Raw genomic sequence first — 144,179 nt, 5'->3', positions numbered from 1 at the left:
TTTAATTTTTATATAAATTATATCTGTTTTAGTTTTTTATATTCCGTAATTTTATCTAAAAAAAAAAGAACAAAAAATATACATAGAACTCTTCTTATTAATATTATTTATAATTAGTTTTAATAAAGAAATATACATAATACGTTGTAACAAGTTTACAAGGCAATACCCATCAGTATTGCCTTGTAAATTTGCCGTCCAACAAACAAACTTATATATTCTACAAATCCACAAGATTTTTTTGAAATTTATATTATAAATACAATAATATAAAATAAAAGAATCGAGTGAAAATATTAATTAAAAAAAGGAAATTTTTAAGAGACTTAGGAAATAACTGTAAAAGAAGTAAAAATATCTTAAAATTAATTTCTTATGAAGAAATTTACCAGTAATTTAAAAACAACAAAAAAACGGGAAAAAAGGAGTTTAAGCTTTTCTGGTCGCATAAAAGAATGGAGAATAACAGATTAGCAAAAATAATCTTTAATTATTGTAAAATTTTAATAACTAAAAATAATTGATTTTAAGAAATCGAAAATAACTAAAGGAATAAATACTAAAACAGAAGAAATTTTGGATCGAAATAATTTCAGAAATAAAATTAAAAATTTTAATTTAAAAAAAAAACAATGAGGAAAAAAGAAAAGACAAAGTTAGTCAAAGAATGAAAGAATAGTTAGTAAAAAAAAAAAACAAAATTCAAAGTAAAATTAGTTGATGCGATCCATAAATGGTCCAAACGGAAAAAAGTATATGTATAAACAATGTTGTATGAAGAATTGCATAAGATTATGCAAAAAAAAATGTTTTATTAACATTTAAATACAAATACTTACTATATAAATATTTATTAATTTATAATTATCCGCTTCCAAGCCCGAAAATCTGTCCATCAGAATTACTATTTTCTTTTCTCTTGTACTAAAAAAAAGAAACTATTTATTTTCACTTGCAACAAATCTACTGACATAATTTGGTAACGGTAGACTGTATTGAACCTTTTTTTAGAAAGAGGAACAGTATTCCACAATCGTCTAGTAGATTAACTCCATTAAAGAACTTTTCTTTCATTTGTGCATTGTAATGACCTATAAATATCACCACACTGAACTCTCATTTATCGATGTCCTTAAACTTCAGTAATCAAAATAGAAAACTGAATAAAAGGATGCTGTTTCTCTTTACGTTGCAAGTCTAGCCGCCATTTTATATTACTGCTATGCTGCCTGTTGCATCTTGGTACCTTGCCATTCATTTAACCAAGAACATCACTGTTGCCAACTTACAAAGCAGTGGCAGCGTGTTTCGAATTTTTAGTACTTTTTATGGTTTTCATTTAATTCTTCCGCTTACTATTGAAAAATAAAGTGATTGTAATTTTGACTGTGAACCTGTAATCATTTAAAGAAGAAATAAATTAAATATACTCCCGGAAGTAAATACACAAACTAATATTAAAATTTAAATCGTTCAACAGTTTATTGTGCACGTTCTCCTTTTAAATTAAAGTTTTAGAATATTAAGCGATAAATTAAATATCCTTCACTGTTATTTAATAAATTATAATAAAGATTAATATTTATTTATTTATTGGTATTGGCAAAACAGCCTGATGTTCAGATAGTCACCGTATTACTTATTTTGAAGTTTTTATTATATGAACAATACCAAATTCGGGGATTACTGACTAAAAATTCTAATCATCTTCTTTATATTAGATTTTACATTAACAAAAATAAATTTAAAATGTCACTGAAAATGATTATAAACGTATGTGAAAACTTAATTAGCTTTGTTGGTTTTTAAGAATACTTACAATTCAATACACAACACTAAGGAAGTTTACCGAATGTCCCATTTTTGTTCCTCTGCGCAGATAAGCCACATCCAGCTCATAAATAGATTAATTTTGTTGTGCCCATTAGCACCATGTTAAATTTTATTCAAAAGAAGCACTTCAGCTAGTGTCAACCAAATTTATCCTGTAATCCACTTTCTTTTACAGTGTTACTGATTTATTTATTTGATACTGTTTTGTAAAGTCTTATCCTGCTACACCTACTAGAAAACAGAGCTAATCTTTTAGAGTGGTTTAAGGTACAAAATTTTACTAGTGTATTAAAAGATAATGTCAGCTTGGTTTTCTATATGAAATAATTTTCATTGTACTGGAACCATATTTTTTAAGGTCAATGTTCTCATTGATTATTTAGTACGAGTTCCTCCTACAAATGGAAACAAGTATTTATTTTATTCTGTTCAATTTCCACAACAAATTACTACATTTTAGCAAGCATCATAAACTCACCATTTCATTCTTACATCATTAAAGTTTATCTTCTAGAGATTGAATTAAATTTAGCATTATTCCTATATACTTTTTACAGAAAAGAAAATATAAAGTAGGTTGTATAATTAATATAAAATATGGACTTTTTTATAAACTTTAAGTATCGGAATATAACGTTTTGCTTTCAGAATAAAACTGCAAAACTCATCTAACTTATAAGTATGGAAAATATTCAACAATATTAAAATCAGCTGTTCAGTGAACAGCAGGACTCTAGTTTCTTTTGGAGGTATGTATTCAGTTCTAATTGGATTTGATTGTATGTCAGTATGTAATTAAGTTATTCAAGTTTGTGTTATAGCCTTGGTATGAGATGAACAAGGTGAACTAATCGAGTGGCACTTTCTTGATTCCAAGACTCATCCATAGGTCTATCCCTTGTTTATGTAATAACTGTATCTGTAGCTTAATCCACAGATTACCAGGCAGGATATATTAATCAAAGTCCAATAGTATAATGATAAATGAGGCCATTATATTAATGTATGCACAATATATTACACATCAGGTTCATCAATCATCCAGTCATTAACAATCAAATTTTTATTATTTAATTATTAATAAATATTTTAAGCATTAATTAATTAATCCTGAAATACCTCAGATTTAAACATTTCTCATACTTAAGACATTAAATCTCATGAGGAATTAACGGTTAACATTTACCTCTCCCATTAGGTGAAGTTTTGATACAATACTTACAGGAAGTTGAATATCACTGCCAGACAGGCTCCCAGCAAGCCTCCATTCAACACAAGCTTTGATTACGCTGATAAACATAATTTTTGTTTTCTAACATGCAATACATGATTTTAACCTGTTTTTAGATGCTAAAAACGCATATGAATTCAGAATCATTCTATCACCCACACCAGTTTTGAAACATTTTTTAATTTTAGTTAAATAATTATTTCCATTAGTCAACATATAGTAAATATTTTAAGTTCCTATATTGTACTTAGTTAGCTCATTTTTTATTGTTTAACTTTATTAAGACTCCCCGAAGGGAGTCTTATTCTTTAAGACTTTGGGGGTTGGTGTCCCCACGGGCCTAGCCTCTGCAGCTTTTCTTCCCACTACACACTTAGCTGCAGAATACTTTTCACTATACACGTATGCTACACCAGGTACACTACATGAATTACAACATATACATTTACTCGACTACACAACAACATCCAACACAGTTTTCTCTTTCACTTACACTTGATGGTGTTGCGACATCGTACGAAATGTAACCGTAACCCAAGGTGGGAACTATCGGGCCGATGGGTGAATGGCTCTACGTAGTGAGTCTCGAACGATGTCCTCTGGGCACCAGAGCAAACCCAGTTGTATTTAGCTCTAGCTCCAGTACGCGTGTGCTCTGCTGGAGTGGTCTATTGTATCAGCGGTTCTTTTCAGATTTCCGGATTTTTCAGATGGTTGGTGGTCCATCTGAAAAAACCACCACTTTAAGTCTGGTGAAAACGCCTCGGTCAGCTTCGTCTGACGAGGATGATTTTGCTACAGCCAATGAAGATGGTGTTCGGTGCAAGAATGTCCGTTTTGTTGTTGTTAAGAATAATCAGGAGGGGGGCTCCCTTCAAAAGGTCTCACCTTTCTTGATTAGTAAATGCATCACAGGATGTATTGGTTCTCCAAAGAACATTAAAAAATTACGTGATGGAACAATTCTGGTGGAGACAATATGCGTCTGACCAATATGGGCGGCATAATCGTAAGTACAGCATGCCACAGGACCCTAAATACCAGCCGAGGAGTGATTTTTTGTCGTGACCTTCTAGAAATGAATTTGAGGAAAATTGCTGATGAACTTAGTACTCAGGGTGTTGTAGAGGTGAAACGTATGATGAGACGGCAGAACGGAGCAGAAGAACCGACACCGTCCCTTATACTGACGTTCGGTCTTCCTGTTCCTCCAGAGAGGATTAGAGTGGGTTACCTCTCCGTTCGGGTACGCCAGTTCATTCCCAACCCACGGCGGTGTTTCAGGTGCCAAAGGTACGGTCACACTACAACATCTTGCTCGAGGTCGGAGATCTGTGCTCGATGTGCTACCGAAGGCCACAGTGACGCTAACTGCGAGGAAAGAGAAAGATGTGCGAACTGCAATGGTTCGCATACGGCTCGCTCCCGGGATTGCCCAACCTTTCAGGAAGAGAAGGCGATTCTCAAGATCTGTACTGAGCAGAAACTATATTTCCCGGCTGCACGCAGGAAGTATAGGAAGATAGTTAACTCACGTAATCTCGTTCAACCCGATGTGTCCTTCACCACTACTGCCTCAAACCAGACTGCTACACCTGTTCATGCTCCACAGTGCGGATCCTGCTCGGAATTTAAGAAGCTCGTTCAGATGCTTTCCGATCAGGTTACTTCGCTTACGGCCACTATTTCCGGGCTGACGAGACGAGGATGAGTGATAAGTCCTGCGTCTCAATAACGGAATCCAGCAGTGTGGTCCGTACAAACGTTCCTACTCCCAAAGTGCTGCCGACAGCCACTATTTCCGGGCTGACAAGGGTGAGTGAAAAGTCCTGTGTCGCAGTAACTGAATCCAACAGTGTGGTTCATAAAAAAGTTCCTGCTCCTAACGTGCTGCCGGTACGGGCAGAGGCTACCACAGACGGCGGTAAGCCGACTAACAAGGTCCCCACGAAAGTGATCCGCATGGCCACCCCCTCTGGGATGTCACTAGCGACATCCCGTTCTCATAAATCTCCTCCGCCTTCACCCCATGTACTGGAGGATATGGTTGAGGAACCTCCCGACCCAAAGGCGTCGGAGTTATCTAAGGTGAAGAACACAAAAAAGGAAAATAGAATCACTTACAACTGAATTCTATATGGTTTCCTGAATATATTTATTATTTATTATATTTATTATTATTAAATTTATATTTTTTACTTTATTTTAATTTTATGAACATTATTCAGTGGAATGTTCGGGGTGTACGGTCCCGCATTGCAGATATTGGAGTACTGGCACAGCTGCATGATCCGATTGTCATGTGTTTCCAGGAGTCTCATCTTCTGCGACATGACCCAATCGCACTCAGGGGATTCTTTTGTGAGAGATTCGACTGTGTAGTGGACGGTAGGGAGAGTAGTGGAGTGGCTATTTTCATGAGGGATGAGGTATCAGCTACAAGGATTCGACTGACCACTCTCGTTCCTGCTGTTGCAGTGAAGATCTCTGTCCCCTTCAAGTTGCATATCTGCAATCTATATCTCTCGCCGAACACTGGGTTCAGTGCTCTGGATATCTCAGACCTCCTCGCACAAATACCATCTCCATCATTAAGAGACTTCAATGCCCACCATGTTTCTTGGGGCTCGACTTTCTGCTCCACTCGGGAAAATATAGTACACGATGTGAGACAGGACTTGGACCTTTGTTTGCTGAATGATGGGTCTCATACATTCATGTCTTTATCATCTGGTACTTTGTCTAATATGGATCTCTCCATGTGCTCGCCGGCTTTACTCCCTCGTTTTGATTAGTCTGTTTGTGATGATTTTAATGGCAGCGACCATAAACCAATTGTTCTTCGTTTTGGTGTGGACCACGAGGTTCGGAGAAGGCCACGGAGGTGGATTGTCGAAAAGGCGAATTGGGATGGATATCGTATGACCTTCCAATCGCAGTGTGACGTCGGTGCGGACATCCTTGAGCAACTTTCCTCTTTTATGTCCAAAATACTTGAAACAGCCAGCAGATATGTCCCACAACATCGGGTAATCCTAAACGTCCTTCCGTTCCGTGGTGGAATGATGACTGCAAGTGTGCTATTCGGAATCGACGGCGAGCACTACGCAAATTCAATAATAGACCTACAACTGAACATCTAGATATGTACCGCAGGGCTAGGGCAGTGTGTCGTCGGGTCTTCTTGACCGCTAAGAGGAATTCATGGACGTAGTATGTGAACTCCATCTCACGTACTACTCCCACGTCTACTGTGTGGAGAAAAATCCATGCAATTTTCAGGTCGCCAGGGCAATCTATTCTCGGTCTCGTCGATGAGTTGGAACTCCTTACGTCATCTTCGGCTGTAGCAAATACTTTAGCGAAATCTTTCCGTTCGGTATCTCTCACCTCGTCATATAGTAACGATTTTCAGAGGTACAAAGCACGGATGGAAGTATTGGGATTGAATATTGGTGTTTCGGATGGTGAATTGAACACTCCATTCTTACTTAAAGAATTGTTGCACGAACTTAGGAACTCTCGTGACACTTCCCCTGGAAAACGTTCGCCTTTGTATGCTTTCGCACCTTCCTGACCCAGCACTACAACATCTTTTGAGTATTTACAATGGTTTATTCTCCGGACAAGTCTTTCCGCCCGACTGGTCGGAGGCATTTATTATACAAGTACTAAAGCCTGGCAAAGAGAAAACCGATCCCTTAAGCTACCGCCCTATTTCTTTAACAAGCGTGTTTTGTAAAGTAATGGAGAGTATGGTGAACCGCAGGCTTGCGTGGTACTTAGAGAAACATGGCTTTCTTTCTTCGAAACAGTGTGGTTTCCGACATGGGAGATCTTCCATTGACTATTTGGTGTCGATGGAGACAGCCATACAAAACGCCTTCCTGAACCGCCAACACCTCGTTGCTATCTTTTTCGATATAAAAAAGGTGTACGACACGGCCTGGCGACGTGGCATTCTTAACACCCTTAGGAGGTGGGGGATCACTGGCAACATGCTTGCTTTTATCCGGGGATTCTTGAATCACCGGACGTTTCGTGTTCGTGTAGACGATTCACTTTCAGACAGTGTCGTCTCAGAAAATGGGGTACCGCAAGGTAGTGTATTAAGTGCCACCTTGTTTTCTGTGGCCATAAACAGCATTGCCAATTGTTTACAGGAGCCTGTACACAATCTCTTGTTGTCTTTTCTTTGATGATTTTGTTATTTACGTTGCGAGCCGCTCTACACCCACTACGGAGCGACTGATGCAGAGCACTATATTTCGCCTTGAGGCTTGATCAGGGACTACTGGTTTCACATTTTCACCCGACAAGACGAAATGTGTAATCTTTTCTCGGCTACGGAACCCTTCTAATCAGCGGGTTTTTCTGAACAGGGAGCTTATTGCTGTCTCTACTTACGTCAGGTTTCTGGGTTTGCTTTTTGATAGCCGTCTTACTTGGGTCACACATATGAGGGATTTGAGGACAAAGTGTTCCAAACGTTTGGATATGATGCGGGTCCTAAGTAACACCAACTGGAGGGCCGATCGGTCGTGTATGTTACGTTTTTACTACTCCCTTGTTCGTTCCCGTTTGGATTATGATTGTGTCGCCTATCCCTCAGCTCGTCAAACCGTACTTAAGATGCTGGACGGTGTGCATCATTCTTTTCTTCGGCTTGCCACGGGTGCGTTTAGATCGAGCCCTATCGCAAGCTTACTTGTAGACAGTGGCGAGCCATCACTTTGGGATAGACTAGACAGCTTTTGTTATCTTATTTTGCCCGTCTCAGCGGACAGCCGAATCACCCAGCTTTTGACCCAGTTCTTAAGAATCCTAATTTGAGGAAGTATGAGGACCGTCCACGTTGTACTGCGTCTGTGGGTGTCCGTACACGTCTGCTGCAGCGTATGAATGTTCTCGTTCTTTCCATCGTGTCTGGAATTTTTTAAAAATCATACTGTAAACTAACCTTCATTGCAATCTGCAATCAGGCCTGTACCTCAAAGTGAAATTATTCCAGTTCCTGAGTCACCTGTGAATGTATGTTTAGCAATAAAGAATCAGGCAGTACTGAAGAAGACAATGATTTTGATTTTGAATTATCTTCCAATAAGCCACATCTTATATCACAAGGTGAATTAAATAACTTGGTTAGGGATTTAAATTTATCAAAAACTCAAGCTGAACTGTTAGGACCAAGACTTCAAGGTTGGATTTACTTTTAAAAAAATACAAAAATTTCAGGATTTCAAAGCCAACGAAAAGAACTTTCTCAGTACTTTATTGATGAAAATAATTTGGTTTATTGCATAAATGTTGATGCGCTTATGTTGCACTTAGGGCATGTTCATAAACCTGAGGACTGGCGCCCTATCATAGATTCGTCCAAGTACAGTTTAAAAGTGGTTCTACTACACAACGGTACAAATATCCTTCGATACCAATCGCTTATGGTATTAATTTGAAAGAGACATACAATGTGATGAAAGACATTCTTGGAAAAATAAATTATAAAAAACATAGCTGGAACATATGTGGTGGTTTGAAAGTTATATCAATTTTGTTAGGCTATATTAAGTACAAGTGTTTTCTTTGCGAATGAGACAGCTGAGCTAGCAATAAACATTATGTTACCAAAGAGTGGAAGAAACGAGACAACTTAACTCCAAATGGGAAAAATATTATTCAAGAGCCCTTAATTAAACCCAAAAAAATATTTTTACCCCTTCTCCATATCAAGCTAGGACTAATGCAAAAATTTTGTAAAAGCAATGAAGAAGAATAGTCCCAGATTTTTGTACATCAGGCAGAAATTTCTGAATGTAAGTGAAGGAAAAATTAAAGAAGGAATATTTGTTGGTCCTAAAATAAAAGAGTTGGTCAAAATGATGTATTTAACTCAATGTTAAATAATGAAGAAAGTGAAGCTTGGGCTTCATTTAAAGACATTTGCAAAACTTTTCTCATCAAATAAAAATCCGAAAATTACCTCTGTATTGTTAATCAACTTCTAACAGAGCGATGGGATGTAATATGTCTTTGAAAATACATTTCCTCACTCACACCTGGATTTTTTCCTGGATAACCTTGGAGACGTAAGTGACAAACACAGTGAACGTTTCCACCAAAACATTTCGGTGATGGAAAGCCGCTATAAAGGGAAATGGAATACTAACATGCTAGCAGATTACAGTTAGACATTAATTTGGGATGTGCCCAAGGCACATCCCAAATTTATAAAAGATTTATAAAAGAAAAGCATCAGCAAAATCATTCTAACATAAGTATGGCCATGCAAAATTATAAATTTTACAGATTTTATATATATTTTCTCTTAATTTTTTTTCAAGTGTAATTTATTTAAAACCAAGGGTAATAAAAAAATTGTATTTACAGATCTGTTATGTAAGCAAAAAAGAAATTCAAGAAATGGTATCACACTTGGAGAAACATCAAAAATTTTTTTTTTTGTTTATCAGGGTTATAACAACCACTTAGTTGTTTTAGATAACAGACCAGTCAAAACTTTGCACCAAAGTTTGACTAAAAATACTCACAATTACCTCAACTGACTGTATCTAATTTTACTCAGGTCACTTGCCACTTGGGTGATCAGAGTGGGTCACCAACTACAATGCTGAAAATGTAATAGGGTCACTGTCACAGTTTGTTCAGGTTTTACTGTCTTGTATCATTCTTTTCTTATCATAAAGGAGGGGAATTGGAGAAGAAAAAATAAGATACAACATTTTCAATCAAATGATGATATAAATTTTTGAAGTGTAAACTCCCTACCAGTTGGTTAGAATACTCAGTTTTTCATTTGATTGATCTGCTGACGGTCCTATTTTCCCTTTTTTTTTTGTAATCAAAGTCATTCGATATTAATTTGTTCTGTTAGTTCAGAACACATCAAATTAATTTTTCAATCAAGTAAAACACAAGCTTGATATTCAACATCTCTGCTTATTTCATCAACTTTTTGTCTACCTACTTTTTTTTTATACATCTGTAGTTACCCACTCCCCCTGTAGATGGATACACAAAAAGCATAAACTCAGCTCTAGGGTGCCTTCACTTCAAATTACCTCGGAAGGATGAAAGGCTCCACCCAGTCAGCCAGGACTCGGCCTTTTTGCGTGCCATGCCTCAAATGAGGAGTTCCTAAAAGGGAACTCCCCACCAGGACTCTCGTCTTCACGCCTCACCTATAGTGAGGACCCCAAAGGGATCCCCCACCGGGACTACGGTCTTACATTCCCCCCAATGGCATCTCAAAGGAGTCCACACCCGCTCATTAAAGGTGGAAGACCAAAGCCTACCATGCCTCCCGGGTGGAACTGTCCCTCAAAGACATCATGATGTTAATGCGAAGCAGATGGACCCAACATCTGATGAACATCAAATGAAGTCACCTAATGTGATACAAGCACATGAGGCAAATTTCTTTGAACACTTTGCTTAACAATAAATATGAATCTCATTTCTAGTTCTCTGTGAGTTTTTTCTAAAAATTTTATTAAACTTTGGCCAATATTTCTATCAGAATGTTCTTTTTTCCATTATTATTTTTTTGTAATTGTTTAAAGATTTAAATACAATTAATTCTAACTGAAAATTCAGCAAATAATTCTAGATTTATTCTTATTGAATACTAATTTCCACTAATTCTTTTAATTATATGTATAATTTGTAAATAATGACCGAAATCACATGAATTTTCAAGCATTTCCACCCAAAGATAAATAGTGCCAAGATCCAAAGTGGAAGTCAACAATAATTTAGATGTCTTTAATTTTTTTATTAAATATTAAATGGTACAGTAGCTGTGTTCATTAACAATTAAAAATTGCCAAATAGCATGTGGGAAGGGCCTAAGAGTTTTGACTTAAGCAGATTGATGACTCATACTGATACTTACTACCTATATCATATAAAACAAGAATTCACGTAGAATTTTCAATCCAGCCTCAAACTCCAATTTCAACACTTAACTTGCATCCCTGTGGAAGGTTGTTAACTAATTCCCACAGAATATTGGATCAGTGTACAGATTTGTGTTGGGGGACTGCAGATTGTATTCTTAATTTAGCACTAGGCTTGAATGGGTCAGAACATTGTTCTGTCTTGAGCAGTAGTAGTACAAACATCAAGCTTCTTCTGGAGTTCAGAGTGTATTGTAGGAGCTGCTCAGAAGCAACTCCTATACAAACCTTAATTCTAATAGATTACTGAACAAGCTAATTTGTCTGAGAGCAGATCAGGAAACTTAGCGTTAAAACAGACAGAAAATGGACTGTGATTTAGGAATTGGAACACAAGACCAAGACGAAGGGAATCACACGAGTTGGAGGATAATTGAAGTAAAGAAATGGAGGAGGGTTGCTGAGAGTTAAGATGGAATGTGAAAAACACCAGGGTCCTTCATGGATTGTATGTAGTGAAACTACATGCTTAATTTTCCATGTTGCTAATGTCAGTAATCTAATTTTCTTTGAACCAGTATATTAGATGGTTTTATCCAATGACGTTTTCAACATTATTTCACATCTGAAAGAACTGTTACTGCTGTGTTAAACTATCAGGTATGGAAAGCAGTTTACCACCTTACCCAGGATTCAAATTATATTTTATTTTTTACCTACTAAACAGTCTAAATTAAATAAAGAAATTTGTGATACAACTTTTTTAATATTGATGTAACAGTAAATAAAATTAGAGCAATAGCTCAGTTCGATTTATTTTAATAATAAAACAGAAAATTTCCTGATTGACATTTGAGGGCACTTAATTAACATCATAAGTTATTTGTTTTCTAAAAGCCAATTTGTTCCAGGCTTACCCAATCACAAATAATTTTTAACCTCCAGTATTTTCAAATTTTATGTTCAGCTATCATAAATGTTAAGTTGATAGTGGAAAATTAGTAAATCTTTACTAGGATCTTTATGAGGATATTACCCTCTGCTGAAAATTTGTTTTTCTGTAAAAGCTCCATGAAAGCGTGTTAATCAATTGTTTGATGTATGACATGCTGCTCTATTTTTTTAGAAGATCAATTCTTATTTCATTTTCGTAGAATTCTTAGAGTTGTACTGTGCACTTGTATATTGGCAGTTTCGTCAAAAAACAATAGCCCTTTTATTTGATTACCAGAATCAGCAACCATACACAAATTTTCTCATTGTGAAGTGAACACTCCAACATCTGGTAGTTATCCAATTCTTAGTGTTGTGCTAACATGTCCAGATAAATGAAGCCATGCCTTATCCAACATGAAATGTAGCATCAGTGTTTTGAGAAGCCAGTCACAATAATTAAAAAATCTCGGTTAGTTTATTTTCTTAAGTTGTTGCACAGTTGTAACACAACATGATGTCAAATTTAAATCTGTTGTGATAACTTACATGTAAATTTTTCAGCCTGGCAGAAATTCTTCTTTGAATACTGACTATGGCTTATGGACTGGCTTAACAAAAGACTCAATTTTGAGGTTAAAACCAATCTTGTTGTAGCCTATTTTTAACCAAATGATAAATGCTATTCTTTGCTGGGATAATGGCATTTGGAAATTTTTCTGCAAACATTTGACGCATTTCTTGAAAGGATCCAAAACTTTCATAAGCTTCCACTATAGTAACGCTTTCCTCAATGAAATATGGCATTTTAGAAAAACACTACTGTGAAGTATGATACCGTACTGCACTGAATCATTATTAGTTACAATTGATAATATGAGAGCAGTAACATACACAACCAATAGTGGCATAAGCAGTAGCAGTGATGGTTGCAGCATTAAAGATAATACTCAAATAACTGCAACTCAAGCCGACTTGGTTCAGTTTTAAGTTACTCATCTGGTAGTATATTATAAGAAGTAGAGGCATGTTAATTATAGTACAGCATATGGTTAAAGTAAAATTATATCAAATAAAGTTCATAAATAATTTTTAAATAAATAAATATATTACTTTTAGAATATTTTTTTATGTTAACAATTAAGAGATAAGCTACTATGTATGCAGTATTAAATGTTACTATTACTTCAGTAATACGACTGTTTGTATCAATGTAAAAAGAATGCTTCTGCATTCTGCTCCGAGGGCTTCTCATCTAAATAAACAATACAGTTAGTTGGGTTATAAATACATTATTAATTTGTGTTTTATTTATAAAATGAAAAAAAATTTTTTAAGGACATAATTTTGTACAACTGTATCAATTAATCTGTTTAATTTACAACTCAAAAATTAATGATTAAATTATAATACAATTTCCCCTACTGAGTAGATATAAAGTATAACATACATTTATAAATCATCCCACTTTTTGCATCCATAAACTTGGCATATGATGTTTGAACTGAATGGCTATGTCAATTATAAATCAACTAACTTACATCAGATATATAATTTGAATACAGCACCTAACATACTCATACATACAATGTATAATTAAGTAATTTTATTAATTGCACTTTTTCAAGTAATGTTGATACAAATCTTAAGAGAAAATCATTACAGTTTAATGACAATTTCATAAACATACAATAGCACATTTGCATTAAACAGAATGTTTGCTTATTTGTAGATCTTATTTAAAGTAGAATGCATATCATCAATATTGACTGTAAAATATTAGTCTTTTATCTCAAAATAGTGATTTTTTTTAAACTACGAACTAATTGTGTTTAGGGGAGAATATTATTTACATTCTGATTTTTGTTTAACTTTTTGAAGTTTGGAATAAAAAAATACTATTAAAAATTAGGTTCAGAAACTAAAATCTTCTAATTAAAACAAAACTTTCTTTAATGAATAATAGACCAATCTCCCAAACATCTTCAAATAAGTATAATATGACAATTACTAGAAAATAATATAAAAACCACTTCTTTTACTTAATATATATATTTATAAAACATTTAATAAAATGATACAAAAAAAATTTTCATGCAAAATATATGGCTGTTCTTTCTGTCTTTCTTTTACTAGTAATAATTTTAACTGAAATTAACAATTAAATATTTAATGTATTAAGTAAATCTATACATTAAACCCAGAAATAATAATAATAAACCATAAATTTTATATAAGAGGGTCATTCAAATAAAACCAAAATTTTGCTGTTAGAACTAAGGAAAGCAGTGAATGTAGTTGGGCACAGCAGGTAGTTGGATATGTGTGGAGGGGAGCAACCAGCCATTCATGTCCATAGGTTATGTTACCACATCAGTAGCAGAATTTTAATAAGCAAGTACAATCTTCCATAATGCAACGAATTATTATCTACTCTCTCGCCAACAAAGGTGTCAAATCTTTGAAATTTTGACTCGACTCCAGGCACGGTTTGGAAATGTTACCCTGTCAGAAACTTAAATGTTTGTGATTAGACAAAAACATTTTGAAGTGACTGAGATGCAGTGGGGAATAAGTCACGAACATTGTCTACAGACCAGCATTAATGATGACAACACTCAGGCCATTTGTGATCCTGTGGAAAGTGACCACCGCCATAATCAAAATTGAAACTGCATCAGAGGTGGGCATAAGTATTGGGAATGTACATACAATGTTGTCAGACACTATTGGATACAACAAAGTTTGACGTGGTTCCCTATCTTCTCAGTGAAATTAGAAAAATATCTCCAGACATCTCTCAGTGACTTCTGAATCAATTAGAGGAAAGAGGAGAAACATTTTTACACTGTGACTGCAAAATGTCGGTACACTACTACTACAACCCAAAAAGTAAGAGAACAAATATGACGTGGTGGAAAAGTGGGGAGGGGACACTGATCAAGGCCAAGAAATACTTGTCAGCTGGAAGAGTTCTAGCGTTTTGGGACTCAAAAGCTGATTGATTGAAGAACAGAAAATGTGGCATATTACTGCCAGTTATTGGATGACATCAGGGCTGCTTATCACAACAAACAATACCAGTAAATGGTTTGAAATGTTCTCATTCACAACAACTGATGTTCGCATGCAGCAGCTCAGATTTACGATAAACTTGCTAAAATTCATTGGATACCTCTTGGAACACCCACTGTTCAATCCATACTTAAAAGAAGTTTTAGAAGGTGAGATTCCTAGACGATAACACAGTCAAACATGTGCGCAATTGGTTATTGTGACAGCTATCTAGTTTTTTTGATGAGTGGATCAAGAAGCTACCTAGTCAGTGGAGAAAATGTACTCCTGTTGAAGGAAACTATGTAGAAAAATAAGGTAATTTATTTGTAATTTTATCTATCAATAAATAAATAAATTCCGGTTTATATTTGAATGACTCTCATAAAAAATTATAAAAAAATTGTAAACAAAACATTACTTAATTTCAATATCACCACAGGCATTTATATTATGAATATAAAAGTAAATAAATAAAAGTTCAAAAGAAGTTTATGCAAACTTTAATTAACTAAATATGAATCAATTTAAATTCAAGATAATCATCTGAAAATTTAAATGTTATTTTTATTATTTAATTAAATGCAGATATAACATTTACATCCCTATAATTTCTGTGGTAAAGTAATTTTAAACAAACACGAATTAAGAGAACATGTTCACTATTTAAAACATGAAAGAACATAATCAATTATTATTAAAAGATGGTAGAAGATAAAAAAGTCATATAGCAAGTTGCGTTCAGTTAAAAATAAACTAAATAAATAAATTGATCAAATGGACACGTTTTAATTCACATAAACACAGTTCATAATTTATTTATTTATATTTTTTCTAAATTGATATTTATAAATATCATCATATGTTTTATTATAAACAAATTTTTCTTTATCAGTTTATCTTTAATCTTCCAAAAAGAAGTATTGACCGGCTCGTTTTTGTTCTGTATCCTGTAAAAAAAAGGAAAAACAAAAACTATAAATTTATATATAATGTGCAAGATATAATACAAAACTATTATAGTAAACTGGAAAATAGAGAACAAAACACACAATTGAAAAACTACTTGAGATTTTGCACTGTGCTTTCAAACAGATGTATTTCAGAAAAACTATAAGGTGATACTTAGTAATCCCTCTGCTGTATGACACCTCTCCCCTGGCAATTTTCTGTTTTCTGCATGAATGAACTCTGTTAAACAGCAATTTCCTCACCCCAGTATATGATGTGCCCTGGGCAATGTAACCTCTTTTAAGTGTGACAAGAGTTAAAATATTTTAAGCCTATGAAATCTTAAGTAAACATCTCAAGATAACAGCTCATGTTAATAGTGTAATGTTTTACAAAAAGTATGCTACTTGTAGCTTAGATTAAATTATTAAGCCAACTTTAATATTGCTTCAAGTAAAGTAATTGAATCAATTTATTTTTATTTTTTTATAATTTATGAGGTAAATTATAGGATTACATATACACATTTTTATGGCATTGTAAAAGACAAGCAAAGGATGATATTAATGTTGGTCTTGTATTCACTTTAATTTTATTACTCATTCGGTTAAATACTTTGTAGATTTTTAAAATGAATACAAAGAAATATGGTTAATATATAAATTTTTATAAATGCTTAGAAACAAATAAAACAACCAGCATATAAAAAAACTGATGAGAAGTCTTTTGTTTTAAACTTATTGTATCCTTCAACAGGTTAAAGAAAGTTCAATAAATACCTAACATAAGTTTTTTTTATTTTATCAACATACCATATATATATATATATATATATATACTGAACTTCGGCAATGCCTGTTAGAAAATTTGAGTTTTGGTAAATTTTTATTTTAAATTTTCCATTTTGCATTTCCATTCAGCTCATTTTACTCACTCCAACTTTCACAATGTTCAACTGTAATTCATTTGAACACTGAACATATTGTATTTTTTATGAACTTCACCCACAATTTTTTATTATCATTTATTGCATTGTAAAATACAAACATTAATTTCAGTCACTATCCATTCTAATCATTTTGATTTATTCTCATTTTCATTCACAAGACCCAGTATATTTTACAATTCCAAGATTAACTTCCTGATGTTTTTCCCAAGTGTAAAGTTTTTTGGTTCAATCTCACATTGTGTCCCATTTTTTATTTCAAAGAACAGTTGGTAAATAGTGCTGGGCAAAAACTTTTCAGAATCAGTAATATCTTTATTACTACATTTACAAACACAAAAATTCTCACCTTTTAACAACTGAAAAAAATATTTAAATAAATTTTTAACAATAAGTTTTTTAATCTCATCAATATAAATAAAAATACAGTAAACAAAACACACCTTAACAGAATTTTCTTTATTTATACGAGGTCTATAGTTATTTGGATCACGTCTAAAAGTAATCCCAAGTAGTTCCAAAAATCTATTCATTCCAGCCAATAAAGATTGTGGTGAATGTGCTGTTGTATTAACAGATGCAACACCCTCGAACACAATAACCCGATCGGACAAATATGTCGCCATAATAAAATCGTGCTCTACTACAAAACCAGTTTTCTTGGCATGTAAAATGAACCTGAAAAACCAAAACACATTTTTAATATATATAAAACAAAAATATTTTTTAACATTAAAAAAAGTAATGTTAAAAACCAGATTCTTATTATTTTTACTATAGTTTAGTTTCCCTTTCTTGGTTTTTTGACCTTATCATACATTCACAGGATTCTTGTACAAACAGTAAAAATATCTTCTTTCTCTAAACACAAAAACTTATTTTTGTAAAACCTTGATAGATTTAGTATCCATAATTTATATTGAAAAAAAGTTATAAACAGGAACATTTTCTAACATGAAATGCAAAAAATCATGTTTCTAGACTATAACAAAAAAATCTCATCTACACCTATTTCGCACTGACCTTGACTTTAGAAGATAGAATATGAAAACAATATGATAAAAATTTAAAGAATGTAAAAGTTTAAAATAACCAGTGGAATGTACCCAAATCTATGACAGTAACTTTTTTAAAAGGCTAATAGTAATTTGACTTAAGTCACAGCCGCTAATTTTTTCACCATTATTTTAATCAATTATAGTTTTTTAGTTAATAAAAACAAACATTAATAAACCTCCTCATGTGCTTATGAAGTCCAAACATTCAGCTATTGTTCGCATTGTTTTTGTGGGGGTTTTAATGAGTACTTATTTAAATCCGGTAAACAAATATTTTAAATTGAATTAATGTGTGAAAAATAAGCATAATTTTCAAAGGCTTTATTAATTTGTTCTGTCAGGTGCTAAAAGGTTTTTTCAATAATTTTTATTTCGTTTTAGATAAATAACTGCTTATTTTGATATATTTGTTCTGCTTAATATAATTTTAAAAGTAACATAAAAAACGCAAACAGTTGCATAAAGTTTCAATGCAGGGAAAAATTTGATGTTCAATATAATTTTAGGTTGCATTAGTAATACAAGGATGTATTCATAAACTTTCAAAGAATAGTTTTTTTTTTTTTTAAATGCTTAATGTAATAAAAAATAAACCTTTTTTACGCCCAGAGAATGTAATTAGTAAAGAAGGATAGAGCTGAAAAATGAATGAGCAGTGGTGAAAGGGTTAGCGCAATGAGAAAAAATATTTTTACCTTTTTTTTTCATAACAGTAAGGAAAATAAAATACTTATTAGCTAGGAATAGTTGGTTTTAATAAAATAACCAGTTTACTATTCAATATAATGTCTCATTTCCTAATTAATAGTATCCGAGAAAATTGCTAGTCACATCCATATGTTAACAGCAAATGGGGTTCGAATGAAAATGATTCAATCTCAATTCGTCATTCCATATTCTTTTGTAGTTGTTTTGGAAATCTTCTAATTGCTTGTTCAACATCTTCTCTTTTAGCCGGCATATAAAAAACCTTCTTATTCCTAATTGTTGTTTATTTCTTTAAAACCTGGAGTATTGTTATTAGACTGGACTCTGAATTCATCCTAATTGTGATCATTTTCTCAGTGAAATATTTTTAATATTAATTTTTAAATTGCATACTCACAAGATCCTACCTTTTTATATATATTAATACTCCCACTTCTGCATATCTATTAATCCTTAACCAGTATACATGTAATACAATCTCCTAACCAAAACTTTTCAATGTACCACATTAATTCATGCTACATATGGCCTTGATCTAGCCATTCCTAACTTTTTCATCTTTAACCTATCAACTTATTTATTATGTTAATAAAATTTTCCTTAATTCTTTACACATCTTGTACAAAATATACTTTAACTATTCTATAGAAACCTTTTGACTTAAATTCTTATTCATAACCTCTATTTTTAATCCACAACAATAGACGTATCTAAAAACTTACAAGAAATATTCATTTAATTAATAATTTTATTTGTTTTATACAAATTTTTTAATAAAAAATGTTTAATATATCATGATCGATTAATATCACTGTTATCTCTAATAACAATAAATTAATGTTGCTTATATCAGATCTAAAAGAAAAAGATTGATATATTTAGTACAAATCAGTTTAAAATTATCCATTCAAACTACTGTATGACAAATCATAATACAGTATAAGAAATGATTAAACTCAAAGGGATTCCATACTCTGATATGAATAATTGTATGTTTTTTTGCTTTCTAATGATATACTGAGTTAAAATGTAACCCCAAGGAACTGGTTGCTTCTGTTTTATACCTGAAATACTTCACTGTAATCTTAAAAAAGAAATTAAAAATAAATTTCCTCACAAAATACTGGTGCATATTTCCATTGCTTTCAATTTCTAATAAACTAGCACTTTATTTCTAAAAAAAATTGAGATTAAATAAATATATACTACTTATAATCGATAGTTAATTTTGTGGTTTTAACAGTTAAAGTGAAGCCTATCAGTATATTTAGCAAGCACTATCCATTGAAACCCATAACCGTAGAAAAAACTTAAAAGACTTGACAAGTATTTCACATAAAAGCCTTCTGATTTCTAGAAAAAGAATTTACGTTTATAATTACTTTACAATTATTAATCTATAATGGATATTAATGGAATTTAATAGATATTAATTTACCATTAAAATCTATAAAAATAATAATAATAATGAGAATGAATATGCTAAAATGTTATGTTGACAAATAATAATAATAATGAGAATGAATATGCTAAAATGTTATGTTGACAAATAATAACACTAACTTACTACCTTTTAATAACCTTAGCAGCAACTAAACGCTGTTCGGAATCAAGGTAAGCCGATGGTTCATCTATTAGATACACATCAGCTGGTTTACCAAGACATAATGCCAAAGCAACACGTTGTAATTCACCCCCAGATAAGTTTTGTACTTCTTGGTCCATGACATCATCAATCTTCATAGGTTTCATTACATCTGTAACAAACTAAAGAAAAAAATTAAAAATGTTAAATAATATTGCAAATATATCTCCAAATAATGATAATTAGCATTATTTTTCATTTACTTTTAGTAGATGTAAATTTCCCTAATTCAGCAACCAATTCTTGTAATTAAAACCCCTTCAAATAATTTGTAGAAAAAGCAGGTCATCCAATAAATAAAAACATATTACTAATACATGTTTATATTTTCATTAAATGGAGTAAATATTTAACAAATACACTGTGTAAATATTTAACACATTTACCCCACAGTTTGTATGTGTTTCAAACTTTTGTCATAAGATACAGCTACGTAAGGTTTATATGGTAGTGACTACTGCAGCTGTTTTCAATTTTACACTATAATCCATGCTTTCATCTGATTTAATGTTCGAGAACAAACACTATCATACTAAAGTCACTCTACAACATCTTTTTTTTTTTTCAATTTTAATAGTATCTTTTCATTAGCTATCTTGATCTGATTGACATATTTAACTTATAAAAATTGCATATGACAACACTATAGATAAAAAATCAAATATCTCAAAACACAGAATTTTTCAAAATGCCAACCATTTCATTCATTGTACAGTACGTAAAACACACACACACACACACACACACACACACACACACACACACACACACACACACACACACACACACACACACACACACACACACACACACACACACACACACACACACACACACACACACACACACACACACACACACACACACACACACACACACACACACACACACACACACACACACACACACACACACACACACACACACACACACACACACACACACACACACACACACACACACACACACACACACAAGATCTGTTCAGAAAATAACTGAACATTTTTAATTACAAGCCAACAGATATTTAGTGATGTGCAGTTGGCAGCATTGTGTTCCACATAACCTCCTTTGCAACCACATGTTCTTGAATTGTTGATATCTCATTTAGTTTTCATGTTATTGTTATTTGAGTGCAATGTGTTAAGTGTTAGTAATGATTTTTGTAACGTGCAATTTTTGGAGGCAACAATGTAAAATTTTCTGAAACTGGGGAAAACTTTCACAGAAACGTTCCAACTTTTGAAACAAACTTACAGAGATGATGCTCTGAGTTGCACACAATGTTACGAATGGTTTTCACGATTTAAAAGTGGTCTTCAGTCAATTGAAGATGACCCTCGACCAAGGAAGGCCTTTGAAATAAACTAACACCCACGTTCAGAAAATCAACAATCTGGTGCATGAAAATTGCCAATTGACTGTCACAGAACGTAGAAGATGTTATCATCTCAGCTAGATTATGCCATGACATCTGAAAAATTGAACATGCATCGAGTTGCAGGAGAGTTTGTTCCTCATTTGATGACCAAACAGCAGAAAGAACATCAAGTGGATGTTTGTCTGCAACTTCTGGAACATCCAATGACGATGAAACATTCATGCAAAGGATCATAATGGGAAATGAAAGCTGGGTATATGGCTACAACACTGAGACAAAAGTTCAATCATCACAACAGATTGGTAAAGGATCTCCACACCCCCAAGAAACCACGTCAATCTTGATCCAATGTCAAAGTGATGCTCTCTGTTTTTTCAATTTTAATATAATTGTGCATTTTGAATTCTTGCCACGAGGTAGAAAGTGAACTGTGTGTACTACCAAGGGGTTTTATGATGGTTACATAAAAAAATCCACAAAAAGAGACCAGAGTTGTGGCAAGACAACTCATGTGGTTCCTTAACCACAAACATGCACCCGCACACACAGCTTTGTCAATTCTTCAGTTTTGTGCCAAAAATCAGATAACTGTCCTCCCTCAGCCTCCCTATTCACCAGACCTGGCTCCTTGCGATTTTTTCTTAATTCCGAAATTAAAATCTTTGATGAAAGGACACCGTTTTGAGACTATTGATGATATTAAAGCAAACTCATCACATACCTTAAAAGCCATTTCAAATGAAGCTATCCAGGACTGCTTTGCATAAGTGGAAACGCCACTGGGAAAAGTGTGTGAACAAGGGAGGGAACAAAGGCCCACTACCCTGAAGGGGACAAAGTCCAATTATCTGTAAAATTAATAATAAAGATTGCAAGTAAAGTTTGGTATTTTCTGAACAGACCTAGATTATATATATACATACATATATATATATATATATATATATATATATATATATATATATATATATATATAAAACACACTTCTATTAACTCTTCCTAATACTATAAACACTTTTTAAATAAACTGCAGGTAATACGCATCTGCATAGATATAACTGTTTGTATTCACTAATACTTGAGCTGATCTGAATGATACTTTCATTGTACTATTTTACCAAGATACATTCTTATGGATAAAATTTAAAAAATATATTTTATTTACAAAAATAAGATTCCCTAATCTCAATACATAAATAGTTCAAAGAAAATTTAATTTTACTACACCCAGCCGTGACTTAATTTTTTATACTGAACACTACTTACATATAATAATTACATTTGTCTTTAAATTACTAAGATGTGCTGTTACTTTCATATTAACTTTGTTTCATACAATATTAAAAAATCCCTTTCGGCACACCGGAAAGCGGAGGTAGATTTCACCAGTGCTAAGTAGAGGATAAAAAAAATTTCCAAAATTAAAGTTAAAGAAAAATTTCAAATTTACTCAATACAACAATGGTTGCATGTGAAAAAAGTATTACATGTTTAGCATACAACAAGCCCAATCTTCTTGTAATTCCATTAACATTTTGGTCATCCCTTGCCATAAGGGTTAATCATATCAAAAAAGTCTCAAACAAAGTTTTAGGTAATGTTTAGATGACTAACAACCACTTTAAACCGATTTGATACTGTCTATTAATAGATGATTTTTTTTTTTTTTAAAACCCCATTTTTCCACCAATGGGCCAATGGTTGGTGATATAAAATTTTAGTTAGATAAGTTTTAGGCCCTCATCAAAAAATAGTAGAAACTTTAAATGAATTCAATATTTTACTTAATAAGAAAGTTACAGCACTATTTTTTTTGGCCCCCTACCACCCCCATGGTCTGATTTTGTCAATTAACAAACTCAACTGAGATTTTAGGTCATTAGATTTTATGTATCAATTTGAGAGTGATTGGCACAATGGCACAAAATTACTGCAGTTATATCCACAAGAAAGTGAAATATATATAATGTATATATAAACTTTTGAACTGACGGTGGTTTTAGGGTCTGGGAGATATGAAACGCAAAGATATGTAGAAATTTTCCAGAAGTCTAATCATGGTACCTATTACAATAGGTAGCTTTCGTATGAAATCTACCGTAAAACAGAAATTCTCCACTAGTGGTTTTGTTTATTTTAATTTTCAACACTGAAATCAATGTCTGCTTTTTCTTAACTTGAAATACTTATCGGCAGGCCATCCACTCTTGTTAAAAAATATAATTTTTAATGATTTTTCAAATGATTTTTAATCATCAGATTTTTCGTAAATGCATTCTGAGATTTAAAATCAGGATGTTTAACCGATCAAGAACAGTAGAAAAAAATTATGCCTTCTTTGCCTTTGGTAATTTTTTTTTTATTTAACAAACTAAGCACACATTTTTAGCAAAATATTTTACTGGAGAAATTTAGAATGGGGAATGAAGACTTCACCTAAAAAAAAATGTTCTAAAGGTTATATGCTGAGATTGCATTTTAGCAAAAAAAATCCAAACAATCAAAATTGAAATAAATGAATTTGCAAATAGCATTCACAGAATTTTACTTGAAATTTCAATCATGGGTTCCTTACCACATCTTTCACCAAAAGTTTTTTTTTTTTTATAATCGAGTCACTGAGGATGAATTTTAATAAAAGATTTTTGGAAAAAAATAAAAATAAATAAGATTCAAATATAATTTATAAGAAACATGATTTGAAATTTTAACTGACAGTTCCCTTTCGTTTAATAAATACAATCCAGTGAATGAAAGAACACAAAGTATTTCAGAGTTTACATCATATTCTATTATATGAATTCCATTATAATTCTATTGCAATCATTTTATCTAATCCATCATCACTGAATAAACCATCTTCCACTAAGACAATAATTCTAAAAAAAATTTTCACTAGTTGATTGAGTTATAATTGACAAACATCATATTATACAATTATCTTTTTTTACTCCACCACGTTTCTTTCAAATCTTTCTATTAACACAGCAGCGAAAGCACATTCTGCATACATAATTAAAACGTTCAAATATGAAACTTTAAAGTAAAACTTTTTCCATTCATTCATCAGATAGAATTTTTTTTCTCGATAATGAAAAGAAATGACTTTTCTTTGGATGCTGTTTTCCCTCACATGAATACATAATTGTGAGGCAATCTTTTATTGTTGAGGCAATCTTTTATTACACTGCTTCAGTGTTTTAGAGATTATTATTGTTAAACTGAGTACTAGAATTCAATTAGTTGAAAATCGAAAACATAAAAAAATATAATTGCTTGTATTTTGCAGTTATCAATAATTTCAAGAAATTTGTTTTAATTTTACTATCAAAAATTAGACAGTTAACTGATTAATCCAACTAAAAATACAATTTCTTCAAGATAGCAAGATGACCCATTTATTTTAGAGTATCTTTATAATAATATAACACCGTAATAAGAACTGATATAGTAGAAATATAAAAAAGAAAACTATATAGTTTTATAATTAATAAATTACAGTATAACAACTATCTTACTATACTTACAGGTAAAGGTATAAAATCTTAATTCTACTCAAATACTATTGCAACATTCACTTTTTCAAATATCGTTTAAAAACTGAAATATTGTACAGCCTACTCTCTCCCAATAGGGACTAAATCAAATTAATTCACTAATTTCATTAAAAACAGATAAGCTGTTCAGAAATGATGCAAGCTGAATAAACACACTATTTTAAAAGAAAATAATTTATATGTTCAATTTATTTTACAAACTCTTCAATGCATCCTAGTTATATTATTATTATTAATAAATAATATGGATTTCGATTATAATTATAGAAAAAAATGAATAAATCGTACCTGTGGATGAACATAAGCATCTTTAATCTTGTCATGTAACAGCATGCGAACTTGACCTATATATTTAGGACTAATCTTCTGAGGTTTATAACTAATATTTAACATTGGAAGATCACCTACAAAATACACAACAGAGTAAATATGGTAAAACTACTTAAGTTTAAAAAAAGTATGAAATCTTATAAAGGATCTCTAACCTGTTATTAGATCCTTCATATTTGAAAGCAGCATCCTGAAAATAATTTGAAATAAAGGGAAGAAGCAAAATATAACAACACAGATAACCTTTTTTCAAACCAGAAAAATCAAGTAATACAATTGCTTTTCCAATTTGTCTATAACACTCTTTCCCATAAAAAAAAGGATTGTACATGGGTTTGTTTGTTTGATGTATATGCTCACATTTTCATTTTAGCTGCTACTGGCGCAGAGTAAACCATATGGTGTACCGGGCAGCTGTGCACAGTGCACGAACGATTCAGTCACTGGACAATTTATACTTCTCGAACAATTCATTTATTTGAATGATTTATACTTCTCTATACGAATGATTTAACTAAACTTATATTTGTGTTTTGGGAATAAACATCGAAAACATTGGGGTTAGAACTGTGTTAAAGTCAGAACTCAATAACAGCTAAAAACGTTCAGAATTTTGAAGCTTTTCATTGTAAAAGGTTTTTTGCCATTAGCACACTAAATTCATGAATGTCATTTAGTTACAGTTGGCAAAATCACGTGTAATGAAAGATAAACCGTGTAACATTTTCATGGTGGGCCTTTTTTCTAGTGGAAATTAACATGAATTTTAAAAAGGCCACAAACCTACTAATGAGGGTGTTTAATTTACATGCAATAATATAATTTCAATATTCATTGAGATTTAACTAAGATAAGAGTGCATTTACTATACCAGGTGTGTAAATATGAAAGTGGAATTTTTGTATAGAAAATGGACTTTTATTGTATAAAAATGATAAAAAATATTTTATTCAAAATATTGTCTATCGCTAGCTATACATTTTTTCCCATCTCTCTGACAATTTATGAATACTACGCCAAAAAAACTGTTGCTCTTTTGATAGAGCCATTTTCATAAGAAGTGAAGCACTGCTCAGAAAGTGCATGTCCCATCGATGCAAATAAATAATAGTCAGAAAGTCTGACTACTATTTATTTATATATTGAGCCAAATCTGGTGAGTAAGCCGCATGAGAAAGTCCCAACTGAATGCCTCAATTGTTTCCTTGATTGGTTTTGCTGTGTGCGATGGTGCATTATCTAAGTAAAATCATTTTGTGTTGCCTTTTTTTGCGTTTTTCACACAATGCTAGATTCAAATCAATCATTTGTTGAGGATAATGTTCAGTATTAACGATTTTTCCACGTTTTAGTAGCTCATAATAGATCACACCCACCCTTCTGATCTCACCAAACACAGAGCACTGTCTTCTTTCCATAGCAATTTGGCCTTGAAATCAATGTCAATGGTTCGCCTGGAGTTACCAATGTTATCTTTTACGCTTACAACTCAAAGTATATCCACTTTTCATCACCTGTTACAATTCGATGGAGAAATTACTTTCTTTTGTACCTGGCGAGTAGCATTTCGCAAGTGATTTTTCAGTTTTCTTGCTGTCTTTCATTCAGTTCATGTGGAACCCGTATTCCCATCTTCTGGGTATTTGTCATGGCTTTCAAATGTATAGAGATGGCTTCTCATGTTACATTTAATTGATTTGCAAGTTGTTGTTGCGTTTGAATGACATCCTCATCCAACAATGCTTCCAATTCGCTGTCTTCAAACTTTTTCAATGATCTTCCATGTTCTTCGTTTCTCACGTCAAAATCGCTACTTTTGAATTTTTAAACCACTCAAAGCACTGTGATTTAACAAGAGCATGCTTACTGTACGTTTTGACAAGCATTTGTTGTGATTCTGCAGCAGTTTTCTTTAAATTGTAACAAAAATCAATGCTGTCCGCAAATTGTAGTTTGTAGGTACAAAACTCAACATGTTCAACGCTAATTAAAACTATGCTGTTGTATGAAACTTGTATTGTTGTGAGTTGAAAATCTTTGTCAGCTTGTCAAAGAAAGAAAATGGCACCAATGATGTGGTTTGACGGTAACTACATTGACAGCTAGGGCCATCTAGGGTAAATTCAGGTTTCATATTTACACACCTGGTAGAAGCTTACTTCTAAATTTAAAAAAAAAAAAAAGAGAAAGAACTAACTCAGGCTAACCGTCATTGTTAACCACAAAAGTTAATTGAGGATGTGACAGAGCATTTTAATTAAATTTCTCACTCAAAAACTCTCTAGGAAAGTCATCCTCATAGTTACTAAAAAGAGCTACTGCCTTCAGGCCAACAAAAATAAGTGAATTTGCTTGCTTACTACGTTGGTGCTATCAATTAAAAAAAAACCATTTACATTATTATTGTTTATCTTCTTTGATAAAGAATGGGAAGGAAATGCTCTTTAATGTTATATAGTGACAAGGCTTGATCGTAGATTTTAAAAACCTGTCATTTATTGTAGATGCTTTTTATCTTATTTTGTAAAATATTACATTAATGTAAAATATTACATTATGCCATTTATGTTTTAGTATATAGGAAGACTTTTAACTTTTATGTAGATGGTTTAGTGCACATTTTGAGTCTGTTTACTGAAAACTCCCCATATTATAAATGAATCATCTTTAAATAAATATTTCCATATTACTTTTACTTAATTAAAAAAAATATATCTAGTACAAACCTGAGCCATCATCAGCTTTTAATTGACCAGCTAATAATTTGATAAAAGTAGTTTTACCCGTGCCATTTTCACCAAGCAAGACAAGAATTTCACTGTCTGTAAATTGGCCTTGTTTAACATGTAATTTAAAGTCACCCATTGTTTTTGACATTTCTGGATATTCATAATGATTCATTCGTTTTACTTCTTCTTCTGTAGCACTTTCAGCCACTTTAAATACCAAAGATTCATCACGGAATCTTAAATTTTCAGTTGGCACAAAACCATCAAGGAATATATTGATACCTATGAAAATACATAGTTAAGTATACATACATTTAAACTTGAATAATATCTATAAAATTAATTTAATAAATAAATACAAACAAAAAATTATATACATAAAATTCTTATGAAAATTCAAATAAATCATAAATATATTGGCCAGTGCTCAATATTAACTGAAACTTAACCACCAAATCACAGTAAACAGATAAGTAACCTTTCCAACTTAACACCAATAATTGATTTCTGCCAGAACCCGCATAATCATCTTCGATAACAAACATTTACGGTTATGAGAACGGTGTTGTTTAGACAATTTTGAATTTTTTAAAAACAATTATTTTGATTAAATGTAGAATTGAATATCAGCTGATGATGAGGAATCTCACATAAATTGATTATTGGTGTTCAATTTGGTAAGGTTACTTATCTGTTAAGTGCGTTTTGGTGGTTAAGTTACTTTCAGGTTTTATATATATATATATAGCATCCCCATTGAGGCTTTGCCCATGCTATGGTTGTGTTTCCCATAGCAGCCAAGGGATATTTAGCCAGTCATAGCTCACTTTGCTCACCATTCTGTCTAGCCAGAGGGTTCTGTCCCTTGGACACCACTGTGTTCATTAAACTCATGCTTATGAGAATAATAATGATAAATAAAAATTACACCCTATTCAAAAATATCAGTGTACTATGATTTTTTCAGAGCAACAGTTTCGTCAGTACAGGACTCAAAACTTTGAGTGATCTAAAAATGTGGGTTCTGAAACACTCAGCCTCCATGTTAAAAATCTTACTGATAACTGGTTACTTGTATGAGGTATGGGTTAAAAATGTATTTTGCCCGGTCCTTAGCATTACACAAAAACACCATTAGGAGGTGACCATACTTTGTTTCTCTTCTTTTTTTTATTTACTTTTATTTTATGTTTTTTAGTCAAATAACTGGAGGCAGTTGCAACGCACATGTAGTAACAGTGGCTGTGTTGTTGAACCACCATGCCTTCCACTGTTGCATCCCTTAAAAAAATGAAAATAAAAAACACAAAAATGGTTTTTAGATAGTTATCTGAAGAATATTTGCAAGCCACAATCTAGTAAATATCTCATTTAGTATAGTTGGAAATGAGGAAAATTTGCAATCATTCTTCAAGTTTTTTTTACCTTTCACCAACCCCTTTCATGGTTGAATTTTCAAAAATCTAGAAATTGGTTTTTAGATATTTACATGCAAATTAAACAAACCACAAATCAAGTTGATATTTTTCATTTGTACGACGAAGTTTAAAAAAAGTACCCAGGTTTCAAAAAACTCAAAATCCATGTTAGCCCTTTAAACTCAGAATTTTCAACAAAAAAATCCTTTCTTAGTGTACACTGTAAGAACATGTATACAAATTTTCATCAATTTAACTACAGTAGTTTTTGCTGAGCATTGATGAATCACTCAGTAAGTCAAGACAAGTTGTTTTATAGTTACAGATATATATATATATATATATATATAAGGAATGAATTAAAAAAGTTAAGATTGTATAAGTTTTCAAAGCCCACTAACAGAAGGGAAATTTAACTTGCAAAGGTTTAATTTGAATAAAGATGAGCATGGCATCAATTCACAACTAAATAATATTAACTATAAATCAACAGATTATTGTTTGCAAATCTTCAAAATTATAACATTTTTTTTTTAATTACAAGTAAATCATTGACAGGAAAAAAGAGAATAAATAATCTTTAATTGACAAAACAAAATAAAACAGACAATAAAAACAAAACAGAATAAACTGCAGGATAAGAGATATATTTAATTGCATAATTATTGCTAATAAATACAACTAATTTATATATATTCTGTTACACACATAATAGAGAATAAACAAATAAATCAGTAGAAGATAAACATTCAAACCAATTCTCTACATAATTTTTCTGATTAACTTATTCAAAAACTGTAAATGATTTTGTTTAATGCAAACTTCATTCTAGGAAGTATAGATAATAACTGCAATTCATCAAGTTATTTTAACAAATGTACAAGATTAGATAATACGGAACTTACTTCGACAAATATAATATACAGAGTGAGTCAGGGGAACCTGATGATTTTAAAGCATAATAAGTTAGCAACCCTGATGTAGACAGGGATTGAAATTGTAGTGACTTTACATCATTCCAATAATAATTGAGCATTGGACTGCAGTAGACCATGCATAAAAAGTGGAAACATATTTTTAAAATTGCTATGCAGTTATATATAATTACAGTGATTATTCATGCATTTCAATACTCCATGTCACTGTGCCATTTCTAGCCACAATAGGATAAGAGTTGTGGATAAAAAATTCCCAAATTATTGCTTTTGTAATGAAAAACAAGCCACCAAGTCTTGTGCACTCCATGAAATTTCTCATAACATTAACACGGTCAGATAGAGATGAAAAGCTACCGGTACTCAACTAGAAAGCATGCTACAGACATTCATTTGCCCCACAGCTGTCACAGGAATTCTACAAGTTTTTAAAATTCCAATCAAGTTACATTCTGTGTCGATTTTAATAACTTGTTTACAGATGAAATGGTCCTGCTAATAAGTTATAAAAAGCATTTTCATTTATTAGCCACAGTAAACAAACAAAATTTTCATTACTGGTCTGATATAAATTCTAACCAGCTTCATATGCATCCTCTTCATAGTCCATGTCTTGTCATGTATAGTCCATGTCTTGGTGTGTTCTGGCAATTTTTTGAATCATAGGTTGTTATTTCCTCCAAGAAGAAGGACACGTGGTGACAGTCAATTCTAAACAGTATATAACAATCTTACGTCAACTGTTTCATCAAGGGATCAAGTTGAAAGTGGTGTAGTCCAGCATTAGCAATTGACTCCATGTGCAATGACCATACTGCAAGAGCACTGATAGCGTTGGTTCACTAGCATTCATTTTTCACTGGAAAAATCAATATGATTTTGTAATAAAATTGAAACAACTGGATGCAAAGAAATTTATATTAAAGCAAAAATCCGCATTATTTGATCATTTTACGAAAAGAAATTGTACTTACATAAATGGTGAGCACACATTAGTTTGACGTCGGACACTCGATTGAGAAAAAACAAACACTATAAAAACTCTCACAAGACAATCTTAACATAACTAAAAAAGAACCAGCTACTGTAAAGCACATTTCACTATATGATAAAGGGTGGGGGTAATCATGTAAGGACCAGATGCACACTGTCATTTTGACGTCACCTCACCAGTTGAAGGTTAATAGACCTAACAATAGTAACATTAATGAATTCAAAACCTCCATACATAGGAAGAAATCAGAGTAATTCCAGACAATATGGTGCAATCTGCAGGACAGATCATATCAGTAAACAAAAACTGGTGGAGGACACTTTGATGTTATTTAAAATATGAAATTATGCCAATAAATGGCATATAATTTGTTGTAATTACATATTAAAACAAATTAACATACATTATATTTTATATTTCATTTCTAAAATCATCAGGTTACTGTGACTCAACCTGTATTAACAGTAATTACCAATGGATATCCTGCAATTAATAAAAAATAATTTCATATTTAAAACATACTTTCAAACATGAGAATATTATAATAAATAAAATAATAATAGCAAGAGAAAATGATTTTCTCCTGCTAAATAGGAAAAAATCTTATCAAAATAAAAAAATATTCAGTAGAGAATTACTCTAAAAAACTTTATATATTGAGGTCAATCTCATAAAATTAATTAATGTAACTGCAAAAATTCAGGACTGACAAAATTAGAGGAGGTTAACATTAAAATTGCTTTAAAGAAACTATAAAACTGCACAGAACAAATTAAACAAGCATTAGTAAATTCTGATAAAACATAAATTTTACATTGCATTTTAGTTTTTTTAGTTTTCTTTTTATTTAAATGACAAAAAAAATTTCTTATCCTAAATATAGTATTATAGATAGTGTTTTGTAATAAATTACAAAAAAAAAACCAACCTTCACGAACTGAGAAAGGCATAGTAACTACACCATAAGCACCAGGTACACCGTACAAACAACATATGAAATCTGATAAGTAATCCAACACTGATAAATCATGTTCTACCACAATAATAAATCTAAAAATAAAAAAATAAAAATCTCATAATGGACACAACTAATTATAAAACTTTCACTCACAAAAAGAGACATTAATTGTAACTGATTAAATTAACTCTCCCTAATGACTGAAGTAGAATTTGATAGTCAAATGTTACTTCTAAAAACAGTGATGTTCATTATACAGTCAATTCTTTTGATTGACATAATGAAGGCATCGCTTTGTAGAATTGTATACCATCAGCATTTTCACAGGCTTGGCATATTAACATGCAACAATATACTCGGCTTAAAGAACAGGAAATTACTCATAAATAAGCCCACTTTACAAAACATATGGTCCTTGTTATTCCTGAAAACAATTATGCTATTTTTTGAGGATAACTGGTACTTTAGTATCAGGTGTCCACTATCATCTGCTTATGTCATCTGAATACCTTTACACATGATAATTTAACAAACCTAATTTCACTATATTTCATTTTTATTATTTCAGTTGATCCTTATGTGGAATTTAATTCATATAACAGATAAAATATCTCTTAAGTCAAACTTAGAAATTTGGTTAAATGGTTACACAATTTTTATTAGAATAATAGTGCTACTCTGAAACAATAAAGATAACAAACATTTTTGTTCCATATATATACACATAATGTATGAGGTCTGTAAATAAAGTAATGAGACTAGTTTTTTGGCAGCCAAAGTGGCAACACTGTAAAATTGCTAGTAAACATATGGTTATATGAACAGCTGATTTATATTAGGTATTAATATTTTTAGTCTATTGTTGACATACGAGACGGAAAGAAAATTTTCATTAAACAAGTTTTTGTTGTGCATTATAAAAATGAGAGATACTATTATGAGCAATGTTGTACAATCAAGTTTTGTGTTAAACTCAGTGAGAATGCTACTGAAACTTTTTAAAAATTGAAAAAGGCATATGGAGATGATGCTCTATCATGAGCCCAAGTGTTTAGGTGGTTTAAAGCATTTTTATATGGGCGGGAATCAGTTCTGCCCATAATTCCGGTTTCTGAGTTCCAATACTGCTTTGAAGAGTGGGAAACCCATTCGAAGCATTGCATGGCTTTCCAAGAGAACTATTTTGAAGGTGACTGAGTTCACATATAATTGGATTGTAAATAAAAAGTTCTTCTGAACCAGTCTCATTACTTTATTTACAGACCTCATATGTCTACATGCCAATTTTGTAAAAATGTTTCATCACAAAATAGTTATTCTATTCATGTAGGTAAGCCCTTGCCACATTATAAACTGCCACTAGTTTATTTCTTACACTTTTCAAAAACACATATTTTTTATACAGTTCGAACTCAATCATTACTTAAATTTTAAAAGATAAAAACTGTACTGCTAACAAATGATTGTTTGGCACAACTAAAATCATTTACTCAAGAATTATTTTAAATATTTTTTACATAAAATCTTTACTTTTTTATAATTCTTATATATATTAAAAATATTTTTCTGAACTTTTTTTAATTGTTATTTAATTTTAAATTATTTGAGTTTTAAAATAATAAAATTTACATAATACTTTATACAAAGGAAACTTTATTAGAAAACATTACATAATAAGATTTTATCATACTATGATAAATGCAATTTAAAAAAAAATTAAGTTATTCATTTTAAAAAAAATTAAGTTGCTAATTTTTTTCATTATCAATGTAAAAATCTTCATGCAATTAAAATAAAAAAAGCATGCATTTATTTTTGTGAGTAAATTACTTGCTTAAATTTAATTTTGTTTTCAGATTTCTTGGGTTATACATAACATATGAATTCCACTGTAAATACAAATATGAGTTAAAAGTTATAATATTTTAACATACTATAAATAGCACTACAAAAATATTAGACTATTCACGAAATAAATTAATATTACATTTTCTCTGATTAGCAAAATTACTAATTTTTAGTTTCTTAAATACCAAGAACATTTAATAATCAATAGTTAAATGGTCTGGTAAAATTGAAGAATTAACCAAACCTAACATATATTAAATTCATCCATTTTAACTATCACTTGGCTATACAAGAGATATTTAACAAAAAAAAAGTTACGTGGTAATTTTAAACATACTTATCAGGCTGTATTAATGAACGAATTGTGACAGCAGCTCTAAGTCTCTGTTTTACATCAAGATAACTTGATGGTTCATCAAACATAAATATATCTCCATCTTGAATGCACACCATTGCACAAGCAAATCTTTGCAATTCTCCTCCAGATAAATCCTCTATTGAACGATTTAAAATTTTCTCTAAATCTAAAAAAACATCAATTTTTTTTAAACAACATATTTACCTAAAAATTATCTATAGTTTAGTTATATTTAACTGAAAACAACTAATAAGTCAAAAAATTCTAACTACAGAATGTACTGTACCTGTGATATCAATGAATCTCCTGTGTATTGTATTCATGTATTTTCACAATTATAAAACGGGGAGTGTTATTAAGAAATACAGTAAATTTCTCCTTCTTCAGAATCGCAAGAATTAAAAAAATCTTGAAAAAATGTTTTTTCAATAATAAAATCTTTAAAAATAATGTCTGTACGTATAGTACAGTATTTTCATTTTACTGTACTGTACTACAATGAACAAAATTCAGTGAAACAGAAACAATAAAACTTTATTTGAAATCTATGTATCTTTTCTAGAGATACTCATAATGGATATTGCTCCTAAACATCCAGAACAGATTTCATTTTTACATTCTAAGTAAAAGTCTTATTTCTGCTACCAAACACTACAGCTCTTTTACAGTCATTACACCAAGGGATCATCACCAATTTCAAAGCTTATCTGTGGCATACTTTCAGCATATCATTATAGGCAATGGAAGATGATACATCGTCGTCACTTATTTAATAATGTAAAAATTACATCGCAGAATGTAATGCCAACATAAAAGAATATGAAGATGAAATTAAAACACTGACGATTGATGCATGCTAGTGGAAATTATGACCATACTGTTTCACAAGATATTGTACTTGGGTCTGATGATATAGTGTTAAAAATTACATCATTATCACATGAAATTAAAGAAGGTTTCAAAAAAATTGTAACAATCATACAATCAAGGACTTCTACAGACTAAAAACTCACAGAAAAAGAACTAAAGAGCTGATAACAAAGTCATCAATTATAACGTGGAAGAGAATGATGACAACAAAGTTTCAATTTCACCTATTAACCTCAAATCGCTGAACAAAATTTTTAGCTTAGATAGATAGCTATCAGCTAAAGTTTCTGAAATTACTCCCTTTTCTAGAATGTTCCATGAATTTTAGATGTCAATTTGACATGGCATTGGCACTGTACCATGAGCAGTTTAAAGAACTTCAAAAAAAAAAAAACATACAAATAGCAAACTTTTTTAGCAAAAGATTGGTTTTTAATTATATTTTTTTGTATTTTAGAATAAAATCAGTGTTACTAGACACAATGTCAATGTTTGAAAAGAAAGCTGGATGCAAAAATACTCTTAAGTAAAATATTTATTTAATCTACCATGTATTTCTAGTAAGTATTTATTGCATATTACTTTTTTTTCTACACATAACAACACAGTTCTTTATGAATACACGTAACACTTACATTTTTTCATAAAGGTAAGGTTTCCACAATTACAATTTTGGCATTTGCAGAATACAATCTGTGCAAATAGCAAGGGATTACCATATATGAAATAAGATATCAAAATATTACTAAACCTAAAAAAATTTAGAAATGCAAAATTACTTTAATTTGACCAGCTCTATTGTAAATCACGTATTTTGAAACAGTTCTCTAGCAACTTGTATAACAATCCCTTTATTTCTAATAGTCCTCAAACACTTCCCAAAAGTCATTTTCTTGTAGCTTTTTCTTATCGTCTCCAAATTGACAATAATTTCTTAAAAACAGCACAATGTTATAACTTGGAGCTTCACTTCACTTTTACTTTTGAAAGAGGAAAAATCATGAAAATATACTATGCTGGAATATAATATAATATATATATGCTGGATGCACACAAGAATATGGAATAATTGGCAGCATATTTGCCAAAAACAGAAAAATTCATCACCTGAACAGAGCTGGAAATGTCATGATGCAATAACCAGCAGTTACACTTATGCGATATTTTGTTTCATTACATTCTATTGCAGATCACATTTATCATTCAATTAGGTGTTTAATTTCCTAATACATCAACTCATTACTGAAAAAATAATCAATGTACTTTTAATCACAGTCCTCGTTAGCCATGCCTTCCTCATTAATTTCTAATAGTAATCTGTCTTTGGATCAGCTAAATATCAACTGTAATGACCCAGGTAATGAAAACTGGATACCCATTTGCAGTTTTTCAAAATGATGGGAACCGTTTAACGTGCCCCGCTTCTGGCCCGTCATCAAACCATTCTTCACAGCAAGAAATCTCATGTTTCTAGTGTCCACAAGATCTTACAGGCAACACAGTTGATTCCAAACTTGTCACAATAAGTATGGCTTTTAAGATCCTCATGAACAATTAAGTTAAATTTTCTGATTTTCAAGAGTGATATTTTATATATAATGTTATCATTGTGAAAGACTTAATTAAACTTCATTCAAAGATAAACATAAATGAAAAACATTTACAGCTACTATAGGCTAAGCAACAACTCCAGCAACTACCACCATCAGCATGGGAATACTTCAGAAAATACTTGGTAGAACATTTTTAGTTAAGCTTATAACAAAAGAAAAGAAAATATATACCTAATAGATCACAGATGACTCGTTGGTTATCTCTTTCATTTTTTTTATCAATTAACTGTTGCACAGTTCCTCTGATTGCTTTTGGAATTTGATCAACATATTGCGGTTTGATCAATGCTTTTAAATCATCTTCAAGAATTTTAGTAAAATAGTTTTGTAATTCTGACCCACGAAAGTGATTTAAGATTTCTGTCCAATCTGGTGGACTCTGAAAAAAAATTGTCTCATTACAATACAAATTATAAAAGAAATTTAAAATTTTAACGAAATTACTGTTTCAGCCCATTGGCTGCTTACATATACACATACAAATCAACATCACTTAGACAAAAATAACATTACAAAGCTTATTTCAGTACTCTAAATTAGTAAATCTAAACATATAGATCAATATGGTCATCTGTATATTTGCATGTACTAAAAATAACCTAAAACTAAAGAATTTTTAGTCCAATCAGAATGATTCTTTAATCAGTATATTTAATAAACTATAAATTTGATCTACATAACCTTAATTTTTTGGATTTGTGACAAACTCAAAATAAGTAAGATGAACAGTTTTAATCTCACCATAACATATCCAGCTAAGATATAAATTGATGGAAAAAAACACAGCCAGACAAGAGGGTTATTATCTGTGTATATGTAATGAAACCATAAACTGTATCATTATGTTTACTAATGATTTCACTAGGCTAATCAATAATCAATGCTGTAATATTATAGGATAATCAATGCTACATATAGTACATACTTCCTTACCAGTACTTTTATAGTAATCAAAACAAGCATATAATATTAGTTTTTTAAAATAAATTATCATGGTCAAAATATAAATTATCTATATGTCAATACACCAATAGATATATGATTCTATATACTAATGTTTTAAATAAAAGAAACTGCCTAATGAAAATGGTTTGTCTGCAGTTAAAAATAAAAATAAAAAAATTATTTAAGTAGTTTTGAATTATCAATTTCAGAGAAATACCATTTTATATATATATACATACATACATATTATTTTTTTATATATATATATGGTTTATTAAACAGCAGTTATCAAAAGCATTTATTTTATTATTTATATAAAAGCACAATGATTAATGCTTATAAAAAAGATTATGTATAAATACAATAACAATGAATATATTACTACAGTTACATCTCATTACTTCTATTTAGACCATTCATTCGCATTTTGAAAAAAAAAAAATTATTTACATTTTATCATATCCTATAACTGCACACGGGTTATGCTACATAGTTATATGATAAATACAGGCTACATAGTCATATTTATCATATAACTATGTATTATTTTGTTCAGGATTAGAATTTAGAGCTTTATGAACCATGACTTATGATATGAAGCATTATTGAGAATTAAAGGAAGGTTGGGAATTAAATTTTCATTTGCCTATTTCATAAAAATGTTTATGAAATGAAACATTTTTTTTATATATATTATTTTTTGATGTACATGTATTAAACAAAAAAAATTCCTGATTTTTGATTTTAAAACAAGCAATAGTTTGGTACTGCCATATTTTTGAGATAATTTAAATCCATAGTTAAGAATAAAAAATCTTCACACTCGGACAAAACTGTCAATAGTGCTTATCATTGCATGAAGAAATTATAAAAAAAATTAACATTTGGAAAAACAAATAGGCATCAAAAAATGCAATGAAAGAACTGCTGTTAATTATGAATTAAGAGATAACAGGGTTCAAACTTTCAAAAAGATGTTGACTTTTTCAGTCAACATCACCACATGCTTGTTCCCATTAACAATGTACAAAAAATATTTAAAGCCTATCAGTGAAATGAAGACAGTTTTGATAAAGGCATTGTAAAAGTAACAGTTATCAGGTTATGCAAAGAAAAAATAATTTATCTACCTTAAAAAATCACATTAAGAACTTCAGACTGCTATTGATTTTAAAAGTAGTGATACTACTTTAGTAGTTATGAAAAAATTAAGTTTTAAGCAGTGTAAAACTGAAAATAACAGGAAACTTTTAAGTGATAAACTGAAATTCAATGAAAGATAATTGAATAGTTCAAGGAAATTATTAATTACAGAAAAGCTAATGCTTCAAATTCTTTATTTGAGCAAATTATATATTTTAACTTAAGATTCAACTACATAGTCATAATCTGATGATAGCAATGAAGAAGTTACAGTGCCAAATAACAAATATGACTATTTAATAATAATCCTTATTATTAGAGAAATATCCTAATCTACAAAAATGGGTTAATTTTGGACATGATGTTAATTCGGAAAGCCAGTTCAGTACAGTTTACTATCTTAACAACATGATCATAAACATTTTTATGAAATGGGCAAATGAAAATTTAATTCCCAACCTTCCTTTAATTCTCAATAATGCTTCATATCATAAGTCATGGTTCATAAAGCTCTAAATTCTAATCGTGAAAAAAGTAAGATGACTTGACTGGCTGAATAAACCATATTCTGTTTACTTTTACCAATGCTAAAACCAGTTATATGAATTAGATAATATATAACTAAAAGAATATGTATCAGTTTGATTAACTTTTAGAAAAACATAGACATCAGGTTCTTAGAATTCTACCTTACCATTTCTATTAAACAAATATTTAATAGAGGATATGACAGAAAAATTTATTATGTATACAGTCTGATAGTAACTGCTTAAGTGTTTTTTTTTTTTATTATTATTAAGAATTTTTAAAAAACCAGTAGATTACGTTTAATGGAAAAACTAGTATAATATAATGAAATTTTTTTTTTAATTTTTAGTTTTTAAATTTAATTTTCTGACAACTGAAATCAAGTTTTTTGAATTAATCAACATTTGATTATCTGCAATTGGTTTAACCACAATGCCTATCAGAAATTTTTAACTTTTAAAGTTAAAAATTTAGTTTTTTCATCATCCATGATAGATTTTACTCCAGCCATTGCTACTTGAATGTATACTTGTTTTGTATAAGATAATGCTATACTATAGCCCATTGTGGATATGGTAGGACAATAGTTCATTGTGTGATATTATTAAGCAAACTATGAAGTTCAATTAAGTGTTTTCAGTCACTAAAACAACAATCGCATCTTATTTTTTTTTTAAATCTGAAAGGATAAAATGTAAAATTTATTGATTTTTTTTATGTCTAAGTATTTTTTTTTCTGTCTACTGTAGTTTTATTGAGTGTTTGTTAATGCATTACGCAGTACACATACTACTGTATGTATAATATTAGTGATGCTGAAAATATGTTATATTTTAATATGTATTTTGAATAAACTTCTGAATATTACTTTTACCAGGTACGTAACAGTGCAGAGTAGTGTACTGTATTTTATTATTTGCTATCTACCTTAATATAACAACACATGTACTATAGTACATGCACTGTACAGTACTCCAGTACAGTATTAGGTCATTTTAACACATACTTTTAAATATTATTTTTAGATCAACCACAATTTTGCTACTATAATTTAGGATTACTGCAATCATCTTCTCGGTTATTATCTAAGATAACTGGGAATTGGCTGTATTAATATTTATTATGCTAGTGCTATTAATATATTACTAGGTAGGATTTACTTTTCCATTAAAGACACTGAGTTTTCAGACTGAGTAGTAAGGTGTTTTCAGCACATTTTATTACAAGCTTGTACATATCGGTTCAACGCATTGTAGGTTGTAGCTTAAGAATTAGCAACAACAATTCTGATGTGAACAAACATTTAAAGATCCACATTTTGTTCTTTTTAAAAGCAAACAATTTCTCCAATACCAATCAATTTTTTTTCAAACTTTCTGGAACTTCTAATATAATAATTAAACCTTTCTTTCAAAATCTGTTGTTCGTTATACATGCCACATAGCAGAGGTAAAACATATTGAGTGCTTTTCTTACTTTTAAATAACATCAAATAAAGATACATATTTTATTCAGATATTTATACCATGTGTCCCACAAAGAGATATACAGTACACTTTTGATTTAGTTTCACTCGCTCATTCCCCCACCGATTCTACTGAAACATTACTGACCTTTTAACAAAGATCTTAAAAATGTTCTGCAACAACTTCAACCTTCTAGTAGTATTTATAGAAACAAAATGGGAAAAAAAAAAACATCAACTTCAGATAAAACACATTTTTATTCATTATGAAATAGCTGGTAAAAATGATTAAAAAAATTATGTATTGAACTGCTGTTCAAACTGAATAAAAGAAAATAACAATTAGTCATCACTAATTATCTAATTGTTTTTAATTATTCTATTTCTAATTATCAATTGTTTTTAATCATTTTAACCAGCTATTTTGTAATGAATAAAAAATTTGGTTTATCTGAAATTGATGTTTTTAAATGATAGCCACCATCTTGCTTCTATAAATACTAGAAGGATAAAATTTTCACAAACACTTTTAAAACCTTCATTAAAAGTTTCAACAGTATTGGCCATGGAATGGGCGAATGATATTAAATCAAAGCATATACCTCTTCATGAGATACATGGTATATATATATATATATATAATTTACTACTCTACTGCTAATCATGAAAAATCAGGAAAACAGTAATTGATGCAAACCATCCTCACATTTTGACACTTTTTTATTAAATCAAAAAAGAAATTAATAAAAAATAAAGAAACTCAATGTAGAATTCAAAATTATGTGTTTAATCATTCAGTTAATATTGCTGTGATAAAAGATATCAGTGCGACAATCTCAGGCTTACAAATTATTGTTATAATTAACTAACCACTATACCTAACCAATTTCCAATCATTACCATTTATCTAACCATCAAAAAGATCTACCTTCTAATTTATTTTAAATTAAAATATTTTCTACCACAAAAATATATAATTTCTGAGCTGATTTTTAAAAAACAAATAATATTATTAAATAAATCTAAATTTAAAAATCTAAATAAATCATATAGGGGAACTAATATTTTTTGATCGGGCTGTTAATACAAAGGTATATCGTACAATTCTACACTTGGTTACAGGACAGAAAAAAGTACAGTTTCTTCCAACAAGATGGAGCAATGTGTGACACATGAAACAATTCATGAGCATGTGTTCATGTAGCTTTTAAAGAATAAATTGTCAATAGAGGACTGAAGCTTCTGCTTTCCTTAAATTTATCTATTTGCAATTTTTTCCTTCAAGTTATTTGAAGAATAGAATTTCTGAATCAAATCTGACCCTATCGATGAACTGAAGACGAACGTTCAACAAGAAATCAACAGTATTGTCAACAAAGTTTTGCGGCAGCTGATTTTGTCGCAAAACACTCTGAAGTGCATCGCTGTACAATACACTACTTTGAACATCTTTTGTAAAAATATATGATAAATATGTAAACTTTTGCCAAAGTAAATATAAAATTTTCATTTCGTTCATAAATTGCTGTATATCCCAAATGTGTTTAGTCTGTAGCAGTTTGGTTTAAAGTTACTCACCTTGTGTGAACAACTTGTGTTGTTTAAATACTACTATTGATAACCACTTCTTTTTATTATTTATTTTCTAATTTGTGACACTGCTTCGGTTTTTTTTCAGTTTTCTAATATCAGTTCCTCTTGACATCCATAAATTAGCACATTTGTTAACTTCATAATCAGAATTCATTCCTGACATCATCTACACCAGTAGTTTACAACCTTTTAAGCTTTGCTTGACCTTTAGAAAGGCACATGAAAATGGCATACCTTTGTGTATGCCAAACTACAATTGTAGGGAAAAAATGGAAAAGAAATAAAATAATGCAAGCATACAAATTAAGTTTTGTTTTTTAAATTACACATCAGAAAACAGAAAAAAATGACGTCAAGTATTTAATAAATTTGTAAAATTATAAAAATTTAATGAGTAACAAACTATTCTGGTAGATTCAGAAATAACATAAAGAAAAGTGAAAATTGGTAGATATGTATGAATGTGATGTGTCTAAATCTAATTTAATACAAATCTGATGTATTTCAGTATCAGCTGACTCCCAGATTAACGGCTCACAATGTACCCCAAAAATCTTTCTGTGTATCGCACATTGATCAACATATTACAAACCAGCCTGAATAAACACTTATTATTCATTTCTAATGCATCAATTTTTACAACGATAGCAAAGATACAATAAATAACCTACTGAATATTTTTAACAAAAAAGTGGACTATCAACAACAAACTTTAGCCAATTAACACATCACTTACTGTATAACGCCCCAGATTTGGCTTCTGTTTACCAGCAAGAATTTTCAAAGCAGTTGATTTACCAATTCCATTGGTTCCAACTAAACCAAGCACTTCACCAGGACGAGGTATAGGTAATCTATGCAATTTAAATGAGTTTTGAGAATAACGATGGGTAGTGTCTTTTTCTAGATTACTTGGCAAATTAATAATTGTGATAGCTTCAAATGGACATTTCTAGAAAAAAGAAATCAACAATAAAAATATTTTATTAAAATTAAATAGTAAAATTAATCACTAAAAAAAAAAAATAAAAAATAATTTAAAAATACACAAATATAATTAATTATCAAACTAGACTGTAGACAATATTACCTAAAAAACTTTTTTTCTCTGAGCGCCCAACAAAGTGTTGTAATCAGCACCACAAACATGATATTTATAAAGTAAATAAATTTAAAAAGTTAACTTACAATTTAAACAACAGTAACACAACATAGATGGAAAACACCCATGACATAGTATGCAAAAATTGAAATAAAACCACAAAGAAACATAAAATTAAAAATGTAACTTAAAAAAAGAAAATTATCATCTGGCATATGCCATGTAGCATAAATAGATGAAAAAAATTAATAAATGAAAAAAGATAAGAATAATTAAATTTTTAATAACATTGATACATTGTTAACAAAGATATTTCGGATGTTAGCCCCTAGTTTATTAAACTTCTGACACAATGTCATATAACAAACACACTCCACAAGGATGTGGTGTGCCATTAGTTGGCAGTTGCAGCAAGCACAGTTATGTACATCGGTCTGATTCATGAGGTGTCCACGAGCAAGTTTAGTGTGCCTATTCACAAACGGCAAATAATGGTTATTCCTGCATTAGGAACTCCACGGTGACACAGTGTTCTGACAAAGTTTACTGTCAATGGTATCATTCCTTTCACTTTGCCACATGTTACGAACCACCCCCTCTTTAGAAAATAGACAAAATAGAACGTGATTAGTGAAAGGAGGCTACAAACAAGCCTCTTTTGCCGAACAATCAGTGCACTCATTGCCTGAAATTCCAATATAACTAGGGATCCGGCAGAAGCTCACAGTTGTTATGGTGAGTCCATTCAATGTTAACAAAAATTTCAGAGATGAAAAAGTTATTTTTTACAGGTCATTCTATCTAATCATGCACTAGTACAAAATGTAATAATGACACCTTACTATAGTTGTTGGATAAAGTCCCTATGAACATTAAAACATATTTGCCTATTTTTCTTCTTGTAAAGACTCTCATAAATAATTCATGTGGAATGTACTTGGTGCAATCACACATAACAGTTTGAAGTTCCTGAAAGCTTTGGAAGTTTCCCCGATTAACATTACTTTTTGCATAACCTCAGAAATAAAAATCCAGCAAACTTAATTCCAGAAAACAAAGTAGCCACAAGTCCTTAGAAATAATTTGATTCCTGAAACCTCTTGCATTAACTTCTGGACTGTCTTGTATGCATTGTCACACAATCTTGTTAAATCCAAGCATTTATAAATCTTCATCCTTGATTGGCTCTCCTATGAAATCATTTACATAATTGAATGAATGCCACTTCATTTATTGAATTGAATGCCACTTTTCAGTCTGTGGCAATAACTTTTTTAAATTGCTTTAACTATATATATGAGATGAGATTAAGCTTCTTATGAACTGCCTTGCGTGCAGTAGCAACACCAATGTTTTTCTATGGGGCCATCTTTTGCATGGACTTGCTGGGCTACATTGCATAGCAGCTCATATGTCTTGCAATTCCTTTTCATAGAGTACTGATGGTCTACCACTTCACTCATAGTCCTTTACCAATCCCATCTCCCAACTAAATTTCTTGATTAGCACTTTTACATTATGTCAATTAGGAACCGGTGTATCTGGAAATCTAATGGAAAATGGCTTTCACTATCTGTATTTATTCACCATTCTCACAGAAGAAATATTCGCTGTTCTAAAGTTAACAACATTCTGAGCCCATATGGAAAGACACAATCTAAATCGTTCAAAAGTGACCACACAAAAAACCAAATCTCATCTTTAGGTCACCAGCCAGACTGGCTCATGGAAGCAAACTGCGTACAATGCAGGATTACCAACCTTTAGAGAAAACACTACTTACAGCATATAGAATATAATCCCTCTACATATAATCACATTTATATAGGTGTATAATTACTCTTCAAATGGACTATATAAAGCAAATCCTTGTGACTTCAAAGAAGAATTCAAGGAAAAAATCTTAAACCTAACATGTAGTACAAACCAAAATGTAACTTATATAATTAATTAGATTACCACTGCTAGTATTATTACCAGCACCACCACCAAAAAGAATAATAACTTAACACAAAATGTAATATTAGAGCTGAATTAGTTTTATTAAGGATATATAAATTCTTTATAATGTAAATATTACAAATATAACATTTTATATACATATATACAAACATGAATGGTCAGTAAACCTATTCCAACAAAAATTTTCCCAACATCACAATTTTTTAACAAATATATGGTATTTTTTTAACTAAAAAAAAAAATATGGCCACAAAGTTCCTCTCCATGATATAATAAACAGACTCCACAGTTAAGTCATTAGGTAATAGTAAAGGCTGTTGAAAGGAGCTGCTTTCGTTGATGTTATTTTCACAAGTTCAGAAAGAATTTTTTGTAGTGTTAAGTTAAATTGGCAGACACAAGCGAGAATTCAATAGAAGAAAGACTTGTAACTAATGTTTGGATACATGAGCATACAGACGTAAATGAAAAAACTATATATTAAAACATAAGAGACAGATTCATTCAGAGATTTGGTAAGAAATCTCTATCAGTAATCTGATAGAAGAAATAAAAAAGCTTTTTCTACTGGTCGGTCTTCAATTTGAAACAATCAGGATATCCTCCCAGTCAATTGAATAGCTCTGATATTGTTGAGGATTCTCTTTACAATCTCCCTTACGTACGTCAACCAGGAGTTTCAGAACTAAATACCTCATTCAACACTTCAAAAAAAATAATGAAAAAAGATCCTGGATTAAACATTTTAAGCCTGCTCATTCTAATGAGCTTTCTGATCAGGAATCACTTAAGGAAAAACTGTTATAAAGCTCTTCTAAGGGATTTTCCAACATTCAATCAAGGAAACCACTTTTCTTCTTTGATGAGTGTGTCATTTACCTAATTAATATACCTTGGAACACATATTTTTGTGTACAGAATATCCCCACTTTTATAAAGAAATCCACCTCATCAAATGTAGACAACAATATCTGAAATGCATCTGATAGGACAATACTATTTTTGAAAAATGTTAACAGAATTTCATACCTTAACATGTTTAAAAATTATTTTATTGCTCAGCTTTGATCAACTGGAGTAGAATCTAGCTTTGACATTGAAGCTTTAGCTCATTATACACAGTTGATAAGGAATTTTTTAAATAAACATTTTAGAGGTCAGTGATAAAACCCTTTGGGGCATTATCAAAGAAAAATACCTTATTTTGCAACTAAGTAATGTTGGTACGCTAAAAATTACTATCAGAGACTGTTTGTATATGTGATCCTTTAACATGGAAATGAATGACTAAATGCACTGGCCACTGATAAAACTGTGCCGCCAGGGGAGGAGCACATATAGATGAAATTTAATTCTTATGTAAAAAAAATAATTAAATCAACTAGAAACAAATAATTCATATCTATTTCTTTATGTGGAAAGAGACTTCGTGGCCATGACTTAACATGATGAGGCACTCTACAAAACTCATAGAACAACATTACAAAATAATTACATAGGTAGTGTAATAAAGCAACTTGTATGCATATGTGTGTGTTTGTGTTATTATTAAAAAAAAATAAAAATTAATATTTGTTCTCAAGAAAATGAAAAAGTATTACACTAACCAAATAGTTTGTGTAATACAAATGTATTTCAGAATGAAAACACATTCTGAACAAATAATTGTTCTTTTTTTAAGTTTTTTTATCAATAAACAATTTTTACAAGGAAAAAGCTAAAATTTTATGTGTAAATGTAAAAAAATAAGAATTAATAAATAAATTTTTAAAAAAACACCACTGAATATGGGCTTTGGCTCAAAAACATTTTGAACATGAAAACATAAAGGTAAGAGTGTTCTATAATTCTGTACTTTGCAGAAGCTGAAAAAATATTATATATAAAGGTTTAATGTATTTGGTAGTATTATGTGTATTATATTTATTTTTCAACATAATTCCCACAATACCCACACACTTGTACAAATGTCTAACCATCTTCACAACCTCCAGATTTGGTTGAAGCAAATGGAATTACAAACAAAATATAAAAAATGCTTGTCAAGTAGTACTTTTAAAATTGAATAACAAAAATCAATAAACATTTCAGTAACATTATTATAAGTTATTCTGCAAACCAAACTAATCAGGTCTTCAGTAGCATGGTTCATAATTATTGAAAATCAGGAATTAATTTGTCTTTTTTATAATCTCTGAAGTTGATAAGGCCCATTCTTGATAGAAAGTAATCTTGCTACTTCTATCCAAAGTTCAACACTTATTTACAAAATACTGTCATTATCACTAGCAACATATCTATCAACTAACTCACCATTTATTGAAATTTGATTTGGTCATATTACTTGCAAAAGTAACATGATTTTTTTTCTGTATTTTTTTTATATATTCAACATAATAAAACAGATTAAAGCAAATTGCAGTGAGAAAATATTTTCTCAGAGTACTAACACAATGTTAGTATTCCTCTGCAAATCTTAAAGAATACTTCAGTAGCTAATGCATACACATAACGTGAGTCTTACAAAGGTTAATACATTCTTATAATTTCAAGATTACGTCTAAGCTCTACAAACATGTTCTTTTGTAAATAAAACTCCAATACCAGTTAATTACATATGTAATACAACATAGATAAATAATCCATCTGATCTAATTTTATCATCTTTAATAAGTCACCCTGAATTGTTAGGAGATTAATTTTCCTATATTGTATGTGGTCATTTTCTATAAATCACTAGTACCAATGAAAATAATAAACACAAAACAATTTGAAATATCTGTAATATTTTTAGGTAGGTATGTAAAGGTGTAATTGGACTAAGTGATAGCCAACAAAAATCATGATAAAATAAGATTGGGGACAAAAAAAATCCTTTTCTATTAATACTATGACAAAACTTCTATAATGATATAAATGTCTAACATAACTAAGTTTTATATAGTTATGATGCTCCCAATTCTTATAAATACAGGCTACTAGTTTCCTATGGACGAATAACAATAAAATATAAGACATTCTTTGTATACAATACAAAACAATTAAACATTCAACTAAACAAATTATTATGGCAACAGATATAAAAGGTACTTTCTCACAATGGACAGGAATATTTGTAAAATTACTCACCTAAACTTAAAAAAAGGTGACTGAATAAAAATCAAGGTTTAACATAGTAAAATAAATGAGATTTAATTACACTTGTACAGCTCAAAGTAATTACAACAGTTTTGGTATGTACTTACTTTAACACAAATACCACAACCAATACAAAGTTCTTCAGATATAGATGCCAATTTATCATTTGATGTCACTTCTATACAAAGTTTTCCCATTCGAACAACAGGACATGATTTTTTGCATTCTTGCCGGCAACGTTTGGGTTTACATTTATCAGAATTAACAATAGCAATTCTAGTTAACTTGTCAGTTTCTTCTGTGGCTTTACTGCCTCGTGGCATCTCTCAGGCCTTATAATTATTACTGCAAAATAATCAATATATTAGGAACATAAATACAGGTAACAGTACTTGTTAATTTTAATAACACAAATTTAAAGTAAAAAGTTAATTTGTTGAATTCTCACTTGAAATAAAATGAATTTAGAATGTTAGGTATTATCAAATCCATTTAAAAATAAAAATTAAAGTCCTGATCAAGGTTAAAAAGGTATTCTCGTTAAGCTAAAAAAAAAAAATTAAATAAAATGACAGAATACATAAAAAGGAAGTATCTTACAACAAAACACATCAAACCTTTTTCTTTTGATAGCACAACAAAAATAATGACCAAATATAATCATGTCTAAATTCCAAAAATTGCAAATATTTATATTAATTATTTACACACCTAATCAAAAGCTTGGAAGTGGTGGAAAAAATTTATTAAAAAAAAAAACAACCTAAATTTTTAAAAATGTTCTAATCATAATCGGATAAAATAAGAAAAATCCTGCAAACAGTGCTAAAATGTAGAAGAAAATATCATTTGTACGATACGATTAAAAAAATAATAGAAAATGATTTACCGTTATGACAAGTTACAGTGAACATAACCTAAACAGATTACATACAGTACCATATTTCGGTTACACAATATAACACGTAAACTTTATTTTGAAGGCAACTAACTAATATGCGTTACTATATCCGTACTAAAACGATAAAAAATCAGTATTAATTCTCTAAACAAAATTACCTGAACCAACAAGAACACGAAATCATCAACATCCACGCGGAGCCAAAACGACGGCAAATTAAAGGATAGTAAAGAGATACGTTGTTCGAAGAGTCCCAAAAACCAAATTTATAAACAAAAATTTCTCTACGACATTTTGGGTTACTAGAATTTAAATCAATGCTAGCCTGAAATCTCATTACTACTATCAGTAAATACGAAAAAGATTTATGATGAGTGAAATATTCTTTAGAGGTAATACAAAATCATACAAATAAAACTAATTTGTACATTTATCATTTTATTCAAGATTAAACTAGACTAAGTCAGTAGATGATTTTTTTATGTATTAAAAAATTAAAATATTTTTACTTTCCCAAAAGTTTATTTAAATATAATGTGTATTACTGTACTTGTGGGAGTGTTGGCAAAACTTCCAATTTCCAAACACCGTATGCACAAGTTATAAAAATAGTATACAAATGCTATAAAATATAATAGCTATAAATTATAGAAAATTTATTCTATTAGCTGTAAATAAATGAAGTTCAGTCATAAACACAAACTCTGGCCAAAGTTTATTTGCGGAGTTTAGTAGTTATATTATATTTTCATAAAAATAATCCTTTAAATGTAGAAAAATACAATCTACTTATGCAATTTTTTTGATAACAAACCTGAAATCATAACTGATTTTTATTTTATTTAACACATTTTGATGTTCATTAAGTAACTGCTGTAAAGCTCTGCTGTTTTTGACATATATCCACCACACACTCACTCATGCAAACCTGCATGTACACATAGACAGACACACATATACATTCATTCTTGTGCATGCTTGCATGTAGACACAAACATACACACACTTTTATTGTAAGCACTTTTATTTTCTGTATGATTGTTAGTAAATTTTTAATTTTTTAATACTTTTTACTGCAAATTTTATGGCTTTTTTAGTTCACTTATGATTCTTTTAATCTGACTGAAATGATATAAAAAGTAGTAGTCTGTTTTTTAATTCAAAATTTATTTTGAATTGTTTTTGTTACCAACAAACAAGTAGCGGCAGTAGCACTAGGCTACTGCACTAACTACTGTAGCCTAGTGTAGCACTAGGCTACATTAACATAAGTATGGCTAATAAGCTATAGTATTACCAAAAACAAAGTTGTGCTATTTGCAGGTAGTCCCACTATAACTGAGGAGATTTTTTTGAATGAAAACTGGATGTAAATTACCTCAAGAGAAAGAGAGAGATTATTAACATAGTTAAAGCATTTAGCACAAATAAAGCTCATGAACTAAACAATATAATTCCTAAAGTGTATATAAAATTCACTCATCAGATGGCTTAACTTTTTTATTGCTTAATGTAACCTTAGTTCCCAGACAGTCTAAAGTCAAAAAATATTAAAATTTTTTCCTCAAGAAAAATGAACCAGTGATAAACTGCTATTACAGACCAGTCACAGTGTTGTCTTTGGCATTTATATCACTTTAAAAATTAGACAAAAATAGACTTTAAACCATTTTAATCAAACAATATAATCTACAACATTCATTAGTTTTTAGGCAGGGTTTTTAGTCAGTGATGAATTAACAGTGCTTAGTGATACTGTTTTGTCTCCTTTTATTGATCTGCAAGAAGCTTTTATCTGCATGGATTTCTTAATTTTATTGAGTAAAGTATGGTGTAAAAGTAATTTCTCAGAATTAGTTTATCATTTGAGTGGTTGCATGAGGTCATAAAAATGTCTTCTTTCTTTGTGGTAATTGCAGGCTACTGCCCAATAACAGTTACCCTACTCCTTTTTATAATAAAAAAAAAACTAAAAAAATGTTACATGGTTTATGTTTCATTACACATGATTTGTTAAATCTTTGTTGGATGTAGGTAGAATCAATGTTGGATGTAGAGGGTACACTGACATGGCAGTAAATAGGAAATCTTGGAGAGCTTCATCAAACCAGTCAAATGACTGAAGGGAAAAAAACTTTTATTCCATTCAGGTATCTTCTAAATTTTATATCATTAAAAAAATAAATAAATAAAAAAAATTAATTCATTAAATCTTTATATAAAATCATGCTATTCACAGTATAACATGAATTACATTGGTCAGATTTTAAAATATTTTATTAAACTGCTTGATTATAATTTATAATAATACTTAATAAAATAATTTACTAGTAATAATTACAAATATATTTTACCAATACAATTTATTTTTATCAAAATATTTAAGCACCCAATTTGCACCAATAAAATAACGAGTTGGTACTGGAAATATAAGTTTAAAAATTTATCAGGTTTATATAAATACTTTATGATTAACATGCTTGTAATTTATTTTATAAACTGATTTAACTGAAGATTTTTGTAACATAATTGATGCAACTTAGGAGGAAACTGGACATTCCTTGTTAAACTATACTATAAAGTCATTAATTTTACTACCTGTTTTGCACTCATATTTACCTTTTTTTTAATGAAATGTAAATTCTTTGTTTCACTAACTTCTAGCTCTTCTGAAATTATGTTGAGCATGGAAACTGTTGACAGTCTTTTAAATAAAAGTTGGCTCTTGAAACAGAATTTGGATAATATGGATATATGATTTTTGTAAAATTACAATTGTTTTTGAATAACTTAAATTTCTCCAAGACTTATATTAGTTTACTTAGCTTCAGCTTTTTCAGTTTACTTTGGAAGATAGACAGGAAGGCCAAATATTCATCCTCAACATCTGAATACTTAATTTGGGTGGGAGGAAATAACAATGACAGTAGCATCTGTATGATGCTTTTATGAAAGATTGTTGTCATCAGAGACCTGATATTTTTCATGTGGCATTGTATTCAATGAGCCTTTTAGTTTCACCAGAAGTTCATGTTTTCTTCATTTTTATATTTATTTAATTGCATTCCATTTTTACAAAGCCAGACCGCTAATTGTAAGTTGATACCATTTTTTGTTCTCTTCTTATCAAGTTTTTTCATGGTATATAAGTTAAGGTATCATGCAATATTACAAGATTCCTGTTTCTCTTCAGATACCTCCTGCTGGGCCATTGACATATACTTGTATTACGGAAACTGTTAGACTCAAGATGCTGTTAGAGAGCACTCCACACTTTTTCATCTTTTTTTTCCAATAACCTCCCATTGCAGAATACAATGTCTATTTATAAGAAATTCCTAGCATAGATCTTTATCTTACTCCCCACAAATTTACTTTTTCAAAAACAATTCTAATATCCACCAAATCAAATGCTTTTGAGATATCATAGATGATTAGAATATGATGCCCAGTCTTGACATCCTCTTAAAAATTCATTTACTAATTCATTAATGTCAATATTTCAATCTTCTTTTATCTAAATGTATTAAGTAAAATTGCAGAGTTTTTAATATATCAAAGAGTTTAGAAAAAACTTTGTGTTCAAATCACAGTTTCCATAAATTCAACTCAATGATTTCAAAAAAGCTGAAATTTCAAACATTTCTTCATATTATACAGTTTATCTTAAGCAATATTTTAAAATTTAAATTATTTTTTGTGTAAAGCATACAATTTCCATTTTTCTTATAATTCTTAACATAAGTCACAGAAAATTCTTCAACTTTGTAATTCATTACAATTATGACAACAGACAATCCAGTGTTCTTTTACCAACGTAATTTAATTTTTTTATGTTCAGTAACTATATTATTTAAATCAAGAATTTACCTTTAAAGATTTGGATATATTTATATGAAAATCTAATTTTACACTTTATTCATTAAGTTCATCTACTCTAAAAATATGTTGGTTGTTTGTTTGGACATTCTTCTCAGACACAAAAAAGATCTTACATTAATCATTTACAATCACTTTATCTTTATTTATAAAATTTATATCCTATATATACATTTATATATATTTAAATCCAGTTATGTAAGAAATATTTGTATATTATGTACTTTTTTAACTACTTTTTTGGATATTCTCATAGTTTTCCATTAAGAATATTGTCACTATTGGTTTCATCGTTTTAAACTCAATCTCTTTCTACAAATCTAAACTTTTATCCTCATCAGATCAACAATCTCCACTTTCAATCACTTTCAACATGTACATTTTTCAGTGATTCTATCTTAATTCTAGAAATAAATTTAAAAAATTAATTTTATTCAGTACAAAAAGTTAAAGGCAAAACCTAACTTGAGAACATACAAAACAGAATTGGTAAATATTAGCATAAATCCCTCAGTAAATTTTGCACACCATTAGTTAAAACTTGATATTTGTTTCTGAAATTCACTGCTAATTTTACAGTGTTTGTGCAAATTATGCAGGTTTGTTACAAAGGGCAAATGATTTGAAACTAATAAGGAAAAGTAATACTTTATGCTCTGAGAATCAAATCCAGACTCATTTATAATTGTAACCCAGAGCCTGGAGTAGACATGATGCTGACCTTAACATCCCAGTAAAATATTCATAAATTAAAAAATAAGAAGAAATAATCATATAAATTAACATAAAAATGAATAAAATTTAATTAATTTTTAGTATTTACTAATAACAAGTAAATAACATATGTACTCATAAACATATGAGTAACAGTGATTACAATATAACTTTAAAAACCAACAATTAATTATTACATTGAAAAATGTATAAAAATGTTTCTATTTTAAGCAATTTGAAAAACTTGTTCAAAATTAAAATATACCAGCAGTTACCTTTAAATCTTTACATTGGTAAACATTTGATTATTATTATTTATTTGAGTTCTGATTTTTCTTAATATTAATGTATTTTTAGTTTTTTATGTATATATTATTTCCGTAATAATATTTACTTTCATCAATCTATAAAATTTATTCTGTTTCAATATTTATTAAAAATGACAACACCAAAAAGCAAAGAAAATGTAGATTATGAAAACATAACTATCTGTGATGAGAACTGGGATTGTAATGTTGTAATGTTTATAGAAAAAGATATGCTTGGAAATAATTTCATGAATTTGTTTCACCAGATTCCATCGAAACAAATGCATGAAAGAATAGAGTGCATTACTAAAGAAGATTTATTAAAAGATCTTAAAAAAATATCTAGTAAAACAGGATCAGCAAAAAAAGCAAAAAGTATAAACAACCAAGCTGTTCAATTAACAGATGAACAACAAATTATGGAAGCAGTAAAAGAAGAAAAAGATTTACCATCAAAATCATTAGCAAGAATTATTAAAAAAAAAATAATCGATATAAAACTAAATGATATTAATGAAAGAGAAAAATTAATAAACAAATTAAAAAAACTGGAAAGTAAGGAAAGCGAAAAGAAAATACTTAGCAAAAATGATGAAGTGGAAAAAATTGTAATACATGAAGAAAAACCATCAGTATTTATTATAATATCTGGATTTTATGAACCCGATTTACCATTTGAACTTTTAAAAGAAAGCATACCATTAAGGGCCTTAGTAGAACTGCTAAAAAATCCTTTTACATCCAAAAATGAAAATAAAATTAGTGGTAGTGATAAATTTTTAATGAGCTGGTTAAAATTTTGGAATAAATTTGAAAAATTAATGAATTTACCTGAAAATATAGAATTAACTGCTGACTTACCAGTTATACAGCTGAACCCACCTATTGAAATTGAAAATCAAACTCTAAATATTAAAGATAAGAAAGATATAGTTAGTAGTAAAACATTAGAATATATGAAATATATTTTGTATCTTTTGGAACGTTACAGATTATTCAGTAAAAATATAAATGTGATTGATGTGTTAGAAGAATGTAATGATGTAATTGATAAAGCTGTTTTGTACCAAACATTAGTTCAAACTGTGCCATTAGAATCTACATCTATACCATTTATATTATTTTCAATAATAGAACAAGTATGCCACTGGAATAATGAATTTACCAATTCTGTAAATAATAATAATAATTATTATAATGACGAAATTCATAAGAAAATTATTAAACATAAGAATTTAAGGCCAAGAAAATTTGACTGTCATCCAACAATCATACGATACCATGATACGAATCTTTTAAAAACATTTCATTTAAATATACCAGAAATAAATTTTAAAAATGTGACTAACCAAATGTTATCAACACTGACATTTTTTAAACCATGGAAAACTGTGAAAATAGAACATAATCAAAGATATTTCTATGAATATCACTTGAAAAGATTATATAAATTCACCAAAGGAGGAAATATTGGTTTAAATTTATTTTATATTTTTTTACACTGGTTTATATTATGTAAAATAAAGGCATATTATTTACATGATATCATAAATAATTACAATAACACAACTAATAATTCTATGTCTTTAAATGAATTACTTGACCGTTGGGTAAATGAGTCATTTAAATCAATAAATATTACTGATGACAATAATTTACCACCATTAAGTATTAAACAGATTGTAACACAGGATGATAATGAAAGAAATGCTAATGATGAATTTAGCATAAATAAACATAAATTTACTGCTTTGCAGAAGCTTAAATCTTTAAATCTTGAGGATTTGAAATGTGAACATGATTATCAATCTGTTAAATCTATAAAACAAGCAAGAAAACATAATTTAATCAAGTTAAACAATTTTTTGTCTTGTGCTCAGATACACTGCTTAAATGAATATGAACAATCACCAAAAATAATGAATTTATTTAAAGATCATGAAGATTATGAATATATAGAAGAAATGTCACAAGGTTGTTTATTACAAACATTACAGGAATCACTTTTGAGAAACTATATATGTGTTAAACAGTTCTATTACCCTCCTACAAATAAAATTCTTTTATGGTTTTATAATGATAAAGATTATTACTTTAATGAATTTAAATCTGGAAAACTAGATACTACAGTTGGATTTAGAGACTTTTACACTGATGTCATTATTCCAGAAGAATTGGATGCAAAAATGAAAGAACAAAAAAGTGAAGAAGGAATAAATTATGAATTATTGAATGAAAGAGTAAAAGATAATCAAAATAAAAACTCTGATGAATTAAATCTTTATAATATTCTATCTACTGTCACCAACACCCCGATTTTTGGTACTACTACTACTACTACTACTACTACTACTACTACTACTACTATTACTTCTACTGCTACTACTACTACTACTACTACTACTACTACTACTACTAGTACTACAAATAGTGAATTAAATAATAGCTCATCTCATAATATATATAATCTTGGTAAAACAAAGATAGAATACAAAGAGCAAGTACAAAAATTTGTTTTTAAAGATGGAACATACATTACTGTTAAAATTGATGAATATTATAAAACAAACAAAAATTTAACAATAAGCATTACTAAATTTGATACAGAATTAATTATTCATAGAAGTGTTACTGATAAAGATGATTTCCTAAGTATAGAAAGAGATGAGATTTTATCACTATTGTTGAGATTACCAGAAGATATATTAATACATGTTGATGTTGAAGAACATTTAAAATTTTTAAATCAAAAATCAAAGGCTAAAGAATTAAAAATTAAAAATCTAGTAATTACTTTACCAAATGGACTAATTATTGAATTTATTAAAAATACATATAATAATGATGAAATTTATGTAAAACAAAGTTACATTAATAAAGGTCCTGAATGTAATAGTATATGGGATGATAAATATCGCTGCTTTTTAAAATCTGGTTATTTATTAATTTATAAAAATAATGGAACCATTGATATCCTACATAATAATTCAGTAGTGTGTAACATAGAAGAAATAACAGAAATATCTCAAGTAAACTTAGATGATGAAATTAATGTAGTAGAAAACTTAAAAAAAAAAGAAAGTAAAAAAGATAAAAAAAATAAAAAAGCAGAAATAAAAAGGGAAAAAGAAAAAGATGTTATTGTAGAAGAAATAGACGTTACTGAAGATATAAAATTACCATATAAAGTTTCTAAACACTGTTTAACGTCATGGTCTGGTATTAGTTACTATTATATAAAAAATAAATTTATGAAAACAGTTGATAAGAGAGTAAATCTTCGAACAATTTTTGAACCTTGTAGTAAATTATACATTGATAGAAATGATATTAAAACATTATATAATGATAAAGGATATTTATGTTCAATTTTTGAAGATGGTACAAAATTGTCAACTTACTGTTATGAAGAAAATATTGGAGTAGAAATTCCTGAAGTTGAAAAAACAAATTTTTTATTTTCTGGAGATGCACAAAGGTTTAGCAGTTCTAGTATTAATTCAGGTAGTAGAGTAATGTCAGATGTTTCTAGTACTTCACAGAAAGAGGAGTATGATTTTTCAGAAATTATTTATACAAACGATTATGTATCTTGTAAATTAGGATGCATAATGGAACATCCATGTTATGCTAAAGTAGAATTTGTACCAGTAGATGATTCAATTGTATTAACACTGCCAGGAGATATTATGATTAAAATAAAATTAATAGATAGTAAAGACTTGAAAGAAATTTTAATTGAAGTCAAAAAAAGAGCAGTTATAACATTTTCAAAAGATTCAGTAAATTTTATATCTAACATTTTGTCTGATACAAATATGAAAAACATAACTACAGTAACCCCATCTGAAGAAAGTGAAATGGATTCTTTAAAATCATACTTTTGTAAAACTGTAGACAGTTACGAAAATACAATTTTTATAAATGAATTTGGTGATGTTAAAAAATTTCAAATTGAAACCAAATCAAACTTTAAAAATCAGCTTTTAAGACTTTTAACAAAAATTCAAGAAAATATTACAAAATCATATTATGATCATCAAATTCCAGCAAAAACATTTGAACGTTTTTTTGTAGTTAATGATGATTATTCAGGTTATGAAATAATAAATAAAAATGATATCACTATTTCTGATGAAGAAGACAAAAATAAATATAATAATGTTCAAATAATTAACAATTATACAAATGGTAGGATAGAATCAAAAATGAGGCAGTATCATATATATGAAACTTATAGCAAATATTTTTCATTACCTTCCCTGTATTCATTTACTGACTTTCCACTGGAATTTCAGAGATTACAACTTAAACCAACATGGTCAGTTGAGCAGTCACCCTGGTTTTTTGTTGATTCTGATATGGTTTCAGCATCTTATTTCAAAAATATTTCATTTACTGATATTCCAAAACATAATGATAAGAGGATTAAAGCTGTACTTGTAAAAAGTATTCAAAAAATTATGAACAATGACAATTATAAGAGTATTCAGATTATTCTAAAATCCATACAACAGTATTCTAAGGAAAATGATGAATTACTTAAAAAATATGAAAAACAAGGATATATTGATTTTGATATAGATGATAGATTGAAGGAAACTCATAAATTAATCTATTCCATTAAAAATGAATATCCACATTGGAATATTATTAAAACAGATTGTAACATTTGTTATTTAAAATTTGGTAATCCACCCACTTTTCCAAAGTAAAATGTTACTGCTGCTGATCACTCTTATCCTCCTCAAAATAATTATAGAAGAAGAGGTAGTAGAAGTGATAAAAAGTCTAATGTAGAGAATTTTACTGAAATAACTTATTATGATAACTGAGCTACAGATTTTAACAAGGACAAATATAAAAAATATGTGGTCACTTTTACGAATAACATTTTTGTGTTTTTTTTTTTTACATCACTTTGACAGTATGTAGCTAACTACCACACAGTAAAATTAGCAATTTTTCCAAAGTATGCTTAAATAAAAGAATATTTAATTTTGAAGTAATAAAATTATTTACTATATTAACTGAGACGACTGATTCCTAGGTGAGAAGTGCTATTAACAATGTCAAGGAAAGATTGTATTAAAATTAATAAAAACAGTTTTTTTTGTTTTAATAATAGGTATTTTAATTAATTTATTTTTCTTCCAGCTGCTACTGCACATTTCAGAAAGAAGATATTGCTGTGATGTAAGCTACCCTGGGTTTACATATTTCTCAATGTTTGTCTTCAAGCAAAAATGTTAAAATCATAACTACAAATTTTTCTTTACGTTTATAGAGATGATTATAAATTTGTAATGTTGTAATGTATAATGCTTTACTTCTCAGTATTTTTGAACTTATTTGTTGCATATTTCCTTCACCAGTTAAATGAATGTAAGGATGTTTAATTCTACCCAAAGTAACTTTCTCTAAATTCACATTCTGTAACTTACTAATATTTTAGAAGAGAAGAATGAGCACTCTTATCTTCAGTGAAGGGATCAGCCATAATCACTAAATATCATATAAAAGTACAACTTTTGCATCCTTTAAAAAACTTTTGCCCAAACTATTTATTGTATCCAAATCCTATTTATTGTATTTATGTCCATAAATTTATTATTCTACAATGTATACCTTCATTTTTCATCACTTTCAGCTATTTCGCTAACTATACAAAAACAGATTGCACTTCATATTCTAACAGGAGTTTTGCAAACTTCTTTTCCATGAATTATGATTATGATAGTTAATTATGATTATGTGATAAGTTGATTATGATAGTGATAATTCCAAATTACACAATGTGTTATTGTTTACAGCGTGTGTTATTTTCAGTGATAGATTTAAGCTGGGTGATCAGTCATAGAGTTCCCTCTGTGACAGGGAATTAATTTTATATGTTTGTCTGCCAAACCAATATTTTTATGCTGAATTTTATCCTACCCTTAGGATCATTTATTATGTCACAGGTAAATTCCTCTTTATTCAGGAATTGCTGTCTCAGCCCTTCAGTCTACATCATCAGGAACTGCAATACATGTCAGGCTTAGCCAGGTTTTGATTCATGCATGAATTCCAAACAATGAAAGATGTATTAGTCACTAAGTAAGCTTGTATTTTCATGGAGCATATTTTGATAATCATTCTGATTATTCATATTTTGTGAAACATTGGTCATAAGCAGCTTATTAAAATGAAGAGATGTCAATTGTGGAGAACATCATATTGTGTAGAATAATCCTTTGCTGTTTATATTTATGGTAGCAGGCTAACGTAATGGATTCCTCACGTCATTTAGTGATGCTCCAACAAGGCCCTCTTGGATAATAACCATATCTTATCCAAATTACATAGTAATCTTATTGTTTGTTATGGATTACCAAAACAAATATTTGCTAATTTATAATTGCCAAATATAATATATGCTAATATATTATATTAGCAAATGAAAATTGAAGTATTTTAGGTTATAATATGGATGAAATTTACAAACTTCTTAATTTCTTGAAACCAGTTTGGCTTTTATCTGATTACTACTATCTGCAGTGTCTTTGTTTTCAGTGGAATTCTTTAATACAATTACCAAGTTTACTTGGTCATTGGGGAAACCCTAGGACTGTAAATCAATTATCCATTGTTGTTGGAAATAATAATTATTGATGTAATTTAGGATCAACACATACTGTAATCAACACAAGTTGATTCATGGAAAAGAAATTTCTATACAACTGTTAGAACATGAAGTGATTAACCATTTTCTTCTAGTTAGCTAACTAGCTCAAATAGTGGAAGTGCCCATGACAGGAAAATTTCTTGCTGGACATGAACCCAATAAATATTATGAGTAAATTATTATTTTCTTATTTGCTGAGTCGTGTGTGCGTGTGTGTGTGTGTGTGTGTGTGTGTGTGTGTTTTTTAATGATTTTTACATTCACTTTAACTTGATTCTATTTTCTGTTTGAGGGTCTCTTCAAACCCATTATTACTGATTGCATTGCTAATAAAATTTACTAACAAAAATTTATTTTGTGATTTTATATCTATTATTTGTTTAGCTTTTCTTCAAATCAGTAATTTTCCACTTTACCTGTACAAATACTTGCTTGTGATTCTGGGGAAAGAACAGTTTTTCATGTTATTTATTAGCCCATAAAACTAAAATATTTAAAGGAAAGAAGGAACTAAATTTGTTGCGAGAGCTTGGTTATTAGGAGATTGTGATAAAAATAATTTTTTTTATGTTTGGTTTGTTGGATGGGGAAATAAATTAGTTGGAAGTAGTTAGATGAAATGTTGCCATTTTTTTATAAATTAACTTATACCCATTTATTAGTTTATCAAACAGGAAATGATACCATTACTTTTTTATTGTTATCTGAAAAGATTTACAATGTTTATATTGTAAATCTTTTGATTTGTATAATGCATATACTTTTAATTTATTACCTCTTTGTATGAGTACAAGGAAGTATTGTATTCACGAAAAATTTCGGTTTTCAGATTTCAAAGGAAAAATATCCACTTTGACCATCCCTGAACCTATTTTGATTAGTTTCAGCGTGATGTCTCTGCGTACATACGTATGTATATATATATGTATCTCGCATAATTACAAAATTATTAGCCATAGAATGTTGAAATTTTGGACTTAGGACTGTTGCAACATCTAGTTGTGCACCTCTCTTTCTGATTTCAATTGACTGGACCAAAAGTGTCCAAAAAAAATCCAGAAACCAAAAAATTCGGATTTTTTATTTTTTCTTAACTGCAGTAATAAGCCCTCATTGAGAGCTTTTCAACGATATATCATAAGTGATACTTATTCACCTTGATTCCAGAGTTATAGCTCAATAAAAGTTTAATTAATGAAATATTTAGATATTATAAGGGAAAGGCACACATCGTCGAGAATCCGACTTAATTTCCTTATTTAGATATATTGATTTATTAATAATTATCATCCTGTGATTGTAAAAAAAGTTTACAATAAATAATAAATTCAATAATAAAAAAAAATTTAAATGTAACAAAAATATAAATATATGAAAAATGTATGTAATTTAATATGCGTACAGGGAAGTCATGTTATGTCCACATCAGATCTGTTTTCTTTTTATTTGTAATGCGTAACATCACTTACAGAAATGATAATATAGGAGAAATAGGAGTATCACCACTGACCTGAAGTTGGGGCCCCAGGAACAGCATAGCTGGGCCAGGACCCCTTCCACAGGTAAGTTGAGAGGGAGGAGATAGTAGTGGAAAAAATAAAAAAAGCCTGTGGCATGGGGAACTGGGAACAGCATAGCTGGATCCACCCTCCTCACTGCCAAGGGTTAGAGGATAACGACGCAAAAGATCTAGAACTGACGGGCTGACCTGCCATACTGGACTTACAGCTGGTAGGCAGGGAGGCTCATTAGAGTTGGAGAGACACTCCCTGGGGCCGAGTATTAGTTGCTTAATCCTCCCTAGGGGAGGGGGGAGTATTAAAAAAAACTTCATCTTATTTATAACTGATACTTTCTTAGGCATTGCCAATCTTGTTTTTATTTTTTCACTTTTGTATTCACTTTTACAAACTTAAAATAAAATAGTGCTTTAGTATATATAACATTAATTTTTGGGCTATATTCTGTATAATGTACACAGGGAAAGTTGTCCAGATAAACCCACCGGGTTGGTCTAGTGGTTAACGCGTCTTCCCAAATCAGCTGATTTGGAAGTCGAGAGTTACAGCGTTCAAGTCCTTGTAAAGACAGTTATTTTTACATGGATTTGAATACTAGATCGTGGATACCGGTGTTCTTTGGTGGTTGGGTTTCAATTAACCACACATCTCAGGAATGGTCGAACTGAGAATATACAAGACTACACTTCATCTACACTCATACATATCATCCTCATTCATTCTCTGAAGAATTATCTAAACGGTAGTTACCGGAGGCTAAACAGGAAAAAGAAAGAAAGGGTTGTCCAGATAAGACATGAAAGTTTTAATCTGCTAATAAAACAAATTGTTATTCAAAATAAATATTATATTGTATAAAATATACTTGCTCTAATATGACCGCGTAATTGAAGCAACAAGTCTTTGTATCTCTTTGTTTGTCTGACTTACACAAAGACAAAATGTGAATGAACCAATTTAATTGAAGTACATAGTATACTTAGTCCCTGAGTTTAGTTGGTAAAGGAATGAAAATCTTGGTGCATGCTATTGTAAGTCTCTACCCATTCAATTGGCTTTTTGCAGATGCCAGAATCTTCTTCACCAGGTCACTAATGGTCAAATTGTTGGAAAATCTGATGTTAATATATAATTTAACCATGATCTTTACTGTTCTGTTGATTTATCAGTATCCAAAATAAAAATCATCAGCCAAATTTCCATTTGACATCCCTAGCAGACTGTTCAAAACTAAAAAATCATTATCTCCTATCACAGACATGGATCATAAGCATAAAGATAAGCTTTCTTTTGTTAAGAAAATAAAAAAAGTAAGTTTTGGAATTTTTAAAAGTCTTTATTAAGAAACAACATTAAAAGGGAAAGGGGCAACCAACAGCATTTTAAATAAATGTATAAAATATACAAAATTATGATAATATATAAAAATAACACAAGTTAACATAATAATAATTATCATAATAACTGAAATATATATATATGTAATATTATAAAAATGATATAATTATTAATATTATTATAATATAATAATTATATAATATTAAAATATTATTAACAAAACTTATATAAATATTCAGATCATAACAACATAATACAACACATAATATTATTATGAAACTAAAATTATAGTAATAACAATGTTATAAACACATTAGGGTAATTTAATATTAATCGCAAACTTAATCATTCTTAAAATAACAAATATGGAGCATAAAACAAAGTCTTATAAAATAAATATTTAATTAATAATTAATGGATAACCTGGAATTGTTTAAAAATCAATGATAATTACTTATCATTATGATATTATAAATATAATTAATATTATGTAATATAACTAATTTTGGAACATGAAAATGCAGACCTCAACATCCATCTGATAATTATTCTCCTCATGACAGAGCAAACTATGTTGTCGCTTTTGGCCATACATCACTTAGTCTATTTCTCAATTACAAGATAATAAACATTCTGCAGGTATGCAGACACTTACATTGCACCTAGTGATCATGTTAAGGCTGATATTTTCATGTCTTTTTACTATTAATGAAAGAGAGAATACATTGTAAAATTATAATAACTAAAATACTTTTTTGTTTTAAAAGGAGTAATTGAATAATATACAATAAAGAAATATAACATAATAATATTTCAGATACAGAAATTGTTTAATATAATGTATCTTCATGATTTGTTATATTGTAGTAACATTTATAGATAATTTGTAAACAAGTATTATATTATGGTTATTACTAGCATTCTATAATTAACATATAATAGTAATTTTAATTACAGTAATATTTTATTAAGAATAATAAATACAATATTTAACATAAAAACACAAAAATTTAATTATTTTGTTAATTTTTTTTCCTATCTACTACATAATGTAATTTATTACGTTTATCTGATCATAGTAATAAATTGTCCATTTTACAACTCATTTGATGAGATTTGTGGCAATTCAAGTGCAATCTGTGCCATAAAAAAAAATTGTAATCTAGAAACAACAGAGATAATAAATTTTTTATCAATGAAAAAATACATTTTGTAAGATGGTTTTTTACCTTCATGTATTCTGCTGTAACAATTTCTCAAGAGAAAAGTTTTTTGTTTGTCCTCACAAATTGTATACATAATAGCAGCATGAAATTCTGGTGAATGTGTTAAATTGTCTGGAATAACCCAGGTAGAAGCTGAATTTGAAATAAAAAAAGTAAAAGTAAGAATAAACTTAAAAATGCTTCATGCTAACATTTAATAAACCAGTTTTCAAAGGAAAAAGTTAAATAATGCCAAGTGTGGATGACTATATATGTTTGCATACAAAGCTCATAAAAATGGAGAATATCTAAAAAAAAATCATTTTGGTCAAAGTTATAAGCAGCTTAATTGTAAAAGTTGTTTGTTACAATTGAGTAAAGTGCTGAATTAGTGCTGCACAATGAATAGTATATACTGAACTTACTAAAATATATCAAATTCTAAGCAACACTTTCTTAAAACAAAAGTTCCATATTGTTTATACATTTTTAAAACAATTATTATGTTTCACTTCTTTATGTTAGCAAAATACTACAATTATATATATAAAAAATGTGCAATTTTATTTCATATTAAAATATATTATTAAATTTATGTTCTATGACCTGTAAGATTTAAGAATTCAATTCTTTTGTTTTTTACACTTTATGGAATGAAAATATTATAAATGTAAAAATCTTGGTTCATAATACTAAATATTTAAATACAATAAAAATTACTAGTAATAATTTAGTGGAGCAAAGATTTATATAAAAAAAAATAATAATAATACAAAATATAACTAATTAGTACAATAAAATATGTAATCCTTGATCTAAAACAGAAAAAAATAAATGATACAGCTAAAAAGCATTCTTCTAAAAAGAAAAAAAAACACAATTTACTCATTAATCAATTAAATTATCTGTTTTTTACATGATAATAATAAACTTTAAACTTGAAGAATGAAACATCAGAAAGACTTTGGTTCTAGATTATAGTAAAAAGTTTTAGTTTAGAATAAATAAATTTATTAAAAGAATAGAAATGAATCTTCGAAAAGTATAATGAAGAAATATAAGTATAATAAAATTAATATTTATCACTATAATACAAAAAGAAGTTGTTTTCTAAAATAAACTCTCTGAGAATAAATTATGTTTTATATATAATTATTTTTTAATTTGATACATACATTTACCAAACTGCTATACAGTACTTAGGAGGTCGCATTTTTAAATTTGAAGAATGCTTCTATTCATATATATTGTAGACAAAAGTTTTTTTTAGATTGAATTTATATTCATATTAGGAATGGGTCTTTGAGCTAAAAAACAATCATAATACAAATTTATTAGTATACTGATCCATGTATGGAATAGAAAAAGAATAAATCTTAGTATTAATTATTGAAATATTAAATTTAATAACCAGCATGGTTCCAATCCAAATGATTCTAATTCAGCAAAATAAAATAATTTTTTATTAAATAAAATTTAATCTCTAATTTATGCATATTGAAAATAAGTAAAATTATTCAAAAAAGAAATCAAAATATAAAATTTCCAGAATGAACATTGAAATTACCAAACAAAAAGTATTAAATCCATTATCAATTAATGATTATTTCCTACAGAACAAATCTTAATTTGAATATATATTGTAAAAAGATTTTAAAAAGTTCTGAAAGAGAAAATATTTTTTCTTGATTACTTTCTTGAAAACTGAGTTTTAACTGCAGTAGATAAATAAAAATGTAATATTCCAACTACAGTAGAGAAAATTTAAAAACATTTAAACAGCTTGAGTTACTGCTGAAAGTGAAAAATAAAAAAAGGAAAATAATTATTACTAGTACTATAATTATTTGATTATCAGCTCCTGGTGAGCTCATTGAAAAGTTTTACATTAGGATGTCCCAAAGCTATTTTAAAAACTTAATGGACTATGAACTCAGCATTTCTAACTGATGTACAAGATCATAAATCTGTCTTATAATGATTAATTATTATCCAGAACAGAACAACATGACTTCCACCACATTGTACTGCATCCAATTGTAATATGGAACAATAATTTAATAACTGTGTGTAAAGCAAAAGAAAGATATATGGTAGTTATTAGAATACTACATAATAAAGAACTTTATGAAAATAATAAAAAAATACTACATTCCTGAAGTTTCTTTTGTGCAAGCAAAAATTGAAATCAAACATTTAAACAAATATTTTAAAGATTATTATCCACAATTTAATTTGTGATAAAAACTTATGTGCAGATTAAAACTTTGATCCAGACTTTCATAGCGTAATTAAGAACAAAACTATAAAAAATAACTAATAATTACAAGTACCTTTTAAAAGTAAAGAAAATAATAAACCACCTTACTAATGATTCAATTTTAATACAAGATGGATCATTTTATTAAGGTGGATCTTCAATTTATCGACATCACAGAGTACATCAAGTTCACAAGTCAGGGACCTTTAGTTCTATACCACTGATCTCTATTCAGACAACTTTACTTAATATTTATTATACTGTTAACAGTATTTATTATGTTTTAATGATGTAATAATCATTATAATAATAGAGTATATTTTTGAACACATATTTTTTTTTCACAAAATATTCATTTTAAACTATGACATATCAAAAATTAATTAATATAGTTTGTAATAATAAAATTACAATCACAAAATGGTGGTTATTTTCATAATGTATATTGTGTAATATAAAATACATACTAACTCTACCATTACAAATAAGACTAGTAGTATATAAACATTCATGTTTAGCTTTTTCATAATTTTACAATACAGATAATACAACTTTTGTAATACAATTATATTTCAGCTACTGTATTTAATTATATCACTATATATTAGTAACAACAATAATTAATGGTAATTTACAGAAGTAATATTCTTTAACAGTGAGTTACAACCATCATAAATATTTATCTTTCTTTAATGTGTACATATATATATGTACATTAGGTTTCTCTAAATATAATTATATTTGATATAGTAGGTAAATATCATGTGTTATATTAGGCAGCAAAATATCTTTATTGTCATTTTCACAGTTAAAGTTTTGGGTCCCAACATTATCAATTATAGGCCATTCATTTTATAATATTTTTTTATTAATTTACTTTCAATAAAAATTAAATTATATAATTTTATATTGTGCTCATATATTTTTGTTCTTAATTCTATAAATGTTATGCTATCTGTGTTAAAACTGTATTAAAATTGGTTGTAAAATATTCTAAAGTAGGTAATCTAAAATATGTTATTATTAGATATTTTTTATAAGATAATTAATTGCATAAAATTAAAAAAGTTATGTATTAGATTTAAGTAAATTGATTTTTTCATATCAGAAACTACAGACAGATGTTGAACTAGTCATCCTAATTTTTTATAATGAAAAATGTATTTGTAGTAAGTTAAAATCACCAAAACTAAATGAGATTTAAACTTAGAACCTTTCATTTGAAAAGTGGAGACATTGTCTCACATGAACACAAACATAATGATAGATGAGGGAAGGTATGTAAATAAAAACTCAATAAGGATTGTTTATACAGAGTGTGGAATAATGAACCTAAATGAGCAGTAACTGTGCTTAATTGTTGTAGTAAATCAAAATACAATAAGCTTTTGGCATTTAAGAAAGATTATAAGATGTGAAATTTCTTTTAAAGAAATATTTATAAGCTTTAAACTACAGAAAGTCTCTTTGATTTGCCTTGCATTACCTTTTTTAATTTAATGGAACTTTACTTTTTATTTTGAACTTTTAATCTCTCAATTGATTACTAGAGGAGTATGATATCTCTCAAACCACTGAAGTTTTTAGTGGAATATTATATATATATATATATATATCATTAAAAAAATGTCTAAGTAGTGTTAATTACCTGTTTTTAATCACATATCTATTCCAGAATGTCAAGTTAGATTTTTTACAAACAAAAAATTTTCTTTTTTTTATAAAATAATTTTCATACATGCATTATGATATTATATATATTACACATTAATGTCTCATTTTTGAGTGATAACTTGTGAATTATATTTTCTTCTTCTTCTTCTAGGTGATTTTTTACAGCTATAAAGGCCATCTCTCATATCCCAATTGCAAAACTCTTCTATACCTTCAATTTTCCTCAACGGTTGCCCCATTTCTTCTAATCTCTCATTTCTCATGAATCATTTTCTAGAAACTCCACAACTCCTACGCAGCACATCCATCTTCACAGCCAACAAACTTCCCTCATCTATTTTTCTAACTTCCCAAGCTTCTGACCCACACCATAAAATGCTCTCAATAACACTCTGGTATAACCTGTAATTAGTTGCTTTCCATATTCCTTCAGACCACCACAAAGAATTGCACTTCTGGATAGACATCTGCCCCAAAGCTATATGACTTATATCTTTTACACTATTTCCTTCCTATGATAATACAGAGTCAAGGTTAAAGTTGGTCTCGATGATATTCCCAACTATAGTCAAGTCATCTCCACTTTTATTTTATTTTTAAATTATAAAAACAGTTTTTATATTAAATGTTTTGAAAATTTCTAATTTATGAAAAAAATAAGTTTTTATTAGTATATAATCAGTATGAAAAAAATCAAAATTTTATTGTAATTGCATCATAGAAAAACAGGTAATTAAGTATAAATGTTATAACTTTGACTTGTTGCAAAGTACCACTGAAAATTGTTTCTGATTATATGTAGACAGAACTGAAGGCAATTTTCTGTGGCAAATAATTTTCGGAATAAATGCAAATTTTTTTGGGAGTAAAATATCTATTTAATATAGGAATAATACCCCTTTGTTGTTGATAATAACATTTATTATTACATCAAATATCTGCCACAAAGTAATGATTTTTTTTTTTTTTTAATTATAACTGTATTTGATTTTTATATTAAAAATTGTTACAATTATTTCTTTTCACAGCATAAGTATATATTATTAACTATTACTTTAATATAAATTTTCAGCTGTTATCATCCATTACCTCTTAGTGGTAACTATATTTTCTTAATTTTATTCTAGTATTGGACTATTCATACTATACAAAAAGCAATAACAGAAAAGATTAATTTCATATTATACTGCTGTGTTATTTTTTCAAACTAACAATTACGTGTAAATTGAGCTATCTAATATTTATCTTTAAAAATTGAATATTAATTTTATTTAATAAGATTCTTAAAACTTTTTAATATTATCAACCTAAATTATAAGCTCGATATTTTCAGTTTATTTTTTTAAATTCTATTTTAAAACTATGTTTATTTACCCAAACCTTCATTTATTCTACATATCATATTTTTTATGGTATATTTAAACAATATAAAAAAGGTAAAATATTTATTGATATGCTTTAATTAATCCAACTATTTTGAACTTTTTAGTGTTTGTAAACATATTATTGTGCATCTGACATATTAAAAAAAAATGCTACCTTATAAAAAAGTGATTATATAATTATTTTTATTATCAAAGTATTACTCATCAAAATTTAGAAGCACAGTAATAGCAGGGTGAGGTTGGGAATTGTTGAATAAGTGAGTGGTTTCTTGCTACCTGCAACATCCTTTTGTGGTATACAATTCCTTCAACTGTACTATAACCAGTGCAAAAAGGTACTTTGTATATCCTAGGTGTATATGCTTTCACTTTTTTGACAAGTAGTGAAGTTTTTTACTAAGTTTTATTTATTATTCTAAAGTGTGAATGAAAATTTTTGTACACTGTAATCTATTAAAAATAGTCCCTATGTACTACAATTTTTAAAAAAGTCTTTTAAGAATTGGTTATTATTTTATGAAACGTGTTTTTCTTCTATTTTTTGTGTATTTTGATGAGTTAAATATGATTAAAAAATAAATAAAATTAAGATGAGATATAATTAAATTGTTATTCATAAAATGTTTTAATATATCATCATAAGTAAAAACAATACATAAGTTTATTCATGGTAATAGAAGTTATAATCTAATTAAATTTTTTACTTTATTCATTAATCACAATTAATTGTTGGCAATAAGGTGTAGCCATGAGATACAAATCACTCAACTGAATACCCTTTTTAAAAAACAACCATTCATGATAAACATGAAAGAAGGGAAGCAGTTTTCTATCACCTTCACTTACACGATTTATTTACTTATTAATTTGAAATCAATAATATACATGAAAACATTTTTTATCTCTTTTTTTTTTATAGAAAAATTCTTAAATTTCCATAGAAATTCTTTGAGGATTTAATTTAACCTAATAAAGAAATCAAGATTATAAGTATTAAATTCCCTCAGGAATAAAACGCAAGATCTACTGAATTATACCCATTTTAACCATTATAAAAAATGAATCATGGATAATTTTAATTATTTTCCATACTGCTCTTTCAGTTCACACAACTGTGACAATTATTCAAACTTCAGTAAGAAGAGAAATTTATTCATAAAAGTTACTTCTCAATGAAGTTAACAAATACCACTCTCCCCTCTCCAAAGAAAATTACTCCAAATCTGCATCTAGAATGAATTATGGTCAGCAGTATAAAACTAGGAAATTAAATTTTTTTTACTTTTACAAATATTTCAAAATTTTTAATGTTTTAGTGTTTTCAAATAAATTTTGGTTAAACAGTATTACTTAGATTAAGCAACACATACTAACCACTAACTTCTTATATTCTCTTACAATGTGCATATTTTAATTATAATCATGTTTAAAAATTTGATAGCTCTTAAAAACTTATGGTTGACAACCATAACATCTGATTTTAAAAAAAAATTGTTTATTGCAGTCATCACAAATGTACAGTTTCGAACAAAATCAATTGTGTATTAATCAATAACCAACGTCAGCTGACAAGAACTTACTTTAGGTAAATTTATCAAAGTAGCGGTTACTGCAGATGTATAATAATTTTTATTTTCAGTTTTACAACTGCAGCAGTAGTTGAAGTAACTACACGTGTGTGCATGCACACACACACACACACACACACACACACACACACACACATACACACACAAACAAACACTATTAAGAATGACATAAAAGATAAGATGAAACTTTTAATAGCCCACTCAGATGTCAAGATTCAAGTTAAAAATGAGAAAATTTGCATAGCTACATACCAAATCATGGTAATTAAATTCTTATTTAAAGATTTTTTAAAATTTATTACACAAAATAAGCAAATACTCCTTATCATCTGTGACTTTTGTGAGATAATAAGATGAAATAAAAAATTTAGTTATAAGAGTTAAACACATGTCACAGTTTTAAAGTTTTAACTTAGGATAAGTTGAATAAAAAGTCAAAATGCTGACTACTGGACCAACTGGTCACCTAATCTTATTTATAATTTTTTTTTTTGTTTTTTTAAATTCCATTTTCACCATACAGATTATGAATACAGAATATATTTTTTTTAATGAAATAACAGTAAGGAATCACTTGTAAAGGTACAGAGTAAATTTCTTTCATTAATTTCAATTGTGATTTAGTTAGACAAAAAGTATTTTGCTAAGTTTAAAAATTCATTAACATTCATTGAAAAATAAAGATAATTCATTAAATTTTAATATTTTTTAACATCACGGAGATAAAGATTGTTAAAAAACAACTTGGCACATTATATCAAAATGACCAAGTGGTAACGGCATTTATTTATACTGACATAAACAAAATCCAATTCAACTCATTACATTTCTGTTTCCGATGTATTATTTGGGTTGGTATTTAAATTAGTATTTGGATTTTGTCTGGTAGTAAAATAATTTTCATCAAGAATAACTTCTTGTTTTGTTAATCTTCCACTCTCTGCAGAGTCTAATTTCCTTTCAGCATCAGCTTTATCCAATTCTTCTTTTGACATATGATAAACAATTGCTGCTCCATAACCATCTCCAAGTACATTTATAGAAGTTCTGATACGATCCCTTGAAAGAATGAACAAACAAAATTTTTATGTAGTTCAATTTTTACAAAATACTTATTTGTTTAATGTAGAGAATTACTTTGACTTAATTTTCTGTGATAAAACTAGTATTCTTAATGAGTGATGATGAGTAAGGAATGTAATTTGTTCTTTGTCTACCCATTTCAAACAACATTTTGAAAAAATCTTCAAAAAAAATTTACTTGTTCATTGGATAAAGCAAAGGAATTATTTAGAATTAAGAAAAATTTAACACTAAATGGTGAGAAGTAAAGAATTTTTGTTATATAAAGAAAAATAAAGTTTTAAGAGTAACTAGAAATGAATAAGATGTGTAGGTAAATTAAAATTAACTTATTATTCTAAATAAATATTTGGAAGTAACAATAAGTGAAGACTTAAGAAGTTGAAAAAAAAACTGATGTGGACATCACATGACTTCCTTGTACGCCTATTAAATTACATATACACATTTTTTTAAAATGAAAAGTGTATAAAATTTTATTTCATTGATAACTTCTGATTTTTTTTTTTGCTGTTATTGAATTATTATTTATTGTAAACTTTGTTTTACAATCAAAGGTTAATAATTATTAATAAATCAGTATATTTAAATTACAAAAAAAGTTAAAAAAAAAATATATGTATATAAAGTTGAATTCAAACCGATGTGCCTTCCTTTTGTAAGATTGAAAAACTGTATTTCATTAATTAAAACTTTATTTGGCTATAACTCTGGACCCAATGAAAATAAGTACCAATTGTGATATATTGTTGAAAAGCTCTCAATTAGGGTTTATTATGCCAGTTAAGAAATGTCCAAAATCTAAATTTTTTGGATTTTGGGCTTTTTTGGACACTTTTGGTCCACTCGTTGCAATCAAAAGGGGAGGTGCACAATTAGATGTTACAACAGTCCTAAATCCAAAATGTCTACTTTCTGCAACTAATCATTTTTGAGTTATGCAAGATATATACATATGTACAGATGTCACGCTGAAACTAGTTAAAATGGATTCAGGGATGGTCAAAATGGATATTTTTGTTGAAATCCGAAAACCTAAATTTTTCGCGATTACAATACTTCCTTTCTTCGTACAAGTAAGTAAAAATTAAAATTAGATTTTAAAATAGAGGAGTTAATTTATTTTTCATTGTTGCCAATCAGCTGTTGAGTAAATGACCTTTAGGAGCTAATAAACCACACTTTTTAGTGAAATTACAAGTGCATTGATGTTAACGGCACTGTCATCAACAAGAGTTGAAATTAGTTCTTTAATTTCAAAAGTGTTATACATAAAATATTTTTATGTAAATAAAAATGCCTGAAATTTAATCATGCATTCTTAGATAGTAAAAGCTTCAAAGGATGAAGAAGAGGGTTAGGTGAAGTGCAAATGTAAAGAGTACTTTTAGCAGAAACAATATAAAATTCATACTTCTGCACCCATTCCTTTGTTTTTTATTTTATTTTAAACAATTTAATCTTTCTACTTTTTTAAAAATACTTAGCTTATACAAAAGCAAACATCTTTCATAATTCTATTATTAAAAACCATCACGCTGTTCCTTTAGTGAATTATTCAGAATAAAAAAATTAAATTTATATATTTAAATAGTTTAATTATTGAGTTTATTTTGTCTGAAGAATCAGTAACATAACTATTATTTCTTGATATAATTTATAATATTTATTTTATTAACAATTTATTAAAACATTCACTTCTGAAAAAATTTTGACAGAACAAAAGGTTTTTCTTATCAGCCATGGTAATTTAATTTTATTAAATTACCATTAAAACAAATATACCAAATATAGACAAAATAACCATTAAAATCAATCATTTTCTCCCTCCCTCCTATATGAGATTAGTCAGTTTTTAGAATTCACTCATTTCAATCAATTTTACGTAATATTTAAATTAAGAATAACATTAGAAAGTGGAAGCAAAGAAATATTTTTTGTAAAAAGTGTTAAATATTTTACTGTTTCCTAGTTTATTGTTTACTAAAAAGTATTACATGTGCATACTTTCACTTATTAATTAGTGAAATCTATAAAATGTTTTACATGTTAATTTTTTCCATTATTTTTAAAAATAATAATAAGAATTTTTTTAGATTTTATTCTATTTTTGATAAAATAGGAAGTACTCAATCTCGGTGGTGGAGTGGTAGTGTCCAAGCCTTTCATTTGGAGGTCATGTGAACTTTTATAATAAAAGATGTAACAATAAAAAACAAAAATTAAAACTGAACTTCTAGACAAAAATTAAAAATACAAATGACAGTTATATGTTAATATAAATATAGAATAATGTTAATATTTTAATATTATACTTACAAAAGCCAGTCAACAGCAAAAAGTAATGAAACATCTGATGTTGGTAAACCGAGCGCGCTCAAAACTAAAAGCATAGTAATTAATGCGGCACTAGGTATAGATGCTGCACCAATACTGGCTAAAGTTGCTGTCAGACTGTAAAGTAATAATTACATATAAATTTTTAATTTCTAGTAAATCATTTAACTTGTTTTAACACATTGATTGCCATGAGACATTAAATGATGTCTCAATGTAATGTCACACTTACGATGCAATATTATTGTTTATTTTTAATTTTTTTGTATCATTTACAATTACAATTTTTTTGTACTAAATTATTACTTAAAAGATAAAATTATGTATATTATTGTGTTGTATATAGCACAGATATTTTTCTTTAAATTTGAAATTAAACAATGTTTTTTTTTAAATCTTCAAATAAACATAATTGAAAAGTGTTGTAATAAAATTTGAATTAATTTTAGTTGTTTACTCATAAAATTTATTTATATTTTAATACCACATACTCTTAAAAATAGTAAATTCAAAATTTCCTTTAAAAATCTCAATTCGAAGCAAATTTATCAGTAAGATGTGATTTTATTACAGAAGAGTAATTCCAAAACAGAATACTACTACAGAAGAGTAAAACGTTTAGTAATTTATGTTAAAAAAAAGTATAGCAATTAATAAAAATAGTATTCAAACAATTCTGGAGTAATAGAATTAAAAATAAATACCATCAGTTGTTAGTAAATAAAAGATATTATAATTCAATTAAAATATATTAAACATTCTGAGGTATCAGTTGGTGTCTCATTATCCATGGTTACTATGAGACATACATTGATGTATCACCTTTATTTTAGAATATTTCAAAAAGTAAAGTTACAAAGTGAAATTGGTATCAAAAATTATTAATAGGGTAACAACACCTTCATTGAAATTGAAAAAAGAAATGACAGCACTAATGGATATTTTTAGTAAAATAAGTATAGCAACCTTGAAAATGTTGCATTTATCAGTATGGCAGTCAACCTGTTAAAATATGGTAAAGAGGAGGTAACTTTTAAGTAACACACTAAATAATTTGATATTTGTATAAAAGAATAAATTACAAATCTATTCTGATATGTACTGGTCACTGTAATGATTTTTCCCAAATTTCTTGTTACTTAATAGATCAATAACAAATTATTTCCTTAAAAATTCTGTGATGTAAACTTAATTTTTTTTCTAACATGATCATATCTGTTATCTTTTTCTATATTAATTTATTTAAATCTGTTTAGTAATGCATATATAATTCTATTTTCATTGTCTGGTAAGTATACCTCTACATCACACTTAGTAAATTTTTTTTAAGAAGTAGAATATTTTCCTTTTATTGTTTCTGAATTTTACACTTTTCATTTCTCTAGAGTGCTTCTAAAAAAAAAAAAAATAACAAAATAAAAAATGGTATCTTTTCTTTAAATAGTAAAGAGAAATCAGTTCATTCAATTCCATAAGGGGAGATTTATAATGAATATATGTAAAAATAGCAAGATTTCTTATATAATTTTGATCACTGTCTATCCTTCTCAGCTGTAGCCCAAAATTGCTGACTGAATATTTGCTGGATTATAATAGTCCATTTAGACACTGAAAATGTGTCCAATTGTTCAGGGACTCAAGTTTACATAGCCATGAGTGTGTAAAGTGATTAAAATATATACTCATAATGTTTTATTTTCACACTTGTGTAAATATTCTTTTAATTTGCTATCAGTTAATCTTTATAATGTAGTAAGGATTTCATGCAACAAAGAAATTAGCAGAAAAGATTCGTAAACAAGTGTCTCAGTGTCTATTTAGTTCTCATTATATTAATCATCTTTTTCATCAAAAATGAACATTCATTTCATACATGAAAATGTAAGTATTAATTTATTTCAATAATATTATATATATATAAAAAACAAATTTAGAAAAAATAGTCACTATTGCAAGGTTGTATATCAATAGAAGCCAAATTTATCAAAAAATGTACCAAGTCTAAATGAGAATTTGTTTTCATTATCTTATAACAATTTATTTACAGCGATATTTTCATCTTTTTGAAGATTATTTTAACTTTTGTGAATAAAACTCACTGAAAAATTAAAGTTTTAGTAAAATCAATTCCACCACTTGAAAGTATGTTTCACCTCACTGATAACTGCTAAATCACTTTCAAATTTAAAAGATTACAATACATAGTGATTGGTTTTTTAATTAGAGAAGATATGAAAATGCATTTTTTGTATAAGAACAGCTGAAAATATATAAAAAAATAAATAAATAGCCTATAGTATAATATATTCATTATAGATTCCCTTATAAACAATATCCCTTGTAGAATTCGTAGATAATTTCCTTAAAAAGACATTACAATAGTTAAGTACATGACTTAAATCAACAAATTGGAAAATTTTACTCTTAAACAAGAAAACCAGGAGATCAAACATACAAAATACTTTCAAAATATGTTTAATTAATTGTATTGTTAGTAGTACATGCCATTTTGAATTTCTCAAATATCTTTAATGTATCAAAAGTTATGGGCATTGGTTTATGGCGCACGCGACTCGAAAGTATATACTGCTGCAGCAGTCGCGCCTCTACATAGTGAGCGACTTTTTGTTTATTAAATACTGCTAAATTTACTGATAGCAGAAAGAAGTGCTCACTAGCAAAGTTATGTAAAATTTTCTCAGCTTTCTGATGGTGCCAGCAGTGTTTATCTGTTTTAATAAATAATTGATATATTAAAGAAAAACCACAAGAAAAACTGAAAAAAAACAATTTTTTTACAATAATTTGTTAATCTAAAAATTAGCAACAAAATATTTTTATAAAAAATTCCATACGTTAATTTAAACACCTGTAGGACCCTTTCCTCTTGGTTTCATGTTTGGGAAAAGTTCTCCTATGTCCACCATCCTGATTTAATATGCCTTGTCTATTAGTTATTAATAGTTGAAACTTTATCTATAATAAGCATGATTATATTAAGTTATCTATTATTGTGTAATGATTATAATCAACTTATCTGAGTGGGCTAAAACTCCATCGATAAAAAAATAAAAACTCAGCTTTATATAACAGGGTCAGATGAAATAATGGAACAAGTTAATATATTGCTCTCTGGAGTTTAAAAAATGTATTATATATACTGTTTCCATTCATTAGCAGAAGTAAATATTTTTATAATTATTTTAAAATTGCCTGATCACTAAAATAAAGATCAGAAATAAATAATTAGTACGGAGTTGGTGGGAAGTTCCGTTTTACTGTAACAAATCCCAGCTTAATCAGGCTCTAATGCTGCCAGTTATCACCGCTGATATCGTTCACTGCTGCTGGAAAAGGTAGGGATGATAAGCTGTAGTGTGGATCGTTCGGTTGTTTATTCGTGATGCGCTGACCTTAGTTGTAGTTGAGTGTGGAACGATAGCGGATAGAGTGCATTCACTGTCAAAGAGCATTTGTAGTTTGTGCGTGGGACTACGAACGTCCATACACTGGTGAAATAATGTAGAGTATTATGAATGCTTTTCTTTAAGCGTTTTGGGAAATCGTCACCATCAAGGCAAATGCTACTGACATGGGAGAAAAAAGCTTTTGCAACGGGAACTGTTTTTGATGCGCTACGCAATGGGAGGCCGAACACTTGAGCTGAGACATGAGCTGCTGTGGAAGCATCGATTCAACGATAAAGAATGAAATCAACGCACAAACTTTCTGCAGAGTTAGGCATTCCAAGATCGATAATAAGAAACCATATGCGGAAGGACTTTAAAGTTAAATGTTTTCGTCCAGCCACAGTTAATGAATTGAGTGACAATGACCTTAATCTATGTGTTTATGCGTGTCAGTAATTGCTTGAATACTTTCCAAGAGGAAACGATAAAAAGAACAAGCTCTGAAGCTTTTCTGGGGAAAAGACACCATCTGCCTCATGTTATGATTTGGGCTGGGATGACAGCTGATCATCTCCTTGGTCCGTATGTTTTTGATGGCGCAGTTAATCAATGCAGTTGAGGATGATTGACGAGTAGTTGTTATAGAATTAATGGCAAAAGGGATCACTGACATTATTAGGTGTCAGCTAGACGGTGTTTCAGCACATTTTCCTTTGAATGTCTGCAGATGCTTCAATGAGATTTTTCCGAATCACTGGATCAGATGTCGGTCAGAAGAATTACTAGCTTCATTGCCTTGCATAGCAAAGTGCCCAGACCTGACAATGCTCTCTGGTGTTTTGTAAAAGAAGAGATCCAAAAATGCAGATACATCAATAACAAGCAGTTCCAAGATGCTGTCGGCAGCATTTGAAATGATCATCTCTGATATGCTGTTGCGGATGAAAAACTGGACATGGAGGCGCATACAGCTGTGCTTTGAACTTGGTGGAACCTACACAGGTGTTTTCAATCCATTGACAGTTAGCTGCACGTAATATTTTCATAACAAGTTTAAAGGGACTTACCAATGCACAACTCCATAAACTTACCAGTGTGAAGTCTAGTAATTTCCTATATCATCAGCTTTTATAGTTATATTATATATAATAAAATACAGTACAAATACTTGTTAGATTTAAAATATTGTACTACCATGATGCTCAGTAGAATGTTTATTTTATCTTCATTTATTAAATCTTTCTTTTATTTCAATATAAATGATAGTTGGAAATTTTAAATTTCTAAGGATATTTGATGTTCTGTAATTTTATGAAGTATAAATTAAATGTTTATTTTAATAAAGTGAGAAGGCTATGTACACATAGATAGTATGACAGCACATACACTTTAATGTAATCTTTTTAATAGTCTCTAAACAAGTTCACATACCTGAGCATTCAAATGTTTTATATTTAAGATATAATAATCAAGACCTCAACTCACTTTAATATAATTAAATTAATAAGTACATAAAATTTGAAAAAAAGAATATATTAAATAAAAAAATACAATGTAGTTCAAATGAATTGTAATTTTTTAACTTTTTTTAAGATAGGCACCATTATCAACATTGTTCAGATATATCTCTAAATAATGAGCTGATAATTAATGACAAAAGATTTCTGGAAGAACAAGTTTCCTAACTTGAAACATGTCATTTAATGTGTAATAATTTTAAAACATTTTATACTAATATCTAATGAACTTCAGTTCAATAACTGTGAAAAATTGAACTACTACTTGTAATAATACTAAAAATATAATATTACATTAGTTTTAATTATTTTTTTTATTTTTATTTTTTTTTGTAATTAAAATACCTGACAGTAATTACTTCACCCAGTCCAAGAGGTATTCCATTCATCTGAGCAATAAATATAGCTGCAACTGCTTCATATAATGCTGTACCATCCATATTTACTGTAGCACCAACAGATACAACAAAACGAGTAACTCTTGGATCAATTCCTATGTTTTCTTCCAAACAGTGAAAAGTCACTGGTAGAGTTGCTGCACTGAAAGTTGGTTAACCGAAATTAGTTATTGTATTATTTTACTGAAATTATGATGGATTAAACTTAGGAGACATTATTTTTTTATAGAGAATATAAAAAATACATTTCAACCTGAAATAAGGATAGAATGCCAATAGTTAAAGCCAACTTAATAAGCTAGTACCTATTGGTCACTGAAGTTATTAATGCTGGATTTAGTTTTTGTAGATCACATGTCTTAAAAGATCAATGTCTGGGCAGTCAATGTCTCTTAAAGGAACTTAATTTTCTTTATCAGTATGTAATAGTAAATTTTGTACTTACATTTTATTATCTGTTCTTAAAAAACAGCAGTCAAATTTCTTCTTTCTTCTTTTTTTAAGAAAATTATAAATAAATTTCATTATGTATGAAAATATGTCAAGCCTGACAAGGAATTTAACAGAACCTTTTAGGTAAAATGTGTATTGTTCATTCTTTTTATTAATTATTCTCTTTATTCACAAGAGAACATATATATGGTCTCTTCTGGTCTTATATTAAATGGACTTTTTGGGAACCCAAAATCTTCTCTTCTATGAGTGCTAAATACTTTATTTATTCTTCTTTTGCTTCAGATTAATATTATTTAATGTACAATAATTAATGTAAGTAAACCTTCTCCATCTTTCTTTTGTCCATCTACATGGTTTCTTTTACAAAGAGTTCTATTTCTTTTCAAGCTCAGATTATGATTTTCATGCCTATCCAATCCTATCAGTATAGTTAATATTCCTTATAATTACATGTGTTGTAGTGACTCTTATAATAGAGGATTGGTGCTTGCCTTCTTGTGTAGGAAATAAACAATTGGTGGTCTGACTGGAATGGGTAAATTTGAACACCTCAAACTATCTCCTGGCCATTATTCTCTTATTGGATTCTAATAAATAACACTTTGTAGCCTGGCAATACAGAGATTAACAAGGAACATTCATTTCTTGAAAAAGAGATGCTAAATTTAAATAATTGTACTAGATATCTGGAGATTTAACCCTTTGATTAGTATACACATCATATGATGTGCCTGAGAAACAGTGACACATTCAGTACACGCATCAATTGAGTATTTGTATTGGTGTAGTGTTCAGTGAAAACGTCATATGATATTTGGTAGTCTGGTTTGAGCTCCTATCTGTAGAAGTATTGTGGAATTTTTTCCTACCATTTTACTCAGCCATTAGAGCTTGTTTTCACGTCTTTGTTCATGCTCATCATATGATGTTTGTACTGTAGTAAGTAATAGTGAAGAATGCAATACTGCACTTTATGTTCACCCATGCTTCCAAGATTATCATACACAAAAGCTTTTTTGACCATGCAACTAATTTATGTTGTTTTTAAATTTGATATACCTCTATTGTTTTTGTATGTTACTAGTGTACATGGGCATATATTTTTTTGATATATTGACTGTTACATCTTCTGTTACTTCTTTCACATCATATGATGTGCATACTTTTGTGTTAAATTATGTAAAAAATTTGGTTAATTAAAGGAGTTATTTAAAAACCTGTTTCAAACTCTTATTTTATCTTATAACCAGTTAATAAAAAATCATTTTTGATTTTTTAAAAAACAAAAAAAAAACTCACTATTGGGGGCACAATTATCACAGAATAACTTACTAATCAAAGGGTTAAGAATACCAAACAAGTAAATTAATCAATCCTGACCAATGGAACCTTTTTTCCCCTCATCAATTTTTTTTTTTTCATTTAAGTTATACATTTAAATAATTATTCGGACCCTCACTTCTTAATTTAATTCTTAAATGCTATTATGAAATCATGTATATCTAATAGTATATAGCTTGTTTCATTGTAATCAGGATAAATCACTTTTGCTGTAATCTTTTTGTTACTATTTTGATTAATTCACAAATTGGCAACTTTCTGAATTTGCTCTAGACTTTTTCAGATCAAAAGGTCTATTGTACTGACATGACTTCAACAATGGAGATATCAATAATTCTGACATTATCAATGACTATTTTGGAAATATTATTCATGTTTAACAATACAACTTATATAATAATGTCTTTTTTTAATACAAGGTGCTATCAAAAAGTTTCCAAATTTGATATTAAAAATCTTAAAATTATTATTTACATTTGACTCCTATTCTCTTAGATCAGTGAATTCCAAATATTTTTGTTCGTGTTCCCCTAAGACAAAAAAAAAATTATAACTTGTAACATAATATATATATGTATGCGTGTAGTCAAAAATCAAATTATTATTTATACTACTTCTTTGGTGGGTGTATACCCCCAAGTATCACTTTATGTACCTCATTTTGGAGACCCATTAATTTTTTTTTCTTTTTTTTTTTTTTGTAGGATGAGGGAAAATCTGCAACCAAACACCCAGCAGCCCTGCACTGCTGGACATGTATCTGAAAATGAGATTTGGGTTTCTATATGACTAATGTTTGTAGTTTTTAAAAATTCCAGTTGACTTGAAATTAGAACCTTGAAATTAGAGACTTCTGCCTCTGATATGGTTGTTTGAAAACAACTTACAAATAATTTGTTAAATTTTTAAAACATTTTCAAGGGTTGTTCATATGATTATAAATTCAATCATCCCTGAAATTTGCAAACAGTATTTTTCAATGAGTGTAATCAGAAAACTAGTTAAAAAATTTCCAGTTTTCAGTTAGTGAATTCTCAAGTTTCAGATGAATTGGTATATTTCTTGATATGTGTATTCACTCTTTTATGGGTACCCTCAGTATGACCTTCTTTTATGACAGCACCTCAGGACTGCAGTACCTCCTAACAATATGTCACAAAAGAGACTGTACATTAGTTATCAGGTAATCAATCTCTTTTAACAATATCTCATCAAAACAAAACTTTTAACTTTTGTTAAAAGTTTAAATATTACATGTAAACTTCATGAATATATAATTAGTTTAATGGTTGTAAAAGTGCATTTATAGAATTGAGTAACCGCAATTTTGGTAAATTAAAAAAAATTGCATCAGTGATATTTCCTTGATTTCACTTTCACCAAACATGTTTTCTTTTTTCTTTTCCTCTGTTTAGGAATTACTGTTTAGCCTCTGGGAATTACTGTTCAGATATTACTTCAGAGGATGATATGTATGAATGCAAATGAAGTGTAGTCTTGTACAGTCTCAGTTCAACCATTCCTGAGATGTGTGGTTAATTGAAACCCAACCACCAAAGAACACCGGTAGCCACGATCTAGTATTCAAATCCATATAAAAGTAACTGCCTTTACTAAGACTTAAATGCTGGAGCTCTCAACTTCCAAATCAGCTAATTTGGGAGAACGTATTCACCACTAGACCAACCTGGTGGGTTTCACCAAACATGTTAGTGTTTTGTAACAGTATATCTCAGATCTTTAAAAATATCTGTACTACAGCAATCTTCAACTTGAATTTTAATAAGGATTAAATAATTTTCATGTAATCTTATGTGTGTAACAACTTTCATAATAAATTTGATTGTCTTTTATTATTTTTTCTGTTGACTAACACAGATACCCATTCCGAATGTGATGTGATTCAGTATTATTATGTACTAACACTAATTTATTTACTTTCTATTATTTATTTTTTGAAAAAATTAAGAACAGATTTCCACATGTGTGGAATTTTATCATGAGATCAAACATTATACATTATACATTCATTATGAAAACGAATGTATAAAAAACCTATATAAGAATAGAAAGAAAAGTGTGTTTTCATAAAAGAATTTACTATAATAGTTTACCTGGAGGCAGTCCCTAATGCTGTAACCCATGCCTGAAGCATTCCTCTAAAAAACAATGCTGGATTCTTTCTTGTTATTAGAAAATATATAGCAGGTAATGTCCCAACTGCATGTACAATTAGACCTAATATTACTGTTATCATATATAAACCCAGTTGTTGGGCCGTAGATGTTAAATTTTCAATTTCCATAATCTTTCCAGCAATTAAACACATAATACCAAAAGGAGAATACCTGTAAAATTAAAAAAAAAAAAAAAAATAGAATCAAAATAATCTTAACAATTACAATTTGCTTATTAGACCCATTTATTTTTTTGTATTTGAATAGACAAGCAAATTTTTCGATCAGTCTGCATTTAATGTTTAATGAACTAAAATTTAATTATTAAACTATCTATAAAACATTATGACAGAAGCTAATAAATAATATTAAAAAATTACTTGTTTTCAAATTTACAGGACTTGCTTGCTTTTCCAAAATTCTTTTGAAGTTGTGTTTGCACTGTTGCAAACAATACTTAACTTATATACTTATTTTAAAAAGGTTAGAAAATTTCTTAAATAAGTAATTGAATAATAAATTCAGTATATGATTTAGTTTAATATAATACAATTAATTAATAATAAAATTTAATTTAATATATTTTTAAATTTCATGTCATTTAATGTCATATGTTAATACATACTTAATGGTTTTACATGCTATGTATAAAATTCACATGTTGTGATTTAATGTCTTTATGTGTGTATGTATGTATGTATGTATGTATGTATGTATGTGTGTGTGTGTGTGTGTGTGTGTGTGTGTGTGTGTGTGTGTGTGTGTGTGTGTGTGTGTGTGTGTGTGTGTGTGCGCACAGGCACGTGCATGTATGTATGTGTGTGTTTGTGCACATGCATGTCCTCTCCAAGTGCATTTGTCCTACTTCTATGAGTTGATTTGTAAAAGTTGATTGTGGTTAAGTGTAGTGCTTGTATAAATTCTTAACATTAGGTGAATGAATTCCAGTCGAACTGTATGGTAGTATTAAGTGCAATAATCACTGCAATTTAATTTGCATAATCTGAAATCAATGTTTTTTCAGTGCACTTTTTTTGCTTTAAGGTAAGCAACTAAAAATACTATTATTAGCTACTTCCCAGAAAGAGTACTACTGCAGTATATAAGGAAAATAAATATTTAATTAAAGAGGAGAGACTAATGTTAAGTTTAAATTTTTTTAGATGCTGTTGGAATTACAGATAAATTATACAGTACATCTATTGCATTACATATACAGTATTCATATAAATATTATTTTACTTAAGTTAATCTTTTTAAGATTCATATTAAGTAAACCATTAACATGAGTATTATGGTACAATTAGAAGTAACTGCTCTTTTAAATCTTAGACCTGAGTTAAAGAACATCTCTGTTTCATATTCCACGAAGTTAATGCATGTTGTCTTTAACACTCTTTCACTCAAAACTTTAACAAATGGGTAACATAGATTCTCACTTTTTTTAGGTAGCAAGCTAATATATTGTTTAAATTTGTAAAAACTATTCTGGGGTTAATTTATTTTTCTGATATAACTACAATTCAAACTCCATGAGTAATTGTTAAAATTTCTCTTTAGCAACTGTCATTCTAATGTAGAGATTTCTGTTTTCTCTTCACACAGTACAATATAAAATTTCCATAGAAAATTTTAATTTTGTTATGGTACATAAACAGATATATTAGGTATCCTTAGTACTTTAGGTATACTTGAGATGGTAGATAAGCTTATACATGGGATGAAAACAACCCTACAACTATTTACTATAGACCCAAGTGTTTTATAATTACTTATAGTTTCTTAAAGCTAAATAAATAAATTGATCTTACAACCCATGTAAAAAAAAGATACATTAGATCTGACTATACACCATGCACAAAGTTTGTCTGTATAAAACACAGTGGCCACAAATTCAGTATGTGTCTACAGTCAACAAGTTAAAGAAAGGCTTTTTGGAAAATTTTTTCCAAAACCTTGTTACATTTTTTTAGGTAAGGAATAAAATTTAACTTTAAAAAATCCTTTGTTACTTAAAGAAATAAATTTTTGACAAATTAGTATTTTACCACATCACAACGCTGACTAATCTCATGATTAACTCGTTCAGTATAACAAAGAAATCAACCATAACTTTTCCTTTATTACCCATTTGACCAGCTAATAATCCAAAGGCAAGACAAAATACAATCATTCCTAAAAAAAGAAATAAAACAAACAGCTGTATTATATTTGTACAAATAGATTATAAAGAAAATTATTTAAAAACATTAAATTAAAGTATTAAAAAACATTAAAGTAAAGTAAATATTAAAGTAAGTAAAAACTTTTAATTAAATATTGTGAATTCTTTTAAGTGAATAATTAACAAATGTGCTTAATGTAGATTCATTTTTGTCAGTTAAGCATTTATTTTGTCAAATAGCAGTACTATTTAAAATGTTATTAATGTTAAAATTTCTGTTGAAGCCATACTCTTGGATTGATAAAATTGTACTATGGTCTAGATTAACAACAACCTGAATTAATCGTAAGTTATGTTAATGTCTATTAGATCAATACTTATAAAGAAAAAAACCCTTTTTTAACCTGAAATTACAAAAATTCAGATACAAAAATAAAACAAGTCAATACTTTTCCTAAAATAGATTTGAATTATATTTAAGCATGCTTAACTTTTTTAAAAATGATGAATCTATTTGAGACTAAAAATTTTTTAGTCTTTCTAAAAAATTTTTAATTTTATATTTAGTATAAAATATTTAATAGTTAGTACAAATGAAAAACTTCAAAGTTCATTTTCACCAAAAGAACAGAGGCATCATTATCATTATTCCATTAATGATAATGATGCCATGACTCCCTGGTAATTTGGATACAACATTTTTCAAAAAATGGACCTAAACATAGATTATTATTACTATTATTCCAAATCTGGCTAAAAGTTGGTTGGTATTTATGTTATATTAATATTTTTGGTGAGAAGGAAATAGCTTCGATAGTCATTCCACTGCCTAAAAGATTTGTAATGGAATTAATAATATTTCCATCAGACATTAGTATAATCTTGATTGTGGATAGATAACTTCTACATAATATTAATTCAGCTCATGAATTAAATAATTATGAAAGTTAAAAGATAAAATAAAATACCCAAAAATGTGATTGTAGAATTGATTAGAAATATTATAAAAGTCACAAAGACTCATAGTAGGGTAACTGTAAATGAAAAGGAAGAGATGTATTTCTAAAAACAAAGAGCCATCCAGAAATGAAGGAAGTAAACACTAGATGTGGTGCTTTAGTTTAAAAACTTTCAAAGGTTCAGGAAAATCCTTAAAGGCATTTTTGACCATAAAATGCAATATATATTCAGTTATTAGAAATAGAGTGAAGTAGTATAGAAAAGTTACTTTTAAACTGCCAAAACAACCAACTAAATCCAACAACCAAAACAACTATTCTAAATTCACTTGCTACATTTAAAAAACTTACCAGAATAAAATATATCAAATTTTTTTTACAATAATAAGTTATTTAATAACGTACATATTTAAAACTTTGCATCAACAATTGTTATTTTGAAATAAATTCAGTTCAATTTCTCATTAAAAGTAAACAGTTTTGTATAATATTGAAGATCAGTTAAATAACAGATCTAGATATGAACTAATCTTTTAGGAGTTTTGTAAGTAGAAATAAAGATTTGTTCTTACCCATAACATTAGTTCCATCTTTATATACAAGATCTCTTTTTAATATATGGTCCGTTGCTGTAGCAGATGCATTAATAACAACTGAAGGTTTAATCTGTGAAAAAGTTAAATTTTTTTAAGAAGTTGCTTCAGTAGTTAACATTACAAATATTGGCTATGTTCTTGTCCATTGAAAGACAGTAATTATATAAATTTGAATTTAAGCTTCTGTTACAACTCGCCATACCAAATTGTATAATAAAACATTTTAAAAAAATTACTACAGAATATTTTAGGTTATCCTCAGTGACTGGTGGTGCTATTTAAACACTAGCACAAGCTGATATTACTGTCAGCAGTTCTTTTTTGTTTTTTTTAATTAGGCAGACTTGTTAAGAGGATGCTCAAAAATTATGTAATGTTATTAAGTTATAATTTATTTATGTGTAATTTATTTTAATGAGTTTGACATTTATTTTAAATGAACAGACATTATTTAAATTTTCAAAAATTTTTAACTACATTCTTAATTTAAAAAACCACTAACTGATGACACCAGTTTTGATAACAGAAACAATACGAGGATGCTGGTAAAGATAGCTAAAAACATTTTGTAGTTGGTTTTACAGAAGTTTTGTTATACAATTTGGCTTATTGTGATGTTAATAAAACTTTAAATTTCAAATTAATTACAAAATTATTTATTTAGAAGTCTGAATCTTTGAATTGTTTGCTTGTTTTTTTCAATAATTCGTGTTTTCAGCTCGTTTGATTTTCAATAAAGCTTTAAGTTCTTAGTTTTAATAAAATATTTTTTCACCTTTTTTTATGGTGAAACAATAACCTACAGAAAACATTGACTTATCTGTAAACATTTTATTTCCTTAGATTTTAAACATTTGTTAAAGTATTTTTAGAAAAGTTAACATACTAAGAAGTTAACTGTAAGTTTACTGTAAATATTATTCTTCGTCAACGTTTTAAACCAATTTCTATTTTTTAATTTTAAACATTTATCTTATTAACATTATCAAATGCATTCTTGAGTTTTGCAAATACCACGTGGAAAACATTGCTTTGATTCAGCCAGTCCATTAGGATTAATCTGAGAGCTGAAGATGTCTCCCTAATGCATGTTCTCATTCTGAAACTAGTTATTCTTCATCTAGTATCCTACCATTTAACATTCTATCATCTATAAACTATAAATGGTTTTTTTTTTTAATTTTACATAACTATCCCTATTAATACTTCAATACCCGTTTTACATAATTTATATTGTATATAGAATTTCATACATATTATATACTGAATATACATATAAAATATATATTTGTATGTTGTATATGTATGTATATATAAACAATGCACTGTAAATAGTGTATATATATTACACATAGTTTACCTTTTTATATGTAGTCTGAACTTGTTGAAAACAAGCTTGAACCAAATTTTCAGGAAACATATTTCTGTAAGAAAACAAAATTGATAAATTACTTTAAAAATATTATGTCTAGGATATACAGTGTTGTAGTGTTTGTTTATAGTTAAGCTCAGTGTTAAGCTATCAAGCTTTCTCTAGGACATCTTTCTAGATTAAATTTTTTTTTTAGTCATTTATAAAGTACAGGATACCAAACCAATTTGTTTCTCCAAGCCAGGAGAGTGGATACACTAGTTATTATGTGATCTAAATTGTTATAATACAATTAGAGTTGGTTTCTGGCATTTATTGAAGCAGATTCAAAATTGTTGTCAACAAAATGTGTAATGTTAAAGTTGAATAAGCGATTAAGTATGTTGGTAAATAAGTCACAGTTAATATTATGAAATTAGACAATAATGGTTCAAGCAAATAATGATGGTTTTGAAGAATAATGACATTTTCAGGAATAGTAAAGGAGCCTTTCTAAAAAGCTAAACCTTCTTGCATAAAGTAATGGAAATTAATAAAATAAGGGAGAAACATACATATAGATATAAAAGTATTATTGTTGTAAACAAGGATAGTCCTACCATGAAGCAAGTGTCATCTCATTTTATAATGTCTTGAAGAAAAGTAAATAATTTATAAATAATACTGACAATAAAAATAAAATATTAGTTTAATGTCTTTAGTATATATTAAAATATGTCTTAACTGTAAAAGGAGCTGCACAGGATGGCCTTTGTAAAAAGCTGAATAATAAATCTGCTCCATGAAATAATACATAAAGTTGCAACGAAGGGCCAAAAAAAAGTTCATGTTAAAGATTTCCTTTTATGTGAATTAAAAACATCCAACCCCATTTCCTGTACAGTTTTATACCACACCATAAACAATGGATTTTTGCTTCTTATAAAATATATTTGCCTAATTCTTATCTAGAGCAACAGATCTATAGGGAAGAGTTCCTAAAATAATCTTAAATGAACTTTCTTCATGAAGAATTAAAAATTGAATTTAACAACTGAGTTATTCTATCTCAAAAATATTATTACTTTTTATTTTAAGGTTACAAGTTTATTAATGTATTTAAAATATATCATCCATACCTTATTATATCAAGAATTGCATCAAGTGTAGAGACCTTTGTGTCATCTGCTCGACCTCCTACAGCAGTTTTAATTTTGGGATCTCCAGGATGTATTACCAGTACTAAAATAATACCTACAATAGCTGCAAATATTGTAGTTGAAAAATAATATACTAATGCCCTTAAACCCATCCTGCCTGATGATCTTGCATCTAATTGTGCCATACCTTAAAAATATATATATATAATTAATAAAAATTATTATAGATAATAACTTAAATACAATTATTTAAATGGATGTAATGATCATTGAAACACATATCCTAAGTGTGATCTAAGCTAATCTAAAAAAAAAAGCATTTAAGAATTGTCAGATTTTAAAAATATAAGTTTAGAGTAAAATTGTGTTACACATAAATAATTTGACATAATAATTGGGGGGGGGGGGGGGCAAATCTTAGTTACATATGCCAATTAATTTTAATTATTTAATTAATATTAAAATAAAAATACGTTTTACATTAATTTAATATAAAATAATGAAAATTTTAACTTGTAATCCAAATAACTAAAATTATGCATTCTGAAAGTTTTTTCAATACTTTGGATATGTAAATTGCATTAGAATACTATAATGCAGTACTATATACTGAGTTGTACTTCAATTATTTTATAGTAGTGACAACTACTATAAAAACTACTATTTTATAGTAGGTCAACTTGTCATGGTGAAATATATTTTAACACAGATTTGAATACTAGGATCGTGGATACCGGTGTTCTTTGGTGGTTGGGTTTCAATTAATCACACATTTCAGGAATGGTCGAACTGAGACTATACAAGACTACACTTCATTTACACTCATACATATCATCCTCTGAAGTAATATCTGAAAGGTAATTACCGTTGGCTAAACAGTAAAAAGAAATACCGTGTCATGGTGAAATAAATTATGAAACAAAACTTTCATCCATGGTCCCTTCCAAGATTGAAAAAAATAATAAATAGAACAAAAAATTTAAAATTAAACATTTTGAAAAAACTAATTACAAAATAGGCACACTCGTATTATCTGTGAGAAAATTTAAAAACTACTATTACACGCTGGCGCCATCTTAATTGCGGCAACAAGAAATTTTCTAGATTAGTCTCGAACCTCGTCTCATTTTACGACGACGGAATATTGTAAAAGCTATGATACTAAATAACCGCGCACGCATGTTTGGTTAGGGCAGTTACGCAAAAGTGTGTAAGTAGTGTATGCAATTTTTTAATACTGTAAAGTTTGTTTTTTCGTGCCGGCCATCACTTTATTATAACAAATGGATATCAGAACATTTTTTTGGTAAGTAGCTTCCTATGACATTTATTACATGCGTAAATCTACGTAAGCGCGGCTCTTACTTTATAAGCATGTAACTTAAAATTTATTAATGATTTATTTGTTATCTCTCTATGCTTGCAACTAGGCGTTTGGCACTAGGAAATCTTTTGGATCTTTCGAAATAAAATTAGAGTTTTGTATTTAAGTTTATAAATTTTGTTAAATTCTTCTAATTAATCAGTATTTTTGATGAATAATTAAAACAAATTAAAAAATGGTATTATTACCAACAATGCTTTCGGCAATTGCTCAGTTTTTATATTAGTAAAATGGCTTGTTTTTTAGTTTATCTTGAATTCGTCAGTAAAGAACGGTTAATTTAACTGCCTTGTTACAAATTTATGATTATGATATGAATATATAGAAATACCCATTTTGGGGTCTCTGAGTTCAAAAAGTGGTTAAAAAATGTCTGATGAACTTTCTATTGATGATTCTTTCATAAGTTTTGCTTTCTGCAAATATTGTTTGTTATTTCCGCCGTCAGCCAGATTGATGAGAGGTGGTTGGCGTTCTTTTTCTATCAGATCTTTTACTAAGTACAAGGATGTGCACGATTATTACAAAACATGTACAGTCCCAGAGATATCAGACTGCAATGGAATCTGTAAAATTATTCATGAAGACTGTTCCAGTGAACATTCACTTCACAAGTCTTTACAAAAATTAATAGAACAAAACAAAAAAGTACTGTTCTCAGTTGTTTCCTGCATTAACTTTTCCAGCATACATGATTTACCTCTGACAGGCAAAAATTTGGATGAAGGTGTACTTATTAACTTATGCAATTTACATATCAAAAGCAAGTGATTCAGAACTAAATGATCATTTTGAGCTTGGACCGAAAAATGTATCATACTGATCACTTACCATCCAAAATTAAATAATCAAACATAATAATCCCTGATTTACATTCAGGGAACATATTGTTACAAGGCTTAAAAAAGCTTGGGTGTACAGCATTTTGGCAGATGTAACCATGGATATTTCTGGCAAAGAAATCTTTAACTTTACATGGATCTATTTTTTAAAGTTTTTTTTTAACTTCTGGGACCACCATTAGGTATTACTTCAGAACAGTGCACTGTAATCTGTTCTGTACTTAGCATAAAGATATTGGTTAAAAGAAAAAAAACTGTTAGGAATTTAATGCGGGTCAGATAGTATAGGCACAAATGTATATGATGAAATCACTGTGAAATGTGTATATATTAATTTTTGTAAAATTAAATTTTGTCAGTTGTGCAGGCAAAAATGTAACAGTACACATCATTAGAGAACAGAAAATATTTAAGTACTATCTCAAAATGCATAATTGCAGTGTACATCTACTCATGCATTGATTTTTTCAACAGGTCCATATTAAACATTCAACACTTACTGCTAACTTACTTTTATGAAAACAAGTGTAATTTCATTAATGAATTTATGAAAGTGTGTCATTTTACTGCAGGCTATTCTGTAATTTTTTTTATGAAATGGTTACAGAAGCTTTTGATTTTCAGCAAATGAGAAAGTAAATAATGGTGCAATTCTTCAAATCCTATTAATAATGCTAAATAGTTTTATATTACTAAAGAATTGCTTAGAAATTATTTTACCATATTCAGTGTGCATGTTTAAATTTTTATGTATTCATAAATCAGGGCATTGTGATATAATGTTTGTCATTTCTGTTCATTTATATGTTTGTCTGATATCCTGGCTGTTTACAGAATGATACCTGAAAGACCGTGACATTTTTTACCTAGCATTATTTCAGAAATTATATTATGTTAATTATTTTAGCGTTATCTGATTGTGTTCATAACCTAAGCTTAATCATGTATGCTTTATCATATACTCCACTGAATGACACCATAATGTTAGCTCCAAAAGAATTTGGAAAAAAGTCCCATTAATGCCTAAGTAAGTAATTTAATAATCTTGAATCTTAATATTTAATCTTGTCGTTGAACAAAAAGACAAAATGTTGTTCGACATGATTGAATTAAAAATTGATAATATTTATGTCCCATTTCCTTTTGAAGTCAGTTGTCTATCAAAATGTTTTCATCCTTCTTTTTCTTTTAGATTGTTATTAATCTTTGAAATAGTACTTTTACGGGTTTTGAGTAGAAGTAAGTTGTAGAATGGTGTTTGTAATACTGCTGCTTAAGAGAAGAGTTGAAAGTAGCATACAATTATTCATGTACAGGATCAGACTCAGAGAATGTGCTTAATTTGTGTTTTGTTTGTTAAACTGCATTTGTAAATTTGATATTGTTGAAGTATTGAACCAGAATTTATACACCAGTCTGCTCTGGTTCTTTGAAACTATGGATGAAGCCTGGCTTATATAAAAATTGTTGCAGTACTTGCAATAGTTTGTAAGCACCAGACCAGTTACATTTGTCCATGTAGTTATTAGTATTTTGTTTACTGGAAAAGTTGGTAACGGTTTTTTCCTTCACATTTGATAAATAATTCACATCAAATATGCAAGAGAGAAATAAATGCTATTAATTTCTAATGTGTATGTTAGAAATTCTCTATCTAGAAGTGAAGTTGTAATGATGAAAACGTTTTACATTACAAGGATTATTAAAAAATTTAGGAACAAGTAAACATTAAACTTAAGAATCCGTTTTGCTTATAATTAAATAGATACCAAGCCTACTTCAGGTAATAAAATTATCTGTTACAAAAATAATTATCATATTTTATTGATGAATTGAAATAAATGTTTTGTAACCTGAGTTTGTTATATCCATCACCTGCCCTTTGTTTGAATTTACAGTTGTAAAATGGTATAATTCTAGATTTCCAGAATCTTCAGATTTAATTTTTTTATAACTTCATTTTTTGTATTAATTTTGAGGTTTTGATTGAGTTTTCAATATAATGGATTTATAAAAATTATAAAAATTTTCTGAGCCTGCATTTAACCGATAATTATTTCTTTTTTTTCTTCAATCATTTGACTGGTTTGATGTAGCTCTCCAAGATTCCTTATCTAGTGCCAGTCGTTTCATTTCAGTATACCTCTACATTCTACATCCCTAACAATTTGTTTTACATATTCCAAACATTGCCTGCTAGCACAATTTTTCCCATCTGCCTGTCCCTTCAATATCAAAATGACTATTCCAGGATGTGGCCTATAATTTTGTTTCTTCTTTTAGTTATATTTTTCCAATTGCTTCTTTCTTTATCAGTTTTCCACAAACCTCTTCATTTGTCACTTTATCCACCCACCTGATTTTTAACATTTTCCTTTAACACCACATTTTAAAAGTTTCAAATTATTTCTTCTCAGATATTCCAATCAAGTTTCACTTTCATATAAAGCTACACTTCAAATATGTACTTTGAAAAATATTTTCCTGATGTTTAAATTAATTTTTGATGTAAGCAAATTATATTTCTGACTGAAAGCTCATTTCATCTCTGCTATTCGGTATTTTATTTCATGCCTGTTTCATCCATCTTTAGTAATTCTACTTCCCAAATAACAAAATTCCTCTGCCTTTGTAGTGTTTTCTGATCTAATTTTTATATTCAGTGGTCCGTCTACTTTGTTTCTACTACATTTTATTACTTTCCTTTTGTTCCTGTTTATTTTCGTGTGATAGTTCTTGTAGGACTTCATCAATGACATTCATTGTTTCTTCTAAATATGTTTTACTCTCAGCTAGAATTACTACATTAGCAAATCATAACATTTTTTTTTTCACCTTGCACTGTTACTCCGGATCTAAACTGTTCTTTAACATCATTAACAGCTAGTACTATGTAAAAATTAAAAAGTAACAGGGATAGGGAACATCTTATTGGACTCCCTTTTTTATTACTGCTTCTTTCTTATGCTCTTTGATCATTACTGATGCAGTTTGGTTCCTGTAAATGTTAGTAATTGTTCTTTTATCTCTATGTTTGAACCTTAAATTTTTAAAATGCTGAACATTTTATTTCAGTCTGCGTTATCAAATTCCTTTTCTAAGTCTACAAATGCTGTGTATGTATGTTTTTTTTAGTCTTCCTGGTACTATTAATCTGAGTGCTAAAATTGCTTCCCTTGTCCCTACTTTTCCTGAAACCAAATTAGTCTTCTAATATTTCTTCCACTCTTCTCTCAATTCTTCTGTACAGAATTCTAGTTATGATTTTTGATGCATGACTAGTTAAGCTAATTGTTGTGTATTCTTCACATTTATCTGCTCCTGCTTTCTTTGGTACCTTGACAATAATACTCTTTTTGAAGTTTGACAGAACTTCTCCTTTTTCGTAAATATTATGGTTTGTATAATCTATCTATCGCTTCCTCACCTGCACTACACAGTAATTCTGCAGGTATCCTGTCTATCCCAGGAGCCATTCTACCCTTCAAGCCTTTAGTGCTCTATTAAATTCAGATCTCGGTATTGTATCTCCCTTTTTATCCTCTTCTTCCTCTATAATACCATTTTCTAATTTATTTCCTATCAACCTTGTTTTGTATTATATATTATAAATTATAAATTGGTGTACCATCTTTATTTAATATATTATTAGATTTTAACTTATGTACCACAAAATTCTCTTTAACTTCCCTGTATGCTCTGTCTACTTTACCAATGATCATTTCTCCTTCCACTTCTGAACACTTCTCTTTAATCCATTCTTTTTTCGCTAATTTGCACTTCTTGTTTATAGTATTTCTTAATTGCCGATAGTTACTTTATCACTAGCATTCACTAGCAAACTTGTACTTTCTATATTCATCCATCAGTTGCAATATATCCTCTGATATCCAGGGTTTTCTACCAGTTCTCCTTGTTCTGCCTAAGTTCGCTTTTGCTGATTTAAGAATTTCATTTTTAACATTCTTCCCATTCTTCTTCTATATTTCTACCTTATCTTTTTTACGCAGACCTCATGCGATGTCCTCCTCAAAAATCATCTTTACCTCCTCTTTCTCAAGCTTCTCTAAATTCCACCAATTCACCTTTTCTTCAGGTTTTTAAACCCCAATTTACATTTCATTAGTACTAAATTATGTTTGTTATCAATGTCTGCTGCTGGTTATGTTTTGCAGTCAACAAGTTGATTTCTAAATTTTTGTTTAAGCACGATATAATCTATCTGATATGTTGCAGTATCACCTGGCTTTTTCCATGTATATATTCTTCTCTTATGATTTTTAAACTGGGTGTTGGCAATTACTAAAATATATTTCATGCAAAACTCAAATAAGTTGGTCCCCTCTTTCATTCCTTTTGCCCACCCTGATTTCACCCACAATATTTCTTTCTTTGCCTTTTCCAGTGCTTGCATTCCAATCTCCAACTATTATTAAATTTTCATTCCCTTTTAATGTGTTTAATTGCTTCATCAGTTTCTTCTTATACACAGTCTACCTCATCACCATCATGAGCACTTGTAGGCCTACTGAAAGAGCTGTTGCCTTCTTTCAGAAATCATTCCTTAGTCTGGCCCTCCACAGACACTACTCCAATATGGTTGCATCTTTGGTTTAGCTACTCTGTATCATTGAGTACTCAAGCCCCCTCACCAACAGCAAGGTCTTATGATTCATAGAGGGGGTTAACCGTAATTAAATAATGTAATAAAAATAAACTTATTTAAAATATTGGTGACTTGTTGCAGACGTGTACGTACATTCTCCTTTGTTCGTCATGTTAATTTTTTTGTGTATCCATCTTCTGAAATAGTTTGGTGAGCGAATAAGTTTAGGATTGTTCTTAACTACATGGAACTAAAATTCTCATTTCAGATTCATCAGATATGTATAAAATTGTACAGAGTGATTGTTAATTGCATCATTGAAAAAAATCTTTTAAATACTGCAACTGTATATTGGATGCCAAAACGAAAATATGTGACAGAAATCTGATAAAAATTTACCTTCATCTTAAAGCAAACAAGATTTCCATGCCAGGCTAATCAAGGAAAATAAGGACTAATTCCTGTTACTTTTTTCAGTAAACTGATTAAACTGTTACATATCAACAGATCAAATCTACCTAAATGTGGTCTCAGTTCTACAAAAAGGACCTTTATTGATCATTACAACAATTGGTAATCAAATCAGCATCACACTCATAAGAAAAACTGAGAACAGGTAATGTAAAACATGAAAATTAATTGAGAGAGGGACTGGTAGATCAACAGAGTGTCAAAAGGATCAATAGAAGATGCAAAAAAGAGGGTGGGAAGAGTAAAAATGATAGACTTTCTTAAAGGAAATGGGAGCTGTCAGGATCTTAAGATTTTAGCTGTGAACAGAGGAGAATAGAGAATACATGATGGTAGGGATCTGGCTCGGAGCAGATAACCATATGATGACGATGATGATGGTGATGAGTATAAAGTTACAACTTAATTATCTCTTAATGTGGGAAACAGTGCTTTAAACGTATTGTGTCCACCTAATTGGAGAAAGATTGTAATTATGAAATATTTAAAGAAAATAATATTTCCTTTTTATTCTTTTTTTTTATATACAGAGTTTAATTTTTCTTTCCTTTTTATACTTTTTTTTTATATTCACACTTTAACTTTTCTCCTTGTTGCAATATGTTTTGCAGACCTTTTACCGATGTTTTTTCAACTTAAATAATATAACTTTAGTTCTATTAAATAAAATAATAGAAAATAACCATACCAGCAATAAGAGAAGAAATAATCAGTGGAAGAATAAACATTTTAAGAAGTCTCATTAATATTTCTCCTGGAAAGGAGACAAGCATGATGGTGTCATTTGATAGGCTGGCTAATCTTCCTAGAAATCCAAGGAGGATTCCTAGGATGACCCCACCAATTGTTAAAACCAAAAGTGAATTGGCTTTCACCCATTCCAGAATCTATGAACAGACAAAATATTTACATAAATATTTTTATTCTGAGAAATTTTTTAATTTATAGTTAAAAATATTTTATAGTATTAAACACTTTATTGTATCTAAATTTTAATAATTCTGGTTTTCTGTAAATTTAATTCTTTTGTTTGTAATAGATTTTTCTTGAAATTAAAAATTGTTTTTGAACATTTGTCGGAGGATAAATCAGAACACATGCAGTATTTTTAATTTACTTGTGACTTACCGCATCTGCTGTTGTTAGTTCAGGTAGTGGAATCTTAATTACATGACTTTTATGTGCTCCAATTTTATTTTCTTCCTCACTGGGTGCCACATCTGCCCTATAAAAATATTAGTCTTCTTAAATAATATATAATATAGTATATCACATATCAATAAGTTTTCTATATTGTTATTTGTAAGATATTGTGAGGTTGCGTATGTAAGTAAAAGCTCTTTAATTTGCTACCTTCCATAATTCATCGTATGTCTGAATACATTTACAGAGTGTATTACAAAGTTCTCCCAGGAATTTCATAATCTATTTTACTTATAAAAATAATGGAAAACGTTCATATAAACGTATGTCTTAAAATGTTTAGTTTGCAAGTTACGGCTAGTGAAAGATTTCACTCAAATTTCAGCTAACCCAGTGAAATGAAGTGGTACTGAAATTTTTAGAGCTTAATTAAGGAGAAGAATTAGTGATTTCCTATGGTTTTTGACCTGAAAAAAAAAATAGATCCCAGAACCTTTTCTGCGGTAGTTTTGAGAAATCTGGGGTGAAAACCAATAAATTGGTGTAAAAAATTCTGTTTTTTATGTTTGGTGTACAGTAACTTTGTTAAATAAGTAATAAAAATACATAAAACCTTTAAAAACTTAAGGAAATTTATTTAATTTGAACAAAATGGTGTAAGATAAATTGAATATAACAGAGAAAAGTTAGAAAAATTCAAATTTTACTTAGAAACAGTAAACTAGACCAAAGTGGATTATATGTACCAGTTTATAATAAATGTTCAAAAATGAGCTCGCCATTTTCAACACTTTTCTTGGCATGCTTCTGTACTGCTTTTAAGTTCTTCGCAGCTGTCCTTAAATTGCCTCAGTCGCGTTCATAATATGGACAGTTAATTCCTCATGAGAGTGTACTTTTGTTTTATGTGCAATATTTTTCATCCATCCCCATAGATGCAAAGATCTAGAGTTGTTGGATGAAGCAATCTTGGTGGCCAGGAATGTGTATTCAGTGAAAAATAATTACAAGAAAGGAAAAAAGATGTAAATAGCAAAAGTGGTTTACAGATGTGGTAAAGGTAGATAAAATCAATTAGCCAATTGATCATAATAAATTTTCATTAGAAACTGTGTGGTGTTGAAACACTCTAAATGGAATATTACTCATCCATGAAATAAGCTTCATTTTTGCAACAATGGTAAGAGATTGTCAATGAACAGCTAATAAGCATGATTAAGTGACAATATTTTTATTTATTTACTCATTAAATTGAAACAAAAATAATTTTTTGTTAAAAATAACATTTTTTTATTTTAAAAAATTTAATTTTAAATTTTATAACAAATGTTAATTAAATTTTAATATAATTCAGTTTAATTTCTTTTTATATGAACTTACTAAATTTATTAATTTTCAAAATCAAAACTATTTCCCACTGCAATTTTGGGTACATCAAATTTTTATTTATGTAGTTTTTCTTGTCTTAAAAAGAAACCTTTAAAATGATTTATTTATTATACAAAGGGTGTTAATATTTAAAATATTTGAGTTACAACTCCTGGGCTACCTCTCAAAAAGGGGTTGAAATTCTGTTTCATCAAAAGGTAAAGTAGTTCGACTGATGCCTCATCCATAAAGTTACATTGTTCTATCTGGAACATTTTAAAGTTGTTGAGGGGTTTCCATACTCTTGACTCACTGTTTATACAGAATGTCCTTATAAAATGCAACTCATCTTTGTCATTAGCTATATTTAAATAAAAAAGGCATTTTTAAGTTATTAAACAAAATATTTTAATTCCAAACTTTCCAATACCTTAAATTCTAAAGTAAATACTGAAAGTGGCCGCTATCTTCATGAATACACGTTTGCACCTGTTTCATTTTGTTTCTTGCAACTGTTTTTAAAGTTTGTGGGTTGATATTTAAAACAGCTAGTTTGATATTGACTAGTTGTTCAACTGCTCATGGTTTGCTTTTTTAGTTTTTTGTGTAGTAGTTTTTTCTTTGAGGTAACCCCAAAGAAAAAAAATCTGTTGCACCGATGGAGATCTTGGTGGCCATAAGGCATGACCAATAACGCGATTACAAAAGGATTTGTTAATGAAATCTGAAGTTTAATATGTGCAGTGTTGCACTGTCATGTTGGAACCATTAGTACGTTCTTCCTCTTCCAAGACTGCAGTGAATTGCAATTAAATATTATAATATCATTCTGCAGTAATGGTGTACTTGAAGAAAAGAGGACCAATAATTTTTTTCGTGATATCACATCCATACGCTCATCTTTTGCAGGTGCAATTGTTTTTCATGATATGTGTGAGAATTTTCAGCACTCCACTGTTACTGTTACTGTTTATGTAGCTGTCAAGATGAAACCATGCCTCCTGTGAAAAAAATAGTCCACAGTGTGAATACCCTCATACATAAATTGACGAATACAATGACAATATTCTAGCCATTTTTCTTTGTCTGGATCAAGAAGTTTGTTTGAATTCGATATGGTCATAAGTTTAACTTTTTTGTTGCTCAGTGAAGGATTGATTTTGGTAAATTAAATTTAGCTGATAAGCATGTAAATAATTTTTTTTGAATGGCAGTTAATCAGTCTTTGATTCAGCGACTATGATGCATTCAACATTGTCATCAATCTTTTGCATTCCTTGTTATTACCAAAACCTGTACTCAGTTTTGAGTAGTGGCTAAACATATGTCTTTCTTTCTTTTTCCTGTTTAACCTCTGGTAATTACCTTTTAGATAGTACTACAGAGGATGAATTAGGATGATATGTATGAGTGTAAATGAAGTGTAGTTTTGTACAGTTTCAGTTTAACCATTCCTGAGATGTGTGGTTAATTGAATCCCAACCACCAAAGAATACCGCTATCCACAATCTAATATTAAAATCCGTGTAAAAATAACTGACTTTACTAGGACTTGAATGCTGGAACTCTCAACTTCCAAATCAGCTGATTTGGGAAGACGCGTTCACCACTAGACCAACCCGGTGGGTTTAAACATATGCCTAACAAGACATATCTTGTTAGGTGCTGGTTTATCATGGTACTTACGGCAAAAAATTCTTGCACTGCAACCACTAATTGCATGTTAACGTATGACTTAAGAATAAAAACACATTTGTCTGGTGGAAACACCATTTTCGTTCTAACAATGCACTGAGTGTTATGATTGCTTTGGTTTGGCAATCAGTAGCAGTCTACTGCATCGGTGCGATGTTCTCTTGTTGGATGAGTTCATTCTAGTAAAATGTAGGGAAATTGGACAGTCAATTCAAATATTATAGAAGACTTGATTGAGTTTTAAATGGGACATTGTTTGTGTGTGTGTGGGGGGGGGGGGGTGCGTGCGCGCGTGTTCGTTCTTTTTAACCAGACTCATTTTATTTCAGTCAACCAGTGGATTAAAGTAATTTTTTATATATATATTACTTCTCCTTGGAACCATTCCTGCTTTGAATAAGAACACAGCCCCAAGGGAAAATCAGGTGGAATTCACTCCTATATTTCTGCTATCTTTGTGTTGATAATTCTGACCAGCATCTTCAACACTGTGTACCATGCCTTTTCAGTTTGCAACATAGTTCTCATGATGTTTTCAAGGGCAAGCATACTGAATTCTCTTACAAAAGCTTCCCTATGCTGCAAGAACTGAATGTATTAAAAAACTGTAAATTCTTCAGTGTCCTCCCGTGTGATGTAATCACATTCATCAGAGAGAGTGAGAATGTGAGAAGAATTGTGTAATTAAAGGTGCTGTATATTATGTACAAAATTTTTATTGCTGTACAAAATTTAAAAAAATTGTTGATGTCTGTATAACAAAAACTAGCAGCAGCAGGCCTATTGATAAAAAAAAAAAAATGGAAAGATAACATTTTCACATCAGACTTAAAAGAAATATATCAGAAAATATCTCAGACTAATTGAAAAATGCCTAATTTTGTGCAAATATTTACGCAAAATTTAGTGTAAAAAATTGATTAAGACAAACAGTAACGAAAAATTGAATATTTTGTGTTGACAGGCATCATTTCAAAAACATACTGCTTAAGAGTATAAAAACATCTGTTCAACTTTACAATTGCTAGCATGAGGTGCCCTCATGGTAGCAGTAAGGCATTTATAGCACATTTTTACTCCTTGGTCACAAATTCACATCCCATTTCACTCTTCTGTCACATTTTTTTTTTTTAGTAATAAACTTATATCATTCTAGTGAAATGGAATTCACACTAAGTACTTGATTCATATGTGGTTGAATTTGTAAACTGGTAATGAAACAATGCTGATATCTTCTTGTAAAATATATTGTTGTAGGGCTCGTACAACTTTACTGAAAACATTTGTATCAGAATACATAATTAGTTACATAGGATTGTTAACGAAGAACCTTTGTCTTAAGTAAATTAATCATGCAAATAATAAATTATAAAAGAGATGTAAGATCGTTATAATGAATTTTAGAAGTTAGTGCTAGTAAACTAAAAAAAGAGATAAAATAAAAATCTAATTAATAACTGGAGCTGGCTATTGCACTGATGAAAAATACATTATGCGTAGTTCATTATAACTTCAGTGGTAGAAATACAAGATCTAACAAATTTATAAAACTCAATGATAATCACTCAGAAAAACTTGTCCAATAAATTCAAAAAAGTAGGCTACAGCATTTCATATGAACCATTAATAAAACAAAATATACTTTGTTGAACAAATTCAATTTACCCGAGTTTTACAGACTTGATTGTACTATTTATAATAAGTCTAACAGGGTCTTCTTTCAAAATAGATTTTGATTGCTAAATAAGCACATTACTAAATAAGTCTTTATTAAGATTGACACATAAAAATACATTACACAGAGCCTTTGGGAAATTGCTGTGCATTATGATTTAGAATTATGTGATGCATTCTATTCTTTTGGCATTAGGTTGATTGCTGTGTGGGTTCTGTAGGCATTCCTCAGTAATAAACCAAGACATCAGTTGGTGAATTGTGATAGAATGTGCTTCGTTTCATTTCTTGTCATTTTGTTTATTGGAATCAATAGTTGCAAGATCTGTAACTGTTCTACCAGTAGAGGAATGCAATTTTCTTGTTGAACATGTCTTTGACAAGTATACTTTGAACAAGGTGACAGGTATACTGATTTAGTGAAGCACAAGTTTTCTGAAAATTTTCCAAATACACTTGTTCCTCACTGTAATGCAGTTCAAACTCTTATCGAGAAATTTCGGGTATCACGTTTTGTTGACACTGATTGAAGTGGAAGACTACCTAAAATAAACAAACAGAAGCTGGTTGATATTTCGAATGCTATAGCCATCAAATTCAATGGATAAGTTAATTTAGAAATAAATGGATGTGTAGAGGATATGAAGAGGAGAATAAAGAGAACTGTAACTGTCTAATACACAGTGAGTTATAACAGTGTGCAGTATGCTTTAGAATTATGCAGTGCATTCTGTTCTTTCAACATTAGGTTGGTTGCTTTGTGGGTTCATTATAAGAGCAAGATATCGGACTTGCTACCGCACATAAAGATGTAAGAAAGGAACTGAAACTTTTCCCCTGCAAGGTAATGTGTGTTCAAGAACTGAAACCTACATATCATGTCAAAAGATTAAATTATTTTCAATAGTTTAAACATTTTATTGACCAAAGTTCCATAGGTATCCTTGATGTTACATTTTTGACTGATGGAAAGGGTTTCATGTGGTAGAATATATTAATTCACAAAATACATGACAGTGGTTGACAACTATGAATTTTACGAACTATCTTTACATGAAGCGAAAACTGGAGTCTGGGCCGGTGTGAGTAAAACATGCGTTGTGAGTCTGATGTTTGTTGAAAGTACAGTTAATAGTTATTGTTATTGTGCTGTTTTAACAAACTTCATTAGTCTGTTAACAGAACTGGAAATCAATGATGGCCATTTCCAATAAGATAGCACCCACAGCAAATAGGTCAATGAGTTTTTTACAGTATTTCTTTGGTGAACGAATCATTTCGAGGGGTTTGGCGCCTGCACGATCGCCCAATCTGACTATCCCACATTACTTTCTATGGGGAGCAGCGAAATAAGCAGTTTATTGCAACAGACTATGCATGATTAACAAACCAAAAACCCTGTATGTATGAGACGTTCTAGTACATCAGCTGGTTAAAGTGTTTGAAAACAAATTGAAACATTTGCAGTGTCGTATTGTTGTTGGATGAGGTCATTTTCAACATATTTTATAAACCGTTCTAGTTATTATAATATCTGTTTCTATAAAATGATGAAACAAAACTGCAGAGTAATAATGGAAAAAATTTGTTCATTACACTTCCATAATTACAGTGCACAGCAACTTTCCGAGTGCTCTGTATAAATCAAGTCAATACAAGATAAATTATAAATATAAAAACAATTTACAAGATAAAAACTAGATGGGCTTAAAACTCTATATTAATTATTTAAATACAAACTCAAGAAATAATGTTAATCTAAATACATTAAATATAAGAATTACTATAAAGTAGTTTACAATTCAGAAGACACTGTTGAACATTTTTTATGAGCATATTTTTTATATAGTTGTATGGGATGCAGATAGTTTTTGAGTTGTTTTTGATAGTTTTTGAAGTTTTTTTGTTTGCTTTTAATTAGTATTGTTAAAAAATTCATCAATAGAGTAATATTGTTAAAGTAAAAGAAAATCTTTTAAGTATTTTTAATCAATTAAAAATTAATCAGTTACTCTTTTTCAGTATTTTAAATCAATTGATGGAAAAAAATTTCAAATGGTTCAGCAGTTTGTATAAAATGGCAATGGAAGCATAATAAAATCTTTTATTGTAAGCTGAACTATTGTGTTGAGTAATACAAAAACAGTTCTGAGTTCTGTTGACTGATTTGGCAAAGTGGATTTTTTTTTTTTTTTTTTTTTTTTTTTTTTTTTTTAAGAATAAGTGACTATTCTTTATAGCAATGAACTTTTATTATATACCAACACAAGGAAAAGTTAAAATATTTAATTTTCTAAATATCGGTCTGCATGATTTATAATTATGGGTAGCAGTAAATGACAGCCCATTTATGTATCTTAAAAAATGGTTCTGGTTTTTTGAGACAGCCTCAATAGTTGACATTATACTATATATGAGAGTAGCGTTGAAATTAATAATGATGACAAGCTTAACATTTCATTAAGGCACTTAAGAGCAAAACAGTACGGCTTGATTTTGTTATAAACAAAACCAATTTTATCATCCCACAAGTACTTGTCATATAATAAAACATCAAGACATTTCACTTTTTGGGCAACAGAAATACTAATGTTTTCATTAATGGGAACATGCGATCAGCAATGTTACGTATACTTGAAAAGCACAATGCAATGGTTTTATCCATATTAAAGTTAAATCGTTACAGTCATACAATATATATTTACAGTGATTCATTTTTGTGAGTATTGTACAATTTTCAATTTTAAATAATTATTAATATAATAATAATAGATACAGTTTTGTCATCTGCAAAAAGGTTACAATAAATGGCTCAGGATTTTGTGGTAGGTAATTAATAATCTATAAAAAAGCAAGGGACCAAAAACATTCTTGAGCCACTCTGCATTCTACATATTGAAGTGAAGACCCAAATTTTATATGATTTTCCTTTTTATTATTTTGCAATAAGACTTGAAAAAAGATTAATAATAAACACATGGACAATAAAAACCATAAAAAATTAATTTAAAGGGTTAAAATCCTATTTAGAATTCCTTGTGCCCCTTTTAATATTAATACTTAAAATAATAAATAATATTTCTTCCCTCTGAAAATATTTTATGTTGCTAGGCTAGGGTAAAGTTATGAGATTAGTAATTTCTATATTTTGTAAGTTTCAGGATGGGTAAATTATTTTTTATTTTTCACATTTTCTCTCATTTTTTAATAAAATTGTGTGTGCTAAGTGAAAATTACTCGATAAACGTTTGTAAAAACTGTAACTTTTAATAAGTAATATTTAATCTTTTGATGCTAGAATCTTCTTTATTAAACAGTTTAGATATTATAACTGAAATATAGACTAATATTGGGATTGGGAACAAGTAAATTGTATTTATTGTAATAGAAATAATTAAAATAAAAAGATTAATGAAGGAAATAAGTTGTGATTTTATAGAATTAAACTCCAGTGAAAGAATCAATTATTCTAGAGTGATTTTCTACTATATGTCAATCATTGTATTAGCTAAAACAAACCTTTCCTTTAAACTATCCAACATGTTCATTTCCAGTCATTGTATAATGGAAAATTCTAAAAGTAACAAAAAGTAAGTGTTTTATTAAATAAAGACAGCCTATGATAGAAAAATAAAAAAATTAATTGGTTTTTAAATTGATCTAACCTCATTGTTTATACATGAATTGATTTTTTTTTACATGAATTTTATTTACATAAATTTAATCAAAACTCATGGTTACAAAGCTATAACAGTATTTCAGCTGTATGGATATAATATACTCCAACATACACCATTATCATTTCTTTATTATTAAATTTGCAGCACAACCATTGCAGTAAGCTAACCTCTACAATGTTCTCTTATGACATAATCAATGGAAAAATATGTGCTAACATATATTAAAACAAAAATATTCAACATACAACCATGATTTTCAATCATTTTGTGCATTTATAAATGTAGTAATAAAGCTAAACATTTTCTAGAGAATACTGTTGTAAAAAGTTAATTAATCCTTTCATTAAAATGCTTAAATATTATTTATATTTTTTACACTTTCAATTTTTTAGGAAGTTGGAAGAATTTATTATCAAATAACAGACCTTCTTCAGAGCTTTTGCCCTATTATAAGTGACTATAATTGATAGTGTCTGTAGTACTTTATACAGTAGGCTCTCGATAATCCGACACTTATCCGGCAGCCTTGGTGTCGGATTACTGGAATTACCCTAATTTCAATTGAATAACCAACAGAAAACGTTACGTACTTTAATATGCGTTTATTAATTTGAATGACTGATATAATTTGATTAAGAAAATAACAATAAATAATACATACATCTAACTACTTAACAGAAAATTACTGGTCGATAGTCTTTTGTTTTTTTGCTTTAATGGACTGTTTAACATTATTTTCTCGCAAACGTTTTAGTGTTAAAATATCGGCGACTGCCACTTCATTTTCTTCAGCTCACTTGATACGCACGTTAAACGCATTCAAAGTACTTTTTTGACCTTTTGTACTAATCGATAGCGAAGGTGTCGCATTTTCGCTGTCATCTCTTCCTCACTCATGTATGAGTTTAACTTAAAGCGGGGTTCTTAAGGGAACTAGGTCTAAATTTCGTTGTGATTAACACTTTTAGTGGGAAAGTTGTTGTTGTTGGTTTATTGCCTCGAATTCGAGACATTCAATGAAATTGGCTCATTAAATGGTTAGAACTAGGCGCGGGGGTCTTCATTCCGCGGTTAGGTTTCTAGCTTAGTTCCTGAGGGCGACGTGGTAGGTTTAGGTGTCCGTTGTCTTCTTTGGAAGGCATAAATCTAAAACTATCTCGGGGTGAATTTATCGATGAGATGTTCCTCGGGGCATCTGCATCGGTGGCATCTCAGCGGGGCCTGAACTGAACGCTGTGGTATGTGATCAGTTTGAGGGCGAGATGATGTCCTCCGTTAAAGCCACTACTGGCTAGGAACGGAGGGGGTGGTGTAGCGACCGGACACGCTACGAGGCTGAATCTTCTCCCCTCGGGGGGGGGGGGGGAACGAGATGTCATCGTCTTCCTCCTGATCCAGCACATCTTTAATTATCTCCCGATCGTTTATCAATTGATAGTTTTCATTTTCAATTCCCGTTAGCCATTCATTTACGTCGTCTTGTATCAGTCCTTCTGAGTCGTCCTGACTACGCAGTTGGGCTAGCGACTCCCTAATGTTTATTTCGGCATCAGGACTGAACTTCACTCTAGTTTCGGATGTCGTCGGTATTTGTTGATTTTCCATTGGTTTTTTTTTGCGTTTTCGTTTAAATGTGATAGATAATGAGTTTGCCACAAATTTTTCCAAGAGTACACTATTATTTTGACAGGAATCTTTTTCCATGCTTGTGCGGGGTCAAACACGACGTCTTTAAGATATTTTTCTTTTAAATATCTTCCATTAACGGGAACGTGCCAGATTTTAATGTTCTATCACTACTACCATTGACATTATTTTTTATAAATTTTTCTAATTTTACCCGATTTTTTGCAAGTCATATATCGTTGCACGTCCAGTGAAGCTACGTTACCAGTTCTTTCGCTTTCGTCAATTCTTTTAAAAATTTCTGCTTTTTGAAATAAACTTAGTGTGATTTGCTTACGGTTTTGTGGTTTAAACATCTTCAGAACTAAAAACAATGAAATTCGGATACTGTTTAAGATACACTTTAAGAGGAGGAAAATTAGACACGTTAAAACGAATATGACAACTAAACATGGCAGATCGTGCGGTACTGAGACGTGTAGTAAAATGTTGTAAGAAGTTAATGCCGTCTGTAACTCCCGGTACTGTACAAGTCGCCAGCCGGTGGCGCCACCCGCTCAGCTGCAGACACGGCTAATGACGTTGTTGTCTAGAGATCAGAAGTACTATACTGTAATTTAAAAACATCATATTCGCCACTCGACCGTGGTGTCTGTTTTATCAACTGTAACGGCGTGCATAAAAGTCGGGAGTAAAAAAAAAGAAGAAATAAGAAGAATATTACACGAATTTTTTCAGCAGTTAAGACGAAAAGTGTCGGATTACTGGAGGCGTGTGTGACTAAAGAATATCGGATTTTCGAGAGCCGACTTTATTAGTGTATTTATTTTACCTATGCGATTAAAAATAATAGATTAATAGGTTTGTTTAAGTAAAATAATCATTTCAAAAATATTTGTAGCTGGCAAAATCAGAAGGCCTTATTTTATCTTTTTATGGTTCAAATTATTTATAATCATTCATTTAACTGATTTAACGAATTTTTCCAATATTTTCTATTATATATTATTTGTGTAGTTCAAAATATATGTAATCAAAAGATAATTAGAGATTCTGAAATGTTTATGAATCAGTAATTAAAAAAAAAAAAATCATTATATTTGTTACGTCCTAATTTTCTACTATCTGGAATTCTAATTATGATTCCCCATAACTCTTTTTACCCTTAGTTTTCCTTTATCATAAAAATAACTTATCATGGCAGTCTCTTAATAAATGTACCATTAATTTCATAAATCTTTTTTAACATTTTTGTCAGGCTTTACTGCTTTTTCCCATTTATCTTAAAATACTATTATTTTATTGAAAAATCTTATTTTTACCCAACACTTTTTTTAAAATGGTTATACCTTGGCTTTCAATATTTAAAAAAAATTGATTTATTAAATAAAAAAGTGATGATATTTCTTATTTTGATTCTAAATCTAAATTAAGTTAAATTAAGTTAATCATAAACTAAACAAAAACTATATTATGAGTAATTCAAAAATAATTTATTGATTATTCTTGCAAATTACCTCAATAGTAAACATGAGATTACAAGTGCCAACCAGTAAAACAATGGATCCAAATTGTAAAACTTTTTCATATTTCTCTCCATTATTTTTTAATCTCCAGGACCACTGTTAGGTATTGCTTCAGAGGATGACAATTTTTGTAGCATATGAAAATTCCATGCCTGACCGGGATTCGAACCCAGGACCTCTGGATGAAAATTTCTCTCCATTATCGTTTCCATTAAAATCACAAGCTCTTGTTTTACGGAGTATTGATGTTTTTTCAACAGTTTTAAGGAATTAAATTAAATCAATGTACTAAACTATATACTCTTCTTCAGTAATCATTTTGATTATTGAACACAGTACTTTTTATAATGCCCATAAAAATTTAACTATCAAGTACTTTTACCTATACCAACACATCTTGTCCATCTACTGTTCAGAGTATTTTATTAAGAAATCTTATTTTCAAAGGTTTGGGCATGTAAAACTGTCTGATCTGTAGAGGTAACCCTAAATATTTTTATTTTATAATTTTATTAAGTTTATTATTAGAATACTATTTTCTTTTATTTAAGGGTGTAATTTCTACTTCAAATAGTTTTAAGGCAGTTAGTTTTTCATATTGTGTTAAACCTGTTCCTTAACCGTCATTTAGGATTACTATTGGTTTGGATGTATTAGTTATTAATTTGATTATTTTTTTAATATACATTATATGATAAATAAAATGTTACTTTTATCACTTTGCTAATTTATATTATCTTTTACTCTTTAACTTATGTGTTTTGAATGGATCTTTACCTTCTTTTGAACTATTTATAAATTACTTATATGAAAATACACTTAAAGTTAGTGGGATATGTTATTCTTTTATCAGTTAACCTAAAACTGATTTTGTTCATTGAACTTTTATTTTATACTTAATGTAGCAGGAATCAAGATTAGAGTACCAATTCTAAAAAAATCTTTCAATTCATTAATAATATTTTTATAAATTTAAATTTGCTTATAATGTATAAAAGAGTTTGTACTTTCCTGTTTGATTTTTTGTTTTACTTGTTCATCTACCATTTCTAAATCTCAATTTACATTTCCATATTCTGATTCTCCTCTTTACCATGTTTTGAGTCTATACATCATGGTTCATTTATGTTCATTACATTTTATGAAAAACTTTTGAATTAGCACTCCAATAAAAATTAATTGAAATCATTTATTTTTTTGTTTGGACAACTTGGATCACAATTAGCATTCCTTTCCAATATTTAATTTTCCCCCTGTAATTCTTGCTACTGTCCATACTAGGGTTTTTAAGATGTTCTTTTCATCTAGAAAGTTAACTTCTGAAATCAACATTCTGAAAATAAAAATGACCAGTATTTGTTCTTTTGATATCTTGAGGAGTTTTAAGATCCTTCTCTACTTCTTGAAACCACTTGGTTTTAGTTTTACCGTTTTCAAGAAAGTTAAATATTGGATTTGTTAATCTACTGTTTTCCATTCTGTTCAGATTTCTATAAAATTTTAATCCTCTTTCTCAAAATATGATGAGTTCTTTCCTAATTTTTAGTTTAAAGATATTTTTTTCTAAGTTCATAGATTCCTTCATCTCAAACCAAACCATGAATCTTTCTTACTACCTTTCTTTCCTCCACTTATCCATTTTTTTTTTTTTTTTTTGAGCATGTTTCCCCAAAAATGTTTCACCATTGTATTGTGGGACTCTCCCTTGCAGTCCTATCCACTAAAAACCTTTTCTCTCTACAACATGGGATGCAAGGTCCACCTTACAGTATTATCACAGCATCCCATGTGTCTTGTCTCCAACTACACCTCTATAGCTGGCCCCATGCCTCAAACGTATTGGATCCTGTGATTTTTTTTTAATCTCGACCTTGCGGCAGGGGACTTCCCCCAAGGGCGACTTGGAGGCACTTATTCATCCCTGGAAATCTTCCACCAAGTTGTTTCAGATAATATTAACCAACATCGTGAACACCACGTGCCACATCTTTGGTCTGCAGCATAATGCTAATGATGTTTTCTGGATTAAGCACACCGAATTCTCCCCTGCATGCTTCCTTATGATATAGGAACCAATTTCACATTAACATTGTGTGTTTTGTGGAAACTATGACCACTATCTTCTTTGGCGATAGCTGAAGCCCGATCTTCTGCAGGCGCGAAAAAATGTTTATTATCTCTTTCCCAGTGTCCATCACCGCTTGTTCTGACTTCGCCATCACCTTAAGGCCAAATTGTTGGGCAAACTCGGTAAGGGCTACTCCACGGATAAGATTTTGACATATGCTGTATTCGCCTGTGTTGGCCCCCACTCTGAACCCTGTGAAACACCGCAGTTCATCCTGATCCGTACCTCTTCCTTGGCGGAACCAACCGATGCCGATCTTCGGCGAAGTAACCCTGGATTATCCTCCGCAGGTATAGACTGATGCCAGGACTCTTCATTTCCTGGATTATCGTGCCCAATGGTACACTGTTGAATGCATTTTTTACATCAAATTTTTAGGATCACTGCCAGAATCAAACACATATGCCTTGAGCCCGATCTGGCCTACCAGTTGTTGGTCATGACTAGATATTGCTTTTACAATTGACCTGCTTTTATGGAATCTAAACTGGAGGTCACTAAGATCACCTCCAGATCTTGGTTGAGCCTGTTAACCAACAATCTCTCAAAAAGCTTACTGAAGTAATTGAGCGAGCAGATCGGCCTAAAGAATGCTGGTTTGCTGCCTGCCTTGCCACCCTAACTTCCTGAGGAGCACCCATATAAAGCTGCAGGTAAAAATACTGTCTTATAGTGTCTTAAGTTTTGCATTTCTTGATATTGATTTTTTATTATAAATTTATGCTGTTAAATGACAAACTTTTCCCATTTTGTGTATTCTTACTTTCTTTTTTAAGAATGCTACGAGTGATTACTTCTCTAAGGTATTTAAATCTATGTTCTTTTAATCTTTTTACTAGAAGGTATTTTAATTACAGTGATTGAGCTTTTTGTGTTGGAAATACATTCCGTTTTTTGTATGATATTAGTCATTCTATTCTACTTGTACATTTTTTAATTCTGCTATTTTAGGTTTTCCTTCTTCTGAGTTGTTTGGAAAGATTATTAAATCATCTGCAAATGTGAAATGATTGATTGAAAAAGATTTATTTTTAGTACCAAATTTTACAGAATCATAGATATTTAACTAGAGACCATCTACCTGTTATACATCAATTTTAATTTCAAAAGGATCAGAAACTGCTTCTTCTATTATAATTATTGAAATTCATTTTTACATTTAATTTTATCATTACTTTATTTTGGTTAATTTATTTTTACATTTTTAGGTATATAATAAATATTTTTTTTATTATTACTTTTTTATGATATTTAAGAATATCATAAAATTAATTTAATATTAATAATAATGTTAATATAAATTTTAAGCAAAACTTTTGCGTATTTTATTTGAATTAGGTTATCATTTGTTAATGTAATGAATTCTCTTTCTTATTATGTTTTTATCAGAATTTCAAATATTTTAAATATTAGTATTATTAAATATCTTAATATTATTATTAGTATTTTAAATATAAGTATTTTAAAAGTTTTGCAAAATTAATTTTCATTTTACTATATAACTTTTATAATTTCTTTACTATTGCAAATATTCTTTTATGCCAGTAATTTTATTTATTTTTTATTATATTAAACATTTATATTTAATAGAGTTTTGTGTGCCTTGTTTATAACTTTAAAATAAATTGAAATTTTATGTTGTAACGCTAGAATGCATGTTTATTAATTTTGATGGAGGGTTTGATAGTCTTTCTGTGTTATGTTCAGCAATAATTTAAAAATCTGTTTAGGCAGTCTTTACGCCCTTAAAATTGATTTTATCGCTATTGTTAATAATCATAACATTATTAATATAAGATGCAGGATGAATACAAAGATTAATTTCTTATTGAGGAACTATACACGTACTTTATATATTTATTTAATTAATAGTACCAGCTTAAGTCTTATGCATAATTACAGCTACATAACTGCTTTTTATTTACAGTGAGAAGTGAATTTTAGCAAACAAAAAATAACAAAGCTTACTGGGATTCAAACCTAAACTTCAAAATTGAATATCATACATAGTCTATAATATATCAGACTGAAACTTGGTTGTATATTTTTCAAAAATTTTACATTGTTAGAGCAGCTTTTTATATAAGGATACAATTTTTGTTGTAGCCGTTCAGTGCACAAATCAATGCACATCTCATCAAAAAGCTTGTTTTTATGGCTGTGCTATTATATCATATGTGTATTTGTTTATTAACTTGTTCTATATGGATATTTGTTTTATTTGAACGAAATGTAAGTCTACCTTTTGATCACATCGTAAACAAGAATCAAATGAACTGAAAATTGCAGCAGTAAATTCTGCTATAGATGCTGATGTGACCCAGTGACAATGTTGTGTAGTTTAATTGTAATAGCTACAGTGAATCACAAAAGCATTCACTTTAAAGGGCATTTCCTGATTGTCTGTCTGTCAGCTTATTCATCTCTTTTCAACTTCTCTCTTTCTCTTTTATGTTTGTATATATAGGTCTGCTTCATTTGATATGCAAAACATGTTGTTAACTTTAATATTTGCCCACATCCAATATAATTTATATCGATGTACTACTGTTACCTCATGTGTGATATTTTTAACCTTACACTGCATTAACTTATGCATAAATAGTTAAAAATTATTTTCTTAAATTTTAAAAGCTCATTTGTATTTTAATACAAAGTCCCTTCTAAGACATCCAAGAAATTCACATAAAAATGTGAAGTTGCAGGTTAACTCTGAACCTCTCTAGCTCTCCTTCACTTCGAGAAGGAGAGCTAGTAGCCCTACTCCAAACTTTAATGTCATCAACGCCTCATACCTATAAGTCACTACATGAAATTTGAGTTGTTTTAGTTTAGCTAAACTCAACTTATTTACACAAATTTAATGACTCTGAATCAAAGTAGTAGGGAAAGATGGAATTTGCTGTAATTACTATACGTTTCTTCGTAACTGCCAGAAAAATAAAAATCTTTTAATTTGTTGGTATTCTTGCATTTAAAAAAAAATCTGGCAACAAAGTTGTATTACTTTCCTGGCTTTGGTTATTTACTCGTATACAGTGGAAAAATAATTTTACAGAAAAATGTTACCTAAGATTTTTTTTTGGGGTAGGGGTAATTTATGATGAAGTTTTATTGTAAAATTATAGTTATATGTTTAAATAAACCAAGACTTTAATTGTTGATGAGAATATCAATAAAAAAAAGAAGAAAAACTTATAATAATTTTAAAAAAATATTATGTTCTATTTTTTCTGCTCTCCCTCCTGTAAAATCATCTTCCAAGAAAGTTTTTTGATTAATCTACATTTACTATGTTAAATGGATGAAATTTAAAAAAAATTCCATTAGAAAATGTATTACTAATAAAAAGGTATTTTTGTAAGGGGATGAATTGTGATAAAATTTTAATGTAATATTATTAGTAAAAGTTTATTATTTAATTTTTAATTCTATTTAAAAGTTTAAATAACCCCAAAATGTTTTGAAAAATTAAAAAAATTGATATTTTTAAACTTTGATCGGCTTCCCCACCCCCAATATTAACTACTCCCCAAACTATTTTTTATGATTGCTTGCACTATAGGAAGACACTAAAAATATTTTGGTTAAAAAATATGCAATAAATGAAGAGCTTTTTTAGTTTTTGGGGAAGGGGAAATTTTTGAGCGAATCATTTATGAAATTGGTTAGATAAGCATTTATGCATGGTTAATATAAAAGATTTTTGGGGTTATGTTTGAAACGTTTTGAGATAATTGACGCCAAAAACCTCCGCCCCTACCGCTTGGAGATGTTGATCCCAAAATAACAACAATAAACTTACCCCATATAAACAAGCTCTGTACAAAATTTCATCAGAACTGCTTTATAAGTTATTAAGTTTCAAACACACCAACATACATACATACATGCGTACAAACATTACCACCAATTGTTTTTGGTTTTTGGAGTCCTCTGGGTCATGAAATGTTGAGTAATAAAAAAAAACCCATATCCAATTTTTTGACTGATTACCATACTTTGTTTCCAGGAAAGTAATATAAATCTACTTTACATGAATAGCGTTTTACTCCATTTATTTGCAATTGCGTGAATTTGTTAACATAACAATTCCTGTTAGAAAATGATAATTGTGAATTAATATTTTCACAAAAAATTCATCGACTAATTAATAAGCTTAAAAAAATTATTACAACCAATAAGAAGTTATTTATATCTAAAGGAGTTTCTTTTCAATATTTTCCCTATTAGTATTCATATTTTCCAGTGTAATTAATTTACTGTAACTAGTTTCTTCATTAAAATCCCAATCACTTGAAATTAATTTTCAATACTGCTTCTAATAATAACCTTACTTTCATAGTAGTTGATAGGTTTAATGTTAGGTGTTTAATATGACTTCATTAATATTAATGTTTTGTATGCAATACCTTGTACTTTATTAATATGTTCTTTCAGAAAAGCAATTTTCTTCCCTAATTTTATATTATTCTATAGATATAAATTTATCATTCTACTGAATAATGTAAATTAATATAAATTTATATGCTTATATCTACTTTAATTTTCAATTTTTAATTCAATTTTGTTGTAGAACTCTATTTGTAAAATTCAGTACAAAGTAATTGAGGTCTCCTGTTTGCAGACCTACAAATACATAACTTTCTAAATAGAGAATTGCTAGGATATTTTATATTATTAATAACATATCAATTTAGTTTTAATTTAATTAAAATATAATAAAAAATTATCATACAATTTAAATAATGTTGAAATACAACCCTATATTGTGCAGTGAACATTTTTTTTAATCCATACATTATTTACTATGTCTCATTTATTTTTTTTTTTAATTTGCTGAAATTACACAATATGAATATTTATGTTGCTTTATCTTAGTGAAATATTTTTCTGTAAGATAAAAAAAATAGCCTTTTTTACATTTTACATATATTATTTTTTATTTATGTAAATAACATTATAGGTGTTATAAAGTAAAAGGTTTTATTTTTATTTATATGCAAATGTTATGACAAATTTTAAATGAAATGCTAAAAATATTTTTATTTCTTGTTTGCAAGTGAGACAGTAAAATGAAGTAAAGATTAAATATCTTTTAGTTGAAAATTAATGATGTCAAGATATACACATGTGTACAAGTTATCTTGGTTTACAAAGCTTTTTTTAATATTCTTTTATAATTCTCCTTAAGATTTATAAATAATTTCTGACAGTAATTAAAAATCTGAATAATTTATTTCTTTGCAAAACATTTGTAAAATATATTACTTTTTTTCATTTACCTATGAGAAGTAAAAGTTATCTGATGACTCTTTACTTAATGAAAAGACTTAAATCTGCATTTATTCATTTAATCAGATTCAAAACATCTTGTGTATGATTATTTCTTAATAGAATTTTTCTTACTCTGAAGTTGCCTAAAACATTTCCTAATGTAGATACTTTAATGTACTTTTATGAAACATTAGAAATTCTTAACACTGTATTCAGTATAATAAAAAGTAGAGCTTAAGATATTTTTAATATTAATAAATTTATATCGAATTTTCTCTGATAAGTAAAGAGAAGAATTTTTATAATTAATTGCTAATATTGGCTGAAATTGTATAATTGCATATTACTAAGGTTTAAACAACTCTGATATCTCCCATGGTAGTGTTAGGAAATCATAAACAATTAGAATGCCAATTTTGTCAATTAAAAAAATATATGTTGTGTTTTTAACACTAATACTATAATTGTATTTGATATTTCAATAGAGCCATACACAATCTTCGATAAAGTAGTAGTAATAATAAAGTATTTTTATATGCAAATAAATTTTGTGTATGCTTGACTAGGTGGTAAAAAAGTATGGGTAGGAATTAAACAGTGAATTATTTTTGTTATTATTTAATGGTTAAAATAATCAAATCAATCTTTCCAGACTTTTTTTATTATTGATTTAAATTCATATCAAACAAAACATTATGAAATCTGTGTTATATTTTTGTTGTTTGGTTACATTGCCATTTACTACGGCTATTATTTTTAGTCTTTTGTCTTCTTAGGTTTGGCAGAATTCAATCTTCAGTTGCTAGGTTCTTATCGCTATATTCCTTCTCAAAGATCAATTGTGCCTTTTTACTTTTCAAAACCTTTCTCTTGTTCATGTTAGTTTTATCAACATCATATGGTAGTTTGTTCTACGACTGTTTCTTAGAGCAAGCTTTGTTAAAATTATATTCCATTCCTAAGAACTTTATTCAATTTTTTTTCTTCATTACCTTTGGCAATACTAATTACTAGGCTACACTTGCATGTTTGAGTTTTCCTGTCAATTTCACACATTTAGTCCAGGAAAATTAAGAGTTAATCTGAAAATAATAAATATATTACATTGAGATCTCTTCATTTGTTATGTCAGTAATGACATTCTGGGCAAATTTTTATTGCTCTCATTTCAGAGTCAATTTCTGACAAGGAAACCATAAAAATCAGCCAGTACCAAGTAACATTACAGTAGATGCTGTAGAGTCATTACATTGTAAGTTAATCTATTGATACATTGGCTTGCAAATTAGTCCCTATCTAGAATAAAACTGACAGATTTAATGTTAAAAGATTGAAAATGAAATTATAAAAAAAGGATATTTTGGCCATGTTAAATGAATTTGGGGTGAATAAAAGTCCAAGATAAAAGCCTCTTTTGCTTTTGACCAAATAAAATTCTTGGGTCCAAGAAGATAATACTGATTTGTTTTCCAAAATATGGAAAACTTACAAAAGTACCACGTCTCATGTTCTGTCATCGTGATTAGCGTTAGTGATGTATTTACCAGTCAGATCATTTGTTTTTTTTTTAATCTTTTAACAATGTTTTTTTAACAATACATTTCCAGATTATTACTGGAAATATGGCAGGATTCTCCCATTGATATATGTTCTTTCAATATTTATTCAGTAAATTTCTTTTTATCACATAGAATATTGTACAACACTAAGTAGTAGTAGTAGAACAGTCTCGTAGACAAATGTTAGGCTTAAATATGAAAGAATGATGTATCTCAGCTGCTCATATCCTAGTAAAGGCAGTTACTTTTATATGGATTTGAATCCATGAATACCGGATTTGATCATGGATACCAGTGTTCTTTGGTGGTTGTTTCAATTAACCACAAATATCTCAGGAATGGTCAACGTGAGACTATACAAGGCTACACTTAATTTACATTCGTACATATCATTTTCATTCATCCTCTTAAGCGGTGGTTGTGGAGGCTAAACAGAAAACGAAAAGAAAGAAAGCTGGTCATATACAGAATGGAAATGTCAGGAGTAGATTGTAAGAGTAGTGGAGAAATTTTCCATCTGTCCCCGCCTAACAAAGATAAAAGTCCCATTTTGAAATATAAAATTTTTATAAATTTGTTGTTCTTCCTAATAGCTAGGAAACTTACTGGAAAAATTCATAAAAATTGGAAAATATTTTGGCTGTAACTGTCAGCAGATAAATCGCCAATAGGTCTAATTAAAACTGTGCATTACTTTGCGTAGTCAATTATTATTAATAATCCTATCATGAGAAACTAAATTGTTTAGCAATAAGTGTGTAATTCAAGTTCACCTAAACACAGATATTAATAATGGTCTTTGGAAGCAACATGGTTTAATCAGTTATGATAAAAATCAAATAAAACTGAAGACCTGTTTCAAATAAGTATTTCATAATTTTAAATTCCATTTAACACTTTTTCTTAAAGGTCTCTTAGAATGCTTTTTTTGCAAAGTTAAAGAAAAGGTTATTTGAAAATGTACAGACTTAATTCAGATAAATCTGATAGGTTTTAGATTGCCAAGTTTTTATTTGTAAAAACTGGAGGAATAACAGGTATGAATGAAAATGAATGGAGACACACAACCTTGATTTTAATGTTGTATAAATCAAACTCAAAAATGCTTAAAAAAATTTTTCAATGATATGAAAACACATCTGTTAAAATATTTTTGAATAAATTTAAGTAATATATTAATCTAATAATTCTGAATGCAAATCTCATTAGATGCAATAGTTCATATAAATTATGCTCATCACAACTTAATGTGAATTATAAAAAAGTATTTTCTAACAAATAAAACCATTAATAAACATGACACTAATTTTTTAATCCTGTAGAAAACATTCTATTTAAGAAAGACGGAACCACCATCTTATACTTCAGGGCAATTACTGTTATTATAGTAATCTTCTACTTAGAGTTAGTTGCACACATCGACAACTCGTTTCCTTTTGCACCATACTATCACCCTTCTGCACTAAAATGTTTTTTTTTCATATTAATTTATATATTCTCACTTTATCACAATTTAACTTTCTTTACATTCACTTCTCAAAAAACATAATTAAAAGTCTTAAAAATTAATTTTATTCCAATTTTAAATGAAAACAATTGATTATAATGTTTTATAAATTAATTAAAATTATTTCTAGGTTAATAAAAACATATTAGGGTCCAGACAAACCCACCGGGTTGGTCTAGTGGTTAACGCGTCTTCCCAAATTAGCTGATCTGGAAGTCGAGAGTTACAGCGTTCAAGTCCTAGTAAAGCCAGTTATTTTTACACGGATTTGAATACTAGATCGTGGATACCGGTGTTCTTTGGTGGTTGGGTTTCAATTAACCACACATCTCAGGAATGGTCGAACTGAGAATGTACAAGACTACACTTCATTTAGACTTGTATATCATCCTCATTCATCCTCTGAAGAATTATCTAAACGGTAGTTACCGGAGGCTAAACAGGAAAAAAAAGAAAGAAAGGGTACAGACAACAAAAGTAACCTGTTGTCTAATTTATTAAAATGTATATACAATTTTGGATAAAGCCCTAGAGGAAATACCTGTGAAATATAGAAAAAAAATAATCGTTTTGCATTGGTGTACAAAAGCAAAAGAGGAAGACATAGATACCATAAAGAAGTGAAAAAAGTTGAGCTAAAATGTGTATCTGTATATATATATATATAAAATACACAAAACAAGAAGTATATACACATATAATCTGAACATGTCCTAGACAAGTTCTATGAAATTAAAGTTTGGGCATTAGTCATACAACCATAAAACATTTAAATAAAATTAAATGCTTTAGTTCTATCGTCAGCCAGAATATCATTATGCAGCATTTTAGTTTATATAATTTTTAAAAATGTAAATACAAATGATCTAGGAAAATATGATTAACCCACGAGGTTGGTCTAGTGGTGAACGCGTCTTCCCAAATCAGCTGATCTGGAAGTTGAGAGTTCCAGTGTTCAAGTCCTAGTAAAGTCAGTTATTTTTACAAGGATTTGAATACAAGATTGTGGATATCGGTGTTCTTTGGTGGTTGGGTTTTTCAATTAATCACACATTTCAGGAATGGTCAAACTAAGAAGGTACAAGACTACACTTCATTTACACTCATATATATCATCCTCTGAAGTATTATCTGAAAGGTAGAGGTTAAACAGGAAAAAGAAAGAAAGGAAAATATGATAAAGTGTGAAAGGAAAATATGCTGTCTCAAATTTAGGCAAGATACAAAGTATTTTAATGTGCTACTCCTTATAATTGAAAAAATCACCCCATTCATTGAGCCCACTTACTACAGCTATGTTTTACAAATATGCATAATACATAATTAAATATTTAAACATGTATAGCTAGGTATTTTGCTCCTCAAAAGTCATTTAGTACAAGTTTCTTTGCTTAAACATTTCCTGTGATTCTGAATTGATAAGAATTTATCAAAAATTGATATGTGTATAGAAGTTGTTAAAAGTGGAGATTTTGTGCATATATGTCAAAAATAAAGTACATTTAATATAAATGACTAATATTGAAGTGCACTAACTGAATCACAGTACACAAGAGTATGATAGTAGCTATCCAGGACTTGATATAAGGTCATGAGTAAGGCTAAAAATCCAGCTGTAAGTATACTGGGGAAGACAAGCAAACTGTGTGAACTCATTGACCAACTACGGACACATGCAAATCAGTTATCATGTTTATATCCTCCAATAAATAAAAAAATTTGGATTCATCCAACAAAAAGGTTCAAAAAGTACTGCCGGCATAATGGCAAAAGTTTTTGCAAAAAAATACATCCTTATAAAAAGTAAACATATTGGGCAATTTGAGTCCAAGAATAGAAAAAATAATATGCTGAGCTTGCTTAAATCCATAGAGATTGTTCAGTGTACACTGGGGACACTAAATAAAAAAGTTATAATATTCACTTCCATAAAAAAAAATCACAAAGTAATCTTGAGCATATGACAATGATCTTCGTATGATAACTATGAGAACTAATATTACTTATATGTACATTAGTCATGAAAAAAAAAGCTTGTGTGAAGTTAAGGGTGATAAACAACTGTAAATAAAAATATGATGAAAACAGGAATGGCAGTATAGAAAGAACCATTGAATTACGACAAATAGTAAATGGAAAAATATATAACAAATGATATTTTTAAATACTGTTTTTAAATATGAAAAAAATTCAAAAGAAAAGGAAAAGACATACATCTAAATTAAGGATGTGAAGAAGGAAAGAAGAATGAAAAAAAAATGAAACGATACAATATATTTTTTTTAAAAAGTAAATGAGAAAGGATTTATACTTTATACTATTCACAGCAGAAAAAATAATTAGTTTAGTAAAGTTTTGACATCAAGAAGTAGAACAAACATAGAACTGAAGGGATTAGTAAATGATGAAGTGAATAGGGGAAAATGAGTGAGAAAACAGTGATAAACATATTGTAAAGGATACATTGTTAAATTTTTCTCTCAACTTTCCCTATCTTAATATCAAAAGGACGGATATGGTAATTGTTGAGGCAATTGTGTGTGTGCGCGCGCGCGTATATTACACTTGTACACTAGTACACCTGTTTGTATTATATACATTTTTTTATAACTGTAATATTAAGACAAGTAATAATAGAATAATGTTAGTGCAATATATATATATATATCTATATATATATTTTTTTGTCCATATTAAATATGGACTGAGATGGCATGGTGAAATTAACAGAAAATTTATATCACCAAGACTGCCGGTGCAAGTTTTTTGTTATTATAATGAAGGAAAGAAAAAAATGTTTAAACTTGGATAATTAGTTAAAAAGTGAAAAGTGACACAATCTGTTAAGAACATAATTTTTTCTGGGTTGTCAATGGATTTCATAGCAGTATATTCCAAAAATGTTACTTGATTACTCCTATAGTAATTCTACAGCCCTCTATAAAACTATCCAGTCTTGTTAATTTTCACCTATAGGATTTGTATAAGCCACCCAATTAAACATTCTTAGGATGTGATATATTAGTCCCTGGGATATCCTAAAGGCATCATCTGGTGTCTGATTAGATATCCTTTATACATCTTTTGGCTGTGACATTTTTACTTCATAAAATCCATGGAACATCAAATAGGTACAACTGTGAAATATGAAGCATGTTCATACTTATGTAAAATAAATTATGTTTGGTTTGAAAAATTATGCAACTGAAATCCTGATGATATTAAATGTGCCATTTGATTCATTCACAATTACTAAAATTGTGTATGAATTTTGATTCATACAAGTTTCTAATTTGCCTGGTTTCTAAAATTTACTGTTCTAACCAAATATTCTTCAAAACTTTTGGAAATAAAATATAATATGTCTGTTAGTGAAGTTATTCATTGCATTCTACATACAAACCCAAACATGTTTTACATCTTATTTATTACTCATAATTTGACATTTTTTTTAATAATGTTTTGTAAAAAAATGGGTGGTTATCATCAGTGGTAACATTGAAAATAAAAATGTAAATATGTCATTTAATACAATCTCCTTAAGCACTCCTGCAAAAGAGTCTAGCCCAACTTAACAATATAGGAGGATATATCCCAAATAGAATCATCAAACAATTTCACAGAGAATTGTAACAATGACTTCAATATAGCAAACCTGTAAATAATCAACAGTGAAACAATGCCAGAGTGAGATTACAGCTACCTTTTATAGAAAGACTGTTCACAGAATCAGCAATTAAATTAAAGTCTATCACCAGGGAAAGGTTAATATCATTTAAGATGAGAATCAGGCAAATAATAATGTGTTATTGTTGCATGATTGATTCATGATTAAGAGAAGTTCATTTGACAAAATACCAAGACGTTGTTAGGTGATACCATGGATTGATTCAAATCCTGCTACTGCTCAACCTATAGATGATTTTGTGATCAGCCTGTTGTGTATGGGATGTTAGGTAATTGGTATTTGGTAAACTAAATGGGAGGTAGAAAGCTTCAAGACACCAGTGAAAAATCAATCTCTGCTTAGCTAAAGCCAAAGATGATGATTTTTTATTATAAATATTGTCATGAGTATTGGTTATAGACTAAAAGTCAGTTTAATTGATTTGCTGTGAGCTTTAACTTTAAAGTAAGTGTCATCCAGTTAGAATTGCCAAAGCAGGTAATAAAGATGGGTCTCAGAAGGAACTGAAATAGATATTGTGTTAGTATGATTGTAATGACATAAATGTTGACGCAATCCTTTCCCTTTTAATTTTTAAAGGTAGCAAACTACTGTAAACTAATAGGCTAAATATCATTCTGGGATAAAATCCCCAGAAACTTAGTGAAATGTTATGGATAATACTGATTTCAATGTGGAGCCAAAGAGTAGACAGTCAGTTTTGGATAATATTACTACCTGATAAAATTGCAGTAATGGCATGCAGTTTGCATGGCATTTCTGCAAATTTTTCCCGTTTGAAAGGCATCAATTGTAGCTGCTTTTCTATTGCTGAATTTAGTATGGACATGAAGATAGTAAAGTTGTTCACATACAGTTGACTTTCATTTGCACTTTGACTGCTGTAATGACATTGATGGTGATTTGGAAAACTTTAACACTAAGGACATTTTCTTGTGGAATTCAGTTTTCCAGATAAGGCTGGCAAGGTTTAAGAGCCTAATTACTTCACCAACAGTCATAGGCTTTATTGATGCAAAAATCCAGTTGTTAGTCGTTAGATGTCTATTTGTTCAAAAGCTGTTTTTTTCAATGGATGTTGGATTGCATCATTCCAGGAACCAGATCAATAGATTATTCTTTATTTTTCACTGTTTTTATATGACACTGGTCAATGGTCAATAGTTGGCTACCAAAAGATGACAAAATGGTTGTCTGTTAAGATGCCTAATGCTTTACCTGTTTTAATATATTAGTATAGCTATGCATTACTTTAATCCATAGGAATTTCATCAACTGTGTTAAAGTAATTGTAAATTCCAAGCAATTTTTCTAAAACAGAAATTGACAAATGATGTGGCAAGGAAATCCATCATGATCGGCTGAAGGAACAGTTGTGGTATTTTAGTGTGCTTTGTAGTTCTGCATTGAATAGGAAAAATTTGGGGGATCACTTTTTACATTAGGTCCAATAAACAACCTTCCCTGGTTGGCTTGTACTAGCTGAAGTTGTCAGGGTGTGAATTTAGTGCTAGAGATTAATAGTGCTACCCACTGTTTTGCTGTTTCGCTTTTTTTTATGTCTTTCATTGGTATTAAAGGGATGTCAGTTATTGATAAAAGGTCAAGTAATCAAAATCAATAGTTCAAGCCATAGTCAGATTTACACTTTAGTGAATGGGATGTAGCATTTCTAATAATAAAAAATTTGGTAACAAGTACTGTGCTTTTCTATATACTACTAAATATAGTATATTTAGGCAAACTCATGCAGGGCCTTCTGTCTTGTCCATAGAGGTGTTCTATAATCTTCATCCTACTATGTAGGTCATTCCTTCCTACAGCAAGTTGTATCATATTTAGTCGCTATTAGTATCTGACTTAAAGAAGCTAAGATCATTTATTGAATCGGTAGGGTGGTTGAAGTCCAGGTTTTCTAGAAATTTGAGAAATCATTTCAGTTAGCTTTCTGATAAAGCTGTGAGAGATTGGAGTCAGTAGTGCAGTAGGCTGGAAAAAAAACTGTACAAGTACGGGCTTATGAGCCATAAAGATTTTCCGAGGTACAATATCAAGTACAGGTCAAAGTCAAATCGAAGTCAGGTGAGCCAGTCTGCTAAAGAAAATATCAGTGGCCAACCATGATAATAAGGAATGTTTAGTCGAGCATTAAAAAGAACCACCTTTTAATGACTTCTGATTTTATCTATGAAAACACATGCAGAGAGTCATATTCCCAGTCCCATATGACATGGTGGGTATTAAAACTTTCCATTGGAGAGAAACGGGACTGGTAGCGCATCTACAATGAAATCTACTTTCATGACTCAGATTGATGGAAACAAATAAATATTATAACTTCTAAACAAGTACAAAATAATAGAAAAACTATTTGTAACTGAAACATTATAAAATCAAAATCCTACATATCAGAGTTTATACTCCATGACATCCTGGGATGTATTTAAATCTTTTAGGTTGATATGAATTTATATAGACAGATTTGTTTGTTGCATACGTAACATAGATGTGTGACTGTAAACTAGTAGCAGCTTTAAATCCATTTTCAAAGCTTTTAAAATTCCAGTGAATCAGTTTACTCATGAAATGTAGTTTTGGAATAATATTGTTTTAGACTTAACTGTCTTTTTCTTTAGATGACGGTCTGACATGAATTTTTCTTTCTTTTGCAGAAGGGTTCTCCATTTCCTATGAACTCAAGGGAGAAGTCTGAGGATTACAACTATTTTGAAGTTTCTGGGGAAAGATTGACTGGAGTTGGTTCTCAATGTCAGTATTCCTATCAGGAGACTTCCGTAAGTACAATTCTCCTCTTCTGTGTCCCCCTTCACAGGGAATCTAAGACAGAGAACAATTAGAAGGGTATTCAAGTTTGGACTATAACTGGAATTTTTTATGTATGTAGTATTCATTTATAAATTAAAGAATTTAAACTTTTTAATTGCTTTTTTTACCAGTGTTTGATCATAATTGATCAAACCATGTTTCTTCTAAAAGTAATTTTATCTTTTTTTAAAAACGGTTGTGAATTACAATCACTTTTTCTTTACCTTTGCAAATAGATTTCTGGAATAAACCTTCAAGAAAAAGTCTTAAATGGAATGTAAAGTCATGAAAAACTTATTTGAAAGAGAGTCTCAGTTTTATTAGATTTGTTCATAATTTTTCAAACCATGTTGCACACACAGATGTTTTTAAGTAATTAATGTATAAAGAAAACTCTGGTTTAATTAAAATTTATTTCTATGTAATTTAGTTTCTTATGATGTAATGGGCTCTTTGTCTATTTATGCTAGTTATATACAAACACATTTTCCAACTTTTATGGAAATTTCTAAGTTTTCATGATATTAAGTAGAAAAAAAAATGTGTGCAGCAAGTTTTCATAAAATTTTCCACTTCAAAATGGGCCTTCTATCTTAATTAGGCAGGAAGAAAAGTGGAATCCCTGATATTACACTATTTCTGTCCGTTTCTCAATAGGTGGCTGTACATTAGATACTTTATATTTAAGCCTAACAATTGTCTATGAGACTTTTCTTTTACCTGTTTAGCCTTTGGTAATTACCGTTCAGATATTACTTCAAAGGATGAATGAGGATGATATGTAAAAGTGTAAATGAAGTGTAGTCTTTTACAGTCTCAGTTCGACCATTCCTGAGATGTGTCGTTAATTGAAACCCAACCACCAAAGGACACCGGTATCCACGATCTAGTATTCAAATCTTTGTAAAAATAACTGACTTTACTAGGACTTGAACGCTGGAACTCAAATCAGCTGATTTGGGAAGACACGTTCACCACTAGACCAACCCGGTGGGTTTATCTATGAAACCGTTCTTCTGTTACTGTACTGCATTATGCTTTTCTTAGCATATTATTAAATGGTTAATCTTATACTACTTTTTGATTACTTCTTTTCATCACTGCCCCTTTTTAAGAAAAAAAAAAAAGACTAAAAAATTCAAAGAAATTTCAGATAGAGTGGATCTACATCCTGAATAGTCATCATCAGAAATATCAAGTGTTTTTGAAAACAGTGCCTGAAATATTGCTAATACAATAAGATAATGTTTTTCATTGGCTTAATTTTCTGCGGTCAATTATGATTGACAATGCTATTTTCTTGTTTATTTTATTTTTCCACTTCATTAATTTAACTTCATTTAGATTTAAATTGTTAAATTTGATTCAAAATGAGAAAGATAATGAGGTCTGCTATATTTTATTTGTGCGATCAGAAAAAGAGAAGCTTTTAAATAGTAAAATAAAATAAAACAAAAATGCTTAATTTAAGAAAACCATATTAATTCTTTTAAATTACATATCTTAATTTTTTCCCAAAAAAATATATTGGATTTATTTTTCATTGATTTGGCTTCTTTTATAAATGTCTGTATAAGTAAATGACTTCCTGCTTGATACTGTAATCATAAGCTGTCATATACAGTTTATTTTATAATAAAAGTTATGTTAAAGAAATAATTATCATTTAAGTAAAACGACTAAAAATCACATTTAACCTTCAACTATTGAAGTCGGATATGAAAATTTACATGATTTACTCAAAATTAAACATCAATTTTAGTAAGTGATTTAATTATTTATACAGAAAATGAAAATAATAAAAAAAACAAAAAAAAAATGGTTAAATTGAAGATTGGTTAGTGTGATAATTAAAAACAACTAAAACATTTAATGTTTAATTTAATATATCAAAATTGTAAAACAATCTAAACAAAAAGTAAAATATATTGATTGACTGAAAAATGTTCTACCAGATACAATCAAAGAATTGCTGTTTGAATTTGAAACAAAAAGAGAGCATTAAACTGTTTTAGCCAGTAATGACCGTACTAGGTATATTGAATCACTACGACAGCTGTTAATATTTATTAAGTGGATAACACTATCCAGAAAGATTAAGTAAAACTAATTTAACATCAACAAACCTACACATCATCTTTTATTAGATGCTTGTGTCCATATAATTCTATTGTTAAGTAATTTCTAAAATTATTTTTTAAACCATTTCAAAAGTTAGTACTTATAGAACTAATATTACTACTAGTAAGCACACATATTTACTATAATAACCGGTTACATATTTATAGGTCATATTTTCTTAACCCACCGGGTTGGTCTAGTGGTTAACGCGTCTTCCCAAATCAGCTGATTTGGAAGTCGAGAGTTACAGCGTTCAAGTCCTAGTAAAGCCAGACATTTTTACACGGATTTGAATACTAGATCGTGGATACCGGTGTTCTTTGGTGGTTGGGTTTCAATTAACCACACATCTCAGGTACGGTCGAACTGAGAATGTACAAGACTACACTTCATTTACACTCATACATATCATCCTCATTCATCCTCTGAAGAATTATCTAAACTGTAGTTACCGGAGGCTAAACAGGAAAAAGGAAGAAAGAAAAAGAAAAGAAAAAGGTCATATTTTCTTGGAAACTCTCAATTTTTTTGTCATAGGTGTTAGTTCCTTTTATCAAAGAATGTTTTTGAAGAATGTGATCGATTCAGTTTCACATTATAATATACATATTTTATTTTTTTAATAATAAAAATGCTCTTAAACTAAACAAGAATGAATGACTTGTCAAGTAACGTTTTTTTATTTTTCATTTTTTAATTAGTCTAAAAAACTATGAAACTTGTAAAAAAATCATTTAAAAGCTGTTATCCAGTTCTGTTATCTGTGGTTTTGTTATTAATTGTGTTTACTTCGAAATGGTTAATTACAAATTACCAACATTTTGGAATTTTACATTTTATCTATATATTGTTTCTAGATTAAAAAACAATAGCGTGTTAAATTAAACACGCTAAATTTAGTATAAGATTTCAGTGTTATGGTTGTATGAATGTTGGTTTTATTGAAGAAATTTGCAAAGAATGGTTTTGTATTTGTGTGTTCTGCTTGTACGTGATTTTTGTAATCGTAAATGAAACTATATCTCAACAACGCAGCATTTGGATCATATATTTATTTTAATTTGTGTTGAGTGAGGCTGTAGGAATAGATTGTAGTTCACTGATATGATATGTCAAAAATTATTCCTGAAAATGACAGTTTTTCTAAAGAGTAATCTGTGTCCAGTAGTAGGCTTATTTAGAAAATTAAGGAGTGAAGAGGTTACCTACTTTTTTAGTGAGATGTGCTGTTGTATATCAGTCAAGCCCGCTAAAATTCAGGAAAACTTCATTCTCTTTTGTTCATTATAGTTGAAATATATAAATAATATTTATATTATTTACATATAGTGAACTTTTACAATCATTACTCTGAGAGAAAGAAGTTAATACTTGTTGCACTTCAGATGTTTTACATGGGTACAGCCATAATAAAAACTATCCTTTGGAAAAAAGATTGGAAAATTAAAAAAATTTTATTTCTCTTTATTTTATAACTTAATTGTATTCTATTAATGAAAATTTTGAGAACTCTAATCAAGAAATTGTGGTATTTTCTATACGTAAAAGATAATTATATGTAATGTGAGCAGGTGCCACATTTGATTTTGTTTTTCTACCAGTTTATATGAGGGAAAGGTTTTATTGTTTTTTGTTTGTTACACTTTTGATCTTAAAATTGCATTATCTTCACTGTATCTCTGTAGATAATATTTTTTGTCTGGTTTTTTTCCGGGGTTTAAATTAATTTTACTTTGTCCATAAAAGAATTGTATAAAAAAACAAAAACCATACAAAATAAAGCCTCTGACTTTTTTTTTTTGTAAGCATAATTAGATTTGCCAGTAACATTTTTTTTCTGTACTCTTTATTTTTCTTTGTTGTTATTTGGTTGTTATACTTTTATCTTTTTTCATCATTAAACAACTAGATTTATCCTATTTTCCTTTATGTTTACAGATTTTCAACAATCACCTAAATTTTATTTTATACATTTATAATTAATATAGTTTATTAATTCCAGAATGAGCTCAATTAATCACAGTTTGGAACAAAGTGTAAAACATTTCATGCAGTTAACACTTGGAAGTGCTTTTTTTAAGGTACGATTTCATAAATCTATCTTAAATTACATGATGGGCTCAGTTATTCAACTGATTGGTATAAAGTACAGCTTTACTACTGATTAGTAGTAAAGTTATTCAGCTGAGTAGAATAGTAAAGTAAATGGAAACTGATAAAAATCAAGAATCTGATAAAAGACTGTTAAGACTATTCTTTTAATTAAATTTTTTTTAAGATTTGAGAAGAATTTTTTTAAGTCGATTAAGAAAGAGACTTCTTTAGAAATTTTCACAAAAAAAAATGATGACCTAAAAACTCTCATTGACGGTGAATATATTGTTATAATGGTAAGGGTTTAAATGATTGATTGGTTGGTTAAAAGAATTTGTGAAGAGATGATATCTAGGAGAAAAAAGAAGGTTTAACAAAGGATAAGATGGTTTGGTTGATGCTACTAAAGATTTGACAATATTGAGTCGTGAGGGGATGGAAGAGATTAGCAAACAGTAGAGAGGCTTAGATTAAACAGGCAATGCCCAATTTGGGCTGTAGAGCCAGGATAAATAAGTCAGATTGATAGGTTTAAAATATATTCTTAAATAATTAATGTATTTAAATGTAATTAATATTTTTTAAATGCCAGTGAGTGTGCTTTTAATATTCTTGCGATCTGCTTTACGAATGCAAATTTACGAATGCACCCGTGGTTACGGCACTTAACGTACATACATAATTGTTCGGTTGTCTCGTCTTGCGTATCGCGGATAACCATACCGCTGTTGAATCAATTTGTATGAGATTTGGTAACATTATACAGAGTGTCCCATATAAAACGCAACCCAACCTTATATTGGTAGCTATTGAAATAATAAAAAGGCATGTGTAAATGTAAATGTAATTTTTATTATTACCATCCATTACCTTACATTTAGAGTAAATGTTGGAAGTGGGCGCCATCTTCTTGAATACAAGCTTCAATTCTTTTTACAGCGTTTCTTGCAACTTTTTTCAAAGTTTGTGGCTGGATATTTAATACAGCTTGTTTAATATTGAATTTCAATTGTTCAAGTGTTCGTGGTTTGTTGTTGTAGGCTTTTTCTTTGAGGTAACCCCATAGAAAAAAATCCGCCGCAGTCAAATCTGGAGATCTTGGTGGCCACAAACCTCGACCGATAACACGATTACCAAAGAATTCCTCAACGAAATCAGAAGTTGAACCTGCGTAGTGTGATGTCGCACCGTCATGTTGTAGCCAGCAGTGTCTGTCTTCCTCTTCCAAGAGTGCAATGAACTGAAATAAAATATCCTGATATCGTTCTGCATTAATTTAATGCTGTACTCGAAAAAAATAAGACCGATTATTTTCTTCCGCGATATCGTGCACCACACGCCCGACTTCTGCGGGTGTAATTGTTTTTCGTGATAAACGTGGGGATTTTCAGTACTCCAAAGTCTACTGTTTTGGCTGTTTACGTAGCCATCCAAATGAAACCGTGCTACATCTGTGAAAAATAACGAATCCATAACATTAATTCCGTCACGCAGAAAACGACGGAACCGTTGACAATATTGTAGCCGTTTTTCTTTGTCGGGCTCAACAAGTCGATGAACCGTTTGAATGCGATAAGGTCGTAATTGTAATTGTTTGGTCGCCCGATGAACAGTTGATTTAGACGAATTAATTTCAGCAGACAAACGTCTGATCGATTTATTTGGCGAGGCGAGTAATCGACCTTTGATTTCAGTGACTGCATCTGTATTCAACACTGTCGCAGATCTTTTGTGTTCCTTGTTATTAACAGAACCGGTCTCTCTAAATTTTGCAAGTAACCTTAATACTGATGTTTTGTTAGGAGCTGGTTTATCTGGGTACTTATGGCGAAACAAATCTTGAATTGCAACCACTGATTTCGTACTGAAGTACGACTCAACAATGAAAACACGTTCATCTAGCGAAAACACCATCTTGTCTCTAGCAATACACTGAACGTTATGATCGCATTTTTGTTACTATCGGTAGTGTTCTACTGCGTCGCCGCGATGTACGGATGTTGGACGAGTCCATTTCAGTAACGAGTAAGGGAGTAAGCTTGACTTTTGAAATTTCATGGATGAGTGATTGATGGGTTGCGTTTTATATGGGACACTCTGTATTTGTAATTCTGATTATGCATTTCGAGAACAATGCCGTGACGGAAAATCTAAAAACCAGTTGGTAGGTACTGATCAAACTTTTGTTCTGAATACATTGATATCTTTTATAAATTGAACAGACTTTAATTTTTATTTATCATTATTATTCTCAAAAGCATGAGTTTAATGAACAGAGGGAGTTCAAGGTGCTCTAATTCTGTTTAAACGGAAAGAGATCGTCTTGACCGGTTAAACATACGACCCCGACCGCAACAGGAAACGCAAGTAATCATATAGGGGGGAAAACTCGATGAGGTTACTAGTGTGTGTGTGTGTGTGTGTGTGTGTGTGTGTGTGTGTGTGTGTGTGTATGTATGTGTGCGCGCGCGCGCGTGTTTGTGTGTATTTAATGAATTAAATGACTATTTATTAAATAAATAAATATTTTATTCGGATGGTGTACATAATTATGTAAATCATGTCTCAAATGAATCGACGTGCTATTTTTGTAAATAAAAAAATTGTCCGAGCATTTATTTCTAAAATTATCAAGAAATATCTTTGAACGGGGTAGCGTCATAAAATAGAAAAACATAATTCAGTAATTTTTAAATTGCAGTATAAAAATTGTGTAACATAATTAAATAAGATTAGTACAGAATAAAATGTAAGAATTAAATAAGATGAGTACAAAATAAAATGTAAAATAAAAGATGTTTAAAAATATTTGAGTTCAAGTTATTTTTAAAAAGATTTAATAAAGAATGTAAAAATTTCAAATTTATTTAATTAGTATTACTTAAAATCCCATTAATAGACTAATAATTGGATTTTCAAAATAATTAAAAGAATTTTAAACAGGTATTGCAAAACAAAAATGTTTAATTTTAAACAAAATAGCTGAAAGATGTTTAAACGAATCAGGATTTATTAAAAGTTACTAGGTTAGTTTAATAAAGCCCACCTTCATTGATTGAAGTACTGTGTGTTTCAAAATGAATAACGAGGTTTTAAAGTTATTTAATATTTATTAAGTTTTATTTACATTGATAAATTATATAATGAAATGAAAGAGCAACTCAAACCTTTATTTGTATAAGTGTTCAGCGAGAGCACCATTCGTCACACCGCCCTCATCCATCCGATAGAAGAGTTCACCTCTTATTTTAATCAGTAACTGTGGAGTAATTGATGCGATATCTGTTCCAATCCTATGTCTCAAGCCGGGTAGATCAACTGGTAATGGTGGCACATACACTTGGTGCTTTACAAACCTCCAAAGAAAAAAATTGCTGTCATTTAGTCCCAATTTAGCGACCAATCCAGTGATCGGGAAAATTTCATTCAACCGATCTCGTTCAGCGTTATAACGATGAGAAGGCGCACCATCTTGTTGCCAAATAAAGTTTTGCGGTTTGCAGTTGAGGAGAGCCATATTTGTAGCATATCAAGGTAATTCATTCCAGACATACTTGATTCAGCGAAAAAGAATGTCTCGTAAACTTGCCCGTCGGGTTATAGAAAAAAAAAACATTCAGTTTTGTTTACAAATACAGCTAATGGCTTCAAATTGTTTATACAATCTGTAAATGTTATTGTCACTCGGAGGTTCACAACAGAACTTCAAATGGAAAGCACTTTGAAATATTTCATAACTTTAAAACCCCGTTATTAATTTTGAAACATAAGGCACTATGATGTTACTCACCGGGTTGGTCTAGTGGTGTACGAGCTTCGCAAATCAGCTGAATTGGAAATCGAGAGTTCCAGAATTCAAGTCCTAGTAAAGGCTGTTACTTTTATACGGATTTGAATATTAGATCGTGGATACCGATGTTCTTTGGTGGTTGGGTTTCAATATTAACCACACATCTCAGAATTGGTTGACCTGAGATTGTACAAGACTACTCTTCACTTACACTCTTACATACCATCCTCTGAAGTAATACCTGACGGTAATTTTCGGAGGTTAAACAGGAAAAAGGAAGAGTACTATGTGTTAAACAGTAGTTTTGTTACCTAGTGCGATAGTAGAGCTGAATATCACTAAATTTTTAGAATTAACTGATCATTCTTTTTATTACCTCATTGTTAGTTACAATGAACGCAAAGGAAAATAGAATCACGGGTGCTAAACATGACTTAACAGACCAGTTTTGTATCTTGAAAATTAGAACTGATTCTTTGATGGAGATCTAAGGTATATTTTAGGCGGAAATATACATAGGCATAATTTTCTGCTTAAACCATGGTGTTTTAAAGCGAAACAATAATAGTTTTATTGATAATTTCTCGTAATTATACATCTTTTAACAAGACTCCAAAGATTTCACATATAATTTTCAGAAAATTTACATTTTTGTATGAACCTGTCTGGAACAACTTTAGGAAAGTTAAAGAAAATTTAAGTGAAGTGATTCAATAAGAAAAAAACCAACAGATCAATAAAATTCCATAAAATAATTTACGGGTTGTAGGCTTTATTTTATTTGCGAAAAAAATTTTCAGTCGTCAAGTTGTTTTACTGAATAGTGAATGACGACAATAATGACGATGGCCTTGCTTAAAATTAAAAATATATAGTATAATAATATTTGTCATTAAATACTTGAAAAAAGTCTATTTATAGATCTAACTGATTTAATTTTTTATCCAATTCTAAGAATAAGAAAATAATCAGTAGGTGTCTTAATTTTTATTTCTACCCTATTATAGTTCCAGATTAGATGCATTAACTTTAATGAAATCAGTTGTCAAACGCCTAATCTTAATCGTACAGTTAATCAGGATTTTGATAATGTAAAATAAATTAAAAAATGGCGAATCGTAGATGGAATTTTTTCGAAACCGTAAAATCGAAATTATTTTAAATTCATCTGATAAGGGTATTACCTCCGGGGATTACCGTTCAGGTATTACTTCAGAGGATGAATGAGGATGGTATGTATGAGTGTAAATGAAGTGTAGTCTTGTACAGTTTCAGTTCGACCATTCCTGAGATGTGTGTGCTTAACCCAACCACCAAAGAACACCGGTATCCACGATCTAGCATTCAAATCCGTGTAAAAGTAACTACTGCCTTTATTAGGACTTGAACGCTGGAACTTTCGACTTCCAAATTAGCTGATTTGGGAAGACGCGTTCACCAATAGACCAACCCGGTTGGTAGCCGTGTGAACTGTCAGGAGCCGAGTGAAGTCGAGTGCATCCGAAAGGAGCCGAGTGATATGTAAGGAGCTGCTGAATCGTCAGCAGCCGAATGCATACGAAATGAACCGAGTGTATTGCAAATATCCGAATGAATCCGACCGAAGCCGAACATATTAATTTATCTAAAATATATTAAAGCTCCAACATTTAAACGATAATAACAAAATTTAAATATGTAAAGATTATTTAAACATTAAAAAAACCTAAGTCCGAACAGTTATAATTTATCAAAAATTGATTTCATTGTTGGATTTCCTCTATTTTGTGAATTTTAACACTGTACTGTATCTATTTATTTATCTGATATCACATCGATTTCTATTTTTTTAATTTTATTTATTCTTCTATAATTGTGTTTTAACGCCGAAAACTTTAGTTTAAATTAGTAATGAAATGATTTCTTACAGTCAATCTTTTTGTGTATATATTCAATTCCGCCTAGAAGAGTATAATAAATTCTGGCTTTAGGTATATGTTATTCGTTTTTTAAGTCCCTATAACTAGAACGGCTGCATGAATTTTCATAATATAAGCATTATATTATCAAAATTCACCTAAATTATATGAGTAAAACTGTCTACATGATCACTTGACAAAAGTGAAGTACCGAAACTAAATCTATTCTCTAAAATTCGGAAAAGCAAAATTGTTTGAAATGTATTATTTAAGTATCAAAATTCGTATGATTTAAAAAACTGTGTAATGTCGTGAGTGCTTCATAATCAACGTCCAGCAAAAACTACTGATGGATGAAATTTTTGTATACATTTTTTTACGGTGTAAGTGTACACTAAGAAAGTATTTATGAAATTCCGACTTTAAAGGATTAAAGTGGAGTAACTATGAAATTTACTATTTTTTAATTTTTCGGTAAAAATGAAGGTATCAACTTGATTATTGGTGTGTACAATCTTCATGTAAATATTTAAAATTAATTTATAGATTTTAGGTGACAGAAATATATATGCATAAAGTTACTTAAAGATAGGAGAAATGATCAATACAAGTAGTTGAGAAAAAAGAAAGGCGAATACTCAGGAAAATATAGGACAAAGGAAACAGAAGACGGCTCGCGGAAAATACGGACGAATGAGAGCCTATACAAACACACAGAGATTTTTACAGACACCACGCGGAAGTGACGCACAAAATTCTATGGACACTTCAAAAGAATGGAAAACGACAGACTGATCAAAAAGATCTTGAACCACCTTACACAGATGGAAGAAACGACCAGCAGGGTTAAAGAAACGACCAGCAGGGTTAAAGAAACGCAAAAGGACCGGAAGTAAATGAAGATTACAGAAGACATCATACAAAACAGATGAATTCAGGAAAATACTCATAATCGACAGATTTAAGAACTTCAAAAACATACCAAGCACAGCCAAGAAGTGGACTGACGAATATAAGAGAAATCATAGGGAAAAGATGGAAAAGGTCTGGAGAACAAAGAACAAGCCGAACATCGAGCAACGAGTACCCCCGGATCCAAAGAACACCAAAACGATTAAGAATGAATGGATGAGTTATAAAATAACTTTATATATATATATAAAGTTACAAAACACATTATTCATGTGAAAGTAATAAATAATTTTTTTTTCGCCGGATTCTTTATGCTTTCTTTTAGAAAATCTTTATTTTTGCTACTAATGTTCTCAGGTGGAGGTTATGGCTTTTCTTCTGTTGTTTGTTTATTTGAGTACTGTTATTCCTTTTTTATGGTTTGAGTGTAAAATGCCATTTTTAAATACGCATTTGTTTTTTTTTTGTTCTTTTATTATTATTTATACAAAACCCAATATAAAATATGAGTGTGTTTTTACTCTGTTGTACTGTTTTTATTCTACTGGGTCTATTTTTACTTGCTTTAGCAACCGAATTTTGATAAACATTAGTTACCCTGTTTTTTTTCATGATAAGAAATGAAGTCTTTAGTCTTTTTACTTATGTTTAAACTCAAATTCTTCTAGTAGGAAAGTATAGACGCAACCACACTGTCATGGAGGTCGACGTATAAAATATCCGAAATAAAAACAAAATATTCAGATCAAAAGTTATTTTTTATTATTTTTCACATTTTGTTGTTAAAAAAAGTATACATAAAAATAACAGTCTATAAAAAATTTGTTTTGGTAATAAGTGTACGAAAATCATAACTTAATCATTTAGAAATATTTATGTTTAAACATTTCTGGAATCATAGGTTGTTTTGAATAAACTTCGAAGTAATTAGTGAGACTTTAACTTTGATTAATGTCAAAGATTCATCCATTAATGTTTAAATTACATATTTACTCGCGCTCGAGAGTATATGTATATATATATATATATATATATATATATATATATATATAATACTATTCTTGAACAAGATACAGGAAATCAACAAGATATAATCTGCTTTTATCAACAATAAGGAAGATATAATAAATTTATACAAGGATATATACATTACAAAAAATTACGATAATATAATAATACAATAACTGTCACAATTAGGGGAATACGAATTTTGAAGAAACATATGAAAGAAATTTATCAAAATCTATATACTCACGGATATAGAATTGGAAAAGCTCTTATTGAATCATTTATTAATAATTATCTCATTCAAGAATCGTTTGAAAGCTGAAATTTAACATTGCTGTCCTTAATGGTTCTCAAGGAAAAATAAAAAAATAATATTGATTACGACCTGTACATAATTAATTCAAAAAGTGGTGCCAATTCCTAAAATCCTGAGATCTAGCTGGGATGTTCATTTAGCTAATATGGTAGCTAAGAATGAAATAATTCCTCTCATCCAACGGTAAGGGATTGGGTTTCAAACTGATTTTTCAAAGTATTTGCTTTGGTAAAATGGTAACTGAAGTTTCTTTATAACTTTTTTACTTTCCTAGCACCGTAGCTTTAGAGCTATGCTGCAAAAAAGAAAGCACGGTAATCGTGGTCAAAAAATGGGGATATGGCTTTTTTTTCATTTCTCGACGTTTCATAATCCAGGGATCCTAAAAAACAAAAAGGGGGTAATGTTTTCTTTTAATCATCCCTATAAAGGAGTTACAGGATAAACATAGATTACCAAATTCTCCTGTATATTTCTAACACATTTAGTAAATTATAAAAATTAACACAGATGATTATGACAAAATTCTGTATATTTTGGATTTTAAATCCATATTTATATAATTAAAAAAGTTTCGTTTTAACATCAGATTGACTTTCACATATTTTGTTTTTATATTAAGTAGGACTTAAATAAAATAACTATGTTATAAATTCTGATTGGTACGTAATAATACATCATATAGATAGAACCCGTGAGGAATGATACATATCCTTTTCTACGGACAGAAAAAAGGAACTGTCTCAGCATTTGCGTTTATGAAACGTAGGATGAAGAGAAACGTGGTAAAATAGTGATCATAGCAGCATCACAAGATATGTGAGTAATTATAGAATAAAAATTGATATGTTAATTATTTAAAATATGTAAACCATGTTACTTGGATATGGGCCGAAGTTTATTAAATATGGGAACAGAAGCAAGAGACCTTTCTCATAAGCCGAAATATTGTGTTACAGAAAAACAGTTAAGTTGTCTGGTTTAATAGAGATCGACATTGCTATTTTTTTAAGAATAATCGATATCTTTTAGAAGAGGTTGCAAATATACAAATTACATAATATAGATTTGTAGAATAACATTTTTTTTTCAGTTCGAATTAACAAACATATATCAAAGAGGGAGGTTAATAATTCAGTATTTGTTCATCTGAAATACTGGTACTTAGTTATCTGAAAAATGCGATTTTCTGTGTCTTTATGTCTACAGTAAAAAAGAGGTTTCTAAAAGTTAACTAAAAAAAGAGAAGAAAGAATAAATAGCAAATTTCCTACATTTTGTTTTTTTTTTTGGCTAAAAATGTAAAACTTAATATTTTAAGATTTTTCAACGGTTGACTAAAAATTTGTGTTTATTAAAATTTTATAATCGAAATACGAAACATGATAACGTTCTAATTTTATTATGTTTACAATTATTTATTGACTTTCTAAAATTAAAATTATAAACGTTATTTAAAAATATGTTATCTTCTTCTGTGTTATTTTATTTATTATTGTTATATGTGTTCTAGAATGCTAAAATATTTATTATTCATCGTTTTATTTTGGCGTTTTCTACATAATCATAGTGGTAAATCTAATAATCATGACTTTATAAATCTAATAATATAACTAAGAATAAAAAAAAATTAAAATAACCTAATTTATGGGGAAACAAATTTTCATTTATTTTCTCTGTTAGAGGACGGTTGTCTTAATTATTAGAAAAGTTTAACTACGTCAAATATTATTTTAGTACTTTTTAATAATTATTTTAACTTTATTTAATACAAAAAAGATTATTCGTACACTGAAAATTATACATTTTTATTAATGAGACATATTATAATAAAATTTAATTTCAAAAAGGTTAAATCTAATTTTTTATTAAATATAACAATGATAAAGTGATTTTTAAAGTGATGCTACATATCGCCCTTCCCTATTATAAATACCTGTTGCTTTCAAGTGACGTCAGAAGGATAGTTTTTCCTTATTGCGATTTCCTTTGCTACACAAATAAAAATCTTTTTCACCTGTATACGATTGACTTATTTTACTCTAATTTATAAAATTAATTTTTTTCATAACATTTTTTTTCTTATAACATTTCATCTATTCTGGCAAACTTTTTATATTAAAAAATTTAGTTCAACTTATTAAAAAAAATAAGAAACCTGTTAGTGTAGTATTTTATATTAATAGAAATTTACTTACGAGGGTAGCTGGTCAGTTGTGGCTGTTGCTGTGGACATCCCAGACAGTGTCCCGGAGTTAAAAAATATTTTTCCCCTGGATTAAATTTCCTCACATCACTTCTATTACAATATTATCCACATCACTGTTCATCGTGATCGTGGTTTTTGTTTATATATAAAAAAACAAACAAAATAAAACTTAAAAAATAAATAAACAGTCGTACAATGATAGTTAAGCGTTTGGCACAAATCACGCAGGATAGATTAGTTCTACGATGTAAAGAGCTCCACGCGCTCTGTAAAGCAGCGAAGCTGGAATCGCAATAATCGACCCGCACTTTCCTGACAGGCGTGCGCGCGCCAGTGGGGGAAAAGGGGAAATAATCATTCCATCTCTTTTACCAACCAACCATCCATACAGCGCACACACAGCCTACTTGATTTCCTCTACTGTTCATTGCTTGCTTGCTTGCTTGCTCCACCTTCTCCTCCCCCTTTTTTTCTATTATTTTATAAACATCACCCGGTATAATGTAATAGCAATTCTAATACCTATATCAATTGATACACCGCTTCACTTTATTTGTCTATAAAACCGTTTTATTTTTTACTAGTATTGGAAATTTTGAACACGTGTTTGTAGTTTCAGGAAACCTTTATTAATATAATCAAAAGTTCAATTTTTTTTTTTACTCTAAATAAATAAATAAATAAAAATATATATATAAAATATATATATATATATATATATATATATATATATATATAAAATATATATATATCTACTACATTGATAACTTATTAGATATGTACCAAAAAAATAAATATTCCCAAAGGAGAGTCGAAAATTCTATTGTTTCAAGCAGGATTATTTAATTAAAATTTCACAAAACTTTGTGAAAAGTTTCTATTTGTCATTGTTTTTCACAAACGAATGAAATAGTAAAGGAAGAATACTTGTTAATGATTTAGTAAAAAAAAGGTTTTTAAAAGTAAAAAAAACTGTAAAAAACTGACGTAAAAAAGCTGTCATTTTTTTACGTATGAATATTATCAAATGTGAAGTTTGAGAGAAAAATGGTTGAAGTGATTTTTTAGTAGAAGAGTGGTGTACCAATCTGAAAATATAGATAAAAAACAAATCTTGAAACAAAATTTATTGCTAAATATATGTTTTAACTTTTTCCCTATAAGGATTTTGAGAGAATGAAAAATTAGGAAGAAATTATAGAAATTCGTTTTTTAACGAACAGGAAGGCCAGCCTCACAATTATTTTTATATGGTATCTAACCTGTTGTTTTTTTTACTTTCCCGTCTAGATAGTTCAAT

General features: G+C 29.2%; 2 protein-coding genes across 2 annotated transcripts; both read right to left on the bottom strand.

Moving 5' to 3' along the window:
* Nucleotides 1–13,848: 13,848 nt before the first annotated feature.
* pix (ATP-binding cassette sub-family E member 1 pix) lies at nt 13,849–50,345 on the bottom strand. The gene is made up of 11 exons (XM_075371843.1): nt 50,202–50,345; nt 49,250–49,487; nt 43,677–43,892; nt 37,438–37,645; nt 34,763–34,949; nt 32,548–32,669; nt 28,270–28,554; nt 25,502–25,617; nt 20,201–20,397; nt 17,308–17,542; nt 13,849–15,917 (listed from the first exon to the last, which is right to left on the bottom strand). The coding sequence occupies exons 2-11, from the start codon at nt 49,463–49,465 to the stop codon at nt 15,870–15,872; spliced, it is 1,830 nt and encodes a 609-aa protein (XP_075227958.1). The 5' UTR covers nt 49,466–49,487; nt 50,202–50,345; the 3' UTR covers nt 13,849–15,869.
* Nucleotides 50,346–64,791: 14,446 nt separating this feature from the next.
* On the bottom strand, nt 64,792–143,158 carry LOC142327530 (excitatory amino acid transporter-like). The gene is made up of 11 exons (XM_075370666.1): nt 142,869–143,158; nt 99,963–100,059; nt 99,523–99,721; nt 91,511–91,718; nt 90,381–90,444; nt 88,997–89,090; nt 87,350–87,476; nt 85,239–85,472; nt 81,275–81,469; nt 75,985–76,119; nt 64,792–73,641 (listed from the first exon to the last, which is right to left on the bottom strand). The coding sequence occupies exons 1-11, from the start codon at nt 142,904–142,906 to the stop codon at nt 73,404–73,406; spliced, it is 1,629 nt and encodes a 542-aa protein (XP_075226781.1). The 5' UTR covers nt 142,907–143,158; the 3' UTR covers nt 64,792–73,403.
* Between the last annotated feature and the right edge of the window lie 1,021 nt (nt 143,159–144,179).

Source organism: Lycorma delicatula, chromosome 7, assembly GCF_047948215.1.
Source record: "Lycorma delicatula isolate Av1 chromosome 7, ASM4794821v1, whole genome shotgun sequence".
Taxonomy (NCBI): Eukaryota; Metazoa; Arthropoda; class Insecta; order Hemiptera; family Fulgoridae; genus Lycorma; species Lycorma delicatula.
The sequence above is the reverse complement of the archived record's forward strand: the minus strand, read 5'-3'. Positions and strand labels throughout refer to the sequence as shown.

Bases quoted from the DNA above. Each gene is read 5' to 3' on its own strand.
- pix (XM_075371843.1), bottom strand. From the start codon at position 49,465: ATGCCACGAGGCAGTAAAGCCACAGAAGAAACTGACAAGTTAACTAGA. The intron at 34,950-37,437 runs GTATATATTTTC...ATGTTTTTTTAG, and splicing joins AGTCATCTGTGATCTATTAG to ATTTAGAGAAAATTTTAAAT. The intron at 20,398-25,501 runs GTACGATTTATT...TTTTTTCTTTAG, and splicing joins ATGCTTATGTTCATCCACAG to TTTGTTACAGATGTAATGAA.
- LOC142327530 (XM_075370666.1), bottom strand. From the start codon at position 142,906: ATGTCCACAGCAACAGCCACAACTGACCAGCTACCCTC. The intron at 100,060-142,868 runs GTAAGTAAATTT...ATATTTTTATAG, and splicing joins ACAACTGACCAGCTACCCTC to GGCAGATGTGGCACCCAGTG. The intron at 73,642-75,984 runs GTAAGTATAATA...CATTCTTTCAAG, and splicing joins TTTGCTGTTGACTGGCTTTT to GGATCGTATCAGAACTTCTA.